Source organism: Saccostrea cucullata, unplaced genomic scaffold, assembly GCF_032062105.1.
Source record: "Saccostrea cucullata isolate Sc308-1 unplaced genomic scaffold, CSIRO_AGI_Scuc_v1 ctg221, whole genome shotgun sequence".
NCBI classification, from domain to species: domain Eukaryota; kingdom Metazoa; phylum Mollusca; class Bivalvia; order Ostreida; family Ostreidae; genus Saccostrea; species Saccostrea cuccullata.
The window spans coordinates 1-120363 of NW_026931943.1; the positions used below are offsets into that span (position 1 = coordinate 1).

The following is a 120363-nucleotide window of genomic DNA, read 5'->3' on the forward strand; positions in this document are numbered from 1 at the left end:
GAATTTTCTCTCTCTCTCTTCACGGAAACGTATGTGGTCTCTCTCTCTCGTCTGAATTCAACAAAATACTGACCTGAATATCTTCACTCGGGTGATACTTTATGCCGACATTCTTTGAAGTTGCCAATTGCATACATAAACTTTGTTCGAAGAAGAAAATATAAACATAATGAAAACTGCATGATAATCAAAATTTCAAGACAAGAGGTTAATCAGAAAAAATGCAACTTAATATTTAACGTGTAAACACAACAAAAACGCAATAAAGTCACTGAACATAAATCGTTTAACTAGGCTTACCCTGCTTTACAACTGCAATGTGCGTCATTGAAGTTCTTTTCTTGTATATTTACATCAAGATCTACCCGATGTGGTTCGTCACTCTTTCGCTGACTCCGGTAAACTTTGGCTGTAATTTGTACACTATTCGCTGTTTCCCCCGAAAAAATCTTCACAGATAAGTAAGTAAGTAAGTAAGTAAGTAAATTTTATTTATAGTCAGACTACATACACATAACAGAGAACATGAGCTATAAAGCTCTTTTACCGACTAGAAACATTAAAAACATATATATAATAAAATGTACATATATACACATAAGAGCACAAATATCACATTAAAGTTTCACAAAGACAGAAGTTCATTTAAATACACAAGTGTAACCAAAGACATTGATAAACAGACATAAAAAGAAAAGAAATAAAAGACAAAACATTTGAGCAACACACAAAGAAAATAAAAGAGTCAACATAAGAGAACTACAAGTACTTAAAACAAAAGTCATGCACACAAACAAGGAGGAAAGATTAAGAAAGCACAATACTGTAAAGATAAATAAATAAATAAATAATAACTTAAGACGGTCATCTATAAAACTGAAAATTAGGTATGAGGCATAGAAGTCTGAAGTCTGCAGGAGCTGCATTTACAATTTAGTTCTCCGCACCAAGTTGAAATGTAATTTGAAAATTGATTATATGAGGAGAATTGCCTGGCTTCATTGGGTAGAGAGTTCCAGAGCTTTGCTGCCTCATACCTAAATGATTTCATCCCATACCTTGTTGTTCTTGGTCTTGGGACCTCTGCAGTATTTGTATATCTAAAATTGTATGAATTATTTTTAAAAACAACCAGATCTTGCAAAAAGACAGGACTTAAACCTTGTAAAATTTTAAAGGTTTCTATAGCAATGGCACGCATTCTTCTGGTTTTCAAAGATGGTAGTTTAGATTTATGTAAAAGACTCTCATAAGAACTTTTATAATCTTCGTAAATAAATCTTAATGCTCTTTCCTGAATTTTCTCTATTTTGCGAGTATTTTGCTCAGTACAAAAATGCCATGTTAAGGGGCAATAACTAAAATTTGACATGATAAAAGAGTGATATATTGTAAGTTTTCCTAACTTAGTTAAGTGCTTTCCTAACCGTTTAAGAACATTTAATTGCCTTGCAGCCTTTTTGCACATATTTGTAATATGTGTATCAAAAGACAACTTAAAGTCTATGGTTATACCTAGCAACTTAACTTCATCCTCACAAGGAATTTTGATTCCATCTAAATCAAATACAATGTTTTTACTTTGTGTTTTATTTCCAATAGAAATTGCCTGAAATTTTTCAGGGTTGGCCTGCATTTTATTTGAAGAGAACCATGTAATGAGAGATCTACTATCATGTTCTAAAGCTCCTACCACCTGTTCTAGAGATTTATCAGACTTTGATAGGGTGTTATCATCTGCATAATTGTAGAGGTTACATTTATCTACAAAGAAAAACAGGTCATTTATAAATATGTTAAATAACAGGGGACCAAGAATAGATCCTTGTGGGACACCTTTAATAATGTTTAACATGTCACTAACATGATGCCCTAATTTAACACATTGTTTTCTATGTGAGAGGTAGCTATAAAGCATTTCTTGTGCTGATTCAGATAGTCCATAGGCTTTTAGCTTCAAAAGAAGTAGTTCATGGGGAAGGCAATCAAAGGCCTTGGAAAGATCCATTAAAATAGCGGCAGTGTATTCATTTTTATCCAGGGCATATTTCCAGTCTTCAATAAGTCTCAACAGAGTAGACTGACATCCAAAACCTGACCGAAAAGCTGATAAAAAAGGATTAAAAATATCATTAAAAAAGTTTGTCAACTGTGTTTCTATTGCTCTTTCGAAAAGTTTTGATATTGTTGGGAGGACGCTCACTGGTCTATAGTTGCCCTTCTCTAAGGTACTATTTTTCTTGTGTATTGGAGTAACCTGTGCAATCTTCAGCTTATCAGGAAACGTTGATGTTACCAGGGATAGATTAATTATTTTGGTCAAAGGTTTACTGATAACTGGATTAGCAATATGCAAAAGTTTTGGAGAAATTCCATCAATACCTGTGGCCTTTTTTACATTGATTTTTTTAATATTTTTATTGACAAAATCTTCCTTAATGGGCGAGAAAGAAAATGTACTTGGTTGTGTTGTACCTTGAGTATTTTCTCTGATTGCCTTGATACTTGGGTGGTCCTCATCAACCTTTTCATCTGCATTTCCGATGTCTTTGGCTACATTTATAAAAAAATCATTAAAAATCTCACTTATTTCATTTTGATTATTTACAAGTTTTGAATTTTCTGACAGAGTTACATCATTTTGTGTGAGGGACCCTTTATTTGTTAAAAAAGGCTTTACAGTTGGCCAGAAATCTTTTGATTTAGGTCCCCCAGCACATCTTTCAATAAAATATTGATTTATCGATTTGTTCTTTAATTTGGTTACAAGATTTCTTTGTTGTCTATAGTTCTCCCAGTTCTGGTTTGATTTTATCGACTGATATTTATTATAATACATTTTTTTCTTGTATATAGCCTTACGAAGTTCTTTGTTCATGTATGGCACTTGCTTTGTCAATATTTTCCTTTCTTTAAGGGGTGCATGTTTATTGGCTACATCTAAAAAACAATTACTAAAATTTTCATATGCCTCATTTGCATCGGTGCTATCAGATAGTACAGATAGTTTATCTTCTAATTCCAAAGTAAAAAGTTCAGCATTGAAATTCTTAAAACTTCTACACATTCTTGTCTTTGTTTCTCTTTCTCTTATTTCAATATTTACCTGAACAGAAATAAAATTATGACAGTCACTAATTCCAGTTCCAAAATTACATACTTTGCCACATTTATCATTTTCATTTGTGATAATAACATCTAAAAGAGATGGTTTCCCAATCTTAGTAAAACATGTTGCTTTTTTAACAATATTCTTGGCATCATGTATATCACATATGTCACATAGAACAGAACTTTTATTTTTGTCAAGCATGTTGAAGTTTAAGTCACCAACTATGATGTAGTTGTCATATCTACTTATGATTTTATCTAGAGTTTGACTGAAGTCATCACTAAATACTGTGTCTTCCATCTGAGGCGGTTTATAAGCTCCTGCAAAGAACCATTTATTACCATTTGATGTTACCTCTATTCCCACTGACTCTATGTCTTTAAATTCAAGGGTGGGTTTTCGGTCTCCAGCTACATCTGATCTTAAGTATGCTAGCACTCCTCCACCATGCTTATTTCGATCGGCCCGCCATAAGGTGTAGTTGTCAACTGCAAACTGGGCATCAGGATAGGAGTCATCAAGTTTAGTCTCTGCCAGGAACAGCATATCAACAAGATTACGCCGTAAAATGTCTTGAATCTGCTCATACTTTCCCGCGAGACTGTTGATATTAAGATAACCACAGATCAGTTGTGAAGGATGTGTTCTCCTGACTTTAACAAGCTCCTGCCAGATGTCTTGATAGCTATTTTGGTTTTCCTCGTTGGGTTCACATTTGTTTATGTTTTGTATCGTTTCCGGTATCTCGATCCCGATCGAATTCATATTTATTGTTTCAGCATCTGATGCTCTTCGTGTGGTGTTATATGACATGATATCTGGTAAAATTGTGCATTTTTGACATAGCCAGGATGATGATGAAGAAATTTGGCTGCCAGTATAACATTTAATGTGGCATCTTACATTACATTGTGTGCAGATCACTAATTTCTGATTTTTTCGAGTTTGTTTACTGCAAACCAGACAGGGAAATTTTATTGGTCCGGGGTTTGTCGCTATGTCACCCGAAATAAGAATTCTCAATATTAAAACATATTTTCCGACTGAGCCGTGTCTGGGAGATTTCTCGTTGTTGTTGACAAACAAAGGAATTTTTGGCGGGTACAATTTGTACAATAAATATTCGTCTAAAAATTGTTCATAGTTGAAACTGGACTTACAAATGTCATCTATGGATGTTACAGAGTCATCTGTAGTAGCATTTCGATGAGTAGGTGGTGTTAGTCTACATATCATCGATGTGATGACCAGAGCTACTGTCCAGTGAACTGACCGTTCCGCCATTGCGATCTTGAAAAGATTTTATGTACGAGTCTTTAACAAAGGCTATAGCCCTTTGTTTCTGTCTTAAAGTTGGTGTATAATTCAGAAATGCCACAGAAAAATCGTCCGGAATGTCCTTCAGACAAACCTCGCTCGCCATATTGTTTACATTGAATGTCGGGCATTTGACTTCTTAGTTACCGTCGTCACGGTGGGCGGGGCTAATGCACGAATCTGCGATCCGCCAATTCTGTGACAAATAGCCATGCCCCTATACTTTTGGCAAAATCACTTGATGTACTTTGTTGATCATAGTTTTCAACTCTGAAAAAAAAATGCAGGAATTCTAATGTGTTTTATTTGACATGTTCTCCAATAATTCCATGAAATAAGGATGGAAGGTAGTAAAGGCGTTTAAAGGCATAATCCGAATGTGACTAAAATGGGTAGCGAAACCCGGGCCGGGCCGGGAATTTCGAAACTAAAAACCGGGTTTTTGATAATTACGAAATAAATACTCGTTCTTTCTTAATGAAATTTACGGACATAGTTTAATATCCTAAGAATGGCCTTCGCTGAAAGTTTTAAGTCAAAATGTTGTGTTTTTCAATGATTTTCGCCGATTGTCCTTTTCCAAGTGACTAAAATGGGTAGCGAGCCCGGGTCACTCATTTTGGCGATTTAAACTTAATTTCGGGAACATATTTACAATTTTTTCATTTGGATCTTTGAAATTGAACTTAAACTACCTAAAACATCTAAGTGTTGCAGTAATTAATCCCAATTATTAAAAATGTACGTATTTTTTGTGTACCCGGGATTGGTCAAAACCGGATACGTTCATCCGGGCCGAACCTTTTATTTCCGAAATACTTATCATAGGATGTTCGCTATGGGAAACCACACGGAGGTATCCTCATGGACATTGACGGTAATTGAACAGTATGAAAACGAACTCAGAATTTTGAATTAATTATATAAATCTCCCGGCTAATATATAGCTGTATACCAAGCTGGCTATGCAGATTTACCATATTTACTGAATCTTAATTAGTCTTAATGAATCTTTCAAGCCAGATGTGCTGACATTACACTGGTTATAAATTAATACCTGAACACCAAGGTGCAGGAAAAAAATTGTCAATGACATATAATTAAAATATAATTTGACTGTAGATTGATTTGCATATTTTTATTTTTATTTTCAACTTATTCATGTTATTTCATAGACGCATCGATCAAGGACTGAAATAAAAATCTCTGGCAATCCGGAATTATTAAGTTTGTCCCGGGTAAACGCGTCCGGTTTTGACCTGTCCCGGGTCTATAAAAAATGACAAAATCCCTCATAATCGACATTTTATTTCATAATGATTGAACATTTTAACTATTTGAAGGTAATAAACAACCAACAAATGCAAATATCACATACATTTTCAATGCATTAAGCTTAAAATCGCCAAAATGAGTAAACCGGGCTCGCTACCCATTTTAGTCACTTGGAAATGGACAATCAGCGATAATCATTGAAAAACACAACATTTTGACTTAAAACTCTCAGCGAAGGCAAAACTTATAGTTATAAACTATGTCTGTAAATTTCACGAAGAAAGAACGAGTATTTATTTCGTATTTATCAAAAACCCGGTTTGCAGTTTCGAAATTCCCGGCCCGGCCCGGGTTTCGCTACCCATTTTAGTCACTCTCGGCATAATCCTGTAATTAGTCATACTCCTCCTGATCAGTAAAGCGTTTTACTTGAAGGGTATTATACGTCAATAGTATGCATTAGTTTGACATTGATTGTAATTTGCACGCTGTCAGATTCACAAAATGTTGCGATTACCATCAAAAGTTGATCCAGAAGAACAAAAGAAAATAGCTAGAACAGGATGTATACAGAGTTTTTGCATATTTGCCGTCACATGTGCCGTCATTCGATCTTGTGAGTGCTTAATTAAATTCTATTCATAAGCAGTTCAAATGCAATTCTAAAATCATCTGCAAGTTAAACATTTTCTCAAACTTATAACTTATTTTAATGCCCCTGTAGTTGGATGTGGGGGTGTATATATCTTTCGTCCGGTCCGCCCGTTTCTTTCTGTCTCTCTGTTTGTCTACGATAACTTTAACATTGACCATAACTTTTGATATGTTGGAGTTATGACTTTCATAATTCACCTGTGTATTCCTTGTGAAAAGACCTTTCTTGAAGTACCAACATCTTTCACATTTTACCTTTACCTTGGAATTTTGCACCCCCCCAAAAAAAAAAACTAACTAACAAACAAACAACTTTTAACAATCCAAATTTGACATATAACTTTTGAACAGTTGACACTTGGCTTTCACATTTCTCATGTATATAATATTGACAAGACCTTAGAGTTTAAATTGATCCAATTTTTGGAAACTTTTACCTCGACCAATGACCATAACTTTATTATCTATTAGTACCATGCAGTGCTTTCCAATTGTGCAGGTTTATTTCTTATAATGAGACCTTCCATTGGATACCCAAAGTTTTGACCTTGGAGTTTGACCTTCTTTTGAAAAAACTTTAACCTCCATCATATCATTTGAAGAATTGGTGCAAAGACTTTTATAATTTGTATATGCATATCTTATGACAAAGTTTCTCCTTTTTTGTACCATTAATTTTTACCCTTTGTTCTTGAGTTTGACCCACTTTTAGAAAACATTTCCTTGACCATAATGTTTGAAGGGTTGGTGCTTAGGCTTTCATATAAGGTATATCCATTGACTTAAGTCCTTCTTTGGGTAACAACATTTTTGATTCTTGACCTTGCATGGAATTTGTCTTTCATTGGAGAAACTTTAACCTTCGCCATAAACACATATTGTTATTACATTATTATTTTATTATATAATAATTTTTTTTTTTTTGCAGTGCCGTACATAATGAAGCAAATTAATTCTTAATACATGGAGATAACTGACCAGTGATACAAGACTGCAGTTTGACAATTTATATCTAGAAATGGAGAGACCAGACCAGACATTGCTTAACAAAATAAAAAAAAAAAAAAATAGAGATGTTTTATTATTATAAGCAAAGCTGCTATTATTAAATGGATTCAGTCTCAATATTCTTGCTTTTTTTTATTGTTTGTAGTATTTTCAAATGAGACACACACAACATTTTGATATGATTGAACTTGAATCTATCGAACTTGTAGAGATCGAGCTTGTTTATTACAAAAACTAGGTTAAAAGAAAGTACTACTTATATGGTTCTTATTTAAAGAAACAAAAAAACAATATCCCATACTGGATTCTAAAAATCTCAATGTTAATGGTTGCACCTTGAGATACATTTGTAGTTTACAAAGGCAAATGAAAAGATAGGCTAAGACCCCTTTTTTGCCCCTGGTTCTATGGTCTTTTAAAATGATGCTGCAACTGTTTATCAATAAAAACCTGTTGTCACCCTTGGCACAAAATGACAATTGGTTCAAAGTTATTGGGCACACCAAGTCATAGGAAGGTCAGAAAATTTTTATGCAATTTTTCATCGATTTTACTCCACATTTTTCGGTGGAGCATAAGCTTGCCTATCTACGAAATTTATATATATCATGCACTAGTATCATATGCATATTGTGTATAAAACAAGCTTAATTGTGCTCTATGTTTCCCGAAGTGATATGTATTTTAAATTTGAAGAAATTCTACCAGAATTGAGGTGATTTCGGGAAATGTCCTCCTTCAGCACACTCTAATCACCTCTGTTTACACCTATGAATCAAAATTAGTGCTGTTTTTAGAGACACTTGATTATTTTAAGTTCTTACCTACAAACTATCACAGTTTTAACTGTGATCTAATTTTTACATCAAATAAAGGGCCATATTTTTAACTACTGGGGGCTGTTTTCAGAATTCAGAGAATGTCTGGTCTAATATAATTTCAGAGAAAATTTTTGCACTCATCATTTCTCCAAATTGTCTCCTTGTTCATTAACAGATTTAAGAACAAGGGTTCCTCTTCCCAAATTATCATATAGGCATCATGTGTGACTCCAAACAGAAGTTAAAGCCTATCTCAAACTTGTGTGTCCCAAAGTGATCATTGTCTTGGTATGTGGTACAATTATCAGACCTTTTTAGCTACTTTCTGTTTGGAACTCACTCATATGATGCCTGTATGAAAATTTGGGAAGACGAACCCTTGCTCTTAAATTTATTTGTTAAATACATAGGTGCAGAAAAGATTTTTCACAAAATTGGTTCATTTTTATGACATGATCAATAAAGCCGTAACACACCACCAGAACCCCAAACCCTGAATCAATGATTTTCACAAGTTTTAGAAGAGGCAACTTTGCTCATTGCCTTGCACTTTCATTTTTACCTGTGAAAAAACAAGGGGCAAAGAAGAAAATTTACAAAGAATAGGTGAATCCACACTTTTTAAAAGTTATGTCCCTTGAAGGCCATCTTTGGGGAAAAACCCAGAGAATTCTTACAGTAGTCATTATAGTTTTCTGGTTCATAACTTTGTCATTTGACTGGGAAAATTCTGTACATCTGTGCATCTTGTATAATGATTGCCTCAAGATGGGGCTACCCATGTATTGAAAGAAAAAATTTAAACACAGCGGATTTATCGGAGCATGTCCAAATGTTTATAGTAGCATAAAGAGGAGAAATGTCATTTCTTTCCCTTTTCGTTGACCCTGCAAAGGGACACAAGTATTGCAAAGTGTGGACTGAACTATTCAAATGAATTTTTACTATCAACAGACTTTAATTAACACTCGATCCTCACTTAAGAGGTATTTATTTCACACTTTTGGAAAAGGAATCTTTGCTTATCATGGTAATGATCAGGACAACAAATGACAAACTAAATTTTTAGTCAGTAAAACTTGGCATATTATTGTAAAGAAAATCCGCTGCATTTTATTTCTAAATTTTTATAAAAATTGTATTCAACTTTTCATTTTAGACTTTTTATAGATTTCTTTCACGATTATTTTAAGTTTTCATCTCCAACATTTAATTATCACATGTAAATTCCCTTTTAATTTAAGTATGTAAAAGTGCAATTTAGTCATTGCGAATTCTAGCAATTTTAAAAAATCTCTCTTTGAATGAACAAATTTTGTCAAAAATTTGGTTTGTTGTTAAAATATTCAAACTCATAGCTGATAAATTCATTTTGTGTTTTTGCATCTGTATTACTTCTGAAATTACATACAGTAGGAAAGCAAAGATTGATTCAATGGAGCAAATTTAAGGGTCCTTAAAAGTATTTATTTTCTATAAACCATATATAATTTGCTGCCAAGCCTGATATATCTTATACATCAGTAACTTTTCTTATCCATACAAAACATTGGCTGAAAAACTTCTATGATAGTCATGATCAACATCCTGTCTTATATAGATTATATAATTTTTGCACTGCTGTAGCAGTTTTTGATATGATTATGATGTACCCTTAACAGGCCAAATAAATCAACACATGATCAGTTATAAGAATATCACAGTCCACTTGGGAGGTTCCCTCCACAGATTTAAGTCAATTGTTCCCACTTCCTCCATATCAGTCCTATATCTTCAACTCAAATCATCACTTCACATCAACATCATCTTCACTCTCTAGTGTTACTATCTTCTGTATTTCTCTTCAATCTTCTCTACCAAGTTTGGCACATTTTTGATTTCAAAGTCTAAAAGCATCTGTCCCATAGCTTTTCCCTGAAAAACAGTGGTATTCCATATCAAAAATCTAGGTCATGTACATTAATTGTGAAGTATTTGGATATTGGAAGTAAATATATACTATGCTGGATTAAAAGTCAAAATATATGAGAGTATTTAATTCTACCTGAGGATCACTCCTTAAAGAGGCTATGCCTCCTCCTCCTAAAACATCCTGCAGAACAAAATTTAACCCCCACACACCAGGGACATCATACCTACAACATTAAACTGCATTTTAATACCTTGTTACAAAATTATTTTATCTTTTGTATTATAAAATGTTATTTTAGCTAAATCATGGTAAATCATAACAAGAGGCCCATGGGCCACATCGCTCACCTGAGTAACTTAGGTGATACAGTTCTTTAGTAGATTTCCCCTCTTCCTATACATGTACCTATCGTGCCCCCTACCCCCTCCCCTTACATGATTTTAATATTTTAGAATCTACACTACCCAAGAATGCTTCCACATAAGTTTCAGCTTTCCTGACCCAGTGGTTCTTGAGAAGAAGATTTTTAAAGATTTGTTCTATATATTTCTATGTAAAACTTGCATTCCCTATTGTGACCCTGCCCTACCCCCGGGGGTCATGATTTAACAATTTAATATTTACACAACCCAAGGATGCTTTCACATAAGTTTCAGCTTTCCTGGCCCAGTGGTTCTTGAGACGAAGATTTTCAAAGATTTGTTCTACATATTTCTATGTAAAATTTGCATTCCCTATTGTGACCCCGCCCTACCCCCGGGGGTCATGATTTTAGCAATTCAATATCTACACTACCCGAAGATGCTTCCACATAAGTTTCAGCTTTCCTGGCCCAGTGGTTCTTGAGAAGAAGATTTTTAAAGATTTGTTCTATATATTTCTATGTAAAACTTGCATTCCCTATTGCAGCCATGCCCTACCCCCGGGGGTCATGATATTAACAATTTAATATCTACACTACCCTAGGATGCTTCCACATAAGTTTCAGCTTTCCTGGCCCAGTGGTTCTTGAGAAGAAGATTTTTAAAGATTTGTTCTATATATTTCTATGTAAAATTTGCATTCCCTATTGTGGCCCCGCCCTACCCTCGGGGGTCATGATTTTAACAATTTAATATCTACACTACCCAAGGATGCTTCCACATAAGTTTCAGCTTTCCTGGCCCAGTGGTTCTTGAGAAGAAGATTTTTTAATGACCCCACCCTATTTTTGTCTTTTCTTGATTATCTCCCCTTGGAAAAGAACCTGGCCCTTCATTTTAACAATTTAAAATCTCCCTCACCCAAGGATGCTTTGTACCAAGTTTGGTTAAATTTGGTCCATCGGTTCTTGAGAAGAAGTCGAAAATGTGAAAAGTTTACAGACGGACGGGCGGACAGACGGACGACGGACAAAATGTGATCAGAAAAGCTCACTTGAGCCTTCGGCTCAGGTGAGCTAAAAATATATGTTTATACCTCTAAATTTCTCTACAAATTAATAAATTTAATTTAGTGGTAATGCACACAGAGATCAAAGAAAACATAAGCAATGTAAATTGACCATTTTCCATGTTATCCTGTAACAAACACACTTATTTAAATGATTAACTCAGTGGTACCTGCAATTAAACAATCAAGCTGTTAATTACCTAACAGTACCTTCAAAAACAGCTACCTGGGATAAATCTCCTTTGATCTCAGCTGGATAATAGCACTATTTATGTCTCAACACTTTGATATGAGACCCTTAGAGTTACTTCTAATTACTTAAAATATATAAAGTGTTTTCTCCACCACATTTCATTACAACTTACAACTAGCTTTCAGACCTACCATTACAATATTAAAATCATTATGGAGGCAAAATCAAGTGCCCAGAAACTCCAATGTCTTCTTATTAACCACAACAAAGTCAGGAAACAGATCAAATTGCTAGGTATGCTTTAAAATATTTGATTTACTCATTCATCTAAATGTAAAATTCTTTGAAGGAAAAGTTGAAAAACAAGAATATTTAATTTTGGATTCATATCACACATTATCCAAAGTTTTTTTCTTATAAGCTAATAAACTAGAACTTGGTAAATTTATGAATGATAACCTATTTACTCAAATTTTATCTACACTGTATAAAAATTAACATTTTTTTTTTCTTTAGCTGTAATCTTTAGGTGGAAATAACTGATTACAACAAGTTTTATTAGCTTTTATATCAAACAATTAAAAGGAAAAGAGATAGTTACATTTTATATAATGAAAAATTTATATACAGTGTACATACAATATCATTTAAACATATCTATATAGTGATAGTAATGAAAATTCACTATCTTTAAATAAACATATTTCTAGAGATTATAGTGAAGAAGCAAACATTTAAAGATGCAAATTCGTTGATTAAATTTAATTTGGAGACATAGTAAGGAATTTGTAACATAATTACATGCAAATTTTAAAATTAGTGTGTTTGACAAATTGATAATTATGAGATAATAATTAAGAGCAATGAGATAATTGATCAGTTTAAAACTGTTATAACCAGTATCTGATTTTAGTTTGTCTCAGTCATCAAGAGTAAACAGAATGTCACCCTGGATATCAATCAAAATGAACAAATTCAGGGCTCTCTTTAGAAGATATAAGAGAGTTTCTACTTCTATTAAGAAAATTGGTATGTTTTTTTTTTAAAACACTAGCTAGAACAAAAATCCATTTTATTCTACTTTATATTAAAGTAACAATGTTTTTTTTTTATCATCAAACAAAAACCAACTAGCATGGTATTTAGGTCCCTGCAGATATGTACAAAAGTATTTACTGGTAATGTAGACATTTCAAATTTACAATTAATATTCTTTTTGTTAATTTCAGAGAGGCTGATCCAGAGACACCATCGCCAGGCGGTCCGATCCATTCACCTCGGCCAGAAGGGACAAGCTCTGCATTACATGGGGTGTAAGACAGTGGTGCAGTCAGTGAAGTACTTCTACCAGCAGTACTCCACCAGGAGCTGGATACGGGTACAGACCATGGCCCGGGAGATCATGCTGACCCTTGACCCCAGGAGTGTCCCCCCGCCCCTGGTTATCCCTGAGGAGGACTTCCACTGCCTGGAGGAACAGACCCTCAAGTACCAGCACGCCCTGGCCGTGGCCCATTGTAACTTCTCTAGGACTAGCTAGTGGGACTTTTGCGTGTCTATTGTGCCTTGAGATACTGTGTTTCTGTGAATGTGGGGTACTTCATTGTGATCTGTGATTTCAATGTGAAGGAATACGGTTGTGTTACCCAGACTGACAAAAGAACTCAGTGAACTGTTTATCTATGAACTAATGTTGAATATTTTGCATTTTATTTATGTATTTATTTTATGCTTGCTTACTTAAACCAATACTTAGAGCAATGTGTATTTTACTACTTCTTAAACAGAAGTTTTAAATGTGCTTAGATGTGCTAAACTATGATTATTATATCTCAGTTGTGAAAGTGCTTTTATTAAAATTAAAGTTTTGAAATGAACATTTCTTGAATTTTATTTATTTATGAAGAGCTATGGTCAACTTCAATGACCAGAAAAAGCTAAAGCAAAATTTTATTTTAGAATCAAATAAATTGAAACAAAATATTCTTCGCTAAAGGAGACTGAATGCAAAAAGTAAGAACACAGTCTCTATAGAAAGATATATTTTTTTCCTTCATTATGATTAAAAATACCTTTGCACTTTTTGATGAGTTGGTAATTTGTCATTTTCAAAAAGATGTGAGAAGTATTGTTCCACAGCCTCTGGGGTCAGGGCTTGTCTGAGGTAGGGTAAAATGTCTGGGTGTCTGGCAATCAAACCTACAAAACAGGTACATGTACCGGTACAACAATGACGATACTGAAGACACAAAACCACTGACGATCATACTCTTGGGAAAAAAACACTCCGACAAAATGCTTATAAAATTTACGGTCTACTCATTTATTAAGCATAATAGGCAAAACATGAAGGATATTGAGTCAAAGGGAGAAAATGTACTTCAAAGGAAGAAATTGTAATGCATGGGTAAAAAAAAATATTTATAATATTAAATCCATGTTCAATCCATAACAAAACTTTATTGTGAAAAGCTAAAAAAAAATATTTAAGGGACATGTATTCATTTTATTCTCATTCTTAATATACCAATATTGGCACTATTTCCTTTGTCCCCACTCCTGGTATAGGCCAGTTCCTCCAGTCTGAAGGAGTAGTCTCCCTTTGGTAGTGATTCCTCCACAGTTTTAGATGGGGGCGTGACATTCTGTGTCATGTACTCTGACATAGGGATATCTGGAAACTGATACTGCTCAACATGCTCTCCATTCAGTTGGATGTCAACCTACAGGATGTTAACCAACTCTAAATTAATCTGAATTTATATGTTCTAAAAGTCAATCAGCCACACATCTAAAAATCATGTCTTAATTACCTGTACATTGCTACGTGGATAGAGAAATGAAAAAAGTTTCAACACTGGATTTCTGTAAAGAAAAGAAATTGAATAAAATTATAGCTAATTAAATGTAGCACAATGAACTCACAAAGATAAAAGTGTACAACATGCATGTTCCATTAAATTAATTGAATTGATATATGCGGCGGGTGTGACTGGTTATCAGGTTTGCTTCTCCATAGCACATAATCCTACTTCTGATGTTTTAGAGGTTCATGTTTGCTCTTCTCCCAGATTGTATTGTTTCAACAGAACTTGAGCTTAAATGTTTTTCGTTATCTCCCAATTTCATACAAAGATAAAATAATTTTACATCAACATCATATCAAATTTCATACCGTTTTTTCGGTACTTACACTCTTGGCCGTCCACCAATGATGTTAGTTAATCCTGGAGCTATAACAGAGAAGGCAGCTATTAAAAAGGCTTTTAATATGTAAGATTCATTTTAACAACTAAGATTTTATTGGGGATAAAATTTTGTTTATTTCATAGTTATCAATCACCAATGAAATTCAATCCCACAGGAAATACAGTATTCTTATGACTATATATTGAAAAGGATTTTTGAGACAACAATGCCAAAAAAAAGTTTTAGATAACAAAACAATGAAATTTGATGACAACGAAAATTGTATTTCTACAGTAAGAGAAATGTTGACAAAGTTTTTGAATGGCAGGGACATACCCATTCCTGTGCCAGCAGGGGCTATTTCTTTAGCAAAGAACTCTAAAGCTTTCTTGTTTTTGTGGTGAACTGCTAACCAAAGAAGAGCATCCCTAACACCCTACAATGTAAAAGATATAGCAGTAAAAAATAACACCGTTATTTAAGAATTTGTGTGTCCTCTTTTTATATTAATTACAATTTATGATGTAAAATTATGACTTAAAACCTGAGGGACTCTGCTCTTTGGTCCATACATGTGTTCTGAACCAATGACTTCTAGATTGACATTGGTGAAATCTTCCAAATTAAGCTGAGCAAATATCCTTCTACACCTGCAAATTATAATTGAAAATGTCAACAAGCTATTGAATAGGTAAGTTTTAAACTCTGAACTACTACTATTTTAAACTTGTGTATGTGACTGGGAGAACTAAACATTCAGACAGACAAAATATGTTGTATAAACCTGTTCTAAAAGCAGAATCCAACTATAAAAATAATCCTTAAAAATAAATAAATGAACTGTATATTTAATAAGTAAACAGTACCTTTTAAGAATTTCCTGAGCAGTCTTTTCAGCCTTCGCTTTAGCATTAACACCGCCCACACAAGCTGCTGCAGTGGCTCGGAAACCATCTGGGTACACCGCACACACCTCAGGAAAAAATAACAGGAGACTCAAATACAACTTGCTATAAATGGACAAATGAAACAAAAAAAAAAAAAACAAAAACAAAAACAGAACTGTGCCACAGGATAAAAATGATTCTAGAACAGCATGTTCATTTACCTTGAATTCACCAGTAGGTGGGTGACCTTTGGCCCCTGACACATGCACAGCTGTGTCTCCAGATGCTGTGAAAATCAAATTGTTAAAAGGTACTCTTTATAATTGGTAAAAGTAAACAAGTGCTTCATGTCATACATCAATATTTTGTTATTTTTCATACCAGGAGCATTTATACAAAAGGATAGGCAACTCCATCAATTTCGAAATTAACACATGCAACCTTTCAAGATTTCTAAATTATGTTTTTTTTTTCAAATAAAAATTTTGCTGTTTGATAAATGCAAATTATTATTTATGGGAATAGATTTTTGATGCATTTTAAAAGACTGACAAACAAAATATTGAGATTTATCATCAGCCTTGTGAGAGTTGCCCATCCCCTTAGTATACAGAGTCCCTGTCAACACTGAGCACTGTCACGTGACCCATTAGTATACAGTTCCCTGTTAAAACTAAACATTGTCTTACCATCCACTTCTTCCAGTTGTACCTGAGAGAAATCACAACAGACATCAGGTAACATATAGTGCTCTGGGTCCCCGATCTCGTACAGCAGTTGTTCACTGACCGTGGCCCTTGTCACAATGCCCCCCGTTCCTTTAGGTTTGGTGACGATAAATTCTCCACTGGACGCACACTCCACAATAGGAAATCCTATATGATCCCTGTCACAAAACCAAAACAATAAGTTGAAGTTAAAATGAAACTTTGAAATATTTAAAATTAAAATAGGAAAACCATATTTTTGTTTCCCCTTGGAGACTTTAAACTGCTTATTCCGTAAAATAATTAATAAAATTATTGAATTCTCTAGCACATAATTCACATATTCTTTTAGCAGGCAGATGAATGGATGAAAAATCTAAAACAAAAAACACCAACCCACATACAGAAGTATAATCCAATGAAACATCCTTCTCTTACTGTACATATATTTAAGCTGAAGTGTTATAAATACTTAAGTCTTTATAAATAGAGTATAGTTAAACAGATAGCCAGACCGGCAGGTACAGTAAATTAGTGAGGGACAATAACCTACCAACCAGGTACCTTCTCCCAGTCTGTGAAAATCCCCCCTGTTACCTGTGCCCCACACTCCACCAAATGTCCAGCTAAACTAAAATAAAGATTACTTGTATGTATTAAAGTCATGTCTTCATACATACAGGATCACACTATAATAATTCACATATAATTTAGCTTTCAAGATATTCATTTAAAAAAAAATCCATGTAAGCAAATGCTTCATAATTTATTGAAAACTTAGTAGAAGATAACATTTATCTATACCTTTACAATTTATTCTAGAAATATAGCACATAGAAAACAAGAACATGCCTTTTGAATGGTATTTACTTGTACATGCAAAATGGTAAAAAAAAAAAAAAAAAAAAATTAGATGCAGCAAAAACAATTGAAATTCATTTATAACTCAAACTTTACGGGCTGAGAAAAATCTTAAATATAAGATCTGGGATATCAAAGTTTTAAATACTTTACGAAAAAGATGATTGGGACTAATCACTTCCAACTATTATCAACATATCCTACATCTCCTAATATTTGAGATGTCAAGGAATGAAATACATGTACTAAAGTTAAGCTGTATTTGAAATACATCAAGGTACCAACTTTCAAAAGTTTTCAAACAAAGAAAAAAATTATTCAAAAGAATAAACAGAAAAGTTAAGTAGATGGAAACTATATCTATTTTTTATATCTAATAATGCATTTGTAACAAAGAATGAAATCAAGCAAAAGTAATATATCAAGAAAATAACTCTATTGAAGAACATAGGGTACCATTTTTTGATGATCTAAAAATCTGAACATTTTTGGCAATTATCATTAAAATATCAGTTAAAGAACAGCATGTTTATCAACTATAATATTATTCTCCATCAGCTTGAACTTTAATGTTGTTCAGAAAACCATGAAAAAAAAATTATTTTTCAATGTGACATACAGCATTTAATTTTGGATTATTTATTATATCAAATATGTACCTTCCAGCTGCAAGATTATTAAAGTCTGTCCACTGCCATCCAAACTGAAAAAAAAAATGAAATAAAATTATCACACTAAATGTATAAATTTCAATTTATTTCTTAAATTAAAGCAGTTTCATGGGAAATATATACCAGTACATATATACAGTCAACCTTTTATCAATTATTTTAAGTGATCCATTGATCCGATGGTAATTTCAGAAAGGTCATACACTTAACTGGAGGTATGTAATTTGTTTATATTAGTGCCATGTGCAATAGCAAACAATATGTGTCATATACACATGTACTAACAAGAGGCCCATGGGCCTTATAGGTCACCTGAGTATTATGCAACAACTTTCCAGTGATTGAATTTGATTCATGTGTTAAGCCAGATGCTATGGCATTATTTTGAAAGAAGCACCATTGATCATCATAATTATACACTTAACAGTTGCTTAGTTTGGTTACCTAATACCCATAGGTAGGGTTGGAACAAACAAAAAATGCATTTCAACTAATCAGTAATATTCAGCAATAATCAGTAGTGCCCCTACCACACATGAACCCCTGACCCTTAGGCCTAGATCCACATATTGCACAATTTTTGAAAAGGCATCCTTGTTTTTCAAAAATATTTGCTTAATACCAAGGAGCAGATTTCAAACAATTCATTCATTTTCAGTATTTAAGTACAGCCCCCACCCCTCTATTGTACCCCTGACCCTGGGGCCTTGAAATTCACAATTCTTGAAGATTAGGGCCCTTGCTCATCATAACTATATAGTTAGTTCATCTGCTTAATACCCAGGAGCAGCGAAGAAAATTTTCAAAGATTTAATGTATTTTCACTATATAATCAATAGAGCCCCACCCTAACCCAGAACCCCTGACCCTGGGGCCATAAAATTCACAATTTTGGAAGAGGCATTCTTGCTCATCATAACTATGTACTTAGTTAGTCTATTTAATACCCAGGAGCAGAGAAGAAGATTTTCAAAGAAATAATGCATTTTTACTATATACTTATTTAGCCCCACCCTAGCACTAGAATCCCTGACCCCAGGGCCATGAATTTCACAATGTTTGTAGAGGTATCAATGCTTGTTTCAATCATGAAACAGTTTGACTGCTTGATATGCAGGAGTAAAGAAGATTTGTTAAGATTGCATTAATTTTAGTGGTTTTGGTCCCACCCCTCAGGCCCCAGGGGGCAGGGATCATGAAATTCATAATTTTTGTTCCCCTTCACCTATAGATGCTTTGTGTCAAATTTGGTTGAAATTGATTCAGTGGTTGCAGAGAAGAAACTGAAAATGTTCAAATGTTAACGCACAACACACGAAGCACGACGATGGACAAAAACGGATAGCAATAGGTCACCTGAGTTTACTCAGGTGACCTAAATATAGGATATAGATGCACCTGGTCCCTTGGACCTAATGGACACCTTTAGAAAGTACATTTACAGTGTAACCTGTATAATCTGACTTGCACTGGTCGAGAAAATTTTGTGTCTGAATGTCCGAATAGACAGGGTGTTGGATTGCACAGGGTAAACATGGTAATGAAATGTAGAAATTAGCGAAATGGAAAACAACATAAAGTCATATTACACAGAGAAACAAATCACACAGGTGTTGGATTGGACAGTTTTTACTGTAAATACAGTCAAACCTCGTTATCTTAAGCTCAATGGGACTGAGCAATCTTTGTTATATAAGTTCAACTGTACTTTGTCACTGATTGTAAAAGTAAAGAAAGGGGGATTTTTATTCCCTTTTAAATGATTTATCTAAAAATAGGATCTCCCATTAGTTTGATTCTTAACATACCGATAGTGGATTTTAAAGGCAGAATTGACTGCAGTCCACAATTCTAAATTTCAATTGTGATGAAATACAATGAGAGTCCTTTAACTCTTTTCCTTTTTTTTTTTTGGATAATTTGTCTTATTGGAAATACACCGTATTAAAAATTCCGACAAACTTACAGTGTGAACAAGAGGACCCAATACAACAGAACTGTCTACACACCGGCCGGTGATAACAACATCAGCTCCAAGATCCAGAGCTCTGGCAATGGGTCCAGCCCTGTGTAATCAAATTCACATTGTAAAAGTATTTCACCATCCTATACACACCTTAAAACAAACACATGACAAACATAGTATTGTACCATTATCAAGAAACTCTGAACATACCCAAGATATGCATTCATGCTGACAACTGATTTTGGAAATGGCTTCCCTGACTGCATATCTACAATGCAGTCATCTTGAAGAGTCTTCAACTGAAAAAAAATAGAGTTCATCCTAAATATACTAAGAATTTGGAGGTGACTCATAAAAAAATTATGCTTTAATTGGCTTCTTTAGATGTCAGAGACACGTATAACTTAGACTCTTTTTCCAGATGAGCAGTACATTGATACCTTCGGCATAAGGTCATCCCCTGTAACCACTGCTATGTTTAATGAGATGCCAGCATTCTCACAGACTGCTTTCAGGGCAGCAGCACAGCCCTGTGGGTTAACTCCCCCTGCATTGCTGATCACTTTTATCCCTATAAAAATGACAAAATATATTTAAACTGGATGTAAAGATGAAACAATTTATTTTTAGAACAGTAAATTTATGTTTCCTTCATTTTGCGTCAATTGGGATATGAATTCATTTTCTGTAAGTGTCAAGGAAAACTTTTAATTTTTTCATCCATAAAAAAAGAAGACGTATTTATTAAAGATGAACATTTTTGCTAATTTCATTAATAGTTTTAAGCAACAATTCAGGAATTAATGCATTTCAAAAAATACAAAAAAAAACCATAAACTCTAAAAGGACTTTGATAACTAATTTTACAAGAAACCAGCATAATCAAATTGGTCTTCTGATCATCATAACAAGTTAACTTAATAAGCACTCATAAATACATCCTTTTCTAGCTTGGTAGAAGTCAAGAGAGAGTTCAACATAAGAAACATATTGACAGATAGATTTACAACCATTGGAAAATGACATGGCTTAATCCAAACTGTTCTGTACCTTTTTCCTTAATGTCTTTAATGAATGGAGCCATGGCCACTGAAATAAAGTCTGGTGCATATCCCATTTCCTGCAATTGTGAAGGAAGTCCATGTTAAAAATAAATATAAGGATTAAATACATAGAATTTTGAGGAAGATAATTCACAAGTTAGATAGTTGATGCCAGTGTCAATTGTCACATTGATAATGAAGAGGACAATGAAGACATTGCATTCTCTCTGTGCAAAAAACATTTTCGAATACTTAGCAGTATATGGGAAAAAAAAATTCCCCATATAAATATGATTAAGTATGGCTCTATTCTGATATTAAAAAAAGTTGGTTTCATAAATTCCCATGTAAAACTCTAATGCCCTAACTGAGGTCCAAGACTACCTTTAATACAGGTCATGATTTGAACAAACTTGGAAGCTAAAATCCTGTAGATTCCAGTACTAAAATGACTTATCATGGCCCTGCTGTTCTGTTTTTTTTCTATAATACCATGTAAAACTTTGATTCTTTGTTGAGGCCTACCCTATCCCTGGGAGATCAAGAATTTTAGAACATATTGGAATCTTTACTATGTAAAACATCTTAGTTTATTTTCAGTCTGTCTCAAGCAATCTGAGGAGGTAGGTCAAAGTTATAAATGTGAAAGGGTACACTTGCTCCAATGGTCACACCAACTCCAACATATATTCTTTGAAATTACATGTACAGTACTTATAAAACAAAATAACATATAATACAATAATGTACAATATACAGAAAAGACCATGGTAATGCACTGTCTGATTCTCATATTCAAATTACAATTGTAATATTAGAGTTTAATTCACAAATATATAATAATGTATCAAGCTTACACTGTTTTTATGCTTTGCTCCAATGAGTAAGGACATGGTGACCTCTGCCAGGTAGTCAAAGACCAGGTAATCAATCTGTCCTCCATAGATCAGCTGGGGAGCTGAAATAAATCATTCAGGTACCTCATAAATATGGTTCTGATGAGATTATAGATATGTACATCTGAACTTTGACATCTCGTATGTTGATATATCTTGAATTATGGATATGTCCATGTGACCTGGAAGTCGCAACCACTTTCTAATATGTGTTTTGACCTCAATATATAAAATCTGTGGATAATCCGATATTTTCTACCCATCTAGCTTGAGATTAGAATGTTTACCTGCAGTCTATTTGTGATACTATTAGTAAACTTTTTATTGACACAAAGAGATGTATCTTCAGTATTTTAATATGTTGACGGTGCGATCGTTAGAGCGAGCGCAAACTCTTCTATTGTTTTAATTTAGATCGGGCTCGTCAAACCGCATGTGACATTTGGTGCGTCTAGACTCTGACGTCACATGACGTCGTATGTAAGTTACATATACCAAGAAAAAACTGAACAGTGCTGAAAGTTAATGAAAAAAGTTACGTTTACTATCTATCTTCAATATTCATCCATTTAATCAAGGCGAGTAAACTTTTTGTTGAACATTTGCCGTCATTCTTGCGAGAACGCAACTTTACTAAGTGATGCATTGTGGGTCAAAATTACTGCGGCAAAAAATTCTAAAGAATGAATGTGCAGTCGTCCGAATTTTCTCTTCACCCAGGTGTTGTTGTTAGAGCTCGCAGTTACGAGCATCGCTTCGCGACGCTCGCTGCGCTCGCTATTAATCATCTAAAATAAGTATTTTGATAGACATGTGTTAACAAGAATTTTATAATTGGTGTATAAAATTAGAACCGGATCCGTAATAGTATAGACCTTCCTTAAATCCACTTCATACATTTGGTTATTTTGGTTAAAATTGGCCCTGTGGATTTAGAGAAAACAAAACCATGAAAAGTTTAAACAACATACACCAGAAGACAGACAAAGCAGAGGTGTCGGAAGCAAATTGAAGGGGGGGGGGGGGTACCAACAAAAAAAGTAAACTCCAATTTTCAATTGGCTCAGGTGAGCTAAAAAGTGGGATAAAACAACATAATGACTCATTTAAAACAGAAGACCTTAAATATCTAGATATATACTGTGTTTTATTTTAACATTATTAACATTATTGTCTAAAAAATTACTGTTTTATTTTATTTTGTTTCTTTAGTTTTTTTCTGACATTTTATTAATGAAGGTACCAAATGCCTTGGTGTCGAATCAACAGTCAAAGTAAACAACGTACCCGACACTGCAGTATCACCCCAGAAACCGCTTGCACATCCTATCCTAACAGTTTTACCTGGCAAAAAGCTTGAGTATTTCTTTTCATGTCTAAGCTGAAGACATGACAAAATAGGTAAAGATTTGCTTCTGTATATTTTTAGAGCATTCAGAAGCGGTGGTGCAAACAGTTTCATTTTCACTTCGTCTGCTGACCGGAAGTTGTGGTCGCTCATGCGCATTACATCATATGACAAGTTTCGTCACTTCTGCTAAAATGGATGACAGCATCATTTTCACAGACGGATAATAATTAGGCATATATATGTCTTAGAAGCTGATGGGTGCGTGAGCGCATCCGTATTTAGATTTTATTTCGTTACATGAACAGAAGATCCTTTTAAAAATGGCAGCAATCACAGAAACTGTGTATGGAACGTCTGAGGAAGGACATGTCATGTCCGAAAAGGTTTCCTCGTTAGCCACAAATATTTACAAAGAATTTGAGAGAATGATTAAAAAATACGATGAAGATGTGGTGAAAGAACTAATGCCACTTATTGTTGGGCTACTTGAGGGACTTGATCAGTCTCTTGCAGACAAGCAAGAAGCAGATGTTGAGTTAGAACTACTGAGAGATGATAATGAGCAGCTCCTTACACAGTATGAAAGGGAAAAGCAACTTAGAAAGGCTGCAGAACAAGTAAGTCAGACGTAGTAATATGCAAGATGCCATGAACTGGCCATGAAAGGGTTACAGTGTTGCAAAAGTATTTTCGGTCAAATCAGATTGTTTAGTGTGTGCAGGACCTACACACTAACATTAAATAGACATAAAATAATTGTATCAGTCCAGAATTAAAAAAAAAATGATAATAATTATTTAAAATGTCTAATGAGGAAATATGCTTGTATTAATAAACTGTATAGGTGGTGAATCTAAAGATTGATGCCAAATAGTTCAAGGGTCAACATGGTCAAGAGTCCTTAAAAAATTCTAAGGGGGTCAAGTTCCGTTTAAGTTATTGCTTTTTGGCCACGAAAAGTTTTGAAAGAAGTACATGTTGTTACTCTATCTCAGAAGCACCAATCATTCAAATTTTTGTGGTTAAAATTGATTTTTTTTCCTGATGATGAATATTAAAGAAGTTTACTGTGGGTAGGTCTGTTTCAGTGTTTGTTATGTTTGAATTTCATTGGGTGACCCTAAATGTTATTTTAATTCTGGTAGTGAAATTTTAATGTATGATCAATGAATTGCCTATGGATTATCATTATCATGTTTCATTTTGTCTTAGAAATACTTGGAGATGGAGGATGCTGTTGAAGGAGAAAAGAAATCCATGCAAGATAAACTAGAAAGCCAAGAGTCCGTCATAAGGATGCTTGAATTAAAAGTAAAAAATTCTGCAGATCATGGTGAGAGTCCATATTGATTACATAGAAATACCATGGTTAAGTGAAAAAAAATGTTATCAAATGTCAGTCCATTTGCACTTGTGGTTTTTAAAAATTTTGGTTTTTAATAACAAATCAGTTCAGCATCTTTTTTTGAGGCAATTACATTGTAAGATTTAAAGCAGATTTATTATATTAATGTTTAAGAAACAATATAATTTTATGTCTTTTATCACTAGTAATAAGTATATTATTTTTTATACTTTAAATATGATGTCCTTAACTAACATAACTAATGCTTCTTTTAATAATAGTGTCTAGGATGGAAGAAAAAGAAGTAGAATTGAAGAAAGAATACACAAAGCTACATGAAAGATACACAGAGGTGAGATACCAGAGTTTCTAGCATGTTCACATCTTGATAATTTATACTAGTTATTACTCTTTATACTGTCCTTTTCAAAGTGTTTGAAATTGTTGTGTATTGTTGTAACTAAATCTATGGGGGGGGGGGGGGGGGGGGGGTTATCTCTAGTAGAGTTCTATTTCAATTTTCATGATAAGACCATTCCAGACCAAGTTTTTTCTATATTAAGAATCCTTGTGAGTCATAGTTTTTGATAACCCCTGATCAGAAAAGCAAGCAAAATTAGGAGTTCAGTTAGTGATTTTTTAGTTGAAACAAATTTGAATTCTATCTACGTCTTATATACATGTATTTGTCTAAAACCTGTCGTATTTAAGTAATTGAGGCAGTGACCTACAGTTATAACAGTTACTTTCTTTTTCTTGCTTGTTGTGTGATCAAATAAGTTTTTCTCAATATGCAAGATATTTATTGAATAAGAAAATTATTTTGCTGTTTAGCTATTTAGATCACATATGGACTACATGGAAAGAGCCAAGATTGTCATGGGCTCAGACAGAATGGAAGTATCCAACAGTCCTCGTTCTAAGTAAGTTATGCATCATCCTTGATCTGTAAATATAGACCATTTTCAAATATATTTCATTATAAATTATTTACTTTCTTTACAAAAATAAGATGCTGGTTCATGGAAAAAAATCTTGTTTAAGAATTTCCTTAGATTTTGTGTCTTATACTGTTATAAAGTGCCTTTTATGACAAGTAATGAAGTTTTGAAATATTATCTCTACAAATCAATCTTACAACAAATTTACATGAAAAATGTCTGAATATACCCAAAAATTATTGCAGGTTTCCTTTCAGTATGCATGTCAACATGTATGGGGTTTTTTCTTTAAATAAATTATGTTATTCAGGGAAGAGTATGATACATGTAATTAATCATGGAAATGTACTACAATTTATAATACACATGAAAAAAAGAAACAGTGTATTCCAGTTTGCAACATACATAAAATAATATAAAGACAGTATAGCATACTATTTAAATGTACTCGTTTTTGTGTGGTAAAAAGCCTGAGAACAGTAGGCGTTCAGACTCGGATGTTACTGCTGAGGACTGATAGTGAGAAGAGTGACCTGGATTCTCTCCCTTATCGCCAAACAGAGCCAGTGTTAGGGTACCACCTCAAAGAGCATGACATACATTTGTCTTCGATGACTTCATGTCTTCAGATATTTAATGCCATCTTCTATTCTGTTACTTACGTTTTCAGCATACCCAATCCAGTGCATCACTATGTATCTCTGATAACTGGGTTCTATTGAAAAGACCTAAGATATTCAAATCTTCATAAATTTCTTTTTATTGTTTGGCCTTGCATCTATTTTGAATGCCTTGCTATGAATATGAATTCAGAACTAAACAGAATATTGTAAAGAATCTCCAAAATTATTCAGTTATTGGACAATATTAATACTAATTGATTCATTCTTTTTTATATAGCAAATTCTCTCGATTTATGGATATAAAAATATAGCTTTTAGTGTTTGTGCAAATATCTATTTCAGAGAAACTTTGATTTTTGTTGTTAGTAAAGTTTAGAATTTATAGAATCTTTATATTCATGAAATGTGTTAATGAACATACAAAGTCATACAAAGTGAAAATGGCTTCTTAGTAAACCTTTATATTTTATTAAGTACATGTATTCATTAATTTAAAGAAAGTTTAGTGTACATGTATGATGAATAAAAACATTTGTCAATTATTACAGAGGAGGATTTCAGCTACCCAGTCTGCGTCCAGTCAGTATTGCCTATGGTCAAAACATCTCGGCTCGGCCAGGAAGTACACCTCCAAGCTTTAGCAGTTTCGATGACATGATGTCACCGCAAAGTGTGGCAGACTCCAATGTTAGTCTACAAAGTGAGCTTGGAGAACTGGAATCTCCCCGCGGTGCCAAAGACAAGCAGAAGGAGACAAAGATGTGTGACCAGGGTCAAGTGACGGACAGTATTAATGTCAGAGAATTTGCCACCGCTACAAGTATGTCACTATCTGTGTTGTGTTTTATTGGCTTCTTGCACAGGTTTTTAAGTAGAAATTCTTTATTGTTGTGGCTTAACTATTTTATCAACAATATTTTAATGATTCTGAGTTTCGCATTCCGTTGTTGTGATCTGTTTAAGAATCTTTTAAACAAACTTGTGTGTTGTTCAAGAGAAAAGATTTTAAAGAGAAAAGATGCACATTTGCCTGATTGGTTTACTGTGGATAATTTATGCTAAAGATGAGAAAGTCTTGTAAATGAGGTTAAAATTATTCTAACTGTATACTGTATACAGGGAAATTTTCGCTCCCTTCACCCTACCCTTATTTTGACGAATTTAAAACAGGGCGAATTCAAAGAATTCAGTGTAATTACTTAAACAAAACTATGACTGGGTGAATTTAATGCAAGTATGAAAGGGCGAAAGTAACATGGGCAAAAATAACCCTGTATACAGTATTTCTGGGAAAGATGGCTAACACTCAGGTTTTTGAGATTATTTTTTCTCCATTTTGTTATGGAATGATTGTTTTCATTCATCTTTTTATGCTTATGTTTGTTTTTTTCTTGTTTTTTATGATTTGCATGATTTGAGTTCATTTGATTTTTTATGCAGAACCTAAGAATAATACTGAAGAAAGTAGCAGTGCGACACAACCAAAAGATTCTCAGGAAGTGAAAGTAGAAAAAGACAATCAGGGTTCTAATGAAATAAATACTCAAGTATCTGAAAGTGAAACTAAAACTATAGTGTCTCCTGAAGTCAGTGATAGTGCAGCTAGTCAAAATTCTCAACAAGTCACTCAGTCCAGCGAGAGGACTGAAGTTACAATAGAGAGTGATAGTAAATCAGTCACTGTAGAAAAGTCAGATAATAAAGTCTCAGACAATCAGACTGTTACTAGTTCCCCTGAAGTTATAAAACCTACCTCTGAGTTAAAGGCATCCACCCCCCACCCCGAGGACAGTAATAGTGGTAGGGAAAGACATGATAGTAGATTAAGTATAGAGGAGGAGGAGGCAGAGTTTGAGGAAGACAAAATTATGGGTAAGTTTAGGGGGAAAAATTCTTCTTTCTTTCTTCTCTTATTTTAGTTTCTGTCATTTTTCATTATTTTTTCCTAAATTTTTTTTTTTCAGTATATTTTGCAATAACGGATGTTAAAAATTTTTTGATTGTGATTAGATTTCAGTCATAGCATTTATACGCCAGGTAAAAGGCCACAGTTTATATTTTAATGCCAAATAAATAATAATGCTTAAATCTAGCAACAACCTCAAAACAAGCTTAGATATTTTAAAATTTTAAAAATGCTCCTTTTACACACACACCATTATTTTTGTATAAAACTATATAAACAAACACTTCCTTTGCAAGTTCATAAACTTGTACTTGCTCTACTCCAATGTAGCACATTGCCTTGTATGATGGTAACAGTTTAAAGATCATAATCATAAACATTAAGTATTCTATTGTTTTACTAATAAATTTGTATACCATTTATATGTGTATTATCTCTTGATTCTTGAGATATTATTTTTAAAGATAATTTTTCTCTTTTATTCCCTGCATTGCTTCCTTGTGAATATTATCTTGGTGGTAAGTAATTCACCCTGTCTTCCTCTTCATATGTTGTGCATTAGCTAAATAAAAAACAGTAGTGCATGAGTTTGTGCAATAGGAATTGAACTGAACTATGTACATTGTAGGTTTGGATCACACTTTGGCTAAAATTATAGCTACAACACCAGAGCTTCAAGAAATGGAGGAATCTGTGTCAAGTGTTTGGTCAACAAAATCCAGAGGAGGACCGTAAGTATTCGAAAGAATCCCAAGCTTTTTAGGTTTTTAGCTCAAGTTAGCTGAAAGCTTTGGCAAAGAAATGATACATGTATTTGAGCAGATCCCTCCATCCATAAAAATACATAAAAATTGAGTGTTTATACTCTAAAGAAAAAGTTCTATCATTACAGAATTGCACATTTTGAACTAGAGGTTGTGCTTTAAATGAATTGAAAAAAAAATTTTTGGCAATGTTTAGGAAATTTTCAAGATGTGGGATTAATGCCAAATTTCATGACATCATTTTTCAATATACGTGTAGTCATCAACGGTCCAAGACTCTAAGGCCTAGAAAAAAAATATGTTTGTTTCCGCTTTCCCGACCGACCCTAATTTATAGCTGACCCTAAAATTTTTTTTAATGCTTTTGTCCCATGATGTGCAAGATTTCAACCAGGGAATTATAGCCTCCAACTTTGCAAGCTTTTCAAGACAGAAAGAAGTTTGGGTCACCTTTCTATTATAAGTTAAGTCACAGTAATGCTTGAAAACACCATTTCTTTTGTCATTAATGTTACTTCTATACACATTCTGATAAAGAAGCAAAAAATTTTTTTTCAAAAAAAAAAAAAATTGCCTACCTACCTACCCTATATTTTTTCAGCCTGAAAGCGGAAACAAACATATTTTTTTTCTAGGCCTAAGTGATATTGAGTGCAACGACACCTAAAACTAAGAAGTTTTGATTTTGCAGAAATTCACAGCAAAAGAAAAAAAGCCTTAGTGTATTCTCTCTTTTATAATATACATATGTATTTAGATAAAATGCTAATTACTTTTGAAGAATTATAAATCATCATCCTTTTTTTCCAGGAGAAATAATGAATCCATATTTGAGGAGCTGCATTCTCAGGATACAGAGATCATTGGGGATAACTTTGGCATCACAGGTAAATTAGAGCTGATGGGGACACATCATTTAACCTTTATAATTAAACTTTTATATTTACAGTAGTTAAAGCATGTGTGGTAAAATGGAAATTTAATTTAATAATGACAAAAATAATCACAGTAGTATTTAAATTAAAAAATGTAAATAATACACATATTAGACGTAAAATAATTTGGTTTAGTTGATAAAAGTCTATTAATGTGGTGTAAATCTGTTAACTTTTTGTCCTGCTAAAGGACGGGAGGTAAACCCTGGAGACTATGCCTCATCAGGTATGGTATCATCGGGACATTATCTGTGTCTGTCTAGAAGTGTCATATATCTGTCTGTTTCTGTTTGGGTAGTGACTCTTTCCTTCAGTATTCATTTAGCATAACCTCAGACATCAACGCATCAAATTGCCTGGATACTAAGTTCATATATTATGAAAGTGTACATGTTTTAACAGCATGCTTTTAAAGAAATAACACACAGACAAGTTGTACCTGAAAGCAAAGTTTTTACCCCAAAAATAAATAAAATTGGTATCTGTATATTCCAATTTGAAGATCAAGATCTAAATGAATGAAAGAAACCTTCAGGTTTCTCAAATTTTAGAAATGAATTCCTCTAATGATGCTATATAACTATAGCTTCGTCAAGTAGGTGCATTGGGGCAGGGTTAACTAGACAAAAATTCTAAACTGTCCATTTGAATAAAAACTGAAGAAAATCAGTCTATAGCGCATGGGATTTTTTATCCATATCAGACGAAAAAAATGTATCCAGATTTTCTGCAGTATCCCAGACAATGGTAATGTTCCTGTCCCTCTTCCTCCAAAAAGAAATTAAAAAAAGCTATCAGGATTAGTTTTCACATGATTTCAAATTTGAAGTCCATGAAAATACGTTATGTTCTACTTGATTCCATTAGAATCAAAGCATAAATAAAAAAGAAAGTTAAAATTGGTCATGATGTCATAGCAGAAATAGCACCAAAAAGACTGACTAGATCTTGTCCTGAAGATTTGCTGATGTTTGCAGGTACTGCCTGTCTCATTTGCTGAATATACAGTTAATTCCTGATTTCTGTGTTATCTTTTTGAAAAATAAGTATAACCATCAAATTTAGAGCTATAACTACAGGAGCATTTAACCTGATAGTGAACTCTCTGATATATGTAGAGTTTATCATTGTGTACATGGTAAATGGTATATTTAGCACTGAAACCTAGTTATTAGTAGAACAATTATTTATTATTCAAATTCTCATATGCATAGTTAATTGTATATAGTGCTTTCTTATGACAGTCTTTAACCAGGCATTATTCTGAATATATATTCACTTAACAAGCATCTTGAAGATTGAATGAACGAATAAAATCAGATATACATATATCTTATTTTTGCCAGAAATAAAATCTAAGAACCTTGGTATGAATCATTAAGATTTATGAAGTTAAATAGCATGTTGTTCCTACGGTATTTCACTGAAACAATAGAGAGAATGATGAGTTGTAAAAGAGCCAGAAATTGATTTTGTAGAACACAAAGAAAATCTCCAACAATTCCTGATTCTCTCTGTGTCTTTTTCCTGTGTTTGTCGTTGCTGTTGTTGTTTGTGTATTTTATGTTTATAATGCATGCTTATTTATTTTGTTGTATTAGACTCTGAAAATGAGGATGAAAGTGAAAGACGTTCTACTGGTATGCACTTCAGAATACATATATACCATTTATCAGTTTATGAATTATGTTACAGTTTTTCTATATAATAAATAATTTGTGCATTTTGATGAATAATTTTTCAGCTGAAATTGAAAATAGTAAACATTTTTTTTTCCTGATAGAATGAAGACATTAAAGTTGACCTTTAAAAAAAGGGGTTAATTAATGAAATAAAGAAGCATACAAATATTAATTATAAACATGATGTAAATTTGTGCATGATTGCCAGTTACATGTGCATCTGTATAATTATTTTCATTAACAAATTTGATTTTTTTTTTATTTTCTACCAACAGTGAGTGATAACTTCTTTGGTAAGTGTACTTGTCTAGTCACCACTGAAATACTTTAGTGTGATAACTGAAATACATGTATTCTTTTTTTTCTAAAAGTCATGATTTAGTCAGGTTATAGTGTCATCAAGCTTTTACTTTACCATAATATTTTATTATAGGAATGGGAAAAGAACTAGAGAACTTAATTCTAGAAAACACAGAATTACTAGAGACAAAGTAAGTTTAATGAAGTATTTAATACTGTCATGAAGTTATGAATCAGTACTTGCACACTGTTTTGTATTCAATTTCTAGTTTTAGAGAAAAATCAAAATGTTTGCAGGTATAACCAGAGTGGGAAAAGCACCCCAATACTGAACTCTCTATGAGTGAATTTAACTTAACGATGAATACTGTTTGTTTTATTTAGGAATGCTTTAAACATTGTCAAGGATGACTTGATTGCCAAAGTGGATGATCTCTCTGGGTAAAACTTTATTTTTATTTTGGTGATTTATTGATAGGAAAACTTGTATCTATCTGTAAAGTTCACATTTGAATATATACATGTACACGAAGGATAGTTTCATTTTGAAGATATTTTCAATACAAGTAAAATATTTGATTTATATTTAATAAACCAGCATTAAACATTTTAACTGTTTTCTTGCAGTGAGGTAGAAATTCTTAAGGAAGAAATAAATAACCTACAAGGTGTAAAAACAAAGTTAAATACAAGGATAAAAGAATTAGAAGATGAACTCAAGAAAACCAAGGAAGAACTGGAGAAGAAAAACAATGCAGCCAAGGAAGGAGAAGAGGAGGTGAACATCTTGGTTTTACTGTGGAAATTTGTTACCTTTTTTGGGGGGTGGGGGGATGGGGTTGTTAATTGTAGATCTTCAATATTTATAAAAAGAAAATTGTCAAGCATTGGTTGTTTCCTCAGTAGTTTCATTGTTGAATTTGTTTAGCTGATGAAAGGAAATAAGTTTATAATTAAACCTCTTTGGAAAGGGCATCATACTCTCATTACTCTGAATTGTGTGAGATTACTTATTTTAAGAGCTGTTTGATCCCTGTAGGATGATGTACCGATGGCCCAGAGGAAGAGATTTACCCGAGTGGAGATGGCCCGAGTCCTGATGGAGAGGAATCAGTATAAGGAGAGACTGATGGAGCTACAGGAGGCGGTCCGGTGGACGGAGATGATCCGGGCCTCCAGGGAACATCCGGAGGCCTCCAGTAGTCCACAGAAACAGAAAAAAGGATCCGTCTGGAACTTGTAAGTCCTCAGCAAAATACAGTACAAGTACATTATTCTGACTCTTAATTTTCCTTACTTGAAAAACTTTGAAAAATCTTTCATTGAAAAAAGAGGTGGGTTATTTATTTATGCTTTATAATAATGTCTACAATACTTAATAATGTCTCTGGTTCTGTACTAACAGGCATGGATGTTAACTGGCCTGATGTTTATTTTTAGTTTCAGTAACCTTGTAGCTCCAGCCCCTCCTGTGCCTCCTCCTTCTAACAAAGCTAGTCCTAGTCGCAGCGGCAAACACAGGACACAGATTATTTGATTAATTGTTTTATTCTGAAAGCCTCAGTTCTAGTTCCATTACCTTAGGAACAGTCAGAGGGCTTCCTACTGATGGATCTCTTGAAAAATATTTTTATTGACTTTATTACTTAATATGCTATAAATGCAAGTCTGAATTCCATTGTATGACCATTAATTTTAACTCTCAACATTTTTTAAGATTTAATGAATACTATAATCAAAAGGTGCTACTTAATAAAGAACTGAGGTTACATGTAAACATGGAAAACAAAAACCAGTTTGTTTAAATGACTGTGTTCATTTACATATATGTGTTGAACTAGTTTATGTTTGGACATCTCTTAAGAAGAGGATTTGTTTCCATGTTTACATTGTTGGGGAAATTTGATGTTTCCTTAAATGTTTTTAAACATACAGAAATCAATAGGGATCAAAATTAATTCTGACCAATGGTATTAAACAGTCAAGATCCATGTTGCTCAATGTAATCAAATTTTTGTGTTGAAATGAGGGTAATAACGTGCCAGGGATCAGTAATTGAAACTTTGATCCTTACTGATAAATCTAAAGAAAGTTTCTCTTTTGCAGAAAAGCAATGTTTTTGCATGATATTTCAGCAGTGGCAGCTATTTTTTTTTCATGTTGCATGAGTTCATTCTGTCATTTTGATCCCTATTATTTCTGAAAAGTTATTGATTTTTACGTATAATTTCTGTTTGTTTTGTTCATGTGTTCAATGTTTTATTGTTTTAAGAAGAAAAAAATTGTTGTGATCCAATTCTAATGTGATATTTTTATTAATTAAAATTCTTATACATAAATGATTTTTTATTCAAATACCTGTGATCAAAATGGCAGATAATTAAAAAATGTGATTACTGAAACCATTAAAATGGTGGAGGAAGCAAACATGTGATATGGTTGTGGAAACATTACAAAAGTTCCCTTTCTGTTTACAGACTAAGTTACTGGACACATTCCAAGGGTGGAGATTGATGGAGAATTAAAATTTATATTGTTTTATAATAAACATATTTATACAATTGATGGACTTCCGTATATATTTCTTACCAAAATGTTTCCACTACCATAGTGCATTGTTTACTTTCCAAAACTGCATGCCTCAGGGAAACAAAGGCCAATTCCAAATATGGGCAGTGTTTCAGCTTCATTGCATGAACATTATATATCATCAATGTAGATAGTTCAATACTAATAAAGTACCTAGAGAGCTGGAGTACCTTGCTTACCGCAATAAAATTTATCTCATCCAGCCATGAAAGGTTCCATAACAAACATATTATGGAAACATATCTACTAAGGGACAAAAATATTTTGTCTGAGTAATTTGCAAACCAGATTGCATGAGATCTGGATTGAAGTTTTATTTCATGTACAGCCTACTCCGGATATATTGAAATTCAGGGAACCATGCAAATTATTTCAATATATCCGTAATTCAAATAAGCGAAATCGTGAAGCCGCCATTTTTTCATTAAAAGTTCAATCCCAATCTAAAAATAAAGAACAAACCCAAACAAATTAATTTTGTCAACGTTTACCTATAACAGTGTACAGATTATATGGAAAATTAGTCCTTGAAAGTTTAAATAAAGTTGTTTCTTTCTTTTTTATCGATAAGACAATCTTCAACTTCATTATTATTCCCCGATCGCATTTATTTACATTTTGGAGAAAAATCACCGATGTCAAACTGTTGAGTACTGCTGAACGCTGCATGTATTTCATCGTAAGTGTACTCGGGTTGATCTCTTAGCTATTTCGAATTTAAGTTTATCATTAGCTATTAACAGAACGTATTTAATTTGAAAATGAAGTTTTTTCTAGATCTGTTGGGGTTACTATGTTGCCTTTAGCCTAAATACTTCCGTATTATATACATATGGAAACAAAGAAATTTTAATTCGTAAGAACATGCAGTATAAAAACACATAAGGTGAAAACTTAATTATTCACACCTTTTTATATCAATTAGTCAGTCAGGCATAATTTCTGTCACCAACCGTAACAACAGCCGCCAGGGAGTTCTTCAATATAACCGTTATGAAAACAACTCATTATCACCTGTGGGGACCGATCAGTGGCTTCAATATAAGCGAAATTTCATGCAAAGGGTATGAGAGTCAAAAACGGGGGATTTATTTTTATTTCAAAATAAGTGGAATTTCAAAATAAGCGAGTTCAATATAAGTGGAGTATGCTGTATATGTAAAACAATCTGGAATCAATGATCTCATATCATTATATGATATCTAATTACCAATGAAAAAGCATGACTTGGGAACAAATCACTCTCTCCTGTCTTTAATGGATTTTGCATTGAATAAAAAGACGTTCAATTCTCAGTTAGAACATATAGATTCAAGTGAAGTGATGAAAATTCATCTTCATTTATCTACCAGTATCTATTGAGGAAATAGATGTAGTACAGATAATGATCTGGTATGTCAAGTAAAGGTATGACCATTGGAGGGAAATGTAGCATTCCTACATTTATACTGTTCTAGCCAACAAGGAATACTTGTAACATTGCTGGATATCCTAGTTTGTACGTTTTATTTATAACATTGAAACTCTAGATACATACAGTATGATTTAAAAGAAAATTACCAAAAGGCAGCCATAAAATGTTGGATTTTTCTAATTTGCCAAATAGTTCATGATCAACTTGTCAATGCTAGGTAGATTAAGTAAAGAGGGGGGGTCATTATAAAACTTAGACAAGTTCACTTTTGACTCAAGTCTCATTTTACCCAATTACATTCCTTTTCTTATTTAAAGTATGACCAACTACAGCCACAAGAAAGTCCTCCATACTGAGTTTGCCCTTGTTCATGAATTAAATTTCTTCTTCATGTAAAATAATTCTTCTGTGATAACTTGGGTCAGTGTAATGTTGAAATACAGTGAAACATTTATAATCCAAACTTATTGGGACCAAAATACCGTATAAGTGGAAATTTTAGCGAGACGCAAATTTAGCAATTTCTACCTAAAACCTGGTAATTTATTTTTAGCGAGAAGTAATGTTAGCGATTTTAAAATGCTAACTAAAGAAGCCATTACAAATAATACGCAATTAATTTTTAGCGATATTCAGTTTTAGCGATGTCAGCACCCTCGCTAATAATGCCAAAATTAAATCCTTGCTAAAAATTCTACTTATACTGTAATACCTCAGAATATCTAAGATGGAGATATCCAGGTAAAATGTGTAAGTTGATCCAAATCTAATATCAAGACTGCTATAAAAGCTTTAATAAAGAAAATTTTCATCATAGTTATAATACTAATACATTGATCTATTTTGACTTTTGCTCTAATATTTTATTCAGATATATGATATATAAGAATAAGCACAATGTTTGGTCTGTATTATCACAAGAATTAACATGCATATGTCCTTTCTCTTTGACTTTGGATCTTATGATATGTATACAAGATTTACTCAGAAAGATATTAATTTAAGAAGAACGTTTGGTCAAAGTTTGTATAATTTCAACACTACAATCAAAACAAGAAGGTTTTTAGCAAAATGGTAAAAGATTTATTTCAAAGAAAGATGATAGGAATTAAAAAGTTATGTGGATGCATTGAAAATGAATGCTGAAAATTAATGTATAAAATTTTAAGACAAAAGTCTGAAGAAGATAGGGATATAATTATATATATTTTGAAACTATTTTTGGATCAACCCCAAAACAGAATGAATAAGATTTTTTTTTTTACTCCAAATCACTATGACCTAAGTGCACTCAAGCTATTGTGAATGAAGATACTGAAGCTCATCTGTAAAAAAAAAAAACAAAACAATTTTGGATGTTAGTGCTGTTTTGGTAGTCAGGCAGGTTTGATGCCAGTGGCCAGAAAGCTCAGTTTGCAGAGCCCCTGATTACACCTGTCAGGGAAGAGCCAGGATTAGTGTTTGGGGACAGAGACCATTAAGGGGGAGGAATGTGGATGTCAGACTGATTTGATTGTCATTTTCCAAAAAGCTCAGCTGGTAGCATACTAGGACTTCAGGGGGCCCATGTTTCTCATCATGGTCTGGTCTGTCACATTATTTTCTCCTTTGCTGGTTACACTTTATTATAATTAGATGTTGCTAATGATAAATTTGTGTATGAACCTTTTACAGCTTCAGCAACCTATTCAGCAGTAGTTCACCCAGTAAACCAAGCAAGAAGCCCAGCAATGTACCGATAGCCACCATCAAGTACAACGCCCCCACCACCCAAGTCCAACCCGTGGGGGACCCCAACAGGAGGTCACGAGAACTGTATAAAATGGGGGACAAGGCTAAAGCCTACGACTTCCTACAGGATGATCTGTAAGTACTGGGACCAGCAATCCTATAGCATTACATTACACAGAGTGCCAAAGTCACAGCGCTACAATTTAACTCAAACTAGCTCAAAAGAAAAGAGTGTTATAATCAAGATGAAATGTTTCACGTTTTTGAGTGAATTAATGCATGACCAGCATTGAAATGGCATACATTTCAAGATTTGCTAAATCAGTCACTGGCTAAATGGTTGCCTATAATTTTGTGGTATAATTTTTGTTTTCTTATAGTAGTTTGATTTTATTTTTGGTTACATATATTCTATTATTTGGTTTTTGCTTGAAAGTATTTTGACCTATACTAAGTTCTAATATTGCACTTTCACTATTGATAAAGGACACGAATCAGTTCATCCAATGTTCAAAAATTATTAGAAGAATTACAAGACAAGAAAAAGTATGTATTGTAAATACTGGTTTATACATGTATCCTGTTTGTGGCATAATTTTTGCATGTCACGTTCACTTACAGGATAATCTTTGTCACATGTAAATAAAGTTAAATATTGTGCATGGTGAATGTAAGCATTTAAAATATCATTCCGAAAGCCCTATTTACTGCATGAAAAGATTTTCCTCTAGTCATGAACATGTTTTATTCAATTTCAAAATTACAACTTAAAAGATACAAATGCTTCAATGGACTATATAGATGGAGACTAAAGAAATGTTTGTACAAAGATTTGGAATGATATACATGTATTCTAGAGCTTCAGTTAGCTACTCCAACATGAAAAACAAAATATTATTCAGCAAATGTGGCAAATTTTTTAAAATGAAATTTCAGAGAAAAACTGATAATTCTGACACAGTAAGACTTCCAAAATAGTAGGACATATCACTGTTTACATAATCCTTTAAATTCCCCCATATTTTGTGTTCGTATGTTGATCAGAAACTTTATTTCTTGACCTAGATCTGCAAGTTTTGTACATGTTGAGGCAACAGATGCAGGGTAGGGGCATATCACAAAATCAGCTGATCAGCTTTGATAGACTAGCTAATGATGCATGAGTTTCACAGAAACAAAGTTCTCCAGAAAAAAATAAATGCCTATTAACCTTTCCTGTCTCACTATTCTAATAGTTATTTCTACAAATTGCTGCTAAGTATCACCAACTAAACAATCTTGCTTGAAACCTTGTCATCTTTAATATCAAAATAAGAATAACATTTCTTTTATTTAAAAAAAAAAAGAACCCATACTTTTATGGAATCATTTTCAACATCAGTATCAGTACCAGTTCATGCTTTGGCTTAAAACAGTACTTAAACTATTTTCTACCTGCACAGAAAAATGTACTAGCTATTATGAATACCTGTTTGCAGTGCACAACAATTCTACTCAAATATTCTACAAACTACACATTTTCTTATAATATTTAAGTTTGTAATTGCCTATTTAAATTTAATATTTTACTATAAATTTGTTAATATTGAATTCTATTGACAGAAAAGGTAAATATCTTCAAATATAATAAAGTTCTCTTTTGAAATTTTGTATGAATACTATTTCATATTGTTGAATAATCAATAACTGGTGCTAAAACGAAGAAAATGGATTGAATTCACAAAAAGTTGTTATTGTAAAAGAAGACATGTGCTATTAAAGGTGGAAAATAATAATTTTAAAGACATATCAGCTTTATTAATCCGATTTTGATGACCGAGTTAAGGACCATGCTTAGTACTGTTACCCTGGTTTGTAGGGTTTGGGAATGGTTGTCAAGTGAAGCCTCACTCTGGCATTGGCCCTTTATTGATGAAGATAAGTCGTGCAAAGAAAGCTTTCTCTGCAGACTTCTGTACTAAAATCCACTCTGTTATATCCTTATATTTGCTTTGTTTTATTTTGTTTTATATATATTATTTGCTTCACTGCTACCAGGACTTGATTTTGAGTTTTGTGTTTCACCAGAGCCAGTAAAATAGAATCACTACTAGAGGACCCTGTCATAACCTCTCAGCCCAAGTAGGTTACACAGAGTTCATACTAACCTAACACCTAATATTACTCTATTACTCAATACATAGTTATCCATTCCTTATGTTATAAGCTGCATTGTATTTGTGCCTGATTCATTGAACAGCTTTGGAATGGTAAGTCATGAGTTAGCACAAAAGCAATGTCTTTATAAGTCAATTGGATGTCTGTTACATATTTAATTAATATACATGTAATGCAAAATCACAAAAGTTGTATTCTGTAATAGGATACCAATACTGAGAATCAGCTTACTATAGCATGTACTGCAAATAAACTTGTAAAATTTTAGTTTTTGAATAATAAAACTTCGAAAGAAAATAATTGCTTTGGAAAGTAAGTTTATAGATCTTGATATTCACTCATGTTAAAAATCAGACATTCATAATGATTATATATGATGTATTTACATGTCAATACATATACTGGTTGTGATTTATACAATGTTCTGTTCCAACAAACGGAAAATTTGTGTTATAACAGAAGAATCAAGTACCAATATGTGTATCTCTTATGTTGTTACCATGATTCAGAACAAGTATTTCTAGGGAGAATGTAAAGAAAACATTGTACATGTCACACCATTCCATCACTGAAATTATACTAACATACTTTCACCATATAATACACTAGCTTACAAAATAATGCTGTATACAGGGAAATAACCTCTTTCTCTTTTTAGCTCACCTGAGCCAAAGGCTCAAGTGAGCTTTTCTGATCACAATTTGTCCATTGTCTGTCGTCATTGTCTGTCATCGTTGTCGTCATAGTTGTTGTCGTTGTAAACTTTTCACATTTTTGACTTCTTCTCAAGAACCACTGGGTCAATTTCAACCAAACTTGCCACAAAGCATCCTTGGGTGAAGGGGATTCAAGTTTGTTCAAATGAAGGGCCAAGCCCTCATTCAAGGGGAGATAATTGGGAATTAATGAAAATTTGGTGATATCTTTTAAAAATCTTCTTCTCAAGAACCAAGAAACACTGCCAGGAAAGATGAAACTTATGGGGAAACATCATCAGGTAGTGTAAATTCAAGTTTGTTCAAATCATGACCCCCCGGGGGTAGGGCAGAACCACAATGTGCCGACCAAAATCTTACATAGAAATATATAGGAAAATTCTTTAAAAATCTTATTCTCAACAATAGCAAAGCCATAACTGATCATATTTATATGGAAGCATCCTCAGATAGTGTAGATTCAAGTTTATTCAAATCATGACCCAGGGGGTAGGGCGGGGCCAAAATGGCCAACCAAAGTTTTACATAGAAATATGTAGGAAAATTCTTTAAAAATCTTCTTCTCAAGAATAACAAAGCCATAATTGATCATATTTATATGGAAGCTTCCTCAGTTAGTAGGTGTAAATTGAAGTTTGTTCAAATCATGACCCCCGGGGGTAGGGCGGGGCCAAAATGGCCAACCAAAGTTTTACATAGAAATATATAGGAAAATTCTTTAAAAAAATCTTCTTCTCAAGAATAGCAAAGCCATAATTGATCATATTTATATGGAAACATCCTCCGGTAGTGTAGATTCAAGTTTGTTCAAATCATGACCCCGGGGGTAGGGCGGGGCCAAAATGGCCAACCAAAGTTTTACATAGTAATATATAGGAAAATTCTTTAAAAATCTTCTTCTCAAGAATAACAAAGCCATAATTGATCATATTTATATGGAAGCTTCCTCAGTTAGTACGTGTAAATTGAAGTTTGTTCAAATCATGACCCCCGGGGGTAGGGCGGGGCCAAAATGGCCAACCAAAGTTTTACATAGAAATATATAGGAAAATTCTTTAAAAATCTTCTTCTCAAGAATAGCAAAGCCATAATTGATCATATTTAAATGGAAGCATTCTCAGGTAGTGTAGATTCAAGTTTGTTCAAATCATGACCCCCGGGGGTAGGGCGGGGCCACAATGGCCAATCAAAGTTTTACATAGACATGTATAGGAAAATTCTTTGAAAATCATCTTATAAAGAATAGCAAAGCCATGATTGGTCATGGGACTACTTTTGGATATAAACTATTCAATAATAAACCAATTTCTACTTTTTCCCAGCCACAGTGCTCAGGTGAGCGATGTGGCCCATGGGCCTCTTGTATTTTGCTCCTCATCAGTGAGCAAATTCAAACGGCAAATTCAACGAAAACTTTATAATATCTTTACCTCAAAACAACCATGTCTGGGTTAACTGAAGAAACATCATTTCTAAGTGAAATACCGTAGTGTAAATATACAACATTGCCAACCAACCCTGTATACAGTAGTTCACCACTAAAAGCACCAAAAATTTTAACAATCAGATGTTTATTTTCTGCAATGGGCATTTGTATATAAGAATATATCTAGATTTCAGGGTTATAGTAGATGGTTATAAACATTGCATGCCTCTAGCATAATGGGAGATGTTCAGTAGTTTTCATTTTTTACTCTTTGTCACACAGACGAGCTATAAAATAAACCAAGAGCAAAGAAAATATTTAAACATTTCTAAAAAGGCCTGGTGTGAATTTTTTTTTTTTAATTTAAAAGCTAGATTTTAATAACTAGTGATCTTTTTAAAGTAAATTTTAATTGAAAATTTCCCATTGTAAAGCCAGTACATTGTATCTACATTTTCCCTTCCTTAATTATATTGACAGCTATTTTAGATTGCGTTATTTAATCTTGCTTTTAATGTCATTAAATCATATTAAGGAAAAAATGCAGCAATTAAAACATCATTTTAAAACAGGTATGGTAAAACTGATTATACACCTTACTTCAGTATGTTAATTGTAAATGAGTATATCTTTATTTAGAAAATTTTGTGTAGGGTAGAAACATATCAAACAGAGATTCTGTGTTCTTGATGACATTATGAAAACCAAGTCTGAACTGAATTTTGAATCCTTACTTGTTCTATAATTGGGGGGGGGGATCAGCATGACAAGTACCCACTATACACAATTTTATGTGCATGATTTGTTAATATTAAATCTTATTCAGTTTCATAAAAATTTCTTTGGAATAAGGCATGTTTATCTGTCAGTCAGGTGTTAAAATATAGTTAGCCTGGAATGCCAAAATGTATAGTGTACATATGACTATGAATTTAAGGGATTAATAATTCAACTGTTTAATTGAAGGAATCTCTTCTTTATTTAAGAATGTCAGAAAAGGCCAAAAAAGAGAGAGAAAAGGAGCGACAAGAACAATACAAACAAGTGCGAGCTCACGTTAAGAAGGATGATGGACGTCTTCAGGCCTATGGCTGGAGCCTTCCTGCCAAATTCCAGCCCTCGGTCAGGGAGACTCCAGCCAAGCGTGAAGTGCCTGTACCAGTACCTGTCTACTGTAGACCCATACTGGAAAAGGAGCCGGGACTGAAGGTACACAGCAGTTTGTCTGTCTGTCTGTATAGCTACTGTTCCATATCATAAAATTAATTTTTGATTTTACAAGCATAAACCTTTAATGAAATTCAAAAGTAAATTTATGATTATAAAGTTTTTTAGAGGAATAGAATTACAACAAAGTAACATTTAGTGAAACTGAAGTAAGTAAATAGTAAATAAATGTAGTTATGTAGATCAATTGATGTTTTTCACCTTCATATTTTTATACGCCCGTCTTAAGACGGGACGTATTATGTTATAGGCTTCATGTCCGTCCGTCCGTCTGTCCACTCGTGTCCGGCTCATAACTTCAATACTAATAGGCCTAGGACTATCAAACTTTGTCAACTGGTACTTCTTGGGTAGACGGTGTATCGCGCACAAAAAGTAGGTCACTCTGACCTTTGATAAAGATGCTATGGCCAAATAAGGAAAAATCCTGTCCGGCTCATAACTAGAAAACTATTAGACCTAGAGCTATCAAACTTGGCAAAAATATACATCTTAGGTAGAAGGTGTGTCGCGGCCTATTTCAAGGTCACTTTGACTTTTAATTTAAGTGAAATTTTTAAAAAAATTAATTCTTTTAAATTTTCAATTTCATAATCCTAAAAAATGTAAAATTATAGTTGTATCCTTGTTAAAAAATGTTAAATCAAGTAAAAAACTTATTTTTTCATCATATACTTTACAGTAATCTGTGAGAAATGTTATGTTGTAAGAGGAATGCAGTTTGTCCCATGGGCATAATTAACAAGCACTGGTCAAGAAGAATTTTGATAGCAGAAATGTGCATGTCAAATTAGAGAGAAATTAATGAGTTTATTGTCAAGAGCTAACTGGAAGACCATCTCTGACCATGCAGCTGTTGTCTCTTGGGAGTTGGGCAAAAAGAAATGGCCTCATAGTTGCTTGTGTTAATTAAGAGTTCTTGATGGCTAGTTCAGATAAAGATCTTTCAATTAGTTATTTGGTGTAATGTAATTAAAACAAATTGATGTTAAAATACAGTATATGATTAAAACTAAATTAATATTGTATGATATGATAAAAACTAATTATACATATTTACATTGAAAAAAAAAATACATTTCAATTTTTATATATTTGCAACAAATTGCAGAGTGCTATGTCTTATAAAATTTTATAGTCTAAAGAATAATTTCTGTTTGATGTTTTTTAGACTGTAGCATTTTTAATCAATCATAAAATATGCAATAAAAAAAGCAGCAGATGGATATTTGTTAAGCTCTAACTCAGCCAGTTTAGAATTATGTGATGTATTATTTCTTATAATTATTGCCTACACTCTTAGAGATGTATGTACAATAAATATGATAAGGAATTAATGGAAATTAGATCATTGAAATCAGTGTCAATCTTGTAATCTTGAACTTGGTAATCAAAGTTACCTGATTTTCTTGCACTCTAATACCAATTTATGATCATTATTGAACAATATTTGACGGGCGTATCATGCTGTGGCGGGGCACTTTATTGTAGATCTGGTGTGCCGCTGGTGTAAATTTAACAGGAGGTAAAACCAGAGATGGGGGATCTGTTGTAGGGGCCAGTGTTTTCTATTCCAGTCCCCCCGAGTCTGAGACTGACCCCAGGAAAGGGGTCAAGGACGAAGTGGACAGACTCAACCAAGAACTCAAGGTGAGCAATTAACAAACACAATGTTGTCGATGTAGAGCCATTTTATATACATGTATATAGATATTGTACACACTGATAAGGATTTTTTACAGAAGTTATTTATGAATATAAAATTGACAGGACCATGAAAAAGGTCTGAAGGATGCAGAGAAGGAGCAGATGTCTTCATTGGTATGGATTTGTCACAGTACTGGTTCCCACACCAAGGTGTCAGTGATAGATGCTAACAGTCCTGGTGATATCCTGGAAACCTTCAAAGTCTCTTCCTCTCCTGTACTCTGTATAGCAAGCGTGGCAGGTAACACAAACACTTAATAATCAGTGTATTGGTGTATAATCAGTGCAGAACTATGGATTCTTTGTAACAGAAAACAATGTAACTGTTGTTCATACTGTAGATAGAGATCTGTATATTTATGGATATTGATGTTTTTTTTAGGAGCCCTGGAGTCTGACTACCCTGTTGATGAGGAGATTCTTAAGGCAGAGTCTTACCCCCAGTACAAACCTCCCCCACCCTCCAGTGACAACTCCCAAACAGAGAACAGTGGTATGGGAGGTATAATGTTTGTACAGTGTGCCACAGGAAACAACAGTCAACCATCCTCCCCTCAGGTGTCTCCTGTAGGATCCTACAAATCTAAAGGTTAATTGTAATCATCAAATGTAGATTGTCATGTCCTTTTACTTGTAACAGGTTGAGATACATGAAACTATACTTGTTCATGCTTAACTACAGTAAATCTTATGCCAGTTTGCAACAGTGCTTTTGTGTAAAAATTCGTGTTTCATGATCTCAGTATTTCAAGTATTTCTTAAAATTTTGAAACGAGCACTTTGGATTTTAAAAGTTGAACATGCTTTGTTGATAAAGCTTTAAATATCTTACATTTATTTGTTTACAGAAGTCACTCCTGAGCATAAGAGTAACCTGAATGCTGTAGCCCAAGCATTGACCTCTAATGGTATTGTATATCTAAATGCTTTAAGTTTTGTAATCATGTTTGTAGTGATCATATTAATACACATATTCAGTATTTATCTTTTCTAGTTATTAAGCAACTAATGTTATTCATTTATCTAATCAGAGATGTACACACATTGGGTATATTCTGGCTATGTAAAATTTCCATCAAAGTATTTCTCATGATGTGTTGTGTTAAAGAAAATGGCTTTACTTTATAGCAATCACGTATTAAATGTGTAATATTAATCATTTGTATAAAGCTGTATTTGCACATAGAACTAAATCTCATTATAATTTTCTGTGAATGGTGTGGGTAACTCAGTGCTTGACTTAACACAAAGCTGTATTACAGAAGAGAAAGTAGACACAGAGGTGGAACACAAGGATAAGTTTGATACGGAAAGTATCATGTCCGATCGTAGTTACGAAGGTGAGATCTCCTGCCCAAGATTTATATCTTCTCTTGTTTTATTGCTTCATAACTTGTACAATATAATATTGAGAGGTTGACAGTTAATTTGCTCATTATAGCCATGTATAATGATTAATAAAAATATCTATCTAGTTTTTTTATTTATAGAAAAATCGATATATATCTATTAAATAGTTATAACACCAATCCATGCATTTTTTAATGAATTAAAAATAATGTTTAGACAGTGTGAAAAATCATAAGAGCAATTCTTGAATAAACACAGATTAAATAGATTATCAAATTTGCATAAAAAATTGCTTGAAAAAGTTATTGTACTGGTCTATGAAATAATATTTTCTTTTTTTCAGTACAATTTGGTGGGGATGATGCCCAGCCTTCTGTGTTTAAAGCCAAAGGTTCCCCGGCTGTCTCCGGCACCAACACCCCTGTATCCCGCTCCTCCCTGGCCTCCCTGGACCACCACCGACACTCGGAGTTAATCAGGGACGGACTCAGTCCGATGTCAGTGGACAGCGACGTCCAGTTTGAGGAGACTGAGAAAATGACCAGTGTTTTACCCACTATCTGGCTGGGGACACAAACAGGAGGGTAGGTACCGACATGGTAAACCTCCAAAATTATTTTTAAGCCACAGAATTGTGAAGTTACAGTTTTCATTAAAAATCACCATTAATGTGCATAGCTAACATGCTAAAAGTTACTTCATACTAACTGACATAGAGTTTTCAAAATTTAGAAGGAAAATCGTAGAAACTAAGGTTACCCTTATGATTTGTATGGGAAAAGTCGATCAACAACATGCCATTGAATGAGAAGTATTGATTGACCAATATGCAGTATAATCTACTGAATAAAAGAAGGAATAATTTTATTGAGAGTACTGTTTTATAATGTTTATGATTTAATATAATGTGTATATTTTTTTAGTCTGTACGTACATTCCTCAGTGGCACAGTGGAGAAGATGCTTATACTCTGTCAAACTAAGAGATTCAGTTCTCAATATTGTGTAAGTACAAAAGATGTTTTCATATTTTCTCCAAATGTTTGAGCAAAAAATAAAAAATATTTTCAATGTGAATTTTATTGTACTTTTTTTCAGACATGTGAAAGGGAGAGTACTAGTAGCTCTGGCAGATGGAACAATCTCCATATTCCATCGAGACACAGGTAACTTTTCTATTTTTGTTTAACTTTATGTCTATCTTAATTCAAGGATTTGCGGGTGCCCTATAGTAATCACTCCGTCTGTCTGTCTGTGACGATGAATTCTTTACAAATTTTCTGTTTTTTATATATTTTAGTCCAATTAAGTTCAAATTTGGTATGGTAGTTATATTTTTATGCTAAGTTTGTTTCTCTATGTCCTCTGGTTTGGAGCTGGGGTGGTGGGGAATTATAACTTTATATAAGAATGAATTGGCAAAGAGAGAAACTTCTGAAAATGTTCCCATTGTAAACTGAATACTGGTATGAGTCCCTTGATTAATTGATAGCAAAGCATTATCTTTAACATGTTTGGTGTGGGTCCATTTATGCTATGAACACTCTGAAATGTTGATTGAAGTATAAATGTTTTTACTTTATTTTTGTTGAAATACACTACACAATGAGTTCTGATTTCACTAAGTTCTAAAAACAAGAAATAGATTAAAGAAGACATATTTTTTTATATTTTTTTTATTTATAAAAACAAAATTTGATTCCGTTTAACTTCTTTATTTGCCTTTTGAGAACTACTCAGCTAGATCTACACACATCATCAATGTCAAACATATATGTACAAATAATGCATACATAGTGAAAATTGCAAAAGATAAATCAATGAGTGGCCGATGGCCGTATGTGGTTGGCCGATGGCCTTGTATGGTTGGCCGATGGCCTTGTATGGTTGGCCGATGGCCTTGTATGGATCTCTGTATGGTTGGCCGATGGTTTCATGGAATATATATTACTTTAATTTTATTTTGTTTTTTTCTTTCGTGAAAATTCAATAATTTTTAACAGTAGGATAAAAACAACTAACTTTACTGAAAAGTTCTTATTATTTAAAATATTTATATACACCATTAATGACCTTCTGATCAGAAAATTTGGATATCTTTCTCTTTAAGAGATGAAAACCTTTGTCTGCAACTGCTGTTTGTTTTTTTGTTCATGATATTTTTGCATTCAAAACCTGGCATTTTATATAACACAAGCTTCGTTATTGTTTAGATATACATTCAGTGTTGAGTTGTTCTTTACTGCCTTATGTAAAATAAATAGAAGGATATTTACAGGTTTTTGGATGTTCAGGAATTATTTTGAAATTTTAAGAATACAGTTGCTGTTTCTTATTCGTCATATATTTTTTAATCATTCCATAAGCTAGTACACTCCGTCTTTACTGGTCATGTTCCTACACACATTCTTTACATGGTATATATTTTGCCTTGTTCTGCATTGTTATATTTCTTATTTAGATGGTCAGTGGGACTTGCAGAATTATCATCTCTTGGACCTGGGAAAACCACATCACTCTATCCGCTGTATGACTGTGATAGCAAATAAACATGTTTGGTGTGGGTATAGGAATAAAATCCATGTCATTGAGCCAAAGAACATGACCATAGAGGTAACTGGAAGCATTCTTAACTCATTTCATTATCCAAATGAAATTTTTACTGCTGTTCATGCAAGTATTCCTATCTCTTAATAGGTTTCATAATATATTTAAACAGTCTTTATTCAATAATAACTGAACAATTATTTTAGTTTAAAATATTTATATACACCATTATGACCTGATCAGACATTGGATATCATCCAGAGATAGAAATATGCCTTCATCTTATAGCTTTTTTGTTTATTTTTGCATAGAAAACCTTTGATGCCCACCCTCGTAAGGAGAGCCAGGTCAGACAGTTGGCATGGGTGGGAGACGGTGTCTGGGTCTCAATACGTCTAGACAGTACACTCCGTCTTTACCATGCCTACACACACCAGCACCTACAGGACGTAGACATTGAGCCATATGTCAGTAAAATGTTAGGTAAGTTTCCATATGTCTAGACACTGACAGTATGCTCTTTCTGTACCACGCCTATACACACCAGCACCCACAGAACGTAGACACTGAGCCTTATGTCAGTAAAATGTTAGGTAAGTCTCCATACGTCTAGACAGTACACTACGTCTGTACCATGCCTATACACACCAGCACCTACAGGATGTAGACATTGAGCCTTATGTCAGTAAAATGTTAGGTAAGTCTCCATACGTCTAGACAGTACACTATGTCTGTACCATGCCTATACACACCAGGATCTCAGGATATATACATTGAACCTTATGTCAGTAAAATGTTAGGTAAGTCTCCATATGTCTAGACAGTACACTACGTCTGTACCATGCCTATATACACCAGCACCTACAGGATGTAGACATTGAGCCTTATATCAGTAAAATGTTAGGTAAGTCTCCATATGTCTAGACACTGACAGTATGCTCTGTCTGTACCATGCCTATACACACCAGCACCTACAGGATGTAGACATTGAGCCTTATGTAAGTAACATGTTAGGTAAGTCTCCATACGTTTAGACACTGACAGTATGCTCTGTCTATACCATGCCCATACACACCAGCATCTACAGGACGTAGACATTGAGCCTTATGTCAGTAAAATGTTAGGTAAGTCTCCATATGTCTAGACAGTACTTTTTACCATGCCTACACACACCAGCACCTACAGGATGTAGTCATTGAGCCTTATGTCAGTAAAATGTTAGGTAAGTCTCTATAGTCTCTATACCTCTAGACAGTACACTACGTCTGTACCACGCCTATACACACCAGCACCCACAGAACGTAGACACTGAGCCTTATGTCAGTAAAATATTAGGTAAGTCTCCATATGTCTAGACAGTACACTACGTCTGTACCACGCCTATACACACCAGCACGTACAGGATGTAGACATTGAACCTTATGTCAGTAAAATGTTAGGTAAGTCTCCATACCTCTAGACAGTACACTACGTCTGTACCACGCCTATACACACCAGCACGTACAGGACGTAGACATTGAGCCGTATGTCAGTAAAATGTTAGGTAAGTCTCCATACTTCTAGACAGTACTCTCTTTCTGTACCACACCTATACACATCATGCACCTAAGCCAGAAAAAGTTTCCTATCTGGACTGTATATTCTGTCTATATGGGAAACACTAGCATATACACAAAGTGTATTTTGAGCCTCAGTTTAATGTTAGGTTAGTGAACAGACAAATTCACAATAAACTGAGAGTAATTTGATGAGTCATTGAACTTGTTATGTACATTCATTTTGCCCTCTTATAAATGTTCATGGACAAATTGTTTTATTCAAGGGTTGATGTGATTTTAATTTTTCATGATTCCAGGAACTGGTAAACTTGGATTTTCCTTTGTACGTATCACTGCCATGTTGATCTCCTGTAACAGGCTCTGGATAGGCACTGGAAATGGAGTCATTATTTCTGTGCCTCTGTCGGAGAGTAAGTAACTATTTCACAATAAGATCAGTAATGTTAGGCAAAGAATGATAAGCTAAGGATATCAGAGATATTGGCCAAGATTCAGCTTGGAAATGAAGTCCCCATTTTTATTTTACCTTGTACCACTTTGTGACAACAAGAGTAAAACAAAAAGTGTGTAAATATTAACATTATCTGTGAACTCTGTAAATTTCTGTTATAGTTACATTGTTTTAAGTGTGAAAACATCATCATATAGGTGATAATAGAGGCAATGTTTTCATTTCCGTAAAACATCACATTGACCGTTGCTGCGGATATTATCAATTATCACCTCTTTAGTGCTTCACTCAGATGTGTATACTTAGCCAGGAATTGTTAGATCAGACTAGAAGAACAAAACTATTGTTATTACAACAGGTAATAAGCAGACCGTGTCCAGTGGACCAAGTGGGGGCCGACCGGGAGGAATTGTAAGGGTGTACAGTGACACACAGACAGACAGTGTCACACCGGGAACTTTTATCCCCTACTGTTCTATGGCACAGGCTCAGCTTTCATTCCATGGCCACAGGGATGCTGTCAAGTTCTTTGTATCTGTTCCAGGTAAGGAGGGGGTGTGATTTAGTCTAGGTATGATTTGGTGTGCACATTTCTATAGCATAAGAGTTTAAAGGCTTTGCTAATTTATTGCAATTTTTTTAATGAATGCACCATTTGCTAAAGAAATTTTTAAAAATGTGATTGTTTTGATATTGCTAAGGAAGTTTTAAAAAACATGATTGTTTTGATATAAGCCAACCAGGTTTAAGGATATAGACTCAATATTTGATACACTCTTGCTTGCTACATTTTGTGTTTAAATTGACAAGGACTGCAAACTCATATTTTCATGGGGTATAATTTTTGTGGTTGGAGGAGAGATTATTTGTTCATGGGGATTTCATTTCATGGAAAAAGAAGTGGTAATTTTCAGTTGAAATTTTTGCATTTCATGGAGGAAATGTATTTGTGGGGTTGGTTAGTCTTAAATAACAAAGAAAATTACCTCCACCCCTATTGAAATTGGTGATTTCACAGTAATATCCGTTAAAAGTTCCAGATGCCAATTATTATAGGCAAAAAGAAATTGAAATTGTGTATAAGTTGACTGTTTTGCCTATACATAAGGATTTCTACAGAGAAGATAGCAAAAAAAAAATTAAATAAATCTACCAATGAAGAAGTTGTGAGGTTTTATCATAATATTTGTCTTGTGCCAGAGACTTTCAAAAACTTAAATTTTTTAAGTGTTGTACTGACATTTCACAATCATTCTCTATCCAGAGTTGTCGTTCCTGCTTCTCTCCCACATACACCTCTGTCAACACTTGTTATACAAGATTCTTGGAAAAATTGGTTTTGATTAAAAGTTGTAATTATGATTGTGTGTAATTATATTTCTTATCAAAAAACATTATTTATTTTAATTTGTTACACCTTAAAAGGATTTTTTAATTAAGATTTTAATTTTTACTTCTCAAAATAATTCCTAAAATCGTTGAAAATAAGTTGTTCTGAGTGATTATAGATGTTTTGACAACAAACTTGTTCTCCTCTATTTATCTACAAAGCTTTTATCTAAAAATAATCTTAAAAAGGCATATAATATTTTAGATGATTTCAGGAAAACAAACAAGGGGAATTTAAATTATTAAAATGTCTTAATAACATGTACAAAATCATTTTCACTTTTTTATCACTTCCTCGCGGAAAGGGGAGATACCCTATATTTGTTGCCTAATCTTCATGGTTTTTTTATTCAATAAATAGTGGTGGGGTCAGTTTAAAAAATCTTCTTCTCAAGAACCACTGGGCCAGTAAAATCATTTCAAATGCTCTTTTTAACAAAAATATTTATGGGATAGTATGATACTAAATTTAAATTTTTTCTCATACCGGAAGTTGTCGAAGACATTTTTCAAAACTGCAAAAAAGATGCTATAACGTAAGAAAAGATTTGTTCACTTCCTGTAAATTGACAACTGGTTAACTGGTTTTTCCTACTCATTAATATCTACCACATGACCCCGAGATCTAGTTATGGGGAAGGGTGGGGCCACAATGGGGAATCAAAGTTTTATATAGAAATATATAGGAAAAATCTTTGAAAATCTTCTTCTCGAATTTCAAGAACCACTGGGCCAGAAAAGCTGAAACTTATATGGAAGCATCCTGGTATAGTGTAGATTCTAAATTAAATCATGACCCCATTTTGGGGGGAAGAAGGTGGGGCCACAATTGTTAATCAAAGTTTTACATAGAAATATATTGGAAAAATCTTTGAAAAATTTCTTCTCAAGAACCACCGGGCCAGAAAAGTTGAAACTTATGTGGAAGCATTCTTGGGTAATGTAGATTTTAAATTGTTCAAATCGTGACCCCCAGGGGAAGGGTGGAGCCACAATGGGGGGATCAAAGTTTTACATAAAAATATATAGGAAAAATCTTTGAAAACCTTCTTCTCAAGAACCACTGGGCCAGAAAAGCTGAAACTTATTTGCACATGGAAGGATCCTGGGGTAGTTGATTTCAAAATGTCTTAATTATGATCAGTGGGGTAGGGTGGGGATACATAATGTATTACAAGGGGAAATCTGGTAAAGAACAGAATGGTCAAAGCTTCTCAGGTGAGCGATGTGGCCCATGGGCCTCTTGTTTAAGTGTAGTACTGACATTTCACAATCATTCTCTATCCAGAGTTGTCGTTCCTGCTTCTCTCCCACATACACCTCTGTCAACACTTGTTATACAAGATTCTTGGAAAAATTATTTTTGATTAAAAGTTGTAATTATAATTGTGTGTAATTATATTTCTTATCGAAAAACATTATTTATTTTAATTTGTTACACCTTAAAAGGATTTTTTAATTAAGATTTTTATTTTCACTCCGAAAAATAAATCCCTAAAATCGTAGAAAATAAGTTGTTCTGAATGATTATAGATGTAAAATAAATAATGAATTATCATCTTTATCAATATTTATAATAATTAATTATATTTAAATTTCGAATCTTCGCTATTTAAAATTTGTACAAGAATCTTGTACAATGAGCGTTGACAGAGGTGTTGTGAGCGTAGCAGAAGATAACTCTGGATAGAGAATGATTTCACGATGGAAAAATTCATCATAAGATCATTATTATGCAAACATGATGTTTCAATTTTTGTCAGACAATGTTTTCTCTGTATATGGATTCCAAGAACATACAGACTAAAAATGATGATTTTGCATCTTATTTTAAAGTCTGCAGCTGATTCATTTGAAAAGTTTCGCCAGTTTTTTTTTTACATCAGTCCTTTCCAATCTTCTTAATGGAATTAATTTAATTGATATTGTCTGATTCAAAGAAAAGCCTATTACCACAAAAGAAGACACCAAAACAGGTGCATGGCTTTGTCAGAATGTTTTCCTTTTATTCAATAAGTGAACTAAAAAAATTTACTCAGTTCTGAAAGATCAATGCAGTCTTGCGTAAAATTATATAAATTTTTTTTGAAAAATGTTTTATTTTGCGTTGTTGCAGACCTGTTTACATTGTAAACCAATATAAATTAAAGATGTGGATTACAAATCATTTGGCATCAGTTATAACCATGAATTTACTAAAAGCAACTTTTCAAATATTGGTGTGCATACAGGTCAGGACCTTTCATTCATCCTGATATGTCTGCTGTCTTCCCCAAACCACTGTACAATGGGTATTAAAAATTAAGGAGAATGGAAATGTACCTGAAAAAAATCAGAGAGATCATTATGTTCTGATTCACAGGCAAAAAAATCACTGCAAAATATCTACTGTATACAAGGAAATTTTCGCCCCCATTTTATTTTTGCCCCTTTCGCCCTAACCTCGGTTGGGCAAATTTAAAACGGGGTGAATTCAAAGAATACAGTATTATTTTTAAACAAAAGTGTGACTGGGCGAATTTAAGATGGGACAAAATTGTTGGCAAGATTGAAAGGGTGAAAATAAAGTGGGTCAAAAATAACCCTGTATACAGTATCAAAGCACAGATATTGAGAAGGTTTTTTTTCTTGGACACTTGAAGATCAAGAAAATGGATAGTAGAATATACTGATAGTTAGAATGAAGATAACTTTGTGAATGCACTGAGAGTAGCATTTATGTGTGTAGTCACTAGGAATAAACCAACAAATGGGACTTGAGGAAGACTTGTGTTGAATGATTAAGTTATGGAATTATTGACTGAAGATTGTATGAATTGAATAACTACAAAAATATATCTTAATGCAATCAATTGATCCAAATGTTATGGTTGGGAACCAAATCCAAGTGTAACTTTCTCTGATTGAGATGAGCTAGACTTCCTCAGCAAAAGAATAAAGTTGGATTCATTTGAATATTTTCAGTCTTTTAGCCGACCTTTAGTATTTGGTTTTAAAACCAGGATAAATATAGTATCACTGGGAGACACTGACTTCTAAGATTAAAATCCAATGACTCAAATGTCAGGAGAAGATGAAAGAGTGAGATGAGAAATTTGATAAGTTGTCTGAAGATGATAAATGTCAATTCAATTAGAATGTGGGCACAGAGATAATTGAACAAAAACAAATGTCCAATTTCTGTCTTCGAGGGTATAAATTCTTCCTTAAGTGACATGGCACCGAGATTCAAAATGCTTCGCAATATATTTCATTATTTTTTACCCAAAACATAGGTGATTTGTGATGGAGATGTTAAAAAAAATTCATAGCATCTCTTTCTTCTTTATAAATCATGTGAATTTAACATTGAATTCGCATAACTTGATGAAGAGCAGCATAGGAATCATTTTCTGATAGACAATGATAATGTGAGGTTCTTTGATGCATGATGATTTCTAGAAATCTAATCAGATACATCGAAGTCACTATTAATGTTGAAAGGTATGATACATAATTTGATAGAAATAGTGTCTGTATTAGTTGAGAGTTTTCTGGTGTCTGACTAGAATTTTAGCTTATTTTGAATAATATTTTTTCTGCAATGGGTCTCAGTTGTTTATATGCTCACAATGTGTGTGTTGTAGGGTCTCCTAGGAAAGGACTAAGTGCAGCTACAGTGAGTGAGGAGGGAGATGACAACAAATCTCGACACGAGGCTGTTCCTACGGAGGACAGCAGCTCTCGGCTGATCCTGTCAGGAGGAGAGGGATACGTAGACTTCAGAATAGGTCAGGTTAACAGTGATTAAAAACAAGTACATCTTAAGCTTCATCCTAGTATTAACATATTTCCTTCAAGATTACCTCATATCTTCAGTATTTTCACAGGATTTACATTATTTTTTTATGATTAATATATATTAAGGATTATTATAATGTACTCGTTTAATTAGTATACTGTTGTCAACTATTTGTAATTCTCCCCATTCTGCTGCAGGTGATGGGGATGATGATAATCCAGAGGAGGAGGAGAAGAAGTTGTCCCTCAGCAAGGGGGACAAGAGCCATCTGATCGTGTGGGAGGTGGCCCAAACCAAGTAACCACCACAGGGAACCATACAGGATGGAGGAGGTGTCAGATAAAGGAACCACTGTAGGGAACCCTGGGGGAGATACCAGACACTTGTCTATATATTACATATGCACTCTGTATGCATACATTACCACTTTGTGTATCAGGCTTCAGCTCATATGCTTGTACAAAGGGGGAATAATTTTCTCCTGCAGATGACCTTTATATTATCAAAATATGTAATATTATCTTCCTGATAAGGTCATATGAAACTATGTATAAATGTGCATCAAAAGCAATGATCTCTGTTGTACTCAATAGTTTTGTTTCACATGGTGGCATTGTTTAATGGAGAAACAAATGTAATTTTGTTCTTGAATTATTTATCCATCTAACACTACAGTGAGAGGAACTAAAGGAAAGATGTGTTAGTGTATATAAATATTTATCCTCCTAACAGTGGGAGGATTTCGAGGGAGGATGTGTTAGTATATATGGCATTTCTGTTTATTTCATATTTAGTTCAATCCTTATCTTCATTATGTGCAATATCTATCCTGTTGATATTTCAAATTTTATTCATAGCTAGTTTTTAGTGTTACATGTTTATTTATTATTTGGTTCTACAGAAAACATAGCCAGAATAAAAATAGAAGTTTTCAAAATGGGGAAGATGTTTGTATAAGCCTTTATTTTAACATCAACAATGTTTTAAGGACCTCAGACACATTCAGTTTAATGTAAGCTTGATGTATTGTTTTCCAATTAAATCATTTTTTATTTGTTATTCAGTGTACATTTTACACAATGACAGAACAAGTATGTTTTTATGAAACCAAGGAAGTGTTTAAAGTTTAGTTGACACAGATGTAATATCCAAATATTAATGTATAGGTTTTATCTCCCTTATTTTTTCAAGTACAAGTACCTCTGAAGTATTTTATTTTTTAAGTCGAAGATCCCCTTCTTACAAATGTATAAAGCAACCAGAAAAAAATGAGAACAACATATAAAAATATTTGGTAGAAAATCTAACAATGTCAGTTTTTTTTTCTTCAGGATTTAAGGTCAGATAACTCTGTCAAAGAAGTCTGTATTATTTCTAAATGTGTATGTCTCTTTATTTTGGGCAGTTTCTTTTTTTTTCTTAATTTAGACTTGAAAACTGATAAAACCAAATTTTGGTATGATCATGTTGCTCTTATTGTTGAAGTTTCTTTTAGAAATGTTAAGCCTAAATTAAGTGAATTGAGCTACAGTAAATAATGTGTATTTCTCCTGTAAAGAAGCGATATTATTGAGGAGAAGGACTATTATTGTGTGTATGTTGTCCATGCATGTTAAAGATACTGAGCTTGATTTATGATAATCATGAATAAAGCTGCAATTTCATTCTTATGTTTTTTTATGTCAAGAAAAAGATATCGAGGTTGGTTATTTTTTACACAAACTATGGTACAACATGTAATTTTAGTATGCATATTTCCTTAATGACATGCAGGTTCATGATTCTATTTATACATCTGAATTATTATGCAGCAGCATATTCATTCCTTTTACATGTAAGAACAGTACATTTTAGTCAGACACTTTAAGGGCAATGTTTTAGTTTAATTCGGCTGTAGTCGAATTAAGAAGGCTATAGTTAAAGATAACTTGGCAGTAGTTGAAGACAACTTTCCTTAAGGTCATATGCAACGTAGTTTGAACATTATTGGGTTCTTCCCTGGAGTTAAAGAGTTCCACTAAATGAAGGACCTGTGTGCAATACTTTTAAAGTCTATATATGGATTTGTACACCTCTTCTAAAACAATTTTTTATGGAAAAAAACATCTGGAATTTATGTTTTGTAATTTTTATATATTTTTCTTTGAATAATGCAAACGTTTTCATAGTTATATATATTCCAAAAACCCCTGGTAATGCATGTTGATATTTTGTCTATGAACATCTGATGGCACTATAATCTTAAATTAAGAATATCTTGAAAAGTTATCAGTAGGCAAGGTATGTTGCGTATGTCCTTAAGCAGATATTTAAAAATGACAGTATTTTATGCATTGTGGATAATGCAAAATGGGGCATAATTTTTTGAGACAAGATGTGTTTTTGAAACACTGATGTCCCCAGATGGCAGCTTTTTTGGCTAAGGTTAAAGTTTATCAAATGCAAATCAAACTGCGAGGTCAAGAGATGAAAAATGGTGTTACCCAAGAAAAGACTTGTCTCAATGAATATACTTGATAAAGCTTAGGCACTAATAACCATGTAAGCAAAAGTTACACCTAAAGTTAAAGTTTTTTTAATGTGGGTAAATCTGCAAGATCGAGGTCAAATGGTCAAATTAACGGTACTCGGGGGGCCTTGTCATAAGAAATACATGTGAAATATTAAAGTCTTGGCACAAACTACGTGTATTCAATAGTTATTGCCAAGGTAAAGTTTTTCAAAAGTATATCAATCTCCAAGGTCAGGGGTTAAAATTGTTGGTTTATAAGGAGGGCCTTGGCACAAGGAATACACTTGTGAAATAATTTTCAAAGAATGTGCTTGTAAAACACTGATACTCCCATATGGCAGCTTAAATGAAGTATGAAAACCATTTAGCAGTAACTGTATAAACGTTGTGATTAAGGTTAAAGTTTTTAAAAAGTGGGTGAAACTATAAGGTCAAGGTTGAAAATATTTATACCCATTGAAAGGTCTTGTCATAATGATATACCGGTATGCATATGAAATATGAAAGGCCTAGCACCAACTGTTCAAAAGTTATGACCACCAAGTTTAAATTTGGGTTTTGTTTTTTTTTTGTAAAAGTGAGTCAAACTCCAAGTTCAAGATCAAGAGGTTAAATTTGGTGGTATCCGAAGAAAGGTCTCATCACAAGAAATACACCAGTGAAATATGAAAGCCATATAAGCCCCACCCATTCGAAAGTTATGGGCAATGTTAACGGACAGCTGGACATACAGACAGACAGGGCAACAACTATTTACCCCTGAATCTTTGATTATGGAGACATAAAAAAGTTTTCAAATATATCAATACATATATGAGTGAAATTCACCATACTAGTATTCATTTTCAGTTGTATTTAATTATGATAGATTTAGTCTCTACAAATTATTAATATAAAACATGCTACAGTTCTGTAGCTATTGATATTTGCTAAAGGGTTGAAAATAGAAATCTACAATGCATTTTCTTTATGTGGCAGGGGGTATTAAAAAAATTAATGTAGTGGATTTCAACAACCACCAATTTACTCCTTTACCCCCCCCCCCCCCCCACCTCCAAGTTAAAGTCTCTGTAAATTTACATAATGTAGTTATTAATTTAAAAAAAATAAAAAAAAAAACAATAAAATGATGTAGCATAACGATTGAAGTTGTCCACACATTAAACTGTTAAATGCTAGTAAGGTGAGCTTAACCAGAACAAGCACCGCATAGGTCTCTGAGGCATAACGGACAAAGGGGTCAAAATCCACATCGGGTTGTTAAATTTAGAACAAGAATTTATTTATAGCAACAAAATTTATTTCAGTGGGAGGTTCTCTGCGCAAGATTACTTTCGTAAACCAGGCTATGCATAAGCGCCTTGGTTGAATCACATTCGAATTCTCAAAGCATTTTTCTTAGTTTCGCTACTCGTCACAATCGAGTGCGCCCACTGTGGAAAAATATAGCTTCGTGCACATTGATTTAAAAATCGAGTCCGTCCCCATTGTGACCTTGTTCCGCTTTGATATGCTGAGACAACTCTACATGACCCCAAGCAGATGAAAAACGTTTATTTATACAAGTCTTGGCGAGTGGTATTAAGAGTTTCAGTGTATACACAGGTAGTTTGGATTAATTATTAATGGCTTTCAAACACCGGCTTCTTAGAATTCAACGAACTCTCGGTAAACACACACACTCGATCTCATTCATCGACATAACTCGTAGCGCCGCTGAGCCAACAACACGGAAAAGATAGGCAAATATATTATTGTAGGAAGGTGTTGGACAATAATTCATGATGCGGATTATATCTGCGACATGTGAAAGCTCGTCGCTTTTGATATGTACATTTACGTGGACTGTAAGGTAATGTACATGGACTGTGCATTTCTCGACGAGCAGTGAAATAAAAATGGATCGCAGCGGGCACCTGCTATAGAACATTTGGTAGGAAGTGTTTACGGTACATTTTCTGGAATTCTAGATAAAAATGGCAAGTAACGGGAATACAAAGAGAGGGGATAACCTGTATCTTACCACCATGGACACAATTGACCCCAAGACTGTGTGTGTTGATCTAGATGGGGAGGAAAATGAACTGAATGAGTCGTCTGACAAACAGACTTGTGTAAAGTGGCCTATTCTCTTTGAAAGAGCTTCAGGTAGCTGGTGGAATCCAAAATTTGACTCACCCATTTTAGAACGAGAACAGTGGGAGAAGTCATTTCCCCAGACGCGCCGAAGATTTCGTGCAATCTTGTGCATCATTTTAGTGTCTTGCCTGGCTTGGAGTGTTTTCTTTGGAATAAGACAGGATGTACTTTGGTTGGAATTTCTGATAGGAAGTGTGGTTTTCCTGTGTCTAATAGCATTAATTCTAGGCTTCACATTTACCAAATTCTACAAAAGATTTTATCTCCTGACCTCTATATTGCTATCGGTTTTGTTGTGTGGGGGGATTCTAGCCCAGTTTTTGTACAGTAACTCGCTAGTTTCTACTGTAGGGACTTTTGCAGCCTCAATTGAAGTCTTATTTATGATGTACACTGTGATACCAATGCCCCTATTTATGTCCATAGGACTTGGAGTCACACATTCCATATTTTATGAAGTGTTAGTTGCAGTTAGAAATGATTACATGCAGCAACCAATAATCATAGTTGGGAAAGCACTGTTGCACCTGTGTGTCCATGTTATGGGTATCCATATCTTCATAATGTCTCAAGTTGGTCAGAGGAGTACGTTCTGGAAAATTGGTCAGTCTGTGCTTGCTCAGAGAGAGCTAAAGAATGAGAAGAGGATAAAGGAGAAAATGATCCACTCCCTTATGCCTCCGTCAGTAGCCCAGGAGGTAATGGCATCACGGCAAGACAAAGAACAAAATCCAGACGAGGACTCCAGATCCAAAAAGCGTAATTCAAAGTCCAAAAATGTCAAAGGAGAAATTATATTTCGCCCCTTTAACATGAATACCATGGATAATGTTAGTATACTGTTTGCAGACATTGTAGGCTTTACCAAAATGAGCTCCAACAAAACTGCAGCACACTTAGTAGGTTTATTGAATGACTTATTTGGTAGATTTGATACTCTATGTACTAATTCAGGGTGTGAAAAAATCAGCACACTTGGCGACTGTTACTACTGTGTGTCGGGGTGCCCCCAGTCCAGGGAGGACCACGCTAAGTGTTGTGTGGACATGGGGCTGGGTATGATCATCGCCATCAAAGAGTTTGATAGAGACAACAATGAATCTGTGAACATGAGGGTGGGCGTCCACACTGGCACCGTGCTCTGTGGGATTGTTGGTAGACAGAGATTCAAATTTGACGTGTGGTCCAACGATGTAACTTTAGCCAATACTATGGAGTCCAGTGGCTTGCCTGGAAAAGTCCACATTTCAGAAGCCTCACTGAGCTTTCTTAACAAAGAAGATTACGATGTCGAGGAAGGACCAGATGTTCAAGGTTAGTATATAATATTTATACTTCACAACATTTTGTACCTAATGAATAGATCCATCTGATTGGATGTGCAAAAAAAAAAAAATTAATAAAAAACTAACTAAAATTGGTTCATTTTTGTAAAGTCATTCATATGTGTATGAGTCAACATGGTCAAAATAAATACAGTTGGATGGCATTGATCTGATTGTCTGTCTGTACACTGGAATTGCTTTTGTCTGTCTGTCTATACAATGGAATTGCTTTTGTCTGTCTGTCTGTACATTGGGATAGTGTTTGTCTGTCTGTACATTGGGATTACTTTTATCTGCCTGTGTACATTGGGATTGATTTGTCTGTCTGTACATTGGGATTGCTTAGTCTGTCTGTCTGTACATTGGGATTGCTTAGTCTGTCTGTCTGTACATTGGGATTGCTTAGACTGTCTGTCTGTACATTGGGATTGCTTAGTCTGTCTGTCTGTACATTGGGATTGCTGTTTAGTGACTGTCTGTATATTGGGCTTGCTTTTGTTGTTTGTTGTACATTGAGATTTCCTTTGTCTAACTGTCTGTTTATATTGGGCTTCCTTTTGTCTGATTGTCTGTACATTAGGATTGCTGTTGACTGGCTGTCATCTATCTGTATACTGGCCATTACTGGGGTTGTTTTTTCTGTCTGTTGTACATTGGGATTTTTTTGTCTGACTCCATGTACATTGGGATTGCTTATTTTTATAATTAACAAGTCATTACACTTGCAATATCTATATTGTAACAGAAAGCTTCAAATTGAACCATTTTGGCTCACCTAAGTACTATAACACGTTAGTACTCATTAACTCTAGGGTTAGACACTATAAATACATCACACTGATTCGTTTTGTGTCCTGTAGATATGTAATAGTATACAGTATGGTATATGGGGGTTGCATTTGAAAATCAATTATCATTGTCATCTGCTACAGTGGTATTGGATAGGGATAAATGTTTATGTTTGTGATTATTTTAGTTGGCTGTCATCACCTTGTAAGGAGAATGGCATTACATGTAATGATGAAGTATTTCATATGAATATGTAGCACGACTTTAAACCTTGAAAACTACTCAGTTCTCAAACAGTAATTAGTAATTTTGCACTGCTCAGTCAAGATAAAATTCTGAGAAATTGTTTTTGAAAGACAGCCAATTTAAATTCCGGTTTGGCCTTTCATGGAACACAGGGGTAGCCCGTATTGTGGATTACTTCAAGATTCTGGAGCATATATATATATATATCTTTTTGAAGATAATGAGAAATAGATTAAATAATCTCATGGACCAAAGGTCAGTGTTAACCCAACAATTCCTATAGTGTCAGAGATATTCATCAGGATTGAAATGCAATTTACTTAGTTAAATTAAAGTGCAGTTTACATATATTGAGTTTCTTAATAGTCGCAAAGTGTTTCATATCTCAGTGACATTTATAACAAAGAATACAAAGCTAAAATGATTTATCATGTTCTTAGACAAGTTCCTGGCTGTTAAAAAGAAACATTCTCCCACACTTAGCCATGCTTAGGCATGTCGGTGATTTGTAAGAATGTTCCATTCCTTCAAGGTACCATATTTTGGATAGGATTTTGAACTTTTTAAATGCACATTGTTTTGATTGTATTGGCACTAAGGTTCATAAATATGTAAACATATATAGATAGACATCAAAAGTTTAATTCATGTTTTTTGAACACATTTGTATCTTGGGAAAAACACTATTTAACTTCTTTGACTTTGAAATGCAAAAAATCAACAGCAGCAAAAATAATGTTCTAACTATTAGTTGTTTCTTGTTTTTGTTCAGTTTAAGAGCTTGGTCAAAATATTACATGTACCACAATTTCAACTTAAAATTCTGGATAAATCCTGTATTTTACAAGTTTTAAAAATTTGTCAGGTGAGCTGTGCAGGACTGAGTAGATTGATTTATAAGGCAGTCTTGATGGATGTGTAATTGAACACTTTCATTGAACTTGACTCTGAAACATCCATTATTAGCATACAATTCATTGAACAGAGATGTCAGCAGGGAAGAGACTGGTTCTGGGGTCCTGGTCTGTTCATTGATGGTCACAGCTTGTGGGAGAAATAGATTTTGTCAGGACATCACTGTATTGATATACAAGAACTGCATGGATACAAAAGAAATAGATTGTTATACATGTTGTTGCCATGGTCAACTCTCGTATTCTCTGGAACATTGCTTGTTCAGGTTACCGTTACTGCAAGGCAGTTATATTTAAATAGTTATTACAGAAATTATTATGAACAAAAATAGTGCAATGTTTTCATTTAAAGTGGTTTGATAAACTTTCATTTGTTACCCTGAGCTCTTAATTAACTGTTATTGGCAATGATCAGCAATATTCATCGAGTATCACTGAAAAATAAAAGAATCTTAAAAAATCTAAGGGATTATGGTTGAGAAAATATTTCTTTGTGTCATTGCACTTTTAAATATCTGAGTCTTATGATAGCATTACTAAGTAGATCAAAACCGGTAGAACTGTGTATTAGCCTGTAGACAACAAAAGATTTCAGGTTAACAAGTAATGTATATTGATTTAAAATGTTAGCCAGAGTTACCCATGGAACCATTGATTCTCAGTTAGTGTAATTTCCCATGTAGGACTGGATCTAAATTCACATTTCTCATGAATATTGGTGATCAGGGTGATTGAGCTCAATGAAGAGAAATTCTGCAGCAGCTTACGAGACAGTCAATAAAATTTAACATTTTCTGAAAAAGGGTTAACTCAAATTTGCATAATGGCAGTCTTGTATAAGGAAAAACACAGTGACAGATCCAGGAATCTTGAAAAGGAGGGGGGTAACCAGCTGTTGGTCAGGGTTAAGGGGCCCAAAGCCACACACAAAAAATTTAATTAAGTAACTCCTATGTATATTTTGGACACAAAGGGGGGGGGGGCCCTCTGGGCTCCCCTCTAAATCCACCAAGGAAACGAGCCTTTATTTTGAATATAATTAAGTCCAAGTTTCGGATAGTGAAAAATGGTCTCAATTAAGGTATGATGGGAAATTAATTCAATTTTAAATTCAATATTGAAGAATATGAGTCAACCTATATTTGTTATTCATAGTACTGTACAAAAGCACTAAGTAGGGGTTCCATAACTGTACAGTTGAACTTTGGTATTTCAGACACTGAAATCTCAAATAACATTGGTATGTCCAAATGATTGGAAGTCCAGACTACTGATTCTTTAATTTATTACCCTTGATATACTAAATACTTTGATCCCATCAAATTTGGGATAATGAGGTTTGACTGTAAATGCATATTTTTCTACTTTTCATTTTGTCATTTTTTTGGCGAAACTTTGAAGTTTAAAAAAAAAAGAAACATAAGGAATAGAAAGGAAATGGTAGAATATTTCAATCTTAGAGGATTTTATTTTAATTTAAAAGTTGGAATGTTACTTTGAACATGTTGAGGCATCTTTTATCACAGACATTTTCAGCAACTGAAATTGAAAGGTAATTATCATATTTTAGACCACGGTTTTCTGTTTCATTTTGCTAAAAATAATATTTACTGAAAAAAATGCCATGGAGATAATTTATTGAGGAACAAGAATGAAGTTCAGCCATGACTTAGAACTGCTTATTCAGTTGGCATTTTTCTGTACAACAGTGTTGATTTATAAAGCTGCAGGGGAGTCATGAACCCTGGTATCCCAGACAAGAACGAGTCTACAGGCTACAAGATCTGATTGAGGTGGAATAGAAACTCAGCTAATGAGTGTACTCAGTGTGGGACATTTAGGAAATATAAATAAAGGATAGCAGAAACTGCCTCCATAAATTACAAACAGGGAATTAAATGTATCAACATGGAATGTACAATGTAATTTGAAGACAAGTTCGCCTTTCAATGGGGAGCAGGGGGGGGGGGGGGGGGTAATTCAATATAGATTATTTTACACCATTGAGTACCCACACAGTTATGCTTTGTTGTACTCTTTCAGTTTTTGTAAGCTGGTTAAAAGTTCATACATGTATATTTTATACACTGCATTACAGAGATTTACATGTACATTGCTTTGTATTTAATGTGTGGAATCTGATAAAATATATTTGAAATAGAGCATATAATCACAGGCATATGATAGGGTGACTGGTAATTAGTTTTTCCAATATTGGTACTGATCACTTATACAATATAGTAATAAAATCAAGTAACAATTTAAGTTCCTCCTCAATGATTCCGGTCTTCTGTTTTGGAGAGCAAGAAATGCTCATTCTTGCAGATCTTGTATTTTATATTTAAATTAGTTGAATTTGTTTTTAAATTAGATTAATTACAGTATCTCGCAGTACATTACCAGGATATCAATTATCAGTGAACTTTTAATCCTTTCTTACAACCACAACAAGTAATTAACTATATATTTTTCATACAGGTTTAAGAAACATTAAAAATAAGTTTTGGGTGACATTAAAATTTGAAAGTTCATATCCGGCCTTTTCAAGTCAAAAGAACAAGTCTTATTAAAGGGGCAAATCTCAAATTATATAAACAATAAAGACTTTCTTAGGAATGAACACAAATATCAAAATCTTCATGTGCATTCAAGGAATTTGTTTATGAAAAACATTTTTATCAGCATGATTGACAAGTGCCCAGATAGTGAAATGGAAGAAAATCCTCTATTCACATCAAGTAATTTTATTTTAAATTGGACGTTAAATCTTTCAGTGGCACTTGAATGGCTTTAAATAGCAACACTTATTCATTCAAATATTGATTTGTGAAGAAGTGTACATAAAAATAAGTCTTTATCGAGATGCATTTTGCCACTGGAGTAGCTTCTATGTAGGCTTGTATCCACTCTAACAACATTATCCCCCTTCATAACATTACATAATTTTTCAGTAAATCAATAAAAATAAGTAAAATAACAAATAAAAATGAATATTTAATGAAAATAAATATTTTTTAAGGAACATATTTTAATATTAATATAGACCCCATGCATGCAAAAAAAAACTATCCATATTGTTTGTGCCTAGCTGTGCCCTTTTGCCATTGTAAATTGATGATATTATGCCCTCATTTATGCAATTCTCCCTAATTAATGACCAGTTTAATAATATAAAGTAACAATCAAGCAGAAGAAACGTATATAACGTTTGCTTACAAAAAGGATTTTTAAAATGAAAACAAGATAATTACCAGACTCTCTGCTGGTCGGAGTTCACGGAGACAGCCGAGCGTCTGGTTGAACGAGACTAATCCCCATTTTATTACCTTAATATATGTGAATTTTGTGAAACATATTTATTCATACATGTATTTAATCAGTTTTCACATAGTTCATTTGATATCACATGTCAAAATATCGAAATGCAAACAGACTGCATCTTTCTCAAAATAAACATATCATTAAAAAACTGGAATAAACCTGTACTTTCAAATTAAATATAGTTTTTTTTTTTTTTCAATTATCATTCTTTTTAATGTTTAAAACTGAACCCGATTTGCTGGCATATACCATTCAAATGAATCAAAATTCTTTTTTAGTCAGTGTGGTTAACTCTGCAGATTTGTTACTGAAATTAATGACTATACTTTCTAATAAGAGATTTTTTCCTTTACATTTCAACAACCTTCTTTCAAAAATGATATTTCAAATATAGTCTTTTTAAAAAATAAAACAAAATACCTTAGTAGCCTAAAAATTGACTTCACAGAGATGCATATCTCCAATATATTATATCTATGGATCCACCGCTTGAAAAATTTATATAAAGTACACTTTACAAAACTGTATTGCAGACTTGAAAGAGCAAAGTTTATCAGTATTTAATGTGAAGAATATTTGTTATCAAGAGTAATTCATGTTTTGTTTTTTAATGGGGAGTTGGTGGAATGGATTTCTGTTCTTAGAATTAGGAATACGGAAGCTAGGTGCCAAAACATGTTTGTTTCTTTCATTTTACTTTAACATTTTGTCCAAATGTAAAATATATCATTTAAATTTTAACTTAATTCATAGAATATCAAAAGTCTTTTGAATTACTTTAGCTACATTTACATATATGTCCAGGCATTTAAAAATTTAAAGAAAATATTTGAATATGCATTGAATTTATTTAAAGTCTTGTTAATTTAATGACATTGATTTGTAATGAATGTCATATGAATGAAATGACATTTGCGGCTTCTGTAGAAAAAAATATTAGAAGTGGCTATCAATAAATGGCATCTGAAGTTTTGAAACACTAATGTCCAACAAGAGTTTTTTATGTACATGTATATATTTCGGAAGACAATATAGGAAGGTTTTTCTTCCTTCAGACTCATTGTCATTCTTTAGGTACAGAGATCATGTCGACAATTGAATTGAGAGGGTCATTTTACACATGGTGAAGATGTTTATTATGAATATGTTTAAGCTGTATGACGAGGGGGAATTCTTATTTTTATATCAGAAATCACAAATGAAGGGGGGGGGGGGCTTCTGGGAGCATGGACACTATAAGGGTAAGTACTGTTATGGTAACTGCACAGGAAATCATTTAGGATCTAATGTACAGAAAGGGGTTTATTATAGAATGGCAGAATTTACAACCTTTGTCAGAAGATGCAGGTAATAGGATTAGAGTCTGGTTTATGTGAATAAGAACAGTATAATTATACACTGTCAGTACTTTCATGAAAAACGGTGCTTTACCCAGTCTGCAAGTTTATGTGTAGGTCACATAGGTATATTACCGTATGATCCCCATTAACTGCCCCCAGGCGCAAAGAAAATTGTGAAAAGGGGGCGGTAATTTTGGTATTCTCTTTATAATATTTAATGTCATATTTTCAGGGATCGACACTAACTTTAAAACCATAGTTGTCAGCAGGGCTAGCCATTTCTAATTTCTACTAGCCCTGTTCATGTATTACTTGTCCAACAGCCAAAGGCTGGTGGCCGAGTTACGAAGCAACGAGGGGGGCAGGTGCGGGAGGGGGTTTCCCCCTCCTGCTGGTGGGGGTACGGGGGGCCTCCCCCGGGAAATTTTGAAAATAGAGATGCAAATCTTGCATTCCGGCTATATTTTGGGTAAAAATTATATGTCACTCTATGATTGTACCTATGACATTTTTTTTCTAAATTCCGTATTTAAAATCATTTAGGGTATTTCGAATCACCTTTGATATTTACATTTTGACTTACAAAAATAATAATTACGATAATAAGACATTTTTGAAAATAAATTTAACAATTATCAGATATATTTTGTGTAAATTTTAATTATTTTCTTGCTCTTAGTGAGTAATTGGTATAATTTACTGTAGACCTGCAGGGCAAGTTTAAAGACATGTTTGGTAGCCCGACCACAGTATTCAGTTGTCCCGGGCCAGCGGGCTAGCGTTAGTGTCGAACCCTGATTTTAACTTAAAGAAATCTTTTGAAAAAAAGAAATAAATACAAAGAACCACTAAAATAATGTCTAACTTTGCTTTTAGTGGAGATAATACACCCAAATTATGCTAAATGATTCATTTTCCACCAAGAAATGTAATAATAGACAAGTTTTATTTTCACTTTTTTTCAAATTTTGGCTGACTTTTTATACAATTCTAAATGATTTAAATCACTGCACAGGGGGTCCTTATTTCCTAACAATTGAACAAGATCGGGGGGAGGGGGAGTTTATAGGGGCAAGGGCGGTTAATAGGGATTATATGTATTGGCTCGATTTGTCTTGTAGCATTTAGCCTAATTCAGCTGTCCATTTGAAATGTATTGTTGCGATGTACTAAGACAAAAAATGAGTATAAATTGATTCATTATACTTTAATAAGGGCATAATTAGTTTTTTCTATATATTTTTTTTTCTTTTCTTTTTTTAAAGAAAATCAATTTTCTTTATTCACAAAAAAGTAAACATTTTATTATTATTCAAGATATGCACTCAGAGTTCTTGCTATGAGGAACTACACATATGTACAACAAAAAGACAGTTCATATAGTCCGTCTGATTCAAATATTTAAATAAAAACAAAGTCTACTGTTGATGCAAAAGACAAAAAGAAAAAAATTTCAAATCAAAATGAAAAAGAGAAAAAAAAATTTAATGCTGTGTTACACACACTGCTGTGAGCATACTGAACAGGTGGTTAAAACAGAGAAAGCTTTCTCTTTAGACATTTCATTTGGTAAAGTACCACTAACGTCTTCTTTGAAATTTATTAACATTGGTTTTGTTTTATGAAGTGAGTTTTTTTCCATCAGCAGGTAGTTTTATTTCATTGGCAGCCATTTCTATTCAACAGAAGTAGATTTCCTCCATTTTGTAGAGTGAAACCAGTGCATTTTTCTACAGATCAGATAATTGCAGGAAAAAATCTGTTGTCTGATGTATTAATTTTAGTTTATGACTTGGTCGATGCAATCCTGGAGCTTATGTGCTCAATAAAAAGTGGGCGTGGCCTGATTTACAAGGAAGTGATGTGGTATTATTACATTTAAAATAAGTTTTCAAAATTGACTCCTTTTCCACGAAAGGAAAACAATTATCAAATTGATAAAAGCATCTGTTCCTATATACTTTCTGTCATGTTTAGATGTTATATGAAGGAATTGTATGTCAGCAAAATAGCAGTTACAAACAAGTACCAGTAGAATAAGATATATACCATTTGCCAATATTTGTTTTCTTACGTAAAGTTTGAACAGACAAGACTTTGAAAATGGTCTGTTTTCATTTTCTTTCTCCATCAATGTCAGATAAATTTATTATTGAAGCTTTAAATTTAATGATTTTTTTTGTTGATTAATAAATAATAAATAATGAAATATTGTACATGTAAAGTACTGAAAATTATATTCTCCTATCTACATAATATAGAAAAAAGTTCTGAATTTATAAGATATTTTAAGAATGCTTTAGATACTCTTAGGACTATAAATCATAGTAATTTTAAGGGTAAATGTAATCTGTCCTCATGAAGTTCTCATCTTAATACTTTCTGTTTGTGACAGTATCCCACGCATTTTTATATTAATATCGGGGAGTTGTCATGAAATAGTCAAAACAGGAGATTACTGACTATTTAAAGTAGGCTGTCTTGACTTATTAATTACTGAACCCAGACAAAGCCTCACATATTACTCACTGTGTCAGTGATTGATTAAATATTATTAAAAAGGATTGGAAGGGGAGATAATCGAAGTTATATGGCCAGATAAATGTGCTAGAAAAACAACAAAAACAAAAGTAAATTGCATAGATTTGTATAATAAATTGATGAAATTAAATAGGATGGAAAAATTAAAAGATGAAGACTCTTATTTGTGTGCAAATCTGATTTGGCCAGCTCCTAGTAATTTTTACATTTTACTTTTACCCTGTTTCGTACCATGTTTTGCTGTTTTAATTTTTGCCATACATACTGGTATAAGGTACTTTCACTTCAATGTTATTTTTATTTCACCTTAAAAGCACCAAAAATGAAATTCAGTTACATTCACTTCAACATTATTTTTATTTCATCTTAAAAGCACCAAAAATAAAACTACTCTGAGTATAGTTATTTATGAACATCATTAGTTATCCTAAGCCTCTGTAAGCTATAATAAGCAGAGATTGGGAAAAGATTGATGTCTCAGATGAATTGTGTGGGAAGCCCCAGCTGCTCTAGGTAGAAACAGATAGGTTTTTTTGTCTATCATTTTATCTTAGCATTGACCATGGATCCCAGCAATGGGTACTTCATGTTATAGAATCCGTTGCCTTGCTCTTTCATCAAGTCTCTCATGTGCAATAGAATTTGAAAGTAATCCAAAATGATTTATATCTTTAGATATGTTGAACTTTTCCCCTTTTATACTTTGAAGTAAATGATGATTGGAATCCATTTCATGATGTCTTCAAGCTGAAATGTCATATTATGGGGATTCAAATTGTATAGAAGCAGCTAAAAGTTGCTGTAAATCATGTAAATGTCTAGCGTTGCTAGCAGCTACCCGACCTGGTTATTGATCCAGCCCTGTAATGAAGACAGGGAAAATTATAAACTTACAAAAAAACATCTATCTGAACAAAAGGCTTTGATTTTTAAAACTGACTCAATGACATGTCCAGTGTGTGAAGCTACTGTGGAATCATCCAAAGTTCACGGGGATCAAAGTTCGTGGATTTCATTGGTCACCTTTATCCATGAATTTACACCTTCACAATCAATTATTTTGTCAACACATTTATTCATTGAATTTTGAATCTTCTTTCTATATGAGTTACCCACAAAACTGCATCCCAAAGAACCAAGAAAATTTTGCTTGCCCCCAGACATTGACCATCACAGTATATACTTGGTATTTGATAGATTGGTTTCTTTATATATTCCATGCATTTTAGTCTTATTGATTTAGAGAAGCTAAATTCTTTCTAAATCTGATATGTCAGAACTTGGATTCCCTTAGAAGAGGGGAGATAATTGTTTACATTGAGTATCAGATTTATTTAGATATTGACATGTTGTTGAGATGCTGATATGTTACTCCAGTTCAATGACTGTGGAACAAGAGATGAGAGAACATGAAATGTTTCGTCAATTAAGCAGCACCAGAACTTTATTATACAGTCTCCGGCCATTTTTGATCCTGTGGGAGTATTTCGAAGGACAACAATATCTTTATGCATTGATTGTCTTTGCTGGAAATGTTCTTTGTACAGAGATTCCACTATTTGCTTGAGGAAACGAGATACATAATGGCTGTGTCTTTCTTAATTTGCTTCATGTTTTATTGATTAAGCATAAAAAAAATTTTCTCCATCAACAAACAAGAAATTATTCATTTTTTAGATGTGTTTAAAGATTCAAAAGAACAAGTAAATGTAATTTTTCTGGGAAATGTGATTTTTAATTTTGATTATTTTCTGCATTCTGTAATTACCTCCCAAATTTCTAAATTTAGTGCCCTATCTTTTAAGAAATTGGATGTCTCTTTTTTGGTAGTTATCCCATATTGTTCCCGAATGTTGTGGATTTTACATGTATTTCTGACCAGGAAGCTCTTTTGACATGACTTTACCATAGTTTTCCATGTTGTTTTGTTAGTTGTCATGAATGTTGTCACTTATTACCCAGAAACACTTCTATGACTTTCTGGCCCGAGCAGAGCATTTCATATACAATAACTGTACAGTACCCTTAGTATGCAGATAAATATTGTTAAGCTTGCACAAATCTGACATGCACTGTACAGCTGTATTGGTTGAGCTTTGCAAAGTTTGTAGTATACACTGTATGAAACAAGAAAATCAGTTAGTATATTTCAGTTGTTTAAATTCAATGAGTACAGGATCGAGATACAAATTTGTTAAGTCTACAAATTTGTTTGGAGAATCTGCTGTTGACAGGCTAATGAAGGCCATGCACAAGAAGATGTAATCGGGCTTGATTCTCCGGAAATCATCTAAAACTGTTCACACACAAAAATTTATCACTTACCATTGCTAAAGGAAATTAATAGATTCTGGTGGTGTTGCTGCTGACAGGGGATTTTTTCTCATTTTATGGTCTTAGGTCAGGATATTTCTACATGAGCTGATTTTCATGAACTAAACCAAACTGATCTGCAAAGATAAAATAATTTATAAAGTTATTTTTAGCTCAACTGAGCCAAAGGCTTAAGTGTGCTTTAATTCTGATCACATTTTATCTGTCATCCATCAATCTGTCCGTCTGTCTGTAAACTTTTCATAATCGACTTCTTCTCAAGATTGGGCTATTTTAACCAAAATTGGGACAAAGCATCCTTGGGTGAAGGGGAGTTACAAAAATTTTAAATGAAGGGCCAAGTCCCCTTACAAGGGGAGATAATTAAGAAAAGACAAAAATAGGGTGGGGTCATTAAAAAATCTTCTTCTCAAGAACCACTGGGCTAGAAAAGCTGAAAGTTTTGTGGAAGTGTCCTGGGGTAGTATAGATTCTAAATTGTCCAAATCTAGACCCCTGAGGTAAGGTGGGGTCAAAGTAGGTAATTGGGGGGGGGTCTGGTAAAGAACAACATGGCAAAATTTACTCAGGTGACTGATATGACCCATGAGCCTGTTGTTTTTTTAAACAGTAGTATTATATTGAGATTATTTTCACCTAAAAATATATTATTATAACTTTTTTATAATGTCATGCATACGTGAATATATATATATATAGAGAGAGAGAGAGAGAGAAAATGATGCATGCATGTGGCTACTAAGACAAAATAAATGTGACTATGCTGTCATTATAATGACTTAAAAGATACTTTATGAATCATCACTTTTTACATCACTTAAAATAATGTTAGCACCTGGGCGAAATGTCAAATATATCATATCTAACAATCAGGCGTTTGATTGGTGATCAATCTGCACCTCCCTGACTTTAAACACGCTGAGGTTGAACTCTGGTTTGTTATATGTACAAAGTAAAACACTGATAGATTACCTGGAAGTCAGGTTTTGAAAACTTATAATTGTCTTTTACTATTTGCAGATAACAGGACATACAAAGTGCTAATAGAAGAATATGACACGAGTAAATCAACCTACGCAGTGCGACATACAGAGGAACAAAAAGGTTGGTCTACGAAATCAATATGACAGGGAGAAAAGGTCAGCTTTGACTATTGACCCAACACTTATTTGCATTAGTATAAATAAAGACTGGTTTCATAATAAAATGTATCCAGGATTCCATTTAAGAGACATTGCTTTGATGCAGCCAAAGCAGGGACAATATATTACACTGATCAATATAGAATCTGCCTATAAGCCTATTTTTAGCTTTTGTATCCAAGAAAAACCATCAAGGTGCCCTATTTGGCCTGTTGTTTTGTATGGTTAATTTATCTTTGAAAAAAAGTATTTTAGCATGTTCATAGTTAATAAAAAAATGGTAAAAGTGGTAGAGAATGGCTAGTGTTAAGTTTATAATTAGGTATGGGCAGTGAACTAGTAATCCCAGAATGTCTAGCGTAATGTGATCCTACCGGTAATAGCATTAGAGACCTTAATTTACCATTGTAGCAGCTGTTAGCATCTGATCTTTCTCCAACAACAAGTCTAGCAGCTTTGTCAGCAGAATTCTGCATACTAGAAAATAATTTTGGTCACAAACAAATCAAAAGCTTCGATGTGTAAATGTACACCTGATATATTTTGTTACATGTATTGGAAAATGACAGTGTTTTAAGATGAGCTTGGTCATTTTACTGAAGGGTACAAAGGAATAAAGGTACAAAATATAACAGTACGGAATGGAATATATTGTTAGATTTCTTAATATTGTAAACTTTTTCAGTAATCAAGACCTACTTTATCAATGGGTACAAGAATGAGATGGGACAAGAAGGCAGTGAAGGAGGGGATCCAACATCTAGCAACCAGCAGGGAGCGGATGGTGTCGGGCATGTGGAGGGAAATCCCGAAGACTTAGATGAGGTGGAAACATCTATAAATATCGCAATTAAGAAATACTATGTCCTACTCAGAATCATGTTTGCCTGACTAAATTTAGATTTCACCTTTGATTACATCTTTGCTGGCCAAGAGGAGAAGAGTAGATTGTCACCCTTGGCTAGCGAAGATGCTTTGATTAAGATAGGTTTCAAAAGTTCATTACCAGCCAAAATTATGTTATTATTGAAATAATCAAGCCTTTAACAACATTTATGGTGATATAGTATATCATTTAACACTTTCAAAAGATATAGAGAAGTAATAGATGAATGCATATTAAAATCATGAATTGACACCTAAGTTAGAGAACTTTGTGCTTTCAATGCAAGCCTTGGCATATAACACCTCTAAGATTTCTTGTGGGTCCATTTTTATTCAGTGTCAATTTCTTTACTCTAGCTGGCAGCATAGGCATTGACAAGCACTGATTTCTCATATCACTGAAAACTAATAATGAGGCATCAATTTGACAGCTCTGGTGCTTAAATTAATATAATTGCAGTAAACCATATGCATGACATCATGCCAATATGCATTTATCACCACCTGTTTCACAAGTGCATTTAGGTCAAACAGTTACTTAAGGGCCTATTTAAAATACACAACTCACATCCATTCTTTTCAGTTTCAAGGATTTCCATCCCAAATAGGACCAAATTTTCTACCCTTAAATGTCTATCAAGTACATAATACCCTGATATTAAATTAAAGCACTTTATAGTAGAAAAAGGTTGCCCATAAGAAAGATTAAAAAATTTCATTAATTAAGCATTAATTAATTAACAAAAATTTCATTGAAGTCTTTGAGAAAAGTTTTTTAAAAATAAAAATCCAAATAATAGGAATATCATTAAATACTGCAGTGGAAAGATGCATTGAAACATTAGAAATAGAATGACAATTTAAAATAAATTTTTGCCTGGATAATTTTTTTAATTGATTTTTTTTTACTAATTGGAAGTAGAAGGAGATAACTCTTACCAAAATTCAAGGTAATAAATTTGTACACAATAAATGGGATTTGTGTCTAAATATACAGAGTATTCAACACCTACACATCTGTAATGTATTCAATTTCATTAAATCTGTTGCTATTAGGGATTGAATACCTTAACCCTTTAATATTAGCATTTTGTTTCTTAAAAGTGTCTAAAGACAGTCTGGTAGCTTTATTTTCTAAGTGTATGTTATTTCTTTTTTTTTCATATCTTGCATTTACCCATCCTTGTATATATTTGATGTTCTCACATCAAATAACAACTGGTACATTTTTTGTACCATTTTAAGTTGAGAATTTTAATTCTGGTTATAGTGTATTAATAAATTTTGTGGTTGAATTTGGGGAAAAAACTGTGTGTAGATTTGACACTTGTGTGACCCAATTAGCAGACAACTAACCAAAATAAATTTATGAGCTTCATGAAGTTTCTAATTACCTGTTCAAAAAGATACATAAATTGCTTCATATTTTTAAGGACTGGATCAATTCGATATTGAAACATAATTCTAAAAAATTACTTCATTGACTGCATATTTGAATTTAGATTACCTTAGAGTGATTCACATGTTAATTATTACAATTTTATCATCAAAGATATGCTTTATTACAGTACTATTGATAGACCATAAAGGCAGTGTTGAATCAAGTGGTCCAAAAAAATGGGCTAGCATGACAACCTCCATTTACTTTTCTGATAACCAAATAAATCAAACAATTGGTCTCTCCTGAGATAAATATTTCAGGCTAACAAATGTATCTCAGCCCATTGCTTTTTCCATTCCAGTCTTGTTGTCCAATATTTGTTGTATGTGCAAATTATTTTTCTACTTGATGAAATGGTCTTGGAGTCGAGGAAATTTGATTTTTGGTCCGATATGCAGAAAAACAGATTGTTATGTAGAGTTCAGAATAATTTAGCAATATTCCACTGTAATTTCACAGAAAAAGATATGTAAGGGAGGAAATTAGTTTAGACACAGTAGCATTTGATTGCTTTCTAATGGGGAAGAGTCACAGAGTACAATGAAGCATGTGAGGGAATGGGAATTCTTTGATCTTAAGTGGTTTTTCATGAAGCTTAATTTGTATTGATGGCATTGGTATTAATTAGAAATGTTCAGGCCATACTAAAGAAATTATTTGCTATTTTCAGGGGAACAAAAGATACATAGGCTTTTTATATGAAAAACATGTAGCTGTATATATAACATACATAAAAAGAAGCTGAAGCTTTGTACAAGAGATGACCCAAAAGTGATTTCACAACAATACTGTACTATAAAATGTTAATGTTATGAAATGTTAGCAACAAATCTTTACTTACTTTCACGATTTTTTGCGTAAAAAAAGTATTAACGGTAAATTATATGAAACATTACATCATAGTTTACAACAAAGTGAAATGAAAATGAAGATTTCTTTTGATTATAAAAGTTTTGTGGGCTGGGAGGAATAACAAAAATAGGTCTGTCATGAACAAACATTATTTTAATTTAGGCCCTTGGACAATGTATTTCCTGTGAAGACTGCTCATTATCTTAAGAAGTGTTCATTTGAGTATAAATCTTGGAATCCTTATCTTTACCACTCATTAATTCGGTCCCTTCTGCAGGCTATATTAGTTCAGTCCCACATGTTGCCATAGAAACCATCATTTTTTGTCAATCATAAACAGGTTCATACTTTTTAATTAATATATTTTTTAATTTCCTCTACAAAACACATCTTTGAAGTTTTTTATTTCAATATTTATTTGTCAGTTTATTGGTTTCAGTATTATTTATATGACAGATAATTTAAAGCAGATATACTCATGCACCAAGAAGACATTTTCTTATTATTAACAAAAATTGATCATGCTTTATTTAAGACTAGATCAAAATCTTTGATTTAGCACTCCATCTATTAGATTTATAGAAATCCAGGACCTCATATTATAAATGAGCATTTCATTGTAATGTTAATATGTAGGGTACATGTATGTACTTAAAAAAGTGGGCTTCATATTTTAGCGGCTTTGGCATGGATATTGATGCGGTATCTTATGAATACAGCTAAGAAATCATATATAAATAATTATACAGCACAGAAGTGTGTAGCACTAATTCATAAATAAGACCACGGAACATTAACTGGTATTCAATGTATAACGACCATATTTTGTACCTAATACATGGATGGTCCGATATTTTTAATCATGGTAGCATTTTAAAGATGTTATCAAATAAAAATGCTCCACCAAAGGAATTTACAAAATTTTGATTATTGTCCAATAAATTTCACCTTGAATTTTACATTGAAGTCTATGGGCAGCACATGTTTTTATAAAATATTGTAAAAAGTAATTTGAATTTCAAATAAATCTCTTGGTGTGAAATTCTTTATTTTCATGAATCCACTTGAGCTGAAATTTTGAGAAAGCAAAAAGTGTGAATGTGTGATAACTCTTCAAAAAGAATGTGCAAAATGAATTTCAATTTGGTTCATGTCAAATACATTTTTAACTAGTTTAAAAATATTTTATTATCCCTTCTATAATAATGCAAGATTTATAGCCTATCTATCTGTTAATATATTAGACAATGAAATATGGACACTTGTGAAAAGTTTGAAGTTCATTTTCAATCCAACTGAGCTCATGTTTTCAAAAGCAAAAGACAAATAATTTCAATTCCCAAATACATGTTGGTTGAATTTTATACTATAATAATGAGTTTATAGCCTATAATATATTCTTATGGACACTTGTAAAAGTCATAGAAGACATTTTTACTTTTTCTTTAATGAAAAATGTCGAGTTGACAAGCATTGTAGCAAATAATTTTTAGGATGACAAGAGCTTTTATTTCCAAGGTAATTAAGCCCCCCCCTCCCCACCAACGCACACCAACGCACACATAACACGCACATGCAGGCCAAACAGAAATCAAATATTTGTCCCTTCATATATTCCTTTAAAACGCTGGATTGAAAATTCCGATTTATGTATTATTTTCAAACTATACCGAAATTGAAATTATTTGTTCTCTGGGTCAATCAGTAATGATGTGCCTTTTAGCGTAGCTGAGATGGATTGAAAATGAATTTCAAACTAGAATTTCAATCCAATGTTTTTCTGACCGTCCGCGTCGAATTGTATCCGCCCATTTCATTGTCTATCATTGAATGTTTTGATTGTAACAGATAGAAATGACGTAAGCTGTATATTTCCAATCTTGCCAGTTAATGTTCCGCGCTCTTATGCCAACAACTCAATACTCAGTGATTGTGCTAGATTTTGAATACATGTACAGTAGGTTCAAGAGAGATAACTCAATGTTTATGATTCAACTCTTCTTTTGCAGTCCTCAGAAAAACACAGACTCTCTAACCACTTTGAATCAAAGGTATGTCTTTTTGAATTGAGTATTACAAAACATTATGGACATTAAGATTCATATTTGTTTTCAAAATTTAGAACATATTTGTGACTGTTTTGCATATGATTGAAAATTGTTTGATATAGTAGTAGATCGAAAGATTTTTACATTTTCACATAAACTTCAAGTTCTGTTTTCTTTGATGCCCAGTTATTATTACATATTACAACAAGACAAAGATGTAAGTAAAAAGATTTTTAAAAAAGAAGATATTTGAGGTAAGGGAGAACAGAAATAAAAAATTTTCTGTATTCAACATCAACAAAATATAATGACTGAAGATAAGTTTTTCAATCAACTATCATTTCTAGGTCAAAAAGATATATGTACCGGTATTGCCTAATTACTACCTCAGTCTGAACTTTAGAAAAGCAATCATTCTGAGATTTTGCTTCCTTAATATATATAACAATAATTTTACAAATTTTCAGGGCTCGGATGTGAATGGTATTACCCGTAACCTGCTCTATAGAAGGAGAAGTGCCAGCGATGTCTCCCTGGAACAGGAGAATGGTAACGCTTGTGCTTTTGGCTTTCTTTCTGCTAGTATCACTTCAGGCCTTGTAATCATCTGTGATATTAAAGTGAGGCATAGTACCACTATAGCAGCCAACTAATGTGCATTGCTGCTCTCTGCTGAAATTGGATGCAGCATTATAATATATTAAAAATTTAGTGTTTAGAATTGTAAGGTAAATGATAAGTCATAATGCACAATTGTTCTGCTGTATGTTAAAACAATATATACTGAAGTGCACTGCTGAAGGAATCACTGCCTAGTTTGTTGGTTATGCCAGGGCATCAACGATAGTTGGAAAATTTCTACATAACGGGTGTTTACAACTATCATTGATGTCCCTGGCTTACTAAACAAATTAGACAGTGATTCCTTATATTTACATTTATATGTGAAATGAAATTGTAAATATACCCTGGTAAATATAGAAGTGCTGTCTATTAGATTTAAAATACACAAGGCTTCACGTTAATTTCAATAGTCCACACCCACTGACATCAGACACAAACACAGCCGCAAGAGATTGACATGTACGTGTATGTAAGGCTCTGACCTTTCACATCTCGAAAATTAACTTTCCTGTTGAATTATCAAGAAATCAATTCACCTAACTTTCAAAGAGTTATCACAGAGAAAACAATTAAAAGTGGAAAAATTTCAAACCTTACGTAACAAGATTTTGAGTCCCATGATAGATCAGTTTAGGGGAAGAAAAGGGAAATAAGTCTGATTGAAGGAATCAGAATTAATAATACTACACTGATTTAAAAGTTAAGTTTGAGTAAAGGCTCTACCCACAATGTCACTAGTAATTTCTAAGGTATAGGCTACATTCCATCTAAGTAAGCTCTGCTTACAATGTCATTGAAAGATGAAGGCATTCTGTTTCCATATAAGTATGCTTCATTTGAGCTGAATTTTTTGTATGCTTTAAAAGAGTTTGCCTATAGTTGTAATAGTGTAAGGCTGTAATTCTTCAATCCTTTAGTGCTAGAGCAACATTTTGAAGAGTAAACTATCATGATCAGGTGTAACAGAAAATATGTTTGATTATGGTTACCTTTGGCCTCGCTTGATATCACAGAGTTGATGATTATTTGAATCTTTATTCAGGAAATAATTATAATTTAAATTTAAAGTCTAGAATTGATGATATGTTTAAACATATTTTTCATGAAATATGTCGAAAACAAATGAACAACAAATTGATTATGGTTATCTTTAAAAACCAGTAATCAGTCTTGTCAAATTTCATGGCAATGCTAGACAACTCTTATTTTTAGTTGAGCTTTTTATATAAATTGCTCTGGCACAGCTAGTTGACATTGTCCCAGTATATCTACATACCATGCACATTATAACCTTTTCTCTGTTTAATGGCTTAATTTTCTTCTGAGATGAAAGTGTTTAGTCTGACCCTTTGTACATGTTCATTTTGAGAGAGCCTCACTTCAGAATAAATATGACTCAGTTAAAATTTTAGTCGTATTTCAGTCTGCAATGTGCAGCTATATTTACTGATGAACTTTGGTATCTCAAACTATTAGAATCATTCTTTACTACAAATGTGGGATGGTGAAATTCCACTGAGGGGACAAGACTCGCAGTCCAGGATGAGACTATGCTAAGTCTCGTACTGTGATTCTTGACCCCTTTTGGAATTTTAACTTAGAAATTAAACTCCAATCCATGAGCCAAAGGTTAAAGTGGGTTTTTCTGATCAAAATTTGTCTGTTGTCATCACTGTTGTTAAAATCAATTAATACAGAAGCATCCTACGGTAGTGTAGATTCAAGTTTGTTTAAATCATGAACCCTGGAATAGAATGGGGCCACAACAGGGACTCAGAGTTTTATGTAGGAATATTATAGGATATATTTTTTGAAATTTTATTTGAACAGCAAAACCATGATTTGTCATTATAATATAAATGCATCCTCAGATAGTGTGGATTCAAGTATATTCAAAATCATATCCCTCAGGGGGTACGGTGGGGACAGGGCGGGTCTCAATAGATTTCGTTTGATGTCTCAGAGCATTTTTGGCTCAAATGAGTTTGAGATAACAAAGTTTAACACAATTGTAACTTTGCAGCTTTATGCTTGTCTAAACTGCAATACCAAAACCAAATTATCATGCTCAAGCTATTTTGTAAGCTCAGCTCATCAAAATCAAAGAATTAAAATTAGTATCGAATAAAATATGGTGTACTTGTGTGAAAGAGAAATTCGCCCCTAGCTAAACTAGTGGATTGTTAGAAGTATTTCTTTACCTACACTCTTGCCAATGGTGCTAGTATTGCTAGTCTTTGATAAGTAATGATTTCTTTTGGAAGTTGTGAATTTTAAGAAAAAATGTATATTTTGACATGTAAATTATTAAAATATTTTTTTTAAATAATCTCAAAATTGCTACCAAATAACCCAAAGTTATTCAAATTTTATTGAATTTATTGAAGATATTGTTTTAATTGTAGTAATTTATTTCTAAATAGTTGATGAAATGGAGAAAGTTCTTATATACTTTAGATAATATTATAATTGCATTAAACAGGGAAAATTGAAACACTTGTCACCATTGATCCCAGTTTACTTATCAATAATGGCTCAGGAATCACGACTGGAGAAACAAAACTGACCAATGACACACAAGAACACAGAAAAGGTCACTAACAACAAAGTATATATGATCATTTAATCATATCATCTGTACAGATGTGTGGCCTCATTATTATTTTAAAAAATGATACAAGAAAATGATAAACATCATATTCAGGAAAGGGGGGGGGGTGTAGGACAAGGCCACAATAAAAGTTCAATCAAATATCCTCTAAGACTTACATGGTGTAATAATAATCCAGCATATAGGGGCTATTTACTGTCAAAATGATCCTGTAGGACTTACATATGATAGTGACAATCAGTATCATATGTTGGAGTTATATATTATACAATTATAGCCGTTTTTAAGGTCAGTAGGATGATTTAGACACCTAAGGAGTACAATATTCACTGAGCCCAAAGGAGTACTACAAAGGTGGCTAAACCATTGTAATGACGGCAAAAAACAGCAATAACCATTTTATTTTATGATCAAATGATAGCAAACTACTACTAGACCATATTTTTGCTATAATTGAAAGTTTTAATGAGAAATTTCCACAAAAACACATTGTACTGTAGCAGGAAAAATGGAACAGGAGTAATTCATGATGTCGACCTGCAGTAATTCCTTACATTGACCTGGAAGGTCACATGATTAATTATACTGACCTGCAATAATTCCTTAAATTGACCTGAAAAGTAACATGCAGGTCAATACAGTGTAGTATTTTTCTAACATTGTTGGATTTCAGCCAATCAGAAAGAGGAAAATTATTCAATCATATAATAATCTGAATTATGATCCTATAGGATTTACATGGTGTAATAATCCAGCGTTATGTTGGAATTTTGTAAGAATGATCCTGTTGGATTTACATGGAGTTATAATAGTCCTGTAGGATGTAGGAACTATTTACTGAATTATGATCCTATAGGATTTACATGATCAGGAGTTATAATAGTCCTGTAGGATGTAGGAACTATTTACTGAATTATGATCCTATAGGACTTACATGGGTAAGGAGATAATAACTATGTAGATGATCCTGAATGAATTAAAGACTGATGCATGGTGATCCTGCAAGGACTGTAATACTGTATGGATGATTTGATGATTTTATAGACTGCAAACTGTTAAACAGGTCGAGACCACCAGATTTTTTGACGTTAGCATAAATTTGCATGTAAATTAGCTATCTGTTTACTTTACCTACTGCTGAATGAGCCGCAGTGCATTGTGGGCTACTACAAGTACCCAGCTGTGTTAAAAATAAAGGGCAACTTGAATTGTCCCTTGGAAACTTATTTTCAATTCTTTTTTGAGATTTGTGAAAGAAATATTTAAAATGAAGTATAATCTTTCATTTCTATGCTCACATTTACAAAATGTGCTTTATGAAGCCTTATATCAACTTATAATACATTGGCCTAAACCATTGCTCAAAGAGACATAGGTGCTATTGTGTCGATAAAACATTGAATATTTTTTCACGTGATATACGTGTACATAGTTTTAGCAGGTAGTGTATAGGTCCTTGGTTTTAGACAGCAGGAGAAGGTGTGCAATTATTATTTAACCCCTCAATATTATCAGAAAGTGTTTTATGTACATGCAAACGTCAAAGCGTTTGTACGGTATTGGAAGCAACTATTACTCATCTAAAACAACTCCAATATTAAATGTGAGCATGGAGCAATGTCTTTAGAATATAATCTTTCAATTTCTGTCTTAAAAAGTGAAAAAGAAGCTCTACATTTTTTCCTGTGACGAGTTAAATATTGTGCAGTAAATCGACGAAAACCACTTGTCGCCATTGAATCGTTAACATGTAGTAGACTCTCATGCTTTGGGACTCATTCACTTGATTGGAGAACAGGTGTGACGAAGACATTGTCACGTGTTGAAAATTGCCTTCCATATAAGGTAGTGGTCTCGACCTGTTAAAGGGAATATATGTATTGGACTGGTCAGATTATATCCTGTGGGAGTCACATCATATCCAGCATTGATATTCCTAAAGAGTTACATTTGAGAAATTATCCAATAAGAGTTGCAAGTCATGAAAAGAAGACAGTACGGTTTAAGCTTTATTATGCCCTAAAAATTTAATGCTCTTAAAAAGTTATGAAATTGGCTTTAACAATAGTTGAGTAGTTGAATATAATAGATCACTAAAGAATATGGCATGAAGAAGAGCCTTTCTTGAAAATATGATGTCATTAATTTGGTACATTTTTAAGTTTAATGCAGAAAAGCTTCAAAATGACTCGTTTTTCTGCTAATTTTCCTTTAGAAAATAGTGTCTGCCACCGTCGCCCGCTTTAATTTTTGGATATATTAAGCAAACAGCTATGAAAAATCACATATCTCCAAATCTTCCCAGGCGACGGAGGTAGAGTATGTTTTCTGAAAGAAAATTCCACTGAAAATTGAGGTCTTCTGCAACTTTTTAAGAAAATACGGGAAAATGCACAAGTTAATGACGTCACAATTGGCATTTAGAAGGTCATATGAGAAAAACCATTTATGTATTCTTACTGTAGAGAATTCCTATAATTCAGAAAGAATTAATTTCAATTTCTTATTTCACTTTCATATTTTCGAAAAATATAGGGCTTTATTTGTATTGAAACTGTACCTTCTTCTTTAAACAAGTTGGCTGTTACAAGTATTCCTGTGCAAGATACAAAAATCATAAACATTACACATGCATCTTTAATAATTTGGAGTACAAGTCTTTTTCACCTTTTAAAATCCAAGAATTAAAATACGTTAAAGTTCATAATATTTCTTTTTATTATTTCTGTATGCTACAATGAATTCTGTTTCTTTTGTTAACAGAGGAGGAGACGAGAGACGGTGAACATGGTAAATACATGAACGATAAACAGATCATCAAACTGATCAACGAGGACAGTACAAACCAGGAGTTCTTCTACAGACCCCCCATTCACGCCCTGACCCTGGCCTTCACCACAGCGGAGATGGAGACGGACTACCGGGACCACTATCTGGAGGACACCCAGAACCAGAACACCGTCTCCTCACCCCGATACCAGGCCCTCCTGGAAATCATCGTCGCCTTCATGGTCTTCGGGATCACCTCCGTCTGCTGCTTCCTGATCTTTGAGAGGCAGATTCCCTGGATCCTTGTCTTCATTATCTTCCTGATTCTGGAGATTCTCTGCCTGATCCAGGCATTTACTGATGTCAGATATAAAGAGAGGAAGGTGGAGACTTGTCCTAGCTGCACACATCTGATGTCGGGGTGGTACTTCAGGAACCTGATAGGAGCAGTGGTCACCAGTATCCCTGTGTTAGCCGTCTACTCCAACCTCTCCTGTGAGATTGCCATCAGCACATTCTCACAGGACCATTTCTTCTGCTACTGCATTGTGATGGCTCTTCTGCACTACTGTAACTACAACATGATCAGTTCCTGGGTCAAGTCCATTGTGGCATCACTTGCAGGAATTGTTATTCTTGTCTTGTTGTATGTTCAGCTCTGTGTGTTTAAAAACAACCCTGGAACAAAGTCCATGGTCAATGGAACTTTTGGTTACTCCAATACAACAGATATAAGCATCAGTACCTTGGTTACAACCATTGCGCCAGATGCCACAGTAGTTCCACCACTGTTTTCAGGAGAGCACCCTCTGCAGTTTGAGATCATATTGGACATTATTCTGTTACTCATTCTGGTTTTCTTTTTGAACAGAGAATTTGAAATCAGCTACAGGTTGTCCTACCATGGAGACAAACAAGCCTCAGCCAATAAGCAGCAAATGCAACTGAACAAGGAGCAAGCTGATTGGCTGCTTCACAACATTATCCCTAAGCATGTCTCAGAGCAGTTGAAAGGAGAGAATTGCCAGTACTCCAAGAACCACAAAGATGTTGGAGTCATTTTTGCTGCCATTGTGAATTTTAATGAGTTCTATGATGAATCTTATGAAGGGGGAAGAGAATATTTGAGAGTGTTAAATGAACTAGTGAGTGACTATGAAGACTTGCTCAATCAACATAGATTCAAGGATGTAGAGAAGATAAAGACTATCACCAGTACCTTTATGGCTGCCTCAGGCCTCAACACACAGTCCAGAATGGAGAACAAGCATCCCCACGCCCATCTCTTTGCTCTAATGGAGTTTTCCATGGAAATGCAAGAGGTGGTGAAAAGATTCAATGAGAGTTTGTTTAACTTTGACTTTATACTCAACATAGGGTACAATCATGGAGAGGTCACAGCGGGTGTGATAGGGACAACTAAACTGTTGTATGACATCTGGGGGGACACGGTCAACATCTCCAGCCGTATGTATTCTACAGGGGTCAAGGACAGAATCCAGGTCCCAGAGGCATGTCTCAAGCTTCTGGAAGAGGTGTTTGAATTTGAATATAGAGGAACCATTCAAGTTAAAGGAAAGGGAGATATGAAGACATACCTTCTGAAAGGCAAGAGAGATGGCGTCCACTGGGAGTAGGGATCTATGATGGCATTTTAATTATTCTTTTTAATTAAGATTCAGTTAAATCTGTTGGATGATATATTTTTCTTATTAAATGAATTTTCACAGGTTTTTCTAAATCTGTAGATACCAGTTTCATTGAACTCGCTTTCAATGTTATTATGTTGAAATATTTATTAATGTTTATAATTATAGCTTTGATATTGAAAGAATTTCCAGGATCTGTCATGAAAAAATTTGGCAGATTTTTTCTACGGGTAGATGGTTGGTTGATCTCCATGAACAAATTTGTCATAAAGATGTAGCAACCCTTACTTTAACATGCTTAAACTGTGAAATCTTCCCCAGCAAAAGTGAAAATTTGTTGAACTAGACCAATATGAATATCTTAAAAAATAGAAAATATTTCTGTATGTTGTTTTTTACCTCTTTTAAAAAAGATTCTTCCTAAGGTATTTTAAAAAATACTTTTTTAAAGATAGAGATTTTTCATTTATATTTAACAAATCTTTTTAATATTAGTAAACATGTAGAAATTGATAGAATTCCTTCATACTGCTTAAATATCTGAATATATGACAATTTATTACTGACATTTTTTTTTATTATTCTCTGTTGTAAATTACGAAATTTGCTGGTCATTGTGATACCATGTGAGCTATTTAACTGCTTCTCTACTCTACAAAATGATGCTTTACTGAAATTTTTAGTGATATTTAATTATTGTGTGTCATGTGTTAAATACATAGGATTTTTTTAAACAGTCATAAACCAATCTAAGAAAAATGTTTGAATGTATTACAAAATAGTACTAGTAGTTCAAACTTCAGAAATAATTATGTACATGTAGTACTGTTGTTTTGTTCAGGAGATACATGTTTATATACTTTTTACCACTTGTGTAACCAATTTGTTTGTATTGTACATGTATCACTTTGATGCTGCTTATATGATACAAAACCTTAGAGCTCTACGTAACTTGTCAACCAAATCAATTAGTTTACAACTTTATTTGAAGTCAGATAAATACTTGTAGATATATGGACATATTCTACTCTTAGCAGTGTAATTTTATAGTATATACAGTAGAATCTCATAAATGTTGCAAAGAATACTGTAGATCACTAAATTTTCGCGACACCTTATTTTCGCGAGATAGTCATTGACTCTTGATTAGCAAGACAAAATTTTCGCGAATTGTGGTTATTGTTCTATATATTCTTAAGGAATACTATTATATGCGAGAATTAAATTTTCGCGAGCACACTGCCTCGCGTAATTACGCGAAAATAAAGTTCTCGCGAATAAAAAGTGATTTACAGTAGTCAGAAGTTAATTTTAAAACACACTGAATTTTAACTGACATATTGAGCTGCTTGGACTAAAAAAAATCATGTAACTGGATTTTTTTTAAATGAATGAATCCAGAAGTTATATTTAAAAAAATTAGAGCATCATTTGTACTACCTTGCATCTTTAACCCTAATATTGTGTTGTGTTGCTGTGAACATTAACTTATCCAGAATCCTTGTGTGAAAACAAAACCTATGTATATTTATTTATTCTGTACAGGTTACATGGGGCCACTGTTTTGAGTTACGGTTCTTGCTAATGATGTGTCAATCGTATAGGTGTCTTAATATAAATATTTATGTTTTTAGAAGTCACTCAAACTTTTGAAGTTTTATTTATAAGTTTATGAACTGTTGCTGTCATACAGTGAAATGTATGAAGGAGATTCATGAAAAGCTGTTCTATTTGTAGCCCCGTCACCAAACATTATAACATTACTTTTAACATTAAATGATTAATGTGATATTTTTTCCTTCAAAAGATGTATAGATCTTTTTATCCTATAGTAAGATTTTGTTGCATGAAATGAAGACCTACTTTATTCTGAACTTGAAAAACAAACATTACATGTAGTTTTGTAATGTATATATATAACACTGAGATAGTGCTAACAGTGCATTTTTAGAAAATGATATTTATGATATTTATGAGCTCTGTACTTTTTATGTAAATGCCAAAGAATCTAAGGGTTTCATGTGTGTTTTAAGCAATTCTTTCCAAGCCATTGAACCAAATATAGAAAAATTATAAGAAATTTGTATTTTATACAAATTGATATATATTTAACACATTTAAAAACTTTTTTTCCCCAAACAAAACCTTAAATGAAGACAAAAGATAGGATACACTATTTTTAGCAAGTCTTTGTAATATTATTGGAATGTATTTTTAGCTCACCTCAACGAAGTTGGGGGGAGCTTATGTGATACCCTCGGCGTCGGCGTCGGTGTCGGCGTCGGCGTCGGTGTCGGTGTCGGCGTCGGCTTCGGCGTCCCGGGTTAAGGTTAAGTTTTTTGGAGCAGTTTTCTTTTTAAGTACTTCTATGTCCTATATTGATTAGACATGCATGGAAGATGTTGCTAGTGTGTTTCATTGTACCAGTCAAAGTTTCAGATGCTGCAATTTCAGCAAAAGAATGACCAGGTTAATGTTTTTGGTGCAGGTTAACATTTTTGGTGCAGTTTTTGGTGTAGGTCTCATTTCCGAGTAACTATAAGCCCTATGTTGACCAAACTTACATGGATGATACATCTTAGGATGCATACTACCAGCCTTGCTTCGGATGCTGAATCTGACCTACATTTTCCGGTTGAGTGAACAGGTTAAAGTTTTTGGTGATGGTTTCATTTTGAAGATACTTTGAGCCCTATAATGACCAAACTTGCATGGATGGTACATCTTAGGATGTATTCTACTAAACTTGCTTCGGATGCTGAATCTGACCTACATTTTCCGGTTGAGTGAACAGGTTAAAGTTTTTGGTGCAGGTTTCATTTCCAAGTTACTATGAGACATATAATGACCAAACTTACATGGATGATACATCTTAGGATGCATACTACCAGCCTTGCTTCGGATGCTGAATCTGACCTACATTTTCCGGTTGAGTGAACAGGTTAAAGTTTTTGGTGAAGGTTTCATTTCGAAGATACGTTGAGCCCTATAATGACCAAACTTGCATGGATGGTACATCTTATGATGTAATCTACTAGACTTGCTTCGGATGCTGAATCTGACCTACATTTTCCGGTTGAGTGAACAGGTTAAAGTTTTTGGTGCAGGTTTCATTTCCAAGTTACTATGAGACATATAATGACCAAACTTGCATGGATGGTACATCTTAGGATGCATATTACAAGACCTGCTTCGGATATATCTGACCTACATTTTCCGGTTGAGTGAACAGGTTAAAATTTTGGGTGCAGGTTTCATTTCCAAGGTACAGTACTATGAACCCTATAACGACTAAATTGCATGGATGGTACATCTTAGGATGCATACTACCAGACTTGCTTCGGATGCTGAATCTGACCTACATTTTCTGGATTAGTGGAAAGGTTAATTTTTTTATACAGGTTTCATTTGCAAGTAACTTTAAGCCCTATGTTGACCAAACTTGCATGTGATACATCTTAGGATGCACACTAATGGACTTGCTTCAGATGCTGAATTCGACATACATTTTCCAGATAATAGACCTCGTAAAAGTTATGGGTGCAAGTCTATCACCAAGAAACTATAAGGCTTATATAAACCAGTTGCACAAATGATGCATCAAGGGATGAAAACTCTCAATCTTGCTTCAGATGCTGGATTTTAATTACATTTTTATGATGAAGAACTAGTTTTTAGTTTTTATATAGGTCTATTCCAAAGTATCAAATTTGCATAAATTTTGCATTTTTGGATGTACACTTTTTGTTGGTTAATTGTGTGACTTAATTTGCCTTACTTAAAGACAACACACGTTGAGGTGAGCTCTGTAATCTCTGATTACCTATGTTTTTATTTAAAATTAATTAGTGTTGTTCTTTTTTGTTGTCTACATGTTCATGGCGACTTGGCCAATTGGAACCAAACTATAGATATCAAGTTTGTATTCTATAATATATTGCATGAAGAATTTTTCTAGTCACACTGTGTAGATATTATGGAAAGCCATGTGGTCTATACAGCCAAATTATTTGATTAAAGTAGAAAGGATGAATTTTGATGGAGGGGTTGTTTGCATTATAATATTACAGGTATTTATTGTATAAAACGGAATTCATATGTTCATAGAATTCAAATGTTGAAAAAACTTTTCTTTGATTTTAATTTTTCTTTGTGTTTTGTTTTTTGGATAGAAGAATGTCCTTGAAGAAAATATTTTGATTATCATAATAGGAATTCTGTAACAACTTTAGCTGATAAATACAATATATTTGTAAGCTGATATAAATTTATGTGAAAACCAATAGAATAGATATTTGGAGCAACTGCTGTTTTTTTTTTTCTGAAAAGAATGAATAAGATTAAAAAACAAACATACCTGTGAATTATTTTTTTTACAATACAGCATTACTTTCTACAAACAAGAAATGCATTTCATGAATGGTTTTTATTTTTACAGTATGATACACATGTTTGAAGTGACATAACACTCTGTAGTTTTTATATTGTTATGCTTCTGATAGGCTTTAGAATAAATTGGAAAATTTACAAGTTTTTTTTCTTGTTAAAACAGAAAAAAAAAAACTTGAGAAGACTAACTTAAATTGCCTTATTGCTAGAATTGAGGTCAAAGTCTTAAAGCTTTTATGATTAACTACTACAAAATCATGTTTAGGAAAAAAAAAACGTGAAAATCTGTGGACAAATCAGTGAGTAAATAATGTCCTAACAATTAGTATGAAAAAAGTCAATCAGCATTTAACTTAATGATAAATTGTCTTTGATGACAATGTCATTGTATTGACCATGAAACTCACAAAATGATGACTTTAAAAATGAGACAACTGATATTCAACTTGTTTGTCAATAACTTACCTCATTTTAGAAATTGTTCATAGGTAGAGCATGTTCTTTCCTATCGAATCAACTGAGAGATATAGACTGTATGCAGGTGACAAGGGTATAAGTAAGGGAAGCTGACGATAGAAAAGGTAAAGTCATCACATTTATCATAAGGTTTTGTTGTTAGATAACCATGTGCGTCTTTTTCTACTAAAATATGAAACAGATGTGCCTCAGATGAAAGCTTGAGCTTTCTGATCACCAAGTGTCTGGCACTTGTCTGTCTGTCTGTTTGTAAACTTTTCGCGTTTTCTCAAGAACCACTTGGCCAATTCTAATAAAAGCTAGTTGGTACAAAGCAGCTGATTCTGAATTTTTGAAATGAAAGAAAAAGTCTTACTCAAAACCCACTAGGCCCGAAAAACTGAAACTTGCATGGAAGCTTTCTAAGGTAGTGTAGATTCTACATTGTTCAAATCATTGCCCTCAGGGATAGGGTGGGATGGATCACAATAGGAATCAGTTTTAGGCCACAACAAATTAATTTCTTGTTTGTCGGACATCTGATGAAAAATGTATGAGTAGGCAAGCAATTTGATAATGATTTTACTTTTTTGAAGCAAAACTTTCAGGCAAGACATAAAAAAAAGTTTGAGTGGACATTTATATTTTTTCTACTTTAATTCTGATTTGTAAAGTAAACATATTTAAAATGTGAAAAAAAGAGATAATTTACACTTTTAAATTTTTTTTTAGAAATATCATTTCTAAGACTTCAAAGAACCTTGAATCATATTGAGATGTATTAAATGAAAATTGTTGCAAGAAAATATTTCATTTTCAAGCTTTTTTTTGGGGAGACATTAAGAATATTTAATCATAGATGTAAGAGTTACTGTTCCTTAGCTGAGAATCGGATAGCCTTAGTTACCAAGGTTATTTGACTCTTTGAACTTGACCTTGGAGTTTGGCCTATTTTTTGAAAAACTTCAACCTTTGCCATTACTTTTGAATGGTTACTGCTAGGGCTTTCATTTTTAATGTGTATACTTTGTGACAAGACCCTTCCTTGGGCACCATTTACTTTTACTCTTTGACCTTGAAGATTGATCTACTTTTGTTTTTTTTAACCTTTACCATATCTTTAAACAGTTGGTGCAAGTGCTTTCTTATTTTTCTTGAATTTTTCTTGTGCCATTAGACCCCTCTCTCTCTCTCTCTCTCTCTCTCTCTCTCTCTCTCTCTCTCTCTCTCTCTCTCTCTCTCTCTCTCTCTCTCTCTCTCTCTCTCTCTCTCTCTCTCTTTTGGGGGGGGGGGGGTGTTTTACATTTTTTTATCTCCCGACCCTGTAGTTTAACTTGCATTTGAGAAACTTTAACCTTCACTATTAGTGTAAAACAAGGGCATAAGTGTTTCACAAATAATTTTCTGACAAATGCAGGCCATTATTTACCAAATGAATCGTCTACGGATTTCTCCGTTTGCCTGGTCACGACAAGAAGCACACGGTGTGTGGATCTGACTGGTCAACGGGGGATACTGACTTTTCCATTACACTTGACCCCATTTGTGATATTTTTATAGGTCCTTGGCTTTCTGTGTGGCCATAGGAACCGGAAGCGCGGATGGGGGGAGGGACTGTCCCCCCTCCCCATAATTTTGACGATATGTAAAATATAGCTACCATCCACTTGTTCCCCCTTGATAATAACGTCTGATGACCTTTTTTGTTTGTCAAAAAATTTGGGTAGTTGATAGCACCCCAGCGAAAATGTAAAACCCCCCGACCCACCGCCCAACTTAAATTGCACATTACGTTTCTGTTCTGCTCCCGCTTTATATGGTTTTAATGAACTTTTAAGCTTGGTTAGTGTTTGTTATCTCCGTATTTCCTCATTGTTCTTATACTGATTACTCCGTCTACCAGATCAATACACTGGCCTCGTCGCGGACGTGACCGGTAGAGAGGGAACGCTTACTCCTCCTAGGCACCTGATCTCAACTCATATTTTTCCATAACCCCTAGTTTTTGTCCTGTCATTTGTTTTGTAAGCTGAATTTATGATATTTATCTCTATATTGGTTATATTCACCTTTTACAAAAAAAAGTCGTTTCAAAAGGCAAAGGGGTTAATAACGACTTTTGCGTAATATAATCACAATTTGCAATCTTTTTTTGTGTGTGTGTGATAAAACGTCTTTTGATTCACATTATTGCGCCTCTGAATGCATTTTCCGCCTATTTTACTGAGCGTTATCGTACAATTTGAAACAAAAAAAAGCAACACCTTTTTCGCATAACACTGAAGCTTCGTTTCATTTACGTTTTAATCCCCTTCAGTCTTATCATGGCAGGCTTTTATATTGATAAATGTATACTTTTTTAACAAATAAATTTTAAAAGTAAAAATGTCCTTATTTATCACATGGAATTAAATTTATTTGAAAGAAAAAAATATTTTTCGTAACGCGTACTTCTTTCGCAAAATCATGTATCCTGTATATAGGAATTTCTACCAGTTATCTAACGTATCTTGCCTGTAGGTTATATTCTAAATGGTCAACATCACCATAGGGGCGGGGCCCAAACCCCCTCTCCTCTTCGAATTTGCAAAGTTATTTAATATATGCACTTAGCAAATAAAAAATGAACTTGGACCACCTCCATGCCCTCTCTCTCCCGGAAACGTGAAGCGGATCCTTTTCCAAGTAGCTGGATGAACTATACGAAGCTTGACCAAACTTCGGGGAATGTTGCATCTTGTTTCTGTATGAGAGATCAGGTACAGGAGTTTCAGTTAGAGCAGATTCATCCCCATATTGTAAGGTGTTCGTGTTATTGAATGTAACATATACCCTACATTGGCCAACTTTGCATGTACATGTATATAAACACAAAATTTTTGCCTGAGATGCGGCATAATTTCTGAACGAAACAAAAAAAAAAAAATTTCTAAAACAGTCGTATACAGACATTATATATGTGGGTATATATTGGTGATTTTGCTTCGGGTGTTGTTGTGACCAAAGTTTTCCAGATGGAAGCGAGGTTAACGTTTCCGAAAGAGGTCCATCCCATGCAATGACATTTATAATAATGTTCATAAATGTACGTTGCATTATAAGATACGTAAAATTGAATGTGTTTCGGGTTGCTTGTAAACGTATACTTTAAAGCCAAAAATACATATCAAAAAGAAGTTTTGGGGTACCTTTTTTTTTTTATATTTGTCATTTACGTACTGATTTTTATTTGAAAATTAAAATAAATACATGGAATTGTGCATGTATTTTAATTTCCAAATAAACGTATAGTGTTCGAGATGTCCTCTGTCCGTCCGTCCATTACGCTTTTTGATATCCATCTCTTGTCCGCAGCTCCTCTTATTCCACTGAATGAAATTGAATAAGATTTTTATAGAATCTTTGTTACATAGTTCCATTGTGCACCCCCTATTTTACTTTGAAACATAAGGAGAAAACGAACAGTATTCAAGATCAAAAGTCCATAAAACAATACAAAGTAGAAACAGAGTAAACACGGACGTCCAAAACATCAGAGGTGGGATCAGGTGCCATGGAGAAGTGAGCATCCCCTGTCGACAGCTCACACCCGCCGCGTGCTCCTTATCATGATCGGAAAATAACGGGAAAATCTGTCGTCAGTTCACTGTAGAGATAATGGACTAACGATAAGTATGAAAAACGTCAGTCAGCAGTTGACTCAATGATAAATTGTATCGACCATAGAACCTACGAAATGATGACTTTAAAACGAGACTGCTGATATTCTTGTTTCATCAACTTGTTTGTCAATAATTTACCTTGTTTTAGAAACTGTTCATACGAAGAGCATGCTCTTGCAATTGAGATAAATGTATATAAACTTCGTGTGCAGGTGATAAAGGTATATTGCTGCATGAAGGGAAGTTGACGATTGTAAAGTTAAAGTCATCACGTTTATCATAGAGATTGGTTGTTAGATTACCATTAACGTCTTTTTCAAGTAAAATATCGAAATATGAAACGGCTGTGTCAGACTCTGTGGTATCTTTTATTTCGCTCTCACTGGGATATAACGTATCGACATAAGAATGGAAGTGTTAACATTGTTGATTGACAATACGTCGTCGAAATATCTAAATGTCGAGTTGAAGGCCACAGCAAGTGTTTTCTTCTTTTCATGTACATGTATAAGATTTTGGACAAATTCTGCTTCATATGAATACAAAAATAGGTCTGCTTATAACGGGGCGCAATTGTACCCATGGGAATTCTAAAGATTGTTGGAAGACTGGTCTCCAAAAACCACATATATAGATATCGTTAATCAGAAACTCAAGCATCTTTTTGATGTCAACTTCAGAGTAATTGTGTGTACTTAAGGAATCACTGTCATAGGACATATATAGCATCAACAATCGTTAATCAGAAACTCAAGTGTAATTGTGTGTACAATCAGAATGTTTTTTAACAAAATTATTTTGCAAATGACCAATGACAGGTCAGACACAGAGACAGATGTAAGATTTAAACCTGCCTAATTTACATTCCGGCAGAATTATCAAGAATTAAACTCCGACAACTTTCAAAGAGTTATCGCAGAGAAAAAATTAGAAATGGAAATATAATCAGATTAATGTTTTTTAACAAAATTATTTTGCAGGTGACCAATGACAGGGTAAGTAAATTTACGAGTTCCATTTTTATTGAAAAAGCAGCTGTCTGTCAATGATATCATAAAGGCTGGACTTCAAGTTAATATATTACGTGGAATGGTTGTGTATATGATTGAAAAACTGAAAAGTCGTAAGTTAGTTAAGCTGTAGATTTTTGTTAAACCTTTTGATTTCAAATTGTCCATAAGTTCCTTTGAATTTTTAAGTATCCACATCTGATTTTTGATCGGAAACATATTACGGGTTTTCCGTAGCAAAACATTGACACTGCCATTTTTTCTATAATATTGAAGGGTACCCACATGATACCCGCAACTCCTCCTATACCACTGAATAAAATTTATATGATATACTTTCACAGATTCTTTATTACATAATGTCATTGTGACCTCCTATTTTACTTTTTGATCTGACATTTATTTCGGGTCTCTCATAGCAAAACATGGAATGGGAGGCGGTGGGTATCATTTAGTGAATTCTGTGCTCACAGTATCTCTGCTTATTTTCTGTTGTAAAAATTAAGTCTCATTACTATTTAGCATTACTAAAATGTTTAGATATGAAATAAGCTGATCTTCATATTTTATCATGATGAAGAAAAAACACAGTGGAAAAGAAAAAATTTGAGAAAAGTTAAAATGTCCAACAGCGGACCCTCTCAGACCTCGCAAAATTCAACCGTGAATTAATTTCAACAATCTAAGTTGAGAAAGTTCTATTGATCACTGAAATTAAAAAAAATAAAATCAACGAGGCGATGAAATAAAATAATAAATATATATAACTATTTTAAAAGATATTCAGTTGTAAATATTTAATTAAAGCTGATATAAAATAATAATTTTTTTTCAAATATATATATATTAAAAGAAAAAAACGATTTTGTTTGTCTTAAGACAGACTTCATTTTACATTCATATATAGGTATCATATTCATACAAAAAAGTAAGTATTATACCAATATTCCAATTGATGATACCACAGTATCCTTTTATAAAGACATCATTTGGTCGTCAATTACGCTTTAACATTTATTTATTTCAATGAAATTGGAAAAATAAGGAATTTATACAAAATCTTTCATTAAATTGTGTATTCAACATCCATATATAAAATTAAAAAAATTAATAAGTAGGTCATTTGCCTTTATTCTTTTTATATATATATATATATTTCTTGCTCTTTATATCAACGGTATTTTTATAGAATCCCGAGATTGTAAAAAATAAAATGTAATGTGATTTTTGATAGGCCTAATGTAATTTTTTTTCCTGAGCTTGGCAAATTCGTTTCTTTCCGTAAGTTCTCGCTAAGTCAGTCGTTCCGTCATTGAGGTCATTAAGATCGAGAACACCAATAAGATGGCGTAATTATAGTCACGTGTGCGGTCCGTTAGCTCTTCGGCTATTTCCGCTGCTTTCTGTGACAAGCGTAAAACTTTCATCAACAGCGGCCATTTTGGGTTGGTGATATTCTAATATTCCGTCTGTTCTACGGTAAAAATACTACCACAGAACGACTCTGGATCCCCAGAGTCCAAATGATTTTGAAGATGAGATATTGTTGAATAATTTAAGGCGGAGAAAAGAGGACTTTATTCATTTTTAAACAGCATGTAAGGTTTTATGTTACTGAATTTTGTCAGGTTTTTGTGATGGACTATCATGGCGAATCGAAATTGGAATTCCAAGGAATAAATGCGCGGATAAAAGACAGTAGCATGGCATATATTGCAACTAACTGGATTTATATATTTGCAAAACTTAAATATCTTCATTCAGGATCGTAAGTAGACTTGATAATATTCAAAACAGTGCCGATTAAAAGTCTTCGGTCTTTGACTTTTGATTCGGTTCATCATGGCCGACCAACTCGAAAGTGTGGAAGGTCCTCCAGCGGCGAAGAGGGCTAAGATTGCATCTCCCAAGCCTTCTGCGGAGGGAGGAGGTAAGTTTTTTTCTGTATGTTCTGTTATGGAAAATGATATAAGGAAATAGTTAATTTCTTTTGCGTATGATCAATCATGTATATAACATGGACCTGGTTCTTCCAGGCAAGAAGTCATTCTACATTTATTGTGTGCTAATTTGTAAAATTTTATAAAAATTGAAGGTGACGAGAGCCATGTAAAGTTAAATAAAAACATTCTTGATATATAAATTTGCAGATTTTAATGATTTGCTCAACATTCATGACATTGTTGATGCACTACCTGATGAACTTATGGGGTCAAGTGACCAAAATGGGATGATGGACCCACATCATTCTATGCAAGACCCATCGAAACAACATGCTCAACTTACTCAACTATTGTCAGGGGCTTCATCAGCATCTAGTATGGTTCCACCAAGCAGTAAAAGTCCGATGCCAAATTTGGGAAGCTTAAGTAACTTAAACAATGCAGCCAAAAGCCCCAGATCTGCGAACTTGTCATCTCCACCACTTGGATTAGGAGGCAAGAATGCTGTATCTCATGTTGGGATGGATAACTTTCCTTCAAACAGTGCTGGTTACTCATTGAACTCTGTGGGGACTTTAGTATCAAATGCAAACATGATGAACAAAAACATTGGACATAACCCTATTAATAGTATGGGTGTACAAATGCCAATCTCAAACTTGGGACAGCAAGCAAGTTCAATGATGTCAAATGGTCCACTTTATTCTGCAAGTGGACACAATCAGGGAAGGGGAAATGTGTCGGGAATGGGTCAGCAATTGCCAAGTATGTCGCAGGCAAATGTGATGGGAGGGTTGAACCAGATGCATGGTCCAAACAACATGGGTGGACATCCAGGCATGGGCATGCAGCAGCAACAAATGATAAAGGTACCATGGATTTCTTAAATGTTATATGATGAAGTGATGGCAAATTTAAAATTGATTTTTTTTCATAGCCAATGTTTGTATGTATTTCATCTTGAAAACATGCAACATTGTAAAGTAGTAAGATAATTAAGTAGTTATTGAGATTTTGAAGTGATGCTTTGGAACATCTCTGTAAAAATGAAAAAAAAACTTTGACTCTGTTAAATGTATGTTTTGTGTTGTTTTCAGCAAAATGGACCTCATGGAGGGAGTTCATTTGGATTTACAAACCAGAATGTTGTAGGACATCCACAGCAAACGGCGTCTCCGAACTACAATGCGACGTCCCTCCCTATGTCCCTCCCAATGTCCCTCCCCATGTCTATGTCATCAAACCTGACATCATCTACCATGTCAGTGTCATCTATTACAAGTACAGTCAATACAGTGAGTACAACGTTTTATGCTGTTAAACTTTGTCTAAAAATTGTAACACTGCTGATGTTTACAATAATCATAATATCAATGCACATTATTTTTACAGCAACCCCAGATGAATGCTGGTGGAATTGTGACAGGTCCAGCCTCAAACATGGGTGTATTACCAGGTTCTAATGCCAATCTGGCTCAAGGAGCAACTGGAACCCAACAGCCACCAACTGCTGACCCAGAAAAACGAAAACTTATCCAACAACAATTAGTGCTGTTACTGCATGCCCACAAGTGTCAGAGGCGGCAGCAGACCAATGGAGAAGTGTGCTCCCTACCTCACTGTAGGACAATGAAGAATGTGCTAAATCACATGACAACCTGTAACGCAGGAAAGTCTTGTCAAGGTAAAGTCTTAAAAGTTAAACTTGTTCATGTCAGTTGTAGATAAAGATTAAGACCTACGAAACTTTAGTTTAGCAAATATGCTTATTTGTAGATGGAGAATAACTTCTCTTTGCAAATCGATTAAAGTTGAAATTTCTGTGTACTTTGAATATTAACTATTGTATGTAGAATATATACATGTACCATTGATGATAGAATACAAAAATTAAAATTAGAATAGAATGTGAATATTTGAAAACTGTTGAATGCAGCATTAAAATATATTTGTTACCAACATTGACATCAAAACTTAAACAACAAACCAAGTATCAATGAATGCTCCTCCTGCTAGTTGCTGATTGAAGCATAGTATGTTTAACTCATTTGAAAAGAAAATGAGCTCTCATTTTCTGTAATCTATCTTAAACTGAAATATGGATTGTGATTATAATATTGAAATACCATATTTTGATAAAATTACTGAATCCATGATATTCCCCCTCTGTAGTTGCCCACTGTGCATCGTCCAGACAGATTATTACACATTGGAAGAACTGTACCAGGAATGATTGTCCAGTGTGCTTACCTCTGAAGCATGCTCAGAAAACAGACAGAACAGGGCAGAATCAAGCTACTGGTAATCCCAATGGTAAGATACCAGTCATATTTACAATTCTTGCTAGAGGTCATTAGGAGCATTTATGTAAACAATAGTTAATTCTCCAGAGTGAATGTGATGAAAGAGCAGGCATAGTCTATGTTAGCCTTTTCACTTTTAAATAGCAGCTATTGAAAGCAATAGTAAATGATAAAAAGTAATAGTAAAGGATATGACGTTGATGTCATATTTGATACCAAGACATACAAGTGCAAGTTACATTTTGAGAATGAAAATTAATATACTATTTCCAATAGCAGTTGATTTTTTTTTATTTTGTAGCATCAACAGTGCAGCAGAACCAGATCAGTCAGTTAAGTGGAGTTGGTACAGCAGCTAACAGAGTGGGGACTGCCACTGGTACAAGCACCCAACCCTCTCATGGCTTGACGGATAGTCAGATGAAGAGAGCTTATGCTGCTTTGGGTTTGCCATTTAACCAACCTAGTACAACAGCAGTTAGACCAAGTGGTGGATTAAATGATGGTATATTGAGCATTACTGTTTTCAAAGTGAGCTTTCTTAATTTATACTAGGTAGAGAAAATACTTGAAAAATATTGTTCGTTTTTTCAGCATCTGGATTGAATGCTAATAGTACTGGTAACCCCCAGAATAACTTGTTGTCTGGGTTCACAAATCCCACTGGCTTGGATCAGCAAAAATCTCAGCAGATTGCAGCCAACACAAATAGTGGTTCCAAGGAGTGGCACCAGAGTGTGACTCAGGACCTTAGAAATCACCTTGTGCACAAGCTGTAAGTAGATATCGAAAAAGTTTGTGGATTTTGAAATGCATCCTTTGTGTATTTGAGAGGAAAGACTAATTACTCCTATTTTACTTTAGTGTTCAGGCAATTTTTCCTACTCCTGACCCAGCAGCCCTGAAAGATAAGAGAATGAATAATTTGGTGGCTTATGCCAGAAAGGTGGAAGGAGATATGTATGATACAGCAAATAGTCGGGTAAGGAAGAACTTGTAGGATGTACTGTGATTTCATGTATATTCTGATTTGAATGTCCGTAAAACTTAAATGAGGCATGATACTTTACATAGGTTCAGTTATTGTAGAAGATTAAGGGTTTTTTCTCTTGAGCACAAGTAAGACATTTAGATAAAGCAGATTATAATGATGACATTTTTGCTAACAGGAGGAATACTATCATTTGTTGGCTGAGAAGATCTATAAAATCCAGAAAGAACTAGAAGAGAAGCGATTATACAGAATTCAGCAGGGTACTGGAGGAGCAGCCAATATGCCTGGAGCAAGACAGAGGCTAAGTAAGTTCTAATGCTGATCCAAATAAACATAGTAGATTGCAGACACTAACATAATAAGGCACTCCTCATACGAGGTACCTTATACAGAACATTATTTTGAGAAACTTATTTTTATGGCTTACGAAGCCATTATAGGTACTGGTGTCTTCCGTATCTTTACGGCAAAGAGTTCACTGTGCATTCTAGTAGACATGAGCAAGATAAAATAGTCTTCGTCATTTCTTTAATTCTATTCTACCTTTGTTGTGAAAATTACTCACCAAGTTTTTAATAAAAAAAACCTTGTTATTTCCATTTAATTCTCGCTACTGAAGACAAGCTAAAGATAAACCAAATTAAAAATAACTAAGTTGAATAAAGTCTTGTGAGGACGCGGAAGAATATCTTTTGACCGTATCTGTAAACAGCGCCACCGTGTAGGTATAGAGTCGATCTAAATGAAAGAAAGAGAACTCTGTCAGGAGTACGTTATCGCGCCAGATAGTTCGTAGGAATACAGATTAATATTTTACCTTACAAACTGTTTAAACAGCTGCTAAAAGCAGTGATTTCCTAAGGCCGTTTTTGCATGGCGGTAACGCGATCACGATCTCCCGCCAACTCAATGTTGTGAACTCAATGCGTATCGCAGCACATGCAATAGCCCGGCCAACTATCAATTTTTGTTCATTGCAATATAATTACTGGTATATATTACTAAGTATCAAGCTTGTAGTTGATGAAAATATTAATTAATAACCATAAAAATGTAATTGATGGCTGACAGATAGTACGGACGGCAAAAGGAATACATTTGTTAATGCACATGCGGGGTTTTCCAACATTCAACAGGTCGTTCTATAAATAACATCGATGATCCGACATGAAAAAAAAAGATTCATCATTTAAACACATAATATTTAAGACATTTTTTTTTTTTTGCATTAATGTACTGAAAATGAAACGTGTGATTAACATTATCAATGTTTATGAATTTACTTTATGAACTCTGGAAAGCACTTAGTTCAAACGCATACATGTGCTTCTAAAACACAGAGACCTCTATATTCAGAAGCGCTCCAAGTAACAATATCTACTTGCAGTAAGCATTACAATTTACATTGGTGCTAATGAGAACAAAAAGTTCAAGATGATTGGAAGACTAGATACATAAAAAAATAAGGGAGGGTTATTTGGGGCCCATCTGTAGATAACAAAATTAGCACAATATACTGTAACATAAAACAGTAAAAAGACAGTGGCTTTAAAGAAAATTTTAGAATTTGTATTTTTCATTTAAATATGAATTTAGATAAAATAAACTCAACTTCCAAGAAACACCTCAGGCCGTCAATTCAGCGACCCCCACCCTTGCTGTAAGAAATTTTTGGGGAGAACACTTAGTAATATTCTAATATACTACATTTCCTTACATTTTACATCCATGTCAAGCACGTAAGCCATTATGGCCCTTCAGGCCTTTGATTGTAATCCTAGTTATATTTTTATTTCATTCAAGTTACTATAATATTGTCATTTTAAAAAAATTATACTTTTTAAGAAGGTATTTCGTATCAATTTGCAGATGGACCTTTGAGTTCATTATTGCCCCAAGCAGGTGGCAACGTTTCAAACGATCCTTTTGGATTGTCTCCAGCAACTCCAATTCCAGACATGTTGAGAGCCCCCAGTCCACGACAGCCTCTCAACAATACACCAGGAGGAATACGTCCTGGTGTTGACAATTCTCACAATTATCAAAATGTAAGTTGAATGTCAATGACTGCAAATTTTGTATGATGATGATCCCAAAAAGTAACACTAATTAATGATATCCATGTATTTGTTTCTAGATTGCTGGAATGACCCCCCAAGATCATTTACAACAAATCAGGAATCGTTTACCGCAGCCTCCCATTATCCATTCGTCTCAACCTCCCCAAGCTTACCAAAATCAAATATCACAGGTACAACTACAAATTCTTAGATTCTAGTCTTTATCTCCAAGGTTACTGTAGTACAACAATTCAAAAAAAAAAAAGCAATGACAAGCATGTATTAATTTCCTTTCAGTCACCATCCACCATGACCCAGGCATCACAAGGCATCACACAGTTATCATCACAAATGGGGTCATCAGTTAACAATCTTCTCAACTCATCAACTTCTCAGCTTACTAGTCAAGTTTCAGCACCGATTTCACAGACAGTTCCGAATTCAACCCAGCCATTTGACGTAAGTTTTATGATTATATTGAAAATATTTTAGTTGTTCAAAAAATAGGTTTACCTGAATGAAACATGAAGGTGAAAACAGTAATTACTCTTAAATGATACAAACTTTAAGCAAATCAAACAAAGGCCTCTAGAAACATCAGAAGTGGGATCAAATGTCATGGAGGAAGAAGCATTACTTATTACTACATGTAAATAAAATTGAATGTAAAATGGAGGTTGAAAATGTCTTTCCTTTGAATTTCAGCCAACAACAACAGTTACGAGCTCTGTGGGCAATACACAAATAAAGACTGAAATAAAACAAGAAGATGGAAGTCAGGCCATCACCTCTCAGACATTGAAGGATGTGTTGATGGCTCCAAGCACCACTGGAAACACACCCAGCACCATGTCATCAGCTGCCACCTCTGTTTCCACCACATCCACTGTTTATACCTCCACCTCCAAACCTATGGACATCAAGCAGGAAGTGAAACAGGAAGTGGAAATCAAGACAGAGCCAGAGATTAAGCAGGAGCCGGGCTCTGTGGGAGGAAAACAGGTACAGTAACTTTCTTTATAGTTTATGAATGGAGGCAGCTTCAATTGCTTTCTTATTAATTATATGTTGATCTACACTATGCATCTAAAATTGATATTTTAAAAGTTGTATGGTCTTTGAGTGTTTCATATTTTTTCCAATGGATATTATCATCTAGGTCTGTACATCTTATGTTCAAATAGCAAAAAATGCTTCTTTAATAATCTTTGCCTTGTGCCTAAGTTGTATGTGGTTTGTCCCAAAGTTCTGTAGGAATTTGGTGTCGTGAATAAATGGAAAGTTTGTGATAAATAAAACAATATACATTTATGGATAAACTTTGATGAATTAGACATGTGATCCCTATTACATGCAATATTATATTGTCTAGTGTAAGAAGGTGGCACACTACCCAAAGATAACAATTTAAGATCAGTATATTTAAAACCTTGTGAAAAGGGAATTAAATGTCAGAATTTAGAAAAATAGAAATGAAAACAGTTGACAGGTGGGCCCTTAAAATGTACAACTCCATTTGAGAAAAGATCTGTATGATGAACTAAAAATTTTAATTTTGGTAATTAGCATATCCCCACCTTAAGAAAATTAATTCAAATTGGTGTATCTTAATTCACAACTGAGATAGCTTTGGATGTTAGTGAGCAGTAACACTGCAATTCTCACTACTCAAATTTTTCTCAATTTCATAATTCATCAACAATTAACATACTTTATCCATTTGACAAGAAAATTTTATAGAGATAGGTTAAATTTTGTAAAAGACCTAATTTGATTGTATTATGATTTGAAAGATAAAGGAAGAACAAGGAGAGAATAGTAGTAACAGTATGGATGTGTCAATGGATTCCAAACCCAACACTGAGGGAGCTGAGAGTCAGGAAGCCAAGGACAGTCCGCTACCGTCAGTGGCCACCCCTGGGGCGAGTTCTGAGGCCACACCAAGTTCTTCCCAAACCAAACAGCCTCGGCAGAAGAAAGGTGAGCTATTGTCAGATAATATGTACCACACACTTTGCTTATGTTACCAATTTTAAGATGACTTTATTTTAGGTTCAGAAATTTAAGACACAATGTTATTAAAGCGGGGGGGGGGGGGGAGTATTTTTGGGATTCCATTCCATCATTTATGTTTCATTATCTAATTATTACTTTGCAGTTTTTAAACCTGATGAGTTACGGCAAGCACTGATGCCAACACTGGAAAAACTTTACCGCCAAGACCCTGAGTCAATGCCATTCAGACAGCCAGTGGACCCAGTCATGTTGAATATACCAGTAAGTGTTTCATTGTATCCAGTAAACAGTAACAGTATAGTATTCTAATTTTGATTTCATCAGTATTTTGTTATATCATCATTCTGTTACGTATTTATTTCCTTGTTTTAGGATTACTTTGACATAGTGAAGAAGCCTATGGACCTGTCTACCATAAAAAGGAAGTTAGACACGGGCCAGTACACAGATCCCTGGCAGTACTGTGATGATGTGTGGCTCATGTTTGATAATGCTTGGTTGTACAACAGGAAGACTTCACGTGTCTACAAGTACAGTTCAAAGGTAATGCAGGAGCAAATTGTAGCTGATGTGTCTTTGTCAAACTTTTTTAAAGTTGAATATTTCTAAAAACTCTTCACTGTAAAATACTTATACATGTAATTACAATATTACATTTATTTTCAGTTGGCTGAAGTATTTGAAGCAGAGATAGATGGAGTGATGCAGTCTTTAGGATACTGCTGTGGACATAAATATGTTTTCAGTCCACAAGTTCTCTGCTGTTATGGTAAACAGTTGTGTACAATTCCCAGAGATGCTATCTACTACAGTTATCAGAATCGGTGAGTCCTGCTTCATGTTTAATAACTGCTATATAAACATTTAACAGTGGCATGATTTTGATTGAGTCAATTTCATTTCTGTAAATGATAAAGCAGTGATTTTCTTCTAAAAGAATAAATTTAATGCATTAAAGAAATATTGATTATCATTTTAGGTAGACACTTTACTTATTTTAATTGTACTTCAATTGAACATTCACATGCATGAACACTCATTTGTATATGCTTTTTTGCTGCAGTTATTTATCTTTGGCTTATTTGCTTTGCTTGTCTTGCAATTTTTGATGTATGTATATGTGTTTAATCTCTGGTTACTTCTTTAAAATTTATTTGAACCAATATACTTTTGCCACCCTTGATGAATTATAGTATATTAATACAATGCAGTCAGTGAGAAAGAACTTGAATGGGTTTATTTGGGGAAAAAAATCATTAATTTTATAATGAAAATGTATCATATATTAGATGTATTTACCTAAAAAGGATGAATACAATGGTAGGACTGCTTCTTTTGTGTGCAATAATGTGTACATTAATAGTGCTTGCATTATTATTCACTTGAATACTGCTCATGAAGATGCATACAGTCATTAGAAGTCATATGTTCAAGATCATGAAAAAATTTATTTAAAATAGTCAATGTTTTTGACTTAAGGCAAGTTTGAGTGACATCCACTCAATTGAAAAACTACAAGGCCTTTCTTAGATTTTAAATCTTATCTGAAGAACATATATATGTTTCTTATGACATAATATTTATTCTTTTTTACCTAAAGACATTATGATTCTCATATTTTTCAATAACTTTACCCTGAATTATGACTTAGTTTTATTCTGTTAGGGGGTAAAGACTTAGTTTTATTCTGTTAAGGGGTAGATAAATGTGAATGGGGTTATTTGAAAGTCTTCTTAAATTTAGTAAATGTGTTGTAGAATTTATCAGTTAAATAGAATGTTTTACACCAACTTATGTTGGGCTCTGTTATTGTCTATTGCGTCATGTTTGACTGTTTCTGTGATGTACACCTGAATCCGAATCTCAGCTTTGTTGAAGGTTGTCTGGCACATGTATTTTCTTTACTTAAGATTTCACATTTATTTTAAAGTTAATGTTCATTTTATAAGTCTTCAGAATGGCTCATGTAGAAAAAATATGTGGAAGCTTTTATTCAATTATTTGCAAAATTTAAGTTTCTTTGAATTACCCCATTCTTCAATTTTAAATAATGACAACCATATAGTGTATGTTAAAGTTTGTTAAAATATGATCTTTGGGGGGTTGAGTTGTGGTCATTCAATTGATTGGGTGTTTTAATTGAGAAATAACAAAATCTTGTATGATCTGCAGAACAGGAAAACATTTTGACTAATATAAATAAAACATTCAATGCAGGAAAATTTTATTCCAAGTCAGTCTTTTGATAGGGCTGTAGTTTTCTAAATAGTGTATTATGTATCATTTTGTTATTTTTGTATCACTTTGATTTTATTTTCATTTAGTTTCTTTTTATTTTGTCATCTTTTTTTTTATTTATTACATTGGTAAATAATGCCTTTATTTTTTCTTCTCTATCTGCTTATGCTGATGTGCCATCGCTGTTGTATCGTATGCTCTTCATCACTGCACATTCATCATATCACCATCATTGCTCATCTCAATGGAACCTCCCATACAGTACAAGACAAAATGGCCTCTTTTCTGACAGATATATTTATTGTGAGAAGTGCTTCCAAGAAATCCAGGGGGACGAGGTGGAACTGTCTGATGATCCCACTCAGCCTGTCACGTAAGTATCACATGTTGACATCATTCAAATACAGAGGTCAACTGAAAAGGTTGAATCTACGGTATTGTTGTTCCCCATGTTTCAATTGTATAGTTATCAAAGTTAAAGCTAAGACTCGAATGATGTATCATGGAACAAAAATCCCATGAAAACATTAGCCCTTAGAAAAAGGTTTCTGGTTCTCAGTCCCGATAGTGCAGATTTAAATATTGTCTTAATAACTTTATCATTAGGGCCCCGCAAGGATTTGCGGGTGCCCTATAGTAATCACTCTGTCCATCTGTCTGTCCGTCTGTCTGTCCGTCTGTCATTCTTCCGTCCACAAATTTTCTGTTTTTTCCTAATAACTTTTTTTTTGGTAGCCCAATTAAGTTCAAATTTGGTATGGTAGTTAGTAGGCAAAAAATTTTGATGTAAATGTCCTCTGGTTTGGAGCTGGGGTGGTGGGGTAGATTCCTTAACTTTATACAAGAATGAATTGGGAAAGAGAGATAACTTCTGAAAAATGTTGTAAACTGAATACTGCAATGTATGAGCCCCTTGGGATTAATTAGCTTTCCTCCTGAAGAAAATCCAAAGCATTATCTTTATCTGTCACATTGAGATTAATTACCACCTCTGTCTGCAAATGAAGTTTGTTTTGAAGTTAAGTCCATTTGGAATGCTATGAACACTATGAAACGTGGATTGAAGTATAAATGTTTTTACTTTATTTTTGTTGAAATAGCCTACACGATGAGTTCTGATTTCATTGTCTTCTAAAAATAAGAAATAGATTAAAGAAGATATAGTTTTTATTTTGATTTGTTTATTTATTTTTTTTTTCTTCATGAAAATTCATGAATATTATTAATTTTTAAGGCAGTTGGATAAAAACCTCATTCTATCATTACTGAAAAAACAATTAATCCCTTGGGATTAATTATCTGGCCTGCTGCAAAATATTTAGAAGGCGTATCTTTATCTGTCACTTTAAGATTAATGAAAACCTTTGTCTGCAACTGCTGTTTGTTTTGAAGTCAAGGTCAAGCCTTCATGATATGTATTTGCATTCATTGAAGGCTGGCATTTTATATAACAAAAGCTTCACTATTATTTAGAAATACATTCAGTGTTGAGTTGTTCTTTACTGCCTTAGGTAAAATAAATACAAGGATATTATTTACAGGTTTTTGGATAATCAGGAATTATCTTGAAATTTTAAGAATACAGTTGCTGTTTCTTATTCATCATATATATTTCTTAAATCATTCCATAAGCTGCACCCTTATAATTCTACCCCATGGCGGGGCCCTTGCTGACTGGTCAGTTTTCTAGTTTTAATAAAAAATGCTGAAAAAATAAAATAAAGAAAACAAAAAATAAAATCACAGATAGGACTTCTCTAGTGTCTTTGGAATATTGTTTGTGCATCATAGTAGAATTCTGCAAGGTGACAACAGATTGTAGCTTAGGTCCAAAATATTTCAATTTTAAGAAGTGATTCAAAAGAACAAGTCAAAGAGTGAAAGTTACATCAAAAATTCAATCTATTCTAGTATGTGCATGGTTTGTATACAAAAAATCAAATACCTCAGGAAAAGATCTGAATAAAAGACCTGAGAACCAGATAACAAAATGGGAAAGGGGATTACTGTTATCTCATTGTATCAGTGTTAGTCACTTTGATAAGAGATATTTTACCCTTGTTTTTATTTTAAAAAAGCTGAATTGTCTATTGTTAAAAAAAAACAACAACAAAAAACACCTACTTCATTGAAAGTATTGTTTTATTCCTGTTTACCATGTACATGATGTAGTGCATCTCTTTTATATACTTGAGTAGAAGTATTGTTCAACTGCCAGTCACTTGATGCACATGACCTTAAAAAGTCAAATTAATGTATGGCACATAATGTGCATAACTATTTTATAACATTTAATAATTTGCTGCACAGATTTCAAGTTTTATTGTAGTGATGAAATATTTAGCTTCATGCTTGTGCTTTTTGATTTTCTCCAGAAAAATTTCAAAGACCCAGTTCACAAAGATGAAAAACGATCAGCTTGATTATGAACCGTTCGTGGAATGTGAGGAATGTGGAAGGAAGATGCATCAAATATGTGTCCTACATTTTGAACCTATCTGGCCCAATGGGTAAGTAATAAATTAAGTAACTTCTTGACCTATTCATACTAATAAAAAAAATTGCAGTGGTGTTGTACAAAGTTTCCAAGACTTATGCAAAATTCTTTATTGTGTGCTATTGACCCATAGTAAAGCAAAGAAAAAAGTTCAGCTAGAGAAAAAAAATAGAAGATTTTGGGCTGATGTAAGCTAAAGAAAAGTGCCTACCAACTAATTAGTTCAAAACCTCTAGCAAAGCAGTTATAATTTTTTTTGTAAGTTTCCATTACCAGCTTTTATAATCTTAAAGAATACTAAATAAATTGTATTTGATTTTTTTCAGGTTTACTTGTGATAATTGCCATAGAGCGAAGGGGACAAAGAGAAAAGAAAATAAATATTCTGCCAAAAGTGAGTAAAATGATGAGATGAAGACTATCGTTATTGTTTAATTTTTTCTCTATGAGACATGTCTGAACCCTTCATTTATTTTCTGTTTTAGATTTGCAATACTCTGGTATCCCTCCGACTAAGTTAGGTACATACCTGGAGAATAGGGTAAACAACTTCCTGAAGAACAAGGATGCTGGTGCTGGGGATGTTACAATTAAAGTGCTATCTAGTGGTGAAAAAATGGTGGAAGTCAAACCAGGCATGAAGGCCAAGTCAGTATACTTATTTGACTAATTCAGATATATTCATGTAGAAAATACAGAAAAAAATTGATTACAATCCCTTCCTATGATATTTTTTAAGCAGTATAATATACTTTTGTCTTGGCCAAAATTAGAAAATAAAGAAAAGTTTTTTTCTGTTGCAGGTTTTGTGACAATGGTGAGATGGAGCAGGCTTTCCAATACAAGGCCAAGGCAATGTTTGCTTTTGAAGAGATAGATGGAACAGATGTTTGTTTCTTTGGAATGCATGTACAGGAGTATGGTTCAGACTGTCCCCAGCCTAACAATAGGTGAGAACTTGTCTTACTATTTCTTACAAATATAGCATTATTAAGTGTTTGGTTTTCTCCAGTTCCGAGTTTAAAGATATCATTAACAAATGTATGAATCACTTTTGATAAAAAGATTAAATGCTGCATTCATTTATTTCTGTTTTTAAATGCCATTGTTCTTGAAAAAAAAGTGTCTAAATGTATTAAATTGTAGGAGGGTGTACATATCATATCTGGACAGTGTCCATTTCTTTCAACCACGCCAACTGAGAACTGCTGTGTATCATGAAATTCTGATTGGCTATTTGGAATATGTGAAGCAGCAGGGTTACACCTGGGCTCATATCTGGGCCTGTCCTCCCAGTGAAGGGGATGACTACATATTTCACTGTCACCCACCGGAGCAGAAAATTCCCAAACCAAAGAGACTGCAGGAGTGGTACAAGAAAATGTTGGACAAAGCAATCATTGAGCGATGTGTGATAGATTATAAGGTAAGATATAATTTACCTTATTTGTTGATGTATTTTGGTATACTGCAGTTAAGTCAAGAGTGATGAATACATGAGTGTTCTGGTTTTGAAAAATCTTGGTTATCAGAATTTGGTTAAAAAAAATACAAAGTGAAAGAATTTTCTTATTGAACAGGTATCAGTTAAAAGACTTTTTAAAATGATCACTTAAGTAGATATGAAAGGAGTCCATACTGAATATTAGGTTTGTAACATGGCACTTTTCTTTTACAGGATATTCTTAAAGATGCCATAGAGAGCAATGTAACCAGTGCTACTCAGATCCCCTACTTTGAGGGTGACTTCTGGCCCAATGTGTTGGAGGAGAGCATTAAGGAGTTAGATCAGGAGGAGGAGGAGAAGAGGAAACGTGAAGAGGCCGAGGCTGCAGCTGCTGAACAGGAGCCTGAGTGTATTGACGAGGGGGAGGGCAGCAACCAGGTAAAGCAACGTAAAATAGTCCACACTATACACACAGCTATAAACGAGGGGGGGGGGGCAGCAACCAGGTAAAGCCTGTAGTAGATCTCAATATAAGATGTTAATGACCTCACCACACTATACACACATTCAAGTATAGAAATGTGAATTTTAAAGTAATATACGCCGTATGGATGCCGATTTGAATGTGAAACAAAATGATTAAATGATTTGAAACACATAAAGTGTAATGAAAAAATAATATTTCCACAAAATTAAACTATAAAACTTGTTGTAATAACAGAACAATAAAGCAAAACCTGCAATCAAGAATTCAGTCTTTTCATGAATATTGATAAAGGAAGGTCTAAATATCTCAATATAAGATGTTAATGACAACGATTATTAATAAAAGGTTAATATGCGTCATAACATATATATAATTACATTTAAAGATAAGTTATATTAATAGTAACACGCCATCCATGTCAAAAGTGAGTTGTTTTTTGCACGTGTTTGTTTATCAATTAAAAGTGTTGGTGGATTTACTTAAAAAAGACATTATTCTCCTTGCAGGATTATAAATCATTATAATTTGATAACTTAATAACGCGTTTTATTTTAATCGTGTATTTTAAAGTATTTTTATTGGTAAACAAAATATATAAATTTCCAGCCGTATTTTAAAATGGCGCACGTTATAGCGTATATAACTTTAAAGTAAGGATGTAAAGGAAAAAATGCAAGAAGGCATTTGGGGATTTCATTTGCAGACTTTATGATGTTTTTTGTGATTATGAACTTACACAATGTAATCATTTGTAGGGAGTTGGAAAGAAGAAGGGCAAGAGTAACAGAAATAAGAAAGCCAGCAAAAGCAAGAACAGTCAAAGAAAGAACCCAAAGAAAACCAATATGCCTCATGGTGGCAATGATCTCACCCAAAAAATTTATGCCACAATGGAGAAGCATAAAGAGGTATGAATGATGTTGAAAAATATTAATTGCAGAAAATTATCATGTTTTATTTTGCAGTATTGTACAAATTGAAATGAAATCATATCATATAAAGTATGATGTTTGGAAAAATTATTGTAGGTGAAATAAGGTATTAGTTTATAAATATTTTTTTACGTGAAATCTTCAAGAGTTCTGGTATTTTTACTATTCTTACTGTTATATAGGTATTCTTTGTGATAAGACTCCACAGTCAGGCCTATGCCTCTCAATCACTTCCTCCAATCAATGACCCTGACCCCATGATCACCTGTGACCTGATGGATGGTCGTGATGCTTTCCTCACAATGGCTCGGGATAAACATCAGGAGTTTTCTTCACTACGGAGGGCTAAATACTCAACCTTGGCAATGTTGTATGAAATTCACAATCAGGGAAGAGACAATTTTGTGTACACATGCAATAACTGTAAAGCCCATGTGGAGACTCGCTGGCATTGTACTGTTTGTGAAGTAAGTATTTCTGTATTGTTGTGTATGTACATTATTTATTCTGCTTTAAAGTAAGTCTTTATGCTCATATTACAAAATTATTCATTGTATTGTTTCAATGATTCTAGTTATAAATTAGTCTCGTTCCCTAAGAAAAAATAGAGAACTGGGAAAAATGATGCAGAGAATTTTCACATTATTCTGTCTCATGGTAGAAATTATAATGTGATATTTCTTAAAAAACTTTTAAAAGAGGTGAATGCTTTGTAATCAATACCTTGTATTTTTCAGGACTATGATTTGTGCAATGCCTGCTATGAGACAGAGAAACATGCTCATAAAATGGAGAAACTTGGACTTGATTTGGATGATGGAACATCTTCAAATGATAAACAAGATAATCCTCAGGAATCTCGTAGACAATCTATTCAGAGGTGCATTCATTCTCTTGTGCATGCATGTCAGTGTAGAGACGCCAACTGTAGACTACCTAGTTGTCAGAAGATGAAACGTGTTGTTTCTCATACAAAGTGTTGTAGGAAAAAGACAAATGGAGTGTGTCCGATATGTAAACAGCTTATTGCTCTGTGCCTGTATCATGCAAAACATTGTACGGAGAACAAGTGTCAAGTACCATTCTGTCTACAGATTAAGCATAAACTGAGGCAGCAACAACTTCAGCATCGGCTTCAACAAGCTCAGATGTTGCGAAGGCGAATGGCTGTGATGCAAAGGACTACTGCTACTCCTAGTGCACAACAAGTGACATCTCAGCCTTCGCCTTCCCCTGTATCTATTCCACAACAACAGCCACAGCAGCCTGGATTAGGTGGCAAACCTCTTCCTGCTCCTCCCCAAGCTGCCATGCAGGCAGCACAGGAGGCCAAGAGGATAGCTCTCCAACAGACTCTAAATACTATGAGCAAGCCTATGCCCACTGTGCCACAGAGTACAAACATGGCTCCACCGCCAATGAAACCAAATCCAACACTCTCTGCCATGCCCCCACAGCAGCAGCAGACACCTTCAGTTGGAATGTCAAATTGGCAGAACTATCCTCAGAATAACCAGCCTCAAATTCGCCCTCAAATTCAGCCTCAACAGCAGTTGCCGAGAATGCAAATGCCAAACAGACAACAGCAACAAGCCATGAATCAACCAGGCATTCAAATGCAACCAAACCAGATAAGACAAACAAATCAGAATGCTTTGCATGATTTGTTAAGAACTCTGAAATCTCCATCATCAAACCAGCAGCAGGCTCAAGTTCTTCAGATTCTGAAGTCCAATCCACAGCTTATGGCAGCTTTCATTCAACAAAGAGCAAAACAACAGCAGATGCAAGGACAGGGTCAAGGACCACCTAATAACCCAAATCCCCTGCAGAACATGGGTCAGCTGGGCATGAATGCTCCCCAGACAACAGGGCAGCCCACAACCCAGCAGCAACAAATGTGGCAATATCAGCAACAACAAAGATTAAGAATGCAACAACAAAACTCTGTTCCGCAACAACATAATGTGCAACAACCTCAAACAAATCAAATGGGACAATTTCAGGCTCCACAACCTCCGTTTGCACAACGACAACGCATGCCCTATCCCCAGCAAACACCCCCCGGGTCATTCCAAGGGGATGGAACACAACACATGCAACAACAGTTTAATCAACAGCATCAGCAACAGATGATTCATCAAGTTCATCAGCAGCAAGTCCAAATCAGACAACAGTTTTCTGGAGGAAAACCCGTGAGTCCCCAGATGTCGGCCAATCAGACCCCATCTCCCCAGCAGTTCATGCAGCAAGTGCGTTCACCCACATCATTACCACAAACTGTCCGATCCCCTCAACCAATCGCATCACCTCATCAGCAGCTAAATCCATCCCCTCGCCAACCTCAAATGTCGCCTCATCATGTTATAACAAATCCCTCTCATCCAGGAGTGCATGACACTAACCAAATGAACTCAGAGACAATGTTGTTTAGTGGTGGCATGTCCCTACAGAATCAAGGAGGGGATTCTGGTCTGGGACTGCCACAAGACAATGAGGTGGCCCCACTGACACCACAAGACCAGTTATCAAAATATGTAGAGACCTTGTAGGACTTGGTCATTAAACTGTTATGCCTCTTAAAGATGCAAATGCAAATAGTATTGTACAAAGGATTATGAATTCTCCTTGTATATTGTACTTGTTTCCAGAACAAAAATCGAAAAAAGAGAGGTTTTAATATATTTTAATGGTACTATTGTTGAGTCAAGCATGAATGTGATGTTTGATTGTTGTTTGAGTTTATATATATATGATATGAATTTTATAATGATTACAGAGAAAACATTCATTTCTTTTTTCTTGTGTGAGGAAATCGCATAACTCATGTGACTTATAGATTTTAGTCATAGGCCTGCCATTACATTTTATTTAAGAAAAAATTCTAGATCAAAAGCATTCATTCATGAAATTAACTTTGCTGTGTTATAAAAATCATGTTATGAATACAATGTAAATGTTACTGTACAGCTAGTGGAAACCTTTCATTGCTTTTTGTTTTCTCTGATGTGCAGGTTTTCACATGGATGAAAGAATTATATTTTGTATGTTTCCTTAAATTATGAGTGGTGTAGAAGTACAAATTTGTGCAACACATTCACAGCTTTATGAACATTTTCTTGGTTTGTACATTTGTATTCTGTCTTCAGATTTTTAATATTGATTACTCTGTCATGTTGAAATGAAGGAACCATTGTATAAATACAGAAAATCATAAAAATCATCCTTGTTTCTCCCCTTTTTTCTAGAAAAACAGATTATCTCTATGGTGCTTTATAGATTTTGTAGCTCAGTGAGAAATTGTGAAGAGTACCAAATTGCAGATAGAGAATGCAGAGTATCTATTGCCCAACTTTAATTTATGTAATCGTTAATGGAAGGATAGTTATGTGAAAAATTTAAAAGAAATCTCTCCTGGACTTCATGCGGCCAAACTGTTGACATTAGAAATTTATCTTTTAAAATATCTTGGCAGGCAAACTGATTGTGAAGAATAATTTACCTTTCACAGAATTTGTAATAATTCGAGAAAAGATGCTTGGTTTGTTTGTCAGTTATGGGTATTTGAAATATATTGCATATTTTCCTCATTTAGAAAGCACCATATTACCATGATTACAGTTGCGTTCAGCTGTGAAATTCTGACATGGCTCTTTTTTTAAAGAGGTTGCTAAGCTTTTGAGCAGATTTTTGTCTTGGCCCTTATTTAAACTAGAGGTACTGTGAGCAATAAGCTCACTAAATGATACCCCCGCCTCCCATATAAATATAATGGCAGTGTCCATGTTTTGCTATGGGAATCCAAAATATGTGTTGGGTCACAAAGTAAAATAGAACGTGCACAATGGCATTATGTAATAAAGATTCTCTGAAAGTCTCATCAAATTTCATTCAGTAGTAAAGGAAGAGTTGCATATAAGAGATGGGTACCCCAAAGCCTAATAGACAACATCTGGATTACTATATACCCTCCCGCTTTTCAAGCCGGGTTTAAAAATTCTACATAATGTTTTAGTTCTTTCTTTAAATGTGGATTCTTATGCTTATATTAAATTAAAACCCTCATGTATAAATTCCTTGCGGAAAACCTCTAGAGAGGAACTACTCAGTATATTTTGTGGCAGGTTTTTAGCTCACCTGAGCCGAAGTGAGCTTTTCTGATCACATTTTGTCCGGCGTCCATCTGTCTGTCTGTCCGTCTGTCTGTAAACTTTTCACATTTTCGACTTCTTCTCAAGAACCGCTGGGCCAATTTCAACCAAACTTGCCACAAAGTATCCTTGGGTGAAGGGGATTCAAGTTTGTTCAAATGAAGGGCCACGCCCTTATTCAAGGGGAGATAATTGGGAATTAATGAAAATTTAGTGGTATATTTTAAAAAATCTTCTTCTCAAGAACCACTGTGCCAGGAAAGATGAAACTTATGGGGAAACATCCTCAGGTAGTGTAGATTCAAGTTTGTTCAAATCATGACTCCCGGGGGTAGGGTGGGGCCAAAATGGCCAACCAAAGTTTTACATAGAAATATATAGGAAAATTCTTTAAAAATCTTCTTCTCAAGAATGACAAAGCCATAATTCATCATATTTATATGGGAGCATGCTCATGTAGTGTAGATTCAAGTTTGTTCAAATCATGACCCCCCGGGTAAGGGCGGGGCCAAAATGGCCGACCAAAGTTTTACATAGAAATATATAGGAAAATTCTTTAAAAATCTTCTTCTCAAGAATGACAAAGCCATAATTCATTTTTAGCTCACCTCAACGAAGTTGGGGGAGCTTATGTAATACCCTCGGTGTCGGCGTCGGTGTCGGTGTCAGTTTTCTTTTTAAGTACTTCTATGTCCTATATTGATTAGACATGCATGGAAGATGGTTCTAGTGTGTTTCATTGTACCAGTCAAAGTTTCAGATGCTGCAATTTTAGCAAAGGAATGACCAGGTTAATGTTTTTGGAGCAGGTTAACATTTTTGGTGCAGTTTTTGGTGTAGGTTTCATTTCCAAGTAGCTATAAGCCCTATGTTAACCAAACTTGCATGGATGATACATCTAAGGATGCATACTACCGGGCTTGCTTCGGATGCTGAATCTGACCTACTTTTTCCGGTTGAGTGAACAGGTTAAAGTTTTTTGGTGCAGGTTTCATTTCCAAGTATCTGTAAGTCCTATGTTGACCGAACTTGCATGGATGATACATCTAAGGATGGATACAACCAGGCTTGCTTTGGATGCTGAATCTGACCTACATTTTCCGGTTGAGTGAACAGGTTAAAGTTTTTGGTGCAGGTTTCATTTCCAAGTATCTGTAAGTCCTATGTTGACCAAACTTGCATAGATGATACATCTAAGGATGGATACTACCAGGCTTGCTTCGGATGCTGAATCTGACCTACATTTTCCGGTTGAGTGAACAGGTTAAAGTTTTTGGTGCAGGTTTCATTTCCAAGTAACTATAAGCCCTATGTTGACCAAACTTGCATGGATGATACATCTAAGGATGGATACTACCGGGCTTGCTTCGGATGCTGAATCTGACCTACATTTTCCAGTTGAGTGAACAGGTTAAAGTGTTTGGAGCAGGTTTCATTTGCAAGTAACTTTAAGCCCTATGTTGACCAAACTTGCATGGATGATAAATCTAAGGATGCACACTACCGGGCTTCGGATGCTGAATCTGACCTACATTTTCCGGTTGAGTGAACAAGTAAAAGTTTTTGGTGCAGGTTTCATTTCCAAGTAACTATGAGTTCTTTAATGACCAATCTTGCATGGATGATACATCTTAGGATGCATACTACCAGGCTTGCTTCGGATGCTGAATCTGACCTACATTTTGTGGATGAGTGAAAATGTTAGTTTTTGATGTATGTTTCAATTCCAATTAACTATGAGCCTTATAATGTGCAAACTTGCATGGACGATACATCTTAGGATGCACACTAATGGACTTGCTTCGGATGCTGAATTCGACATATATATTTTTCAGATAATAGACCAGGTTAAAGTTATGGTTGCAGGTCTATTACCAAAAAACTTTAAGGCTTTTATAACATTGTATAAACCAAACTTGCACAAATGTTGCATCAAGAGATGAAAACTCAAATTTGCTTTAGATGCTGAATTACATTTTCATGAAGAACTACTTTAAATTTTTTATGTTGGTCTACTTCAAAGTATCAGATCAAAATTGCTTAGATATTTTCATTTTTGGAATGTACATTTTTTGTTGGTTAATTGTGTGACTTTGCCTTATTTAAAGACAACATTCGTTGAGGTGAGCTCTGTAATCTCTGATTACCTATGTTATTTATATGGAAACATGCTCAGGTAGTGTAGATTCAATTTTGTTCAAATCATGACCCCTGGGGGTAGGGCGGGGCCAAAATGGCCGACCAAAGTTTTACATAGAAATATATAGGAAAATTCTTTAAAAATCTTCTTCTCAAGAATGACAAAGCCATAATTCATCATATATATATGGAAGCATGCTCAGGTAGTTTAGATTCAAGTTTGTTCAAATCATGACCCCTGGGGGTAGGGCGGGGCCAAAATGGCCGACCAAAGTTTTACATAGAAATATATAGGAAAATTCTTTAAAAATCTTCTTCTCAAGA

At 33.8% G+C, this 120363-nt stretch overlaps 5 protein-coding genes and 1 long non-coding RNA gene across 24 annotated transcripts; 5 read left to right on the forward strand and 1 right to left on the reverse strand.

Annotated features, from left to right (window-relative positions):
• The first annotated feature begins 6173 nt into the window (after positions 1–6173).
• On the forward strand, positions 6174–7483 carry LOC134234077 (uncharacterized). The gene is made up of 2 exons (XR_009985113.1): positions 6174–6320; positions 7287–7483. It is a non-coding gene; the product is annotated as an uncharacterized LOC134234077 (long non-coding RNA).
• A 2149-nt stretch (positions 7484–9632) lies between these two features.
• On the reverse strand, positions 9633–23459 carry LOC134234061 (uncharacterized). Its single transcript, XM_062716125.1, has 19 exons — positions 23231–23459; positions 21905–22005; positions 21055–21124; positions 20445–20575; positions 20215–20303; positions 20005–20104; positions 18027–18070; positions 17060–17137; positions 16489–16685; positions 16021–16085; positions 15779–15885; positions 15457–15562; positions 15249–15348; positions 14917–14956; positions 14537–14588; positions 14251–14446; positions 13796–13922; positions 10232–10322; positions 9633–10101 (listed from the first exon to the last, which is right to left on the reverse strand). The coding sequence occupies exons 1-19, from the start codon at positions 23448–23450 to the stop codon at positions 10012–10014; spliced, it is 2004 nt and encodes a 667-aa protein (XP_062572109.1). The 5' UTR covers positions 23451–23459; the 3' UTR covers positions 9633–10011.
• On the forward strand, positions 11872–13263 carry LOC134234062 (uncharacterized). Its single transcript, XM_062716126.1, has 2 exons — positions 11872–12017; positions 12953–13263. The coding sequence occupies exons 1-2, from the start codon at positions 11936–11938 to the stop codon at positions 13261–13263; spliced, it is 393 nt and encodes a 130-aa protein (XP_062572110.1). The 5' UTR covers positions 11872–11935.
• A 10-nt stretch (positions 23460–23469) lies between the features above and the next one.
• Positions 23470–57497, forward strand: LOC134234058 (C-Jun-amino-terminal kinase-interacting protein 4-like). Of its 18 annotated transcripts, XM_062716104.1 has the most exons (36): positions 23470–23911; positions 24507–24627; positions 24921–24991; positions 25474–25562; positions 26050–26154; positions 26752–27023; positions 27644–28075; positions 28214–28240; positions 28738–28840; positions 29684–29760; positions 29999–30034; positions 31410–31448; positions 31766–31783; positions 31924–31981; positions 32175–32231; positions 32418–32568; positions 32830–33029; positions 37468–37659; positions 38011–38070; positions 38590–38628; positions 39592–39645; positions 42810–43032; positions 44542–44700; positions 44821–44998; positions 45140–45346; positions 45606–45665; positions 46020–46097; positions 46451–46691; positions 47031–47111; positions 47205–47272; positions 48568–48719; positions 48965–49136; positions 50509–50622; positions 51022–51207; positions 55679–55822; positions 56031–57497. In XM_062716104.1, exons 1-36 carry the CDS (start codon positions 23615–23617, stop codon positions 56132–56134), a joined length of 4665 nt encoding a protein of 1554 aa, XP_062572088.1. In that variant the 5' UTR covers positions 23470–23614; the 3' UTR covers positions 56135–57497. The 18 variants fall into 18 exon arrangements, with proteins under 18 accessions (XP_062572088.1, XP_062572097.1, XP_062572093.1 ...); XM_062716113.1 differs by lacking the exon at positions 46020–46097; XM_062716109.1 differs by lacking the exon at positions 39592–39645.
• A 2102-nt stretch (positions 57498–59599) lies between these two features.
• LOC134234055 (adenylate cyclase type 9-like) lies at positions 59600–89525 on the forward strand. The gene is made up of 6 exons (XM_062716099.1): positions 59600–61798; positions 74315–74398; positions 75122–75261; positions 79624–79665; positions 80130–80211; positions 85661–89525. The coding sequence occupies exons 1-6, from the start codon at positions 60322–60324 to the stop codon at positions 87301–87303; spliced, it is 3468 nt and encodes a 1155-aa protein (XP_062572083.1). The 5' UTR covers positions 59600–60321; the 3' UTR covers positions 87304–89525.
• Positions 89526–98247: 8722 nt separating this feature from the next.
• LOC134234056 (CREB-binding protein-like) lies at positions 98248–116972 on the forward strand. Of its 2 annotated transcripts, none has more exons than XM_062716100.1 (27): positions 98248–98762; positions 98983–99644; positions 99873–100070; positions 100168–100459; positions 100948–101088; positions 101380–101583; positions 101673–101853; positions 101943–102060; positions 102248–102377; positions 103942–104120; positions 104210–104323; positions 104430–104591; positions 104838–105134; positions 105926–106112; positions 106291–106409; positions 106521–106691; positions 106815–106972; positions 108649–108759; positions 110762–110896; positions 111210–111277; positions 111369–111531; positions 111687–111833; positions 112030–112309; positions 112562–112768; positions 113573–113725; positions 113932–114216; positions 114487–116972. In XM_062716100.1, the coding sequence occupies exons 1-27, from the start codon at positions 98675–98677 to the stop codon at positions 116299–116301; spliced, it is 6765 nt and encodes a 2254-aa protein (XP_062572084.1). In that variant the 5' UTR covers positions 98248–98674; the 3' UTR covers positions 116302–116972. The 2 variants fall into 2 exon arrangements, with proteins under 2 accessions (XP_062572084.1, XP_062572085.1); XM_062716101.1 differs by having other exon boundaries at positions 108679–108759.
• Positions 116973–120363: the final 3391 nt, after the last annotated feature.

Excerpts from the sequence above, each read along its gene's own strand:
- LOC134234062 (XM_062716126.1), top strand. The coding sequence starts at position 11,936 with ATGGAGGCAAAATCAAGTGCCCAGAAACTCCAATGTCTTCTTATTAAC. Across the intron at positions 12,018-12,952 it reads GAAACAGATCAAATTGCTAG|AGAGGCTGATCCAGAGACAC; the intron begins GTATGCTTTAAA and ends TGTTAATTTCAG.
- LOC134234061 (XM_062716125.1), bottom strand. The coding sequence starts at position 23,450 with ATGCGCATGAGCGACCACAACTTCCGGTCAGCAGACGAAGTGAAAATG. Across the intron at positions 15,563-15,778 it reads GCTCAGGAAATTCTTAAAAG|GTGTAGAAGGATATTTGCTC; the intron begins GTACTGTTTACT and ends TATAATTTGCAG. Across the intron at positions 15,349-15,456 it reads CAAAGAGCAGAGTCCCTCAG|GGTGTTAGGGATGCTCTTCT; the intron begins GTTTTAAGTCAT and ends TTTACATTGTAG.
- LOC134234058 (XM_062716104.1), top strand. The coding sequence starts at position 23,615 with ATGGCAGCAATCACAGAAACTGTGTATGGAACGTCTGAGGAAGGACAT. Across the intron at positions 32,569-32,829 it reads CCAAGGAAGGAGAAGAGGAG|GATGATGTACCGATGGCCCA; the intron begins GTGAACATCTTG and ends TGATCCCTGTAG. Across the intron at positions 38,071-38,589 it reads GAATTACAAGACAAGAAAAA|ATCTGCAAGTTTTGTACATG; the intron begins GTATGTATTGTA and ends TTCTTGACCTAG.
- LOC134234055 (XM_062716099.1), top strand. The coding sequence starts at position 60,322 with ATGGCAAGTAACGGGAATACAAAGAGAGGGGATAACCTGTATCTTACC. Across the intron at positions 61,799-74,314 it reads GGAAGGACCAGATGTTCAAG|ATAACAGGACATACAAAGTG; the intron begins GTTAGTATATAA and ends TACTATTTGCAG. Across the intron at positions 75,262-79,623 it reads ATCCCGAAGACTTAGATGAG|TCCTCAGAAAAACACAGACT; the intron begins GTGGAAACATCT and ends CTTCTTTTGCAG.
- LOC134234056 (XM_062716100.1), top strand. The coding sequence starts at position 98,675 with ATGGCCGACCAACTCGAAAGTGTGGAAGGTCCTCCAGCGGCGAAGAGG. Across the intron at positions 102,061-102,247 it reads ATGATACAGCAAATAGTCGG|GAGGAATACTATCATTTGTT; the intron begins GTAAGGAAGAAC and ends TTTTGCTAACAG. Across the intron at positions 104,324-104,429 it reads ACCAAAATCAAATATCACAG|TCACCATCCACCATGACCCA; the intron begins GTACAACTACAA and ends ATTTCCTTTCAG.